Source organism: Crassostrea angulata, chromosome 7 (genome assembly GCF_025612915.1).
Source record: "Crassostrea angulata isolate pt1a10 chromosome 7, ASM2561291v2, whole genome shotgun sequence".
In the NCBI taxonomy this organism is placed as follows: domain Eukaryota; kingdom Metazoa; phylum Mollusca; class Bivalvia; order Ostreida; family Ostreidae; genus Magallana; species Magallana angulata.
This window is the reverse complement of record NC_069117.1, coordinates 27,494,708-27,638,886: the sequence shown is the minus strand read 5'-3', so window position 1 is coordinate 27,638,886 and position 144,179 is coordinate 27,494,708. Positions and strand designations below refer to the sequence as shown.

The 144,179-nt window shown below is 32.6% G+C and overlaps 8 protein-coding genes, 1 long non-coding RNA gene and 3 pseudogenes across 10 annotated transcripts in view; 6 read left to right on the top strand and 6 right to left on the bottom strand.

Annotated features, from left to right (window-relative positions):
* Positions 1-2,914, top strand: part of LOC128191860 (tryptophan--tRNA ligase, cytoplasmic-like) — a 3,234-nt gene extending 320 nt beyond the window's left edge. The window contains exons 2-8 of the mRNA XM_052864190.1: positions 436-544; positions 1,012-1,131; positions 1,234-1,416; positions 1,506-1,719; positions 1,856-2,029; positions 2,243-2,383; positions 2,521-2,914. Of these exons, the coding sequence (XP_052720150.1) occupies positions 436-544; positions 1,012-1,131; positions 1,234-1,416; positions 1,506-1,719; positions 1,856-2,029; positions 2,243-2,383; positions 2,521-2,700 (1,121 nt within the window). The 3' untranslated portion in view covers positions 2,701-2,914. The remainder of the gene's footprint in view (positions 1-435; positions 545-1,011; positions 1,132-1,233; positions 1,417-1,505; positions 1,720-1,855; positions 2,030-2,242; positions 2,384-2,520) is intronic.
* A 5,089-nt stretch (positions 2,915-8,003) lies between these two features.
* LOC128192126 (uncharacterized) lies at positions 8,004-8,798 on the top strand. The gene is made up of 3 exons (XR_008244503.1): positions 8,004-8,375; positions 8,529-8,579; positions 8,661-8,798. It is a non-coding gene; the product is annotated as an uncharacterized LOC128192126 (long non-coding RNA).
* Positions 8,799-21,113: 12,315 nt separating this feature from the next.
* Positions 21,114-22,793, bottom strand: LOC128156848 (serine/threonine-protein phosphatase 6 regulatory ankyrin repeat subunit B-like). The gene is made up of 2 exons (XM_052819158.1): positions 22,081-22,793; positions 21,114-21,960 (listed from the first exon to the last, which is right to left on the bottom strand). The coding sequence occupies exons 1-2, from the start codon at positions 22,259-22,261 to the stop codon at positions 21,608-21,610; spliced, it is 534 nt and encodes a 177-aa protein (XP_052675118.1). The 5' UTR covers positions 22,262-22,793; the 3' UTR covers positions 21,114-21,607.
* Positions 22,794-22,967: 174 nt separating this feature from the next.
* LOC128157044 (putative ankyrin repeat protein RF_0381) lies at positions 22,968-28,909 on the bottom strand (annotated as a pseudogene).
* A 19,574-nt stretch (positions 28,910-48,483) lies between these two features.
* Positions 48,484-49,367, bottom strand: LOC128157465 (ankyrin repeat domain-containing protein 29-like). The gene is made up of 2 exons (XM_052820025.1): positions 49,059-49,367; positions 48,484-48,947 (listed from the first exon to the last, which is right to left on the bottom strand). Exons 1-2 carry the CDS (start codon positions 49,336-49,338, stop codon positions 48,607-48,609), a joined length of 621 nt encoding a protein of 206 aa, XP_052675985.1. The 5' UTR covers positions 49,339-49,367; the 3' UTR covers positions 48,484-48,606.
* Positions 49,368-57,201: 7,834 nt separating this feature from the next.
* Positions 57,202-58,460, bottom strand: LOC128157020 (serine/threonine-protein phosphatase 6 regulatory ankyrin repeat subunit B-like). The gene is made up of 2 exons (XM_052819369.1): positions 58,153-58,460; positions 57,202-58,036 (listed from the first exon to the last, which is right to left on the bottom strand). The coding sequence occupies exons 1-2, from the start codon at positions 58,430-58,432 to the stop codon at positions 57,684-57,686; spliced, it is 633 nt and encodes a 210-aa protein (XP_052675329.1). The 5' UTR covers positions 58,433-58,460; the 3' UTR covers positions 57,202-57,683.
* A 9,308-nt stretch (positions 58,461-67,768) lies between these two features.
* Positions 67,769-69,041, top strand: LOC128156777 (putative ankyrin repeat protein RBE_0997). The gene is made up of 2 exons (XM_052819065.1): positions 67,769-68,101; positions 68,215-69,041. The coding sequence occupies exons 1-2, from the start codon at positions 67,813-67,815 to the stop codon at positions 68,562-68,564; spliced, it is 639 nt and encodes a 212-aa protein (XP_052675025.1). The 5' UTR covers positions 67,769-67,812; the 3' UTR covers positions 68,565-69,041.
* A 16,137-nt stretch (positions 69,042-85,178) lies between these two features.
* On the bottom strand, positions 85,179-93,428 carry LOC128156651 (uncharacterized; annotated as a pseudogene).
* Positions 93,429-101,316: 7,888 nt separating this feature from the next.
* On the top strand, positions 101,317-117,221 carry LOC128155588 (uncharacterized; annotated as a pseudogene).
* A 403-nt stretch (positions 117,222-117,624) lies between these two features.
* LOC128155586 (tryptophan 2,3-dioxygenase-like) lies at positions 117,625-130,611 on the bottom strand. Of its 2 annotated transcripts, none has more exons than XM_052817362.1 (14): positions 130,454-130,611; positions 125,740-125,792; positions 125,435-125,525; positions 125,102-125,169; positions 123,380-123,445; positions 123,121-123,182; positions 122,745-122,820; positions 122,407-122,520; positions 121,254-121,364; positions 120,845-120,901; positions 120,613-120,667; positions 119,023-119,160; positions 118,400-118,490; positions 117,625-118,291 (listed from the first exon to the last, which is right to left on the bottom strand). In XM_052817362.1, exons 1-14 carry the CDS (start codon positions 130,476-130,478, stop codon positions 118,078-118,080), a joined length of 1,221 nt encoding a protein of 406 aa, XP_052673322.1. In that variant the 5' UTR covers positions 130,479-130,611; the 3' UTR covers positions 117,625-118,077. The 2 variants fall into 2 exon arrangements, with proteins under 2 accessions (XP_052673322.1, XP_052673323.1); XM_052817363.1 differs by lacking the exon at positions 130,454-130,611 and adding an exon at positions 128,105-128,237.
* Positions 130,612-134,405: 3,794 nt separating this feature from the next.
* LOC128155587 (uncharacterized) lies at positions 134,406-135,631 on the top strand. Its single transcript, XM_052817364.1, has one exon. It carries the CDS (start codon positions 134,562-134,564, stop codon positions 135,606-135,608), a length of 1,047 nt encoding a protein of 348 aa, XP_052673324.1. The 5' UTR covers positions 134,406-134,561; the 3' UTR covers positions 135,609-135,631.
* Positions 135,632-135,819: 188 nt separating this feature from the next.
* On the top strand, positions 135,820-138,821 carry LOC128191273 (uncharacterized). Its single transcript, XM_052863357.1, has 4 exons — positions 135,820-136,039; positions 136,280-136,434; positions 136,723-136,938; positions 137,106-138,821. Exons 1-4 carry the CDS (start codon positions 135,820-135,822, stop codon positions 138,087-138,089), a joined length of 1,575 nt encoding a protein of 524 aa, XP_052719317.1. The 3' UTR covers positions 138,090-138,821.
* Positions 138,822-144,179: the final 5,358 nt, after the last annotated feature.

The following is a 144,179-nucleotide window of genomic DNA, read 5'->3' as shown; positions in this document are numbered from 1 at the left end:
TAAAAGATAGTATGTCTACTTTCGTTTTCAATTGTTTTAATGTAATTAAGAGTCGTTCTGCTGTCAAATTTTGTTAGAACAGTCAGATGCTAAAAAGAACACTTTGTAACGTTTGGTGTGATACTGGATCTAAAATTCCACTTTTAATTTGGATGATGCAATCTAAACATGTTTAAACAAATAATGCAAATTTAATATGTTTAGATCATATCTATTCATAGAGGCATGTTACGTCATAATGCATAATTTTAATGACTTTAATTAACAAACAGATACAATGTATTATATATCAATCAAACTTAAAAATATATGAATATTATAATGAAAATGTTGGTCGATTTTATAAGTCAGCTTGATTTAATATTCTTAATGTACAATATCTTGTATTTATATAAGAAACCAATCAACACAACTCTTTTATATTTACGTAAATAGCAAGATTTGGAAGTACAAAGATTGACGATGCTTTAATTCAAAGAATCGAAAAGGCTACAGGAAAACCAGTCCATCATCTTCTCCGGAGAGGCATATTCTTTTCACAAAGGTTTACCACATCATGTCATATGTTTGGCTTTATGATTTTGATGTTCAATCCTAAAGGGATTCAAAATTTTAAACCCGGTTTCCAATTTAATTGTTGACAACGAAAATATTAACCTTTGTACGAGGAAGAAATTGAAGATTATATAAGTGTTTAATTGGTTCCCTGTCTTATGATATTGCATTTGTTTATCTTAAAACAATATGATTATGAGTACGACATGTGCTCATTGAAATATAAGGAAATAAAATAATAATTATCCATATAACAACCATATTTTAGGCAATTGATCTCTATAATTCATGATCAAATACTTGAGAATGAAAAATGACAATAAGAAACTGTTATATATATATATATATATATATATATATATATATATATATATATATATATATATATATATATATATATATATATATATATATATATATATATATATATATATTATAATTTCGATATTATTCCAGGGACATGGAAATGATTCTAGATGTTTATGAAAAGAAACAGCCATTTTATCTGTACACCGGTAGAGGACCATCATCAGAAGCTATGCACATGGGTCATCTTATTCCATTTATTTTCACAAAGTACGAAATTGTCCGTTTAATAGTATTAAAAAGAACACTTAACGAGCCTTAACTTAGCATTATTGTTAAACTTAAAATTCATTTTATTATTATAATATTCAGATGGCTGCAAGACACATTTGACGTACCCCTTGTTATTCAGCTGACCGATGACGAAAAGTTCCTGTGGAAAGACCTTACCCTGGACGAAACTAACCATCTGGCCTTTGAAAATGCCAAGGATATCATTGCATGTGGTTTTGACGTCGAAAAGACATTCATCTTTAGCGATCTGGATTTCCTCACGTATGAATAAATAAAAATATTTTACCTAGAACTTTGCTTTGATTGTTATTTCTCAACCTAAACTCATATGAAATTTTTTGTTTGAATAGGAACAGTCCTGCTTTCTACAGGACAATATGTCGAATTCAAAAGCTGGTGACGTACAACCAAGTCAAGGGTATTTTTGGGTTTTCAGACAGCGACAGTATTGGTAAAATTAGCTTTCCTGCCATTCAAGCTGCGCCAAGCTTTAGTTGCATGTTTCCTGAAATATTCAGTGGCAGGACCGACATTCCCTGCCTCATCCCATGTGCAATAGATCAGGTATTTTAATCAAGGCTGTCTCAATTATTCTAATGAATATCATTTCAATTTTTACAATATTTTTACAATAGTTTTACCTCGACACGTATTTCTGAAACAAGATCATTATATACATGATTTCATGATGTATTTGTAGGACCCATACTTTCGAATGACTAGAGACGTTGCTCCACGGATGGGTTGCTTAAAACCTGCTTTGCTCCACTCTACATTCTTTCCGGCTTTACAAGGGGCACAGACGAAGATGAGCGCTAGTGATCCTAATTCTTCAATATTTGTCACTGATACGGACAAGCAAATCAAGGAAAAGGTATAACATTCCTCAACTTTAATATGTTTGGTCTAAAAATAATCCTCTCTCTAAGAAAAGAGAAGAAGTAAAAACTACAAATCCTTCATGTTTCAGAATAAGATTACGTTGTCATCACTTGGTATATGATTTTAGCAATGCTTTGCAAAAATAAAAGTATGAGCCATATTCCGTAAGTGATTTAAAGTAATCTGTGCCAAACTCCTTTTTCAGATCAATAAATATGCTTTTTCCGGAGGTGGTGCCACTGTAGAAGAGCATAAAGCAACGGGAGGAAACTGTGAGATAGATGTGTCATATCAATATCTGACGTTCTTCATGGAAGATGATAAACGACTTGAAGAAATTCGAAAAGTAATGATACCTGTATTAAGTTGAAGCTTGAATTATTCACTCTTTCACCCTGAGTTAGTTAAAATAAGTTGTTTAGTTTGAAGTTGATAGTGCAATTGAAATACATGTACACGTAACTTTTTGTATCCATTTTCCAGACATATGCTAGCGGTGAATTAATGACAGGATCGTTGAAAATGGAACTGATAGAAATTCTACAAAAACTGGTCGGCGAACATCGTCAAAGGCGCGCAGAGGTTACCGATGACATGGTCAGACAGTTCATGAAGCCAAGAAAATTGAAATATGATTATCCTCCCGTGGAAAGCAAGAAGTGACATTTCGTGTTTCTTTAAATCATGCACCCAAGAATTACTGGATAATTGAACTTTTGCAAAAAAAATTGGAAAAGTGGTTTTGTATTAACTTTAAAAATATCTTTTGGATTGTTTGTGTAAAAGCTTTTGCATGCTTATCTATATTTTACCGCTCTGATTTTAATTAATATGTGCTGTTACAGTGTAGTTGGAACAATAAATTTCATAAATATCATTATCTGTTTAATTTAATGTGATTTCGTTAGTTTCCGTAAACGTGGTTTGCGTATTCGGTGAACCACGAAATAACATTCTTGCCTCTTATATTGATAAAATAAACGGCATGAAAAAAAGAAGAAAAAAGTAAGATACGAAACCGAAACTGAAAAGCCAAATACTTGCCCTAGGCCTGTCGTAATCTGTAAACACTCCTTTTTGAATCTTGTTTCAGTAATGACATTAGTCAGGTTGAGAACATTGCTGTGTTACCAGGACTGCTCCAATTTGAATTTTTGCGACCAGCACCTTTTTGCATTGCAATCGATCGATCGATCAAACATCTAAAACATTTAAATTTGATTCTGAAGTTTTGTTATCATATTTGGCAGGGATGGGGTAATTGAAAAAAGTATTTGTAATGGAGTGTAATTAATTACATTTTTCAAAGTAATTGAAAGTAATTTGTAATTGAGTCTGTCTTCAATTACAAGTAATTGAATGTATTTAAATACATTCCAAAAATATTGTGTATTTTCAATTACTTTTCAATTACATCTCAATTACTTTTCTCCAAGTTTAAGATATAATAAAGGTGTCTTATAATGATAAATAGATTTTATACATGTTTGGCATGGACTTTTGTTAATACAATAATTAAATGTCCCATAATGTTTCATATGTTTATACAGTATGACACACTGCCCAGAGCAATAGGTAAAGATCTAATTTTGTGGAGGTGTGAACTCCTCCAATACCCAAGAACCCCAATTGATTTTAGACTGAACTGAACTGATTTTAGACTCAAGGGAATCAAAATATCTCATTCTTGTGAATTGTAGCAATTATTTTTTATATACTGATATGCTGTACTGCCAAAAGTTGTACTTTCTCAATAAACACAGTTTTAATATGTGAATAAACATTAATTCACTATAGAGAAAATATTATTCAGAACCAAAAATGAACTCAATGGTACTTAATGAATTTAATGTTAAAGAAAATTTTCAAGAAATCTGATCTGAACTGAACTATACAACCTTTAAAAAAATAACCGTACATAAAGCCCTGTATATCTTAATGTCGTTAATATATGTATATGTTCTCAAGATTTAAAAAAATAAAACTAACGTAATTGAAATGTAATTAATTACATTTATCAAAGTATTTGAGAGTAATTAATTACATTTTAAAAAATCAATGTAATTGTAATTGCAAGTAATTGATAAAATTGGCAATGTATTTGAAAGTAATTAATTACTTTTCAAAGTAATTGACCCCAACTCTGATATTTGGACAATGCAACTTGAAGATGATAGTGTCTGCTTATTTGTCACGCCATGTTTCGAAAGGATCAATACATAGGCCATCAAAAGACACCAAGATTGACCAGGGTAAAATTGGATTATAGTCTTCAAAAACTATGAAGTAGTGAAAAGGCCAGCAAAGAATGAAGTATCTAAGCTACAAATCTGCAGTGTAGGTATACATGAACGAAAAGTAACTATTCCAATCACTACTGGTGAAATACTAACTTGATACAGATTTGCATTGTTTACTCTTTGAATAAAGTTATATTGACCTATCTTAATTTTACATTTTTCGTTGACACAAAATACATGAAAGATCTTGAAAGAAACATAAATAGCTATGACATTGTCTAGAAATCAAAACACATTTTAAAGGTACGTGTTTTTAACTTCTCGAATGGTATATATACAATATGCATTCATATCACAAATCAAACCAGGCAAGTTATTTCGATTAAGTCTTATTAAGAGGTTTTAAAAAATGCAATGAAAGCCTGTTTCAGTCGTATATTCGATCATGACCAAAATCGACAACATATACACTTCTTTACATTATGTCCTCAACTCCTAAATTTTCAAGACATCATGTACAGTTGTTAAAGAGGAGTTCTGGTCAAAATGTGATGTAGATAGACGTTCAGATGTATAAAACTTTACATATATAACGATGATTTATCGAAAATCTGATACCTTGTCGCGAATGCCTTGATCACTAACCACCAATCGCAAAAAATAAATGAATAAATAAGCTTGTTAAGTGAAACTGTCAGCCAAAAAGTGTACAGATGGCCTTTCTGATAAGGGTACGGTACCCAATAAGATTAGTAATTTAAAAATAGAATTTGATTAAACCAAACATTTAATGATAACCTACGTGCATTGTCTGAACTCTCAAAATGAAGTAGATTTGTTAGATGGCATATCTGTTTTTTGTGTTGTATTTATATACAAATCCATACGATATATCATTTATATTTATGCCTCTTGAAGACCAAAGCGGCGGCCTTGCCCAATGTTCAAACTTTTATTTTGCGTTTGTCTTCTTTCATTATCGTTTAGGTAAATCACATTTCGAAGATGTAAAATTGCGTAATAGCCATTCAATTTTTTCCAAATACATAACACTCGTTGATTAAGTATCCCTTATATCCTCAATGTATTCTATGCGTGATTGGATAGCTGTACATATATAATTCAAAGCAAGTATTCGTAGTCAGGTTAACTACAACCGTGTAAAATCTACACTCATTTAGAAATGTTGTTTCGGCATAAGAGCTCGAGGTTGCTAATAGATTTATGAAAGTACACGTAACACATTTGGTAAATTTATGCCGTGATTGATAAAGAGGATCAAGGGTTTTAAAGAAGGAAACCTCTTCCATTTGAAGTTTGGAACTGATTTATTTCAACGTTGCAGAAAAAACTTAAAGATTGTTGATTGTATTTGATCACACTAAACAGAACTTTTTTATCTTTACTTTTTAAAAGTAGTTTTCTGTGTTTAAAACAGAGATTGACCATCATAATCAATTCCCATCTGGGTGGAAGCGAGTCTTTCATCTGCGATTTTAGTTTATAAATGCCATATTTTCACTTTTAAAACCAGCATTGAGTGGTTTACAGAAGCTTTAACATTCTATAAATGTCCATTCAATCTGTTAGTTTAAAATTCAAGTTGTCAATTTTCTCAATATTGTTTTGTTAAAACACGTCATCTAATTCTAGCTGACAATTTATTACTTTGCACTTACTAGTCATTATAGACATGTTATCAAAACCTTCAAGTCGTTTTTGACTTAGACTTAACACTCCAAGAATAGAATGTTCCATCATAATGAATCATCTGACACTACATTCTCCATTTCATGGTATATTTTGGTAGTTAGTGCGAATTCCAAATTTCAAGTTAACCAGACAAATTTGAAACTACGGAATGTGTCATGATTTAATTACCCATTTAAAGATTATTCATTGATCGTTCAAAGTCTAATTAATGGAATAAACTATTGAAACGTAGCATGCAATTTTTGGGGGTTGGTTCGCTTATTAAAACCATTTATCCCCTTTCAATTGTTTTAAGACCAGTTTTTATACTTTATGGTGTCTTATAGATCAAAGTCGATTAAACATTTTCTATTTATCTTTCTGTCAATTGAAACGTTGAATGATTAATACAAACTGTGAATCTATGATTAAACGCAATGAATTAATTTCCGATTAAAATCGCGGAAAGCACATCTTTTGCATATCTAAATCTCACTTTTTGGACAGATGTAAACTAAATAAAACTCTTAAAAATTGTGTTATGAATTTTTTTCCCCACAATTCAATGCAAAACGAGAATAAGGTATTCGCGAAAGATAAGGAGTCATTAATCAATTAAATAAAACTAAAAACAAATTGTCGATCGACATTCGTTCCGTTTCGCACACATCTGGAACGGAAGACCTACTTAATGCTTTGCAATGAAATTTGCTCTCGTTAAATACCTTTTGTTATTGAAGATTTTCCCGGTTTGATTAAAAATCAATAATTATTTTCCTATAAATTCAATATCTTTAATAAATAATAATAAAAATAGACGAAGATCGGACGGATTTTATGTAATAAAGACAAGTAAACTTTATCTTTTGTCACAAGACCTCATGTTGCCGAATATGTAAGTGAACGTTTATTTTTCTTGTGTAAGACACTACTGTACTTACTTTCCAATTTTGTACTTATATAGTAACTAAGACATTTACTGACAATGTGCTGACATTTTTGATAAACTTAGACAAATTCTGAAGTTTTTACTGACTGTACTTATAAATTTAGAAAAGTACTGACAATCTTTGACATTAATGAGAAACTTAGAAAAGTACTGACACATGTTTCTGACGGTCTTGAGAAACTTGGCGAAGTATTGACAAGTATTAAAAAGTACTGAGCGTTTTGTATAATTTATAACCGATCCATTAAAGGTGCAAACTATTTTTTTTATTTTACTCTTTAAGTCTATGTTGTTATATTTTTTGGTTGCTTTGAGCCTGAATTGATAAAAGGAAAGCATTCGTAAATCAAGGCATTGCATGACAACCAATGCACCAACTGTGTGTTAAGAGTTGTTGCCCAAATACCTTGAATCAACACAAATCACAGGAGCAAATTTGTAAGACTGTTGTTAAATACGATACCGAAACTGAAAAGCCAAATATTTGCCCTTTTGTAATCTGTCAACAGTTCTTTTGCATCTGGTTTCAATAAAAACATTAGCCAGCTTAAAAAAATTGTTCTGTTACCATGACTGTTTCAATCTTCAAACAGCACGTTTCTACATTGCAGTCGATCAAACAGTAATCTTGTCTGTGACATAATTTCCCCAAAAAAAGAAAGGCAATTTGAATATAAATTTGATTCTATTTTGTTATTATAATATACCATTGAATGATTTATTTTTGACCTATTCAGTTTAATGAATATAGCACGTTATTCAATTTGTCTGCTCATCTGACGGCAGTTATTGACACGACGACGTCAAAAATAAATAATTCAATGCTTATATTTACATTCCCTTACTGATAAAATCAATTATTTACTTAAATGAATCGATATGAATTGAAGATCATGGAGGGAGTAATTTAATAACAGCAAGAACAGCTGTTTTATAAAAACCGGCTTAAAATGGTTATTACATAGAATGTTGAGTGGAAATAGACGAGCATGAAAATGAAATCCATGAAAATCAATTCTTAGTTGTTGCATTTAAAGATCACAGAATTTAATGAAAAAACCCAGTAGAATGTTAATATTGTTTGGACAACGCAACCTGAAGATGATGTTGTCTGCCTATTTGACACTCCATGTTTCGAAATGCCTCAAAACATAAAGCATTAAAGGACAAAAAAGATGTTCAGTGCAAAATTTGATTATAGTCTTCAATGATTATGATGTAACATGGAAATATCTAAAACTGAACGTTTTAATATGTCTATCATCTGGGGCCAGTTTCACTAAAAGGCGTACGTCCGGCGTAACCTTACGCCTGGCTTAAGTCTGGACTTATGTCAAATATTTGGACTAAGGTCCACTAGATTAGGAGATGAAACGATAAAACGGTTAGTCACAGGGTTTTAAACTAGCTCGTTGCGCAATCTAATTTCGAAACATGTGAAATCAAGTTTCTTCAAGGTAAAAATATCCAATATTATTATGAGTGACATTGAAAATGTTTGTGTTTTATTTGTAACTACCTGAAAAATTATGAGTAATTATAGTATCTTCCATTGTCTTTCTAGCATTATTATTAATGTATAACCCCCTTACCATTAATTATATGTACAGTTTGGTTGAATACAAGAAAATGGCAGGATCGAAAAGGATGTTTGAAGGAAGGTATGTATAAAACTTTATAAGATTGTAAAAATTCATTGGAATATTGGGTAGAACCAGACTGTATATACGAATTTCTTTCAGAATCATAATAAAGGAATTTGTGGATATGACTCAACACTACAAATTCCAATGGATTGTGCATATCGTGTTTGAAACAGTTTTGTACATAAATGGAACGGTTTTAAGTGATATTTTATGTTTTAATGATGGTTAAGATAAGTATGGCATTTTATGCATAGTTTCTCAATAAAACATTTCGATGATCAATAAAACGTCATGTTCTGAATTTTTTAAAATTGTTTGAACGCATGATGATTTAAACCCTACAGATTTTATACTTTGTACATATATATCAGTTTCTGGATTTTAGCTTTCTGTGCACATATTAGACGCAAATATCCCATGGTCATTCTCCAAACGAAAGGATATATAATACATGTAGAAATTATGAGTATTCTAAAAGAGGTGATTTTATTAAAGGTGATTAAGCATTTCTTACCATTTTTTGGGGGTAAAACTTGAAAAATAATGTTCTCAATTTTCAATCTTCTCTCATAATGAAACTTTCACAGTGAATATTTTATGAAATTTTCATATTGACTTCCCCCATTTTCGGAAAACGACACCCTTACTTTACGAAATTTCCAAAAAATACCCGACGTTCAAGTTTGAGAAATAAGATAAGATTTGAAATGCATTTAATTTGTTTAGATGTAACGTTTAAAACCTAAAAAGTAATGTCTGATTGCAACAGTACATTAAAGGATTCGCTAGAACATACAGACTGTTGTTATTTGTTAGGTATTTAGCATTATAAAATGAGCTTGAAATATGCTACTATGGAAAGCGTTATAAATTCCTAGCGACCTTGCTCAGGATCAGTTTATTCACAACTTTGTAATAAAAATGCATTTCAAGTGACATTTTATTTTCATTTTATGGTAGTTTAGAGCTTGGTATTTATGCTAAGAAGATTTCAAATCAGACGCTTTATGTTTAATGGAATATCTTTTCCAAGACATGAAAACAAATACATCAATAAATTATTTGTTTAATATTTTTAAAACGTAATAACCATGCAAAAATGTTCTGGCAAATAATTAGTTCTCTTCCTTGGATATTAAGAAAAAGACAAGATAATGAAAAAATCAAAAAATACATACATTTAATTTTATAACGTGTTTCATTTATAACATAATCAACAGTTGCAAAATACCATTATAAAGATGCTACAACCACAAAATATTCATATAAAAAATATTCAATTCTAGTATACACAGATAAAAGTTCATGGATAATGTGTCTAGCATTGGAATAATTTTCATAGGTAAATATGAAGCAAAAATTGCTTTAAATTAGCTCTCTAGCATGAGTGATGTAAGCATATTATTTACCAAAGTTTGGGAAAAAGTGATTACTAGTAGTTTGATTAATATTATAAGAATTTCCTTGATATATTATTGATATACATGTAATGATTGTTTAACTGTCAACTCATCTACTCTTTACTTTGAGTGCTCTCTGGAATATGCACCCTCAATAAGCTGGAACATTCGGGGACTGTATTAATGCTTGAGATTTTTCAACAACAAATACAGTTAAATGTTATGTATATGCGTTATAAAAAGACATATGTATGTTACCGTGTGAGCTGAAAATATCCATATTATTCATGTCAATGTCCATAACGCAATACTTAATCATTCAAGTCAGTTCTAAGTAAATTGCAAATTCGATCGACATGCAAAGTCATCAAAATACTTTACAGTTTGATTTAATGTTATCAATAAATAAGTTAAGAGAATTGAATACAAAACACTCTTTAACGGTTGTTTTCTCGACAAGTGATTACTAGTAGTTTGATTAATATTATAAGAATTTCCTTGATATATTATTGATATACATGTAATGATTGTTTAACTGTCAACTCATCTACTCTTTACTTTGAGTGCTCTCTGGAATATGCACCCTCAATAATCTGGAACATTCGGGGACTGTATTAATGCTTGAGATTTTTCAACAACAAATACAGTTAAATGTTATGTATATGCATTATAAAAAGACATATGTATGTTACCGTGTGAGCTGAAAATATCCATATTATTCATGTCAATGTCCATAACGCAATACTTAATCATTCAAGTCAGTTCTAAGTAAATTGCAAATTCGATCGACATGCAAAGTCATCAAAATACTTTACAGTTTGATTTAATGTTATCAATAAATAAGTTAAGAGAATTGAATACAAAACACTCTTTAACGGTTGTTTTCTCGACCCGTTGCCATAGTAACGAATAAACTTTTTTTCGCGTTTGAGAAATATTCGCGATGGTCTTGTCATCGCGACCCAGTCGTTTTCAAAATGGTTGTTACATGTATAACAAAAGGGGACTGGAGGCTTGGTCGCGAACAATATTCATCCGGAAGTAAATCACAAAATAAAGTCGTGGCGAATAAAAGTTGGTTTACAGTAAAACATGCTTTGTATTAGACAAATGAGTTTTCTAGATCTATATAAGAATGAAATTAAAGTATGTAACATATTAAGATTGTATGGAATTTCTTTCAAACTTTTCAGGGCATATGGATGATTTTTTGTGTGATTTAAACCTTGTAAATGAAAAGTTGTGATGTATTCACATTTTAATTTATAATCATTTAGTGTAAATTATTTTTCAGAAATATACATATGTGCTTCTCTAATATTAGATGCAAATCTATATATAAATACAAATGTAAACATTTTTATATACATTTCAACGCCAAGTTTAGTATTCACATCAAAAGGACCTTGGCCATTTTGTGTTGTGTCTCTTCCCTGTTGGTACAATAGTCAACTCCTTGCAGCAGGTACACTCTATGTACAATAAGCTCGCAAGACCATACTGTTTTTCTTTTACACTATGCTAAATTTAGTGGTTTATGGCACACAACACATCCTCGCTCTAGATGATCAACAAAAACTGAAAACTCTACGATCCTTCGTCCATCAAAAATATTGGTATATGTCGATCGAGAAAGTTCTTCGCTATCATTTTAACAGTGATCCAACTCCAAACCAGAATTTACATCATCTTCGTATGTCTGAGTTTCATTATTGTTCACATCAATGCTGTTATTTATGTCACAGCCAGTGGAAAAAGTAGTGAACCCTTTTTTGAATCGAACTTTCTTGTCTCTAGCTCGTTGACAGTTTCCCTCCATGTTGGATTGTTTACTAGTAACATATTCTCCTTCTTTGACAAAAGATTTCCAAAAAATATAAATGCCGGACTTTGCTTAGGATCGGACATTGTTAAAAAGAAACAGGAGGTTGCAGTGCAAAATTATTTGTCAATGCCAAAGGCATTTCCATCAATTTTAATGAATGCTTACATTTAACAATGTGATAATTCATTTTACATGCATATCTTGGTACATGTACTTTACCCCCCCCCCCCCTCTCTCACACACACACAGACACACACACATATACATCACTAAGTCTTTTTCTCTGACCTTTGTAATAAGACGACTTGTATTGCCCCTCTCTGTTGTCATCTGTTTCTCTCCTTTAGACATAAAAGAAGGCATGTGGGATTGGATCCCAAGCTCTTTAAAAAAATCCAGGGAGTCGCGAAACCGCCGATCAACCACGAAAATATCATCTTTCTCCACCCAGTTGCAACTGCTCTCAAAGCTGGACTTCATGACGTGCTTACAAATACTTGCGTCATTGTTCCCTGCAAGGTATGGGCCCATAACTAATAAGTAGTAGCCAGTCGTTGAAACAATTATCAATGGCTTTACCTTATAGGTACCGTCCATAACCAAAATTGCTTGATTGCCTTGGCTGGTTTCGAACAGAGTTTGAGCTAACTGTCTTGTATGACGCTGTATAATATCTGCACGTGATATGTGCTGGAATTCCAGGTTTTTATGAACAAATCTTCCGGAAAAGCGTACAGAACTAATGCATCTTCGAATACTGGACTTTGATACATTGAATAGAGTTGAAAGTACCCCTTAATTTAATCAGTAAAATAGCAAAGTTAGTCCTTACAGATCTTGTTGGAGTCGGCCGAACTTTCCCCTCCACATAGAACAAAGGATCTTTGAAAGAGTCCTTGGAAATTCCCATGAGATCACGGTACTCGGCATCACTGAGAGTTTTTTCGCTGTTAAAATCATGTCTCGTTTTCTCGTGCCTCTGAATTTCTGACTTTTTAAGTTGGGTGATTGTTTAACTATTCACTGTTGTTGTGTCAGTTGTGGGTTAAAAATCCCTATTATTTTCATGGTGATGGTTCGGACAACACCTGGCACCAGGTGGAATAATGATTTCCTTGGATATAAAGATCTGGTGTCTGATATCTACAGGAACAACAATGAGTTTTGGTCCAGGCCTCTTTCAGGTGCAACAGGAGGAGTGTTCTCTAGCTGAGCTAAGTAATGGCAGCTATACTGAAGGTGGGCTTACACGGTTACAGATGTGGATGGCTGAGGAGTACATGTAGAAGAATTACATGCCTGCACTTTTTTCTTAGCTTTCTCAGATCCCTAAACATACAACTTGCACACATGAGACACTTGTTGCAGAGAAAATCCCCATCACTTGGTGTTCGTCCTGAAATTCTGTTGACCACAAGTCTGTGACTTTTAAAGGATATGACAAATCTGTCAATCCTATTTGTTATGCGAGGACAAAGGAAGCACATGTAGGATTTTTTACCAGGCATATGTAGCAAAATAATTACACATGTGTAATGTATATCAAGATTTGTACATGCACACAAATATTATACAAGCCTATTTAAAAATAATAATAAAGAGTTGCATACACATATGATATCAAGTTAAAGATTTATTAGAATAATCTCTATCACTTTGTTTAACAATATTTGATAAAAACAAGTTTTATTAAGAGCAGTTGATTTGTAGATTTGAGATTATTTTTAAAAATATAGTGGCAATATAAATATATTTTTTTAAAATGAATTAGCACAAAGTTACAATTTGTCTGTTAATTTTTTTTCACAAAGTAAATACAATTTCCTAATTAATGTAGGTGTAAAAAATGTAAAATCCATCACTGAAATTTTGTTAGAGTTATCCCCCTTGCCACTTTGTACTTAATATCAGTTTCTGGAATTTAACTTTCTATGCATATATCAAACGAACAGATTCCACGGTCATTCTCCAAACAAAAGGAGCTATAATACATTTAGAAATTATGAGTATTCCACAATACCTAAAAGAGGTGATCTTATTAAAGGTGATTTAGCATTTTTTTAACAATTTTTTTGTAAAACTTGAAATATAATGCTCTCAATTTTCAATCTTCCCTCATAATGAAACTTCACGGTGAAAATTTTATGAAATTTTCATATTGACTTCCCCCATTGGTGGAAAACGACACCCTTAGTTTACGAAATTTCCAAAACATGTCTCACGTTCAAGTTTGGGAAATAACATAAGATTTGAAATATATTTAATTTGTTTAGAGGTCACGTTTAAAACCTTAAAATAATGTCTTATTGCAACAGTACGAGGATTGTCAAAAAAGTTCATTAACACGTGTAATTTTATTCAAGTTAACGGCGCCATTATCAGGAATGTATCATAATATTTTAATATAGAGTATAATAATATATATTTATAAAAATCAGAGCAACGCACATTTTTGTATTAGAGTTATTATATATACATTGCCAATACTGGCCGCACGGCTAAGTCTGACGTTGACTTATAACAACCTTTCTATAACGTCGTAGTCCTGGGTTTACCTGAGAGAAATATGCCGCATTTACCAGTCAGAGGGTACAATCGATTTCTCCATCAAACTGTCGCTTGTGCCACTTGTTGATAAGTAAACTCGAACTATTTCGATGTTTTTCCTGTTTCCTCCATCGTTTCTTTTTGTTTCTATCGATGTTGTACCTCAATCGACACAATTTTATGATGGCGCGCTGTTCCGTGCGGTCAGATGACGTCGATTTTACGGGCGTTTTGAAAGACATGTTTTTGCCGTAATATCTTTTGAAAGTCCTCAATAGCTTCAAATGACGTATGAAAATGACGTACACGATATGAAGTTTTGAAATGTTTTATAAAACTCTAAATATTCATATCTAAAACCTCAAATACAAAGTTTGGACACTTTTTACGCTAGGCCGTGCGTATTTTCCGCGACCCTTTGATACATTAAACTTTTAGTTTATTTCTAGGGAAAACATTCAAAACCACTTTAGTTTGATTTGAAATTTTATGACAAAGATTTAGATATACAATATGTATATATAAATCCATTCAAAATGACAATCAAAGTACTGAAAGTACTGTTAGACGGTGGCGTCGTTTGAAAGTGACATGTAACAATGAGTGATGTATGATAATCATTTTTGTCGAAAACCGCGGCCAGTATCGTATACATGCACTAATACTTAACGTTTACTCGCACAACTGGTCGTGAGTTTCCTACATGGATAATTCTGTGGAAATCGTAACTGTGATCCCAATCTACTCTTTACAAATGCTGTGTCTCTTGGTCGTCATCTTTTGGGGAAAACCAAAAATTTATCACAGTAGTCTTTGTCGTATAGAAGTTTGTATATATATTTTGTATTAATATGTTTGTATCCATATCAGTTGACATTAAAACCCCGTTTGAATGACTCATTAAATATGTGGGTTGCCACCACATATTGAATGAATAAATCAAATCCAAAGAGATTTCATTAAAGTTCGCCCAAATATTTGTTTGTTTGAAGAAGAGATTTTTGGGTTTTTTCCTTTTTGACCTTTGGGTTGACCCCGCAAAGGGGAACAACTTTTGAAAAGTTTGGATTGGACTATTGTGCTTTAAATATATTGTAGATTTCTGAAAATAACGAGAACAAATAAAGCTTTTGCACGATAAAATACTTATTTTTACTAACTATTTGGGCATACATATAGTATGTTAATTGTCCCTCTCGACAGCATTTTCCCTCAATTTCTTCACGGGGAAAAAGTTGCAGTCTTGTGGACCATCACATTTGCTTTTTTCTTCATAGTCAGTTAATACATTTAGGTGTAAAGAAAACGGAATGGGTTTACAAGAACCTGTTTGATAAAACTGGTATTGCTTTTGGAATGCACGTCATCATGAAAAAGAAGAGTAAATCAATATTTTATCTTCGACTTTAGTGGATTATTTCCATTTGCTCACAACGAAAGTGAATGAAAATTTAAAATATTATACAACATTCAGTCGCGGCAGTTTCATTTATCAACGTTTTAAACATTTGTTCTATTGTATTTAGCTATAGATTTATTCAAATCATTTGAATGAATTCGGGAAAGTCACATGTATATTTTATCGCTTCTCGGTACACTTTCACACTCATAGATTACTTGCTACATTAAACTTTTCTAGTAAACTTACAACAAACATTGATAAATTATATAAAATAAGTTTTTAAAAACACCAAACAAACAAAATTCAAGTTGAACGCACGTTTTCCTGACCGTACAGCTGTGTATATAAAGAAGAGGGGGGAATAAGATGGCGCAACTGCCTAATTGGTTAAGTCGTAAAATTCAATTTTAAATTTAGCATCTTTTCAATTAAATATATTTGATATGTTATTGTATAAGTTTAAAAAATGGTAATTTCTAACTATATTCAGTTTGAAATATTTCAAAAAGATAAGAAAAAAATAATAAATCATTTAAGTTTTGGTGGTATCGAACCTACAACCTAAAAACCCAAGTTCTATAAAGTTTCCTTATTGCTGGTGCTCTAACCACTGAGCCATTTCATTCACAACAAAGTGCGTTGTTTAAATGCTATATGAGAATATGACCACGAATTTACGGACTTGTATTATATTTCTAAAACGTTTAATTGTTGAGCTACAAAATGACATATTTGAACTGTAGTGGGTCATCTCTCCACATTTTTTGTTGAGTAAAATCGGTTTAAAATCCATAAAACCACATTTAGACTGTAAAAAAAAAATATTGAGCTCAGACCCACTCTATGAAAGAAAATGCATTGAGGGTATAAAAATTACACAATTAGGTTGTTTTGACACTCATATGCCAGTTTAAATCAATATATTGCAAGTATTTTAAATATTTAAAGATTACAACCCGATGTTACGTTAAATATACATTGTTTTTAATTATTTTTTTTTAAAGTATCAGATTTAATGATTTTTTATTTTTGCCGTATCTAATCATTCCTCATATAGCAATTTTACACGCCTTATTCACCCATCTTCTTTGGTTTATTCTTTGCATGTACTAGACAATATGCAATAGATCTAGGGTTCGCAAATCCCGGCAATATTTTCGGAAAGCTATAGTTCTGTAGCTCAGCAGATTTCTACAGTCATCTATGAAGCACATTTTTTGCCTTTATGTTTCATTATTTATCGCAAATATAGCATGGGTGTATACGCTACGGCTGATGTAACATTGCGATAAGTGATGACACGTACTTTCTAACCGGTGTGTATTTCAATTGCGAGTCCCAACAAACTGGCGCATTTATATAGGCCCGCCTATTTGTAAATGCATGTTGACAAAATGATGCTAACACTTGGAAACAAATGTCGAAGAAAGTCCATAATAGAGTTGTACTCGCGAGTTAAAAATTATTTGAGAACAAACGGGGCGATGTTTACGTACAAATGTAAATAATGTTATCTGTTAGTGAAAAAATGCCCCCAAACCAAAGGAAAGATTCTCTAATACATTTAGCAGGGACGGGCGCATATGAATTAAAGTCACTATTTGTACTTCGCTCGTCGAATTGCGTTATTCAGTTCATTGTGAAAAAAATTGACAGAAACTGTTTAGTTAACAAAATTATTATATCTTACATTACCGTTCACAATGTATCATAAATGTATATGGAATATCGCATGTTTTTTCTCACAAAAAAGCTAGCGTTTGCTACAAATTAGAGATACACGAGCTGACACGCCGTGAAATCCATAAGACGCATATGTAAAAAAAAATCTGAACTCAAAATCTTTGAAACATCGTTAAATGTAGTTTATATACATTTAAAATGGCGACCCGATTTGCACGTTAATTTTACAATCCGACGTCGATTAGCGTGTTTGAGAGAAAGTCAGCAGCAAGTAAAGCGTCAACATCTGCAGTAAATATTGTCTGATGAATATCGAGGTGTCTGTAATAAAATTAATGTTTCTACAGACTGAGTGAGGTACAAAATAAGGTACATTGTAAATCACAGGTCAGTCGAAAATTAAACACATTTGTATCGTAAATTTAAAGTTTTTTGTGTATTGTGTTTTGTGCTGAAATATAAAATGGCAAACCAGTTTAAATAGTGCGTTTCTGACAATTATTTATATCATAAAAAAGACAAGAAGCAATTATTGTGACCAATTGTGACCAATTATCGCAGTGATATAGTTTATGTAGTCCTGATACAGTTAAACGTCAAAACTGGCAGTTGGTGCTTAAATTATTAATACCGCGTAAGCAGCCAGGGTAATGGCTCATTTAAAATAAAACACAATTTCATACATTATTTAAATGTATGTACAAAATAATTAGCAGCTATAATGCTTAAAATATCTGATAAGATTAAAAACAGTTCTCATACGACACGTAGATAAAACATTGTCTGTATAACACTGCATACATGTACCTAACAGATTTATCGTTCGTTATCCGCTAGGGTCCCCGTGAGAAATACTCTTCCAGTCAGGACCGTAGCAATAGTCCGTGGCTATTTATAGCCGCCGTCTAAAAAAGGCGACTGTCCACGAACTTTTTGGGCAACCTTCGTACATTCGAGGATTCGCTAGAACATGTAGACTGTTTTAATCTGTTAGTTTTTTAATATCACTATTAAATGAACCTGAAATATGCTACTATGGAAAGCATCATAAATTCCTTGCTCCCTTGCTTAGGATCAGTTTATTCACAACTTTGTAATAAAAATACATTTCAAGTGCCATTTTATTTTCATTTTATGGTAGTTTAGAGCTTGGTATTTATGCTAAGAAGATTTCAAATCAGACACTTTGTGTTTAATGGAATATCTTTTCCAAGGAATTTAGAACAAATACATCAATAACTTATTTGTTTAATATTTTTAAAACGTAATAATTATGCAAAAAAGTTCCGGCAAATAATTAGTTCTCTTCCTTAGATATTAAGAAAAAGACAAGATAATAAAAATAAATCAAGAAATATATACTTTTATGCATAATATATAACTCCCTCCTTGGGGTCTGAACTTGATTTAATTAGAATTAATCAAGTACATGGCGCTTTCAGACCACAAGGATTATGTTTTTCATAAACTGTCTAATCAATCACATCATTGATTACATCAGTAATGGGAGTTATGGATTATTTTAGTTGTAAAATATTATGGCATAAAGAATGAAATATTCATAATTTTATGATTAATTTTATGAACCTTTTAATTATTGTTATATAATCATCTATTGTCATTTTCCTGATTATTTCAAACCAAATTTGGTTAAACAATTAAAGTCACAAAATTGGCAGAGTGCAACATACCTATTTGTTATGTGATGTTTTACTGTACAAAGATGAAGGGCTCAGGTGGTTCAATTTCGAGCGGATAGGGGTTAATTATTTCATGAGTGAGAAATAGTGCTATATGCAGTAATGGTCTATTTTGAAAATTATCAATTATTGATAAATGATTTTAAGATTTCTTAAAATATTTTATGCATATTGATAATTTCTGTTAAGTTCGCGAGAGTTATCTTTCCTGCGGTATTGTCAAAGTTTTACAGCATCTTCATATATGGACACAAAATCAACGTCGCTGGAGGTAACCAATGAATTTTTTCCGCGGTAAAATCTTGGGAGCGTCATTTAAATAGCATGGGTTCTCACTTCTTTCAAGACGCCGATAGCTAAGCATTGAAAATTTTCAAAGCGATCTATAAACCACCTCCAACCCTCCACCTTCATTTTTCATGAACATGTTTATAAAAACGAAAAATTCTTGTGTATTTTCTTTTTTCTTTATTAAGCATGGCGCTTTCAGACCACAAGGATTATGTTTTCATAAATTTTCTAACCAATCACATCATTGTTTACACCAGTAATGGGAGTTATGGATTATTTTAGTTGTAAAATATTATGGCATAAAAAATGAAATATTCATAATTTTATGATTAATTTTATGAACCTTTTAATTATTGTTATATAATCATCTATTGTCATTTTCCTGATTATTTCAAACCAAATTTGGTTAAACAATAAAGTCACAAAATTGGCAGAGTGCAACATACCTATTTGTTATGTGATGTTTTACTGTACAAAGATGAAGGGCTCAGGTGGTTCAATTTCGAGCGGATGGAGGTTAATTATTTCATGAGTGAGAAATAGTGCTATATGCAGTAATGGTCTATTTTGAAAATTATCAATTATGGATAAATACTTTTATGCATAATATGTAAAAATATAATGAAATTTCATGTTACATTTATAACATAATCAACAGTTGCAAAATACCATTATAAAGATGCTACAACCACAAAAAATCATTCAATAAAAAATATTCAATTCTAGCAAACACAGATTAATTCATGAATAATGTCTCTAGCATTGGAATAATTTTCATAGGTTAATATGAAGAAAATATTGCTTTAAATTAGCTCTCTAGCATGAGTGATGTAAGCATATTATTTACCAAATTAGTTTGGGGAGAAGTGATTACTAATAGTTTGATTAACATTATAAGAATTTCCTTGATATATTATTGATATAATGCTTGTTTAACTGTCAACTCATCTACTCTTTACTTTAAGTGCTCTCTGGAATATGCACCCTCAATAAGCTGGAACATTCGGGGACTGTAATAATGCTTGAGATTTTTCAACAACATAATACAGTTAAATGTGTATGCGTTATAGAGAGTCATATGTTTGTTACTGATTTCATATTTTTCATTCACTCAGAGTTCTGAGTAAATTACAAATTCGGTCAACATGCAATGTCATCGAAATACTTTACAGTTTGATTTGATGTTATCAATAAATAAATTAAGATAATTGAATACAAAATTTTAAACACTCATTTAACGGTTGTTTTCTCGGTCTGTTGCCATAGTAACGAATAAACTTTTATTCGCGTGTGAGAAATTTTTGCGATGGTTTTGTCGTCGCGAACCAGTCGTTGTCAAATGGTTGTAATAACAAAAGAAAACTGAATGCTTGGTCGCAAACAATAGTCATCCGGAAGTAAATCAGGAAATAAAGTTGTGGCGATATATGTCTGCCCTTGGTCTTCGTTTTTACTCTTTGACACATCTTTTATTTTATATTGTAACGATTTAACTTAGGAGCTGTTGGAATTTTCGGTAAATTTGCTTATTTCATTACAAGGTTAGACGAAGTTATAAAAGCCTCAAAACATTACAGAGGAACAAACACTATAAAGAAATTAAAATTAATGTAAATAGGTCAAAAGAAATCTTATTTTATGTTTGTTTTTTTAATAGAAAAAAACTGCGATGAAACAAAAATAGGAAACAACAATGCATTTTACACATGGTATCTTTTTTATTTCAATTATTGACATCCTTAAACACAGGGATATATGTATGATGGACTATTTTATTCAAAACCATGATTGAAAAATTCAATCATGGTTTGAGTTAAATTGCATGACTTCATTATTTGATTTGCATAACATGCGCTGTTGTACCGTAGAACTTCCGCATGGGGACCATCCCATCCATGCTACGCCTATCGCTTAAATTGTTTCAGTACATGGGGAAAGGAGGTCTTATAGTCAGCATATCCAGAGTCAGAATTTTGTCAATGTCAATCAATGTCAATCATCCTCTTTAAGCATGTTCTGTAATGTTTACGTGCGCATGAAATTCCAGTTTGGAACTTTTGTCTTAGAAGAGATGTGAAACGGCTCTCTGTTTGCTGATCCTAAAGATGCACAGCCCAAGCTCGATAGGTACATTAACTCCTTTCTGTGAGATTCATGTAAAAGTCTGCACAGGCACAGACCAAATTCAAAAATTCTCATTGAATCTTACTTTTGGAATTTGACATGATTTTCAAAGATTGCTTCAGTTTATGAATCAAATTTCCGTATTTAGACTCTTTCGTTTTGTTCTTTGTAAAGCTGTCAAGGCACAACCAGCTGTCACAATCCTTCAAAACGTATCCACAACAGATAAGGATTTTTACGATTTTCGAGGAACCATAACAGTCAGCATTTGCCACAAAAAGAAGAGCGGACTGGCCAAGATGGTCGACTTCATTGACGTCGCTTCCATGCTTGATCAAGTATTCTGCAATGTTGAAATTTCCATTCTCTAGTGCTAACAACAATGGTGTTTTGCCAGAATTGTCCTTGCTGTCTACCCGAGCACCTATAAATCAAAAGATAACAAATATCGTAAGTCGATTGTCAAAAGAATATAATATTTTAAAATTGCAAATACTTGGACCACAATTCCTGAAAAATAGATATTGATTTTCAATGGACATACCTGATTTAATTAGTTTTTTGACCATGCTCATATCGTTCATTTCTACAGCAATCATGAGAGCTGTTCTTCCATCTTCACTCGCCAAATTGACATCAGAGTGGCCAATTAAAAAGGACAGAGTTTCCATATCCCCATTTACAATAGCAGTAAACGACAGTGGTTCTCCATTAGCATCAAACATATTGGAATTGACTTCTGATCTTAGATATTTCTGCAAAGTAACTTTTTCTCTATTTACCACTGTGTGCGGAAGTGAGGGTGATGAAATCGATGTTTTCGTTGTTGATTTTTGTCTAATCGCTTACCGAAGCTTTTGTTAGAATGATATGATGACAGCAGAGTTGATCTGCTTTTATAAGTTTCTCGTTTGTTTTCATTTACATATTCTACCGTTTTCCTGCCACATAAACGATGCGATTGGTTAAAGTTTCATTGAAACAAACTAATACAAATAGGCCGAGCATTTACATTCGCTGCGAATAATACGTAGCGGTTAACCGCATATATTCAATGAATTGGCTCGAGGATAAATATATTGACTACAAATTGTTCCCATGTCCAGAAACATAATAAATGACTCATATCAGAATGAATTCGTATCGGTAAGATTTTATGTATAATGCATTTGATTCGAAAACATAAAACTGTTTGCTTATTTTGAAATAAAAATACTATTAACCACATACCGGTATTTACACCTTTGTATACATGTAAAAAAGAGCTATTTAACTAATTGACCTAAGGATGCATGTAACTCAAAATGCATTTGTTGAAAAGAAACATATACTTAGTATATGCTACTCATTTTATTTTTAGGATCAAGAATAAGTGTTGATATTTAAAATGACCATTTTCATTTTAAGACATTCTGTACAATGTATGTGTAAAAAACAAACAAAGAGGAATTAAACATTTGTAAAACATTTTTAAGTTTAGTAACTAAGGTCGATATTCACTCATCTATTTGTTTCACCAACACTAGCAGGCGGTACGTGACACAGTCTACCTAAACTAAATATATTTAGGTAAATTGAATCATTCTAATAATATAAGAAAGGCAAGACTATTCCGAGACATCGTTCATGCATTTATCTGCATTATGTAGTCTCGTGTTTTATCATTCAGATTACATGACGCATCACAATCTGTCAAAAATTAAGATTTAAAAAACCCCGCTGATCCTATTTAGTTTTTACCAAAAAAAAAATCAGAAAAAGTGAAGAGCTTTAAAACTTTTTTGAAAAGTGGAAATTAGAGCTTGAGATAGTTATCTCCGTATTAGTAGACAAGTAATTCCAATTCCAAACACAACAAGAAAAAGCAATAAATATTTAAACCCTGACCCCCTCCAACCTCCCCTCAAAAAAGAGAAAATTTACTTTTTTTCTCCCATTTGCAAGCCTCAAGCATGCTAGAATTTCATCTTATTTTAAGAAATACTTCATTTGATCTGTGCAAGCACAGGTGGAACGAACTAGATTTTAAGATTGAGAAAAGGATATAATTAAAATTTTGCCACAATCCACGCTTTTAGTTTTAACCAGCCTTTCTCTCCAAACAATCTTTTTCTGTTAGACTTTAAGAACAAAGAAAGTGGAAGAGAAAGTCCCTCCCCTGGGTTTGATGGTCTTTTTTCGACCCCTTTCGTCACAGTTCAAGACACAATTTTTTCAAACTAAAGTGTGCAGAGATTTTTTTTTTCATTTTAACGAATAATTTGCACTGTTCCTTATAAGTGAATAATAAAGTTGATTTCATGTTATAGCTCTGTCTAACAATAACATTTCTCCACTTTCTGTGAATCTTTATACGTGTATTTAAAGAAATCTCTAGTGAGCACTGTCCTAAAATTCTATAATTTGACGGAGAGCAAGATTCTTTGTAGAAATTTATCAAAATAAAACTGTAAAATGTGGATAAGCTTCATTCACTAAAATCGATGTGAACGGTAAGCTTATGTCTCGGCGACTGTTTATTTGGGTTCAAATTCCGGATTTGTAGGACCTATTTTTGCTTTTAAAGCTAGTATATGAACAAAGTTAATAAGCCTCGATCGGCATTTTTAAATTAAGTAACAATGCTTATAGTACATAAAACATTTGATATTTCTAATTTAATTTACTGCTTTTAAAGCACAAATAATCGAGTCCATAATTACGGTAATATGAATAAAAGTTTTTGATTTAAAGCGAATGTTTTCAAATGGGTGTGATTATCCTCAATTGGTTTAAATATGAACTTTTTGTGAATATTACAAGTATTATCTTTAAATGATTTCATAAATCATAAAACCGCTAAATACACTGTCAGAAAACAATTCACAAATAAAAAGGTTTGGGCTATTAATGTAAACAATATTCTTAATTTGAGATAAAATATTCTAACTTTTCGATTAATTTTGCTGGCAAATATTCGATTTGCAGTTAATATTGATTTTAAATTGCGTAACTGATATATATCCGGTTTTTATTAATTTTCAGCTCGTGTCAAAGTCATTAAGACACAAAGCTAGTTAATGTTCAATGATGCCACCTATGTATGATTTGATATCCTTCATATTGTAATGATCACTCTCGTTTGTTTTCCATTATGTCGTGAATATTAAAATAATTCTTAATCAACTACTTTAAAAACTTACTATTGGATAAAACTATATTTCAAGCAGAGGTATTCAAATAGGAAGAGTATTGAGATTCGCTGTAACCTACGCGTTGTGGTTTGCCACAATTATTTGATCGACTGGCCCTAGAATGTTTGTATTGATATTAATAAGACACTTTATCTTTCGTAGCAGCCTAATATGGTAGAGTCAATTGAAACGTTGCTAAATTTTTATATATATTTGGAGTTCGTTACTTCCAAATATTTACTGACACATTTCATTGATTTGACAACCTACGATCGAAAATATGCATATGATGGTCAAAAATGTATGTTTAAAATTGATTGTTTTCAAATGATCAATATATAACTTTAAAGCTTTTTCAATATCAGATCGTCCACTCATAAAATGTCTTGAGTAAGCTAATGGAGTTTCATAACCTTAAAACTCTCTAATTAATCAATTAACGTAGCATTCAGTTAAACGGAAATCAGATTAGCACATGTCATCAACTGATTTTTACCCTTTTATTAGTTATAAACCAATCAAATTAATTAAATACAATACAATACTTTTAATTAGCAAACTGTTAAATTTTAATAATGAACTCTTTAGAGATGTGACAGATGCAATTAGTTTAGTTGACAAAAGACTGAAATTTGTCTTTCATGTATCACGAGTTTAACGCATTATTTATGTTGATGTCTGAGCGTTAGAAAACAGCTTAAAGTCTTTCAATATATTTAATTGCTTTCTAATATATTTTGAATGATAATTATAATGTATGCTCGTTTGTTAATCAAACTTTTAGGGAGTTCTCTGGTTTAGATTTCGTCTAGATGACAAATATACAAGTAAAACAATATTAATTAAATCATACCAGGTACTTATATCATCAATTGTTTTCCCTTGGACTGAAATGTCACACTTTCATTGGTTTAAACATAGCCTCATATATCTCTATATTTGTTCGGTAAGAAATAATACTGGGCAATATGGCCGTCATTGGCCGACGCTTCGCTTACTCATTTCGACATTTCATTGTATTAAATACATACACCGCATGCCATAAGTTCTTAAAGTATTTGGAGTAGTTGCCCTTTGAAATTCTTTAAAATTAGAGTAGTTGCCCTTAGAATATTGACGTCACATTGTTTTGTCTGGAGCAGAACAAAATGGCAGCAACGAAATTTGCTCAAATCTCTGCAGAGGAAAGGGAAAAAACATTTGAAATTTAATAGCAATAAAACTGTGTAAAAATGGGTGAAGCAAATATTTTTTAAGAGTATTTGAAAGGTGAGATTGAAAATTTTGAAGAGTTTAAATGAGTTAAATTGGACGAGATGTTAGGGATCTTGTACATGGCTTTGCTTAGATCATCGCTATTTGTGAATAAATATGTCGCTTGATAGTCCTCGGGAAAACAAAACACTTATTAGGTAAGTTACTGACTCACTACGGAAATATATTGGGTTGATCAATCTCATAGACGGCTCGGCTTCGCCTCGCCATCTATGAGATTGATCAACCCAATATATTTCCGTAGTGAGTCAGTAACTAACCTAATAAGTAATAATATTCAACAAATATTAAATCAATTATGGCGAAAAAAATTGTCAGAAAAAAAGACAAGTTGCATTATACTGTTTGTCTGAGACACGGGAAAATGAAACTTGAGCAACAAATGGTTCAAGTTATTTGCATTGAAATTGTTTTAATATCTGATGTTGTATGAAAATAAATTGTTAAAAGGAGGAATTTTGAAATTCGGCGCACTGTGAAAATCAGAATAAAAAAATAAAAATCAAAGTGAAATGTACAAAATTATAACACATCTGCAGATCTAGAAAATATTCATATTTGCCTGGCGGGGTTGTGGTTAAACGAAGTTTTCTATTTCGGGTCCTATTTACAACACTTTCATTATGTATGTATTGCTGAATATTGAGATTTTGGGGATTTATTTTTAGAATAAAGTGATGTATCAAAGAGGAGACATTTCCAGACCTAATTTTTGGATTATCAGAAAACTAACATGGAAATGGCTACATAGAGAACTGGGTATAATTGAGAAGAAATGTGGCTACAAAATGTGCAGTTCAAACTCGACGGGGAGGAAACACTGCAAAATGATAATAAAAAAACAGAAAATTGCTTTTATAGATTTATTAAAGAAACAAACAATAAATAAAAACAAATCATTACACTTTATCTTTTTTTTAATTGGAGCAAAAATCAACTTTCAATGCCTTTCATTAAAATTAGAAATAATTTATATTGAAGGTGAACTAAACGAATAAATCTAGATTTTTTAATAGGCAAGGAAAGTTTTTTTTTAGATGGCTTGTTTAAATCGTATGCTAGCATATTCGACACTATTCGAGCAAATATGGCATTGAAATAATATCAAAGAATGTGCTGGGTTTACTTTATTACAGTATAAAGTAGTTAGTTTATGAACTATGGCTACTCTGTAATAATTTTCCATATACTGGGAAAACAGTAACTGTTTTTGGTTTCTCTTATTGTTTAGAATCCAAGCTAAAATTTTGCTGAACTTTCCTTCTACGATTGCTCTCAATAATGAATTTATTTTGTTCAAATGCAGCTGATTTGCAAGTATTACAGCTCTTCAAAAGGGAAAATTACGTTTGGTGATAATGGTTGGACGGGGTCACCGTAGACGGAGTAGTCTTTTCCATTTGCTTTTCTCATGTTGTGAAACACTGCTTTCCCTTAGCATGACAGCATCAAGACGGGGTCCTTCAACTGGACCAACAATTCATGTATGAGCAATAATTCCGTCAGTTGTTGTTATACAATGGAATTTAAGACCAATATCTCGGAATAATGTAATTAAATTTAATTGGGTGAACATCAATCTACTTATGGTTTTTGTTCTATTTTCAAATGAAGTAAAGATATGTTGAAACTAAAAATACGTACAATGCATATTGGTATAATTTTTATTTGTTATAACGTTGACATCTTTAAACACGTTGAAATAAAGGACTGACAGCTTTTTTCGAAAGCAGGATTTAACAATTCACGCATAGTTCTTTTGCATGAATTGAAGAATTCTGTTTCCATAACATGTGCTGGTGTAATGAAGATCATTCGCATGAATTTTATTTTATCCTATCCTTGTATGTAAGGCTATAGCTATAGCTGTTACAGGACATGGAAAAAGAAGACTTCGTAGGTACAAGAGCATATCGAGAGTCAGAACTTTGTCCGTAACCACATTTAAATCAATCATTACCTATTCTATTCACTTTCAGCACGTTTTGTTATGCTTACGTGCGCATGAAATTCAAGTTTGGATTCTTTGCTCTTGTAGGGATGTGGCATGATTCAAGGTTAACTCAATATAACGCTGCATTGCACTAGCTCGCTAGGTCTACTAACGTCATTCTGAAGAATGTTGATTTCATGTAAAAGCCTGCACAGGCACAGACCAATTCTAGAATTCTCATAAAATCATGCTTTTTGAAATTGACATGGTTTTAAAAAAATGCTTCAGTTTATGAATCAAATTTCCGTATTTAGACTCTTTCGTTTTGTTGTCTGTAAAACTGTCAAGGCACAACCAACTGTCACATTCCTTCAATACGTATCCACAACAGATAAGGATTTTCACGATTTTCGAGGAACCATAACAGAAAACGTTTGCCACGAAAGAAAAAGCAGACTGGCCAAGATGGTCGACTTCATTGACGTCGCTTCCATGCTTGATCAAGTATTCTGCAATGTTGAATTTTCTATTCTCTAGTGCTAACAACAATGGTGTTTTGCCTGAATTGTCCTTGCTGTCTACCCGAGCACCTATAGTTAAAAAAACAAAAAAATATTTAGTGACAAATATACCTTATTTTTTAAAGTTGCAAATATGGGCATCAGTGTTCGATAAAAATAAATATTGATTTTCAATGGACATACCTGATTTCATTAGTTTTTTGACCATGCTCATATCGTTCATTTCTACAGCAATCATGAGAGCTGTTCTTCCATCTTCACACGCCAAAATTGACATCAAAGTGACTCAATAGGAGAATCAGAGTTTCCATATCCCCATTTACAATAGCAGTAAACAACAGTGGTTCTCCATTAGCATCAAACATATTGGTATCGATTCTTGATCTAAGACACCTCTGCAGTGTAGCTATATCACCATTTACAACTGCTTGTTGAAGAGAAGGAGATGAAATCGATGTTTTCATTTTTGATTTTCGTCTGATGGCTTACTTAAGCTTTTGTTAAAATTAAATGATGATAGCCGAGTTGATCTGCTTTTATATGTGTCTCGTTTGTTTTCATTTACATATTCTACCATTTTCATGCCACAAGGTAGATGTGATTGGTTAAATTTTCATTGGGACAAACGAATACAAATAGGCCGAGCAATTTCATTTGTCTTGCGAATACTACGTTGCGGTTAACCGCTTAGATTTAATGAACTGACTCAAGGATAAATTCATTGACTGCAAATAGTTTCCATGTCCAGATACATAATAAATAAAGTGAGTTATATCAATAAGTGTTTTGGTTCAAATTTAAATATATAGTTTATAAGCAATTGTTTTATAATATTCACTGTTTCATTTATAATTTACATAAAATACATAAAGTTTTTTTTTCTATTAGTCTACAGTGCACAGTAAATAAAAGATTTTCTAAAATAAAACATTTATTTAATTTGATAATGCCAACTGACATTTTACCATGTACTTTTAAAAATAAAATTACTATTGTTAATTGAAGACATGCAACATTTACCCTAAGAAAAATATATTTTTACTTTAAGGCCACACATGTCTACCCCCATCTTTCAATTAAAATCATCAACTTCTGCCTTATGGCCTGGACAATACATTTCAAAATTTAACATCAGGTCAATATAAACATAATAACTATATTATTATTATTATATCAATTTATCTCCTTTGAACCTGATTGTACATATAAATTTATTATTAACTCAATTCACACTCTCACTTTGTAGCCAGATTTGCCTCACCCTCGCGCCTGAATCCCTGACCAAGGAGCCTTAAATATCATATATATTTTGGCAGAGACTTAGCATTTCGTTTTTCTCAAACATATGTGGGAGTATGGAAAAAGATGTTCATAGATATTTACACTAGATGACAACATCAGTCCCGACTTATGTCCTGAACCGCTGTCCCAAGGACCATGAATTCACAATTTAAGTAGAGAACTTCGTGGATATCAGAATTATATAAAGTTTTTCTAAAAATGCATGGAAGCAAATTAAAGTAGAACATTTTCTAAAAGTTTATATATTTTCACTCCATGGGTATTCATCCCCCCCCCCAGGGGCCAGAAACCCTGATCCAGGGTTATTAATAAATTTAAGTAGAGGGCTTTACGAAAATTGTTACTATGCAATTACTTTTTCTCAAATAAGTATGGGTGTAAAGAAGATTTTGTATAATTTAAATCAACTTGCGGATTTTCATATTAGTCCCGCCTTAAGGCTTGAGGCCTTGTCACGGGGGTTATGAATTTACAATTTAGCTAAATGAATTGATGAACATCAAAATTGTGGATTTAGTCTCTTCTTAATTATGCACGAGAACAAAGATTATTAACAAAGATTTAATACAGTTTTACGATATGGCTATATTGCCCCACTCTAGGGTCTGAACCCCTTAGCTAGTGACCATTAATTTCATAATGTTGGTAGAGGCCTTCACGGACAGCAAAACCATATAAAAAAATTTCCCCTAGTGTGGGAGTTGATCAGATTTAAGAAATTTTGGCATATTTGGTCACGCGTACAATTGTATATACACGGCCCTGTGGATTATAAGGTCATAAATTTTATAATAAAGAATTCTGTCATCCTAAAGATGCTTCAAACCAATAATGGCAATAATTGGCCTTGCAGTTTTCAAGTAGTTAATAATGTAAAATTGATAACGCACGACGGACGACGCCCAACGACGGACGAAGACCGCTGACTTCAGTGACTCAAGTGTCCTAAATACTTCATTCCGTACAAATATAAAATAGTACGTGCACAGTGTTGATTATAACTAAAAAGATAATTGAACAGCTAATCTACCTATTACTTGATGCTAACTGTATTTCATTATTTCTTTCTGAATGCATGTTGGCATTGATGTAAAAATATATTTTTATCTCTTAATTTAATTCGACTTCAAATATTTAAATACACAATTTATTTTGCTTTTAAATAACGAACTTTGTATTTTTTGGTTTGTAATAAATTGAAATAGTATATCTAGTTAAGGTGGTAAATGAGTGTACCATAGGCGATTCATGAAAGAAGCGTGTAAGTCAACCTTCACCAATTTTGATTGATTTGATGTTCATCAAATAGTTTAATTATCCTTTTCTGTTTTCCATTATGATATAAATATCAAAATTCTTTGCTACCATCTTTTTCGATCGGCAAAAGCAAGCTTTATTTCAATAAGCAAGTAACTATTGGGAAGAGTTTTGAGATTCTCTGCATCTTCTACGTCATGTTTTATCTCATCTCTTTGATAAATTGGAATTTGAGTTTTTTAATTGATATCCATAACATACTATATTGTATTTGCCAATTTTAACTTTTTTTTTCACCTAACTAAAACGTTGCAAAAACTTGATGCAGATGTATGATACTACCACACGAAACTAACCGTCCCTTAAAATTATTTTCCGATTACAAAATGAATCAAATCGTCCACTTATGTACATATAGCGTTATAACGTTTGCACATATAGCGTTATAACGTTAAAAGTATGTTACCTAACTATTATTATTTTTTTTTTTCAAATTCTTATCATTCCGTGAAGAGAAACAAGACTAGATATCATATCTGTAACATTTAAACTTTGGAAATGTTTATATCAAATACACATGCCAAAAATTACATCAATTTTTAATCATAATTTATACCAATGATGAAATGAATGTATAAATTGTTTAATAAGGAAAATGTTCCATTTTAATGATGTAATCTTAAGTTTAAAAATCGTTACAAAGGCATTAAATTTAGACCATCATTTATTTGACGAATAGCTGAATTTGTTCTCAACTTATCACGCATTTGAAGAATGGTTATGTTTGTCGATGAATAAGCATTAGAAAAGTCAGTTATCTACATCTAAGATTGCTTAGTCAATGTTATTACTTTTTAATTCTTGGTTCTTTTAATTAAGAGTGTTCACTTATTTATTAAGTCTTTAGGGGATTCCCTGTTAATATTGCTTTATCTCTTGTCAACAGAATCAAAAGCAAATTATTTAATAATTATAACATGTATTTGTATCATGAAATATTTAGCATATATTATATCAATTGTAGCTGAAAATAACGATATTAAAGAATTAATGAATTAATTAGATCCATACTTACACAATTAAAGAGGAAAATGAAACATAGTTATTAACCTGTAACATTGAGCTGGTGATGTCAAGGTAGCATTTTCCAGCACTTAAAGGGCAAAATCCAATAGACGCATTAATAAGTATATCAAGCATACATTGTTTGATTGAATCTTACATCAAGTTAAGGTAGTAAATGGTTGTACCAGAGAGGTCTCCGAAAAAAGTGTAGTCAACCTCTATCGAATTTGAAATATTTGATATCCAACAAATAGTTCAATCATCTTTGTCTTTTTTCCATTCTATTGTGAATATTAAAATTTTTTGCTGCCTTTTTTCCATTGTTAAAAACTATATTTCAATAAGCAAGTAACTTTTAAGAAGAGTATTGAGATTAATTGCATGATCTATTTCTTGGTTTACATCAAATATTTGATAAATTGGAATTCGAGTTGTGTAATACATATCTATAATATACTTTTTTGTATTGGCCCACTTTTACTTTTTTCACTCAACTGAAACGTTGCTAAATATTGATATTATGTATGATTTTACTACCCAAAAATTACTGATTTTGATTTAATTTTTCAATTCAGTGATGTACCAGACCGTCCACCCAAATGTACATGTACTTTTGTAAAGTTAAAAAATTGTAAGTATAAATTTGTTTAAAAGTTGCTAACATCCAATGAAGCTAAAGTAGGACTAAAGATCATGTTCATATTCTTTTCATATGTCATCAGATTTTTAATCACTCATGATATATAATTCATACCAATCAAGTTAATGAATTGAATCCATAAATTGTCTTACAAGCAAACTCTTAATATTAATTATGTAGTCTTAAGTTTAAAGAATGTGACAGAGGTAAATAATTTAAACCATCATAAGGCTGAATTTGTCTTAATCTTGTCACGAATTTAAAGCATGATCATGTATGTTGGTGTCTAAGCATTTAAAAAGTCACTTATCTCCATTTAAGTTTGCTTCAAAAATATAATTACCTTTTAATATTTTGTGGTTTTAACTATGATTCCTCATTTGTTTATCAAGTCTTTAGGGGGTTCCCTGTTAATATTGTTTCATCTCTTGTCAACAGAATCAAAGGAAGTTATTTAATAATTATAACAGGTATTTGTATCATGAAATATATATTTAACATATTTTATATCAATGTTTGCTGAAAATAACGATGTTAAAGAATTAATTAGCTAATTAGATCTATACTTACACATTTGAACAGGAAAAGAAAACATAATCCCATGTATATACATGTAACACTGGGCTGGTATTGCCACGGTAGCTTTTTTCCACCTGTTTAAGGCGCAAATACCAATAATTGCATACTTGAAAATATCCTGCATATGATAGAGCAGTGTCTGACTTTTGCTTTGAGTGTTTCTCACCTGACTAAAACGATTTGAGGACTTAAACCAATATGTTGTAACTGTTTAATCCTCCATTGGATTTATTTTTTATTTATTTTTGTTTTCATTATTACATTACAATTTTGGTGAAATACGATCCAACATTATCTTATCTATTTGAAATAAAACATAAACTATGTTGTGAAACATTGAGGTCCCTACCTTGGACACTACTTTGGATTTATAGGTTGCAGAGGTCTTTATTATAAGCAGTTGAGCAGTGTACATTATGGGCAATATTCATGGAAATGAAAAATGCAAAAGGGTTCATCTAATAGTACTACCTGAGATACATCAACCTATCATGACGTGTCTAACCTAAAAAGTTGTAGACTTAGAGGTTGTTCAAATCGTTTACATCACATTTTTGACAAAAACACGTTTTGTATAATATATCATAAAAAAGATCAATCAATTAGTTTCAATTTTTGTAAAGATAATGCACAGAAAGCAAATATTTGGTTTTTTATTCTTAGTCCAAGGGGCATAAATTTGATCTATTGTACCCCAAATCAACTTGATCAAGATATTCATATAATAATATACTGTTCACTAAATTTCATTTCATTATGTCCACCATCTGCGAAGAAAATGAATGGATACTGTTGTTTGACCAAACAACCGACAAACAGACAGAAAGACAGAAGCAAAACCCTTTTTATACACCCGCTTCGGAGCGAGGGTATACTGCTTTACCTTTGTGTGCTGGTCTGTCTGACGTATGTTTGTCCGTAACCAATGATATATTACTCAGCAACTATTAACTGCAGATTCTTGAAATTTTAAAACAATCTTTGTTTAGCTATACCATAGGTTGGGATTCATCATTGTATCATGAAATTTCCTGTTAAATGACAACTTCCCTAATTTTAACCTAAGTTTTCGTCAAAGTTTTTTTCAGCAACTATCATTTGCCGGAAAATGGAATTCTAACTCTTAATTTTAAATTGGAAGAGAAAAGGTAACATAATCCAGATGAAATCTCAGATGAAACAAAAGTACAAATCTCTCTCTTCCCTCTCATTTTTGTATTGAGTTAATCTCGATTTAAAATAAATATACTTAAATTCTTTCATCATGTGTTGCATTTTTTAAAAATTGCTTAAACAATGTACATGAAGTTAAAGGTAAAAAGAAATGGCTGTGAAATTTGACCTAGATAATCTCATGATCAATAACTATAACAAAAAATTCATTCTAGTACTTACAACCTCTGCAAAGAAAATGAACTGAAACAGTTGGTGGATCGACCGACCGACAGACAGACGGAAAGCTGCAAAGCAATACGCCCTCACTTCAAAGGAAGCATGATAGTCATGTAAAAATGATTTTAAAACTGTTGTAACATACGAATAATTTATTTTATTATCTTAAAAAGAAATATGCAGGAAATAAATTGATTGTGATAATTCTCGATAAAATAGTTGAAAAACTGAGATGAATCTTGAAAGATACTTTTCAAAAGAAATTTCTCCTGAGAGGTAAATTAAACAACATTGTTTCGGACAAACTGTAAAAAATATACTTGAATATTGTTTTGATATAGTAGAGAGCCTTGTTCTGCAGTCGCCCTAGTGTAATCAGTAAGTACGTTCGTCCGACATCACTTGTCCGAACCAAATATACTCTACCCTATGACAAATCTGAATCATATTTCCCCAACATATAAGTGTTTGCAGTCTTCAGACCTCAACAATCTTGTCTAGACAAAACTTTTGTTACCCTTTTTACCTACATTGCTCATATAAAATGCTTGTTAGAAATGGTATGCAGTGACCTTGAATAATAAATAAATAAATTGGTCATGGATTAAGGTCATACAATATATAATTGAAATTAATCTATTAAAAAACAACAACATTGGTTTAAAGAATTAATATAAAACAAGCCTTTTTTAAAACCATTTTGGAAACAGTAATGACATCTTTGTCATCTGTTCTTTAGTATATTATTCTCAAGGCAACAACAGTCAGTTGTGGCGCGCTTCCCTATCAGGGTTGGCCACGTGGCTTCTCCGTTCTCTGATGTGAGATTTTCTGTCAGTCTGGATTTGGAATTGTTCGTCTCGACATATTCAAAAAGGTAGCCCTCTTTTCGTATATAACGGTCTTTGATCGCCACGATCAGCATTCGCTATAAAGTGAATGACAGATTGACCAAGATAGATGGTCGACTGCCATGGCGTCACTGCTGTCTTTGATTAAGTATTGAGCTATCTTAAATTTTCCTTTCCCTAGCACAAGAAGCAAATATGTTTTGCCAGAACTGTCTTTACTGTCTATCAAAGAATCTGTAACATAGAATATAAAACCATAATTTCAAACTTGCTTCAAAATGTTCTTAAATAGACTTAGTTATTTCTACATTGATTGATGTAATAATGTTTTGGATTTTTTGTTTCCATACTTGCTTTATGCTTTTGACAATCTCTGTACCGTTTATTAAAGCTGCAACTTTTCTCTTCGCTCGCCATATTAACATCAGCGTGTGCCATTAATAGCAATAGAATCTCCATTTTGCCATTTACTGAAGCAGTGAACACTAGTGGCTCTCTACTATCATTAGATATATTGATCTGATATCCATTCCTAGCTTAGGACACAGTTTCAACACAGAAACGTCTTTATTCACAACTACTTGGTGCAGAGAGAGATCTGAGATGAAGGTTTTCATTTTTTTTTTACCTTTAAGTGCGTGTGACAGTTATTGAATAAGTTGTTAAAATGAAATGATAGTAGAAGATAGAATCTGCTTTTTTATGGCTTCCAACTGTTTTTATTAGCATTGTTTTACAATTTTCCATACATTTAGCAAATGTCATTGAATAAAACTTAATTGATGCAAGCTAATACAAAACGAAAGAGCATAAAGATTTGTCGCATATTGTATGTTGTTGTATACTGCTGATATTCATTGAATTGGCATAAGAAAATATTTTATTGTTCATTTTTAAAAGATATTATCAAAAAAGATACTTGCCGTTTAGTTTTTATTTTTTCTTTATTTGAACTCCATTTTTGAGTAAAAGGAAAATGTAATGCAAATCAATAGCTAATCTCAATAATAAAAGGTAATCCACGTAATGATATATTTTTTGAATCACATTTGATGTAATACAAAGAACTACCTATATCTCAATAATAAAAGGTAATCCACGAATGATATATTTTTATAATCAAATTTTTAAGAAATAACATACCTGTAAAATTCTAGGATGACAGTTCAAACCAAAACCTGATTTGTACTGAATGAATTAAAACTGAATGAAATCTAAAAAAAAAATACTTGTCATTTCAGGTATTTAGATGTCCGATAAACATAATCTGTAGCACAATTAGAATATAAAATCGTACTGCTTTGTTTTCAAATAAAATATAAGTAGGCAGAAACGTACTAAATCAAGTAAATTTTTATACTACTTATTTTTTTTTTCATTTTCATTTTTTTTTATCAAAATGTTGAGATGAGTGAAATTTTGTTTTGTGAATAAAGTTATGAACGCATGTTTTGTTTGTAAGAAATATATATGGTTTAGGGTAGAATCAACATATGATATGTCATATAGCAAGCATTCTAAAGTTATTGTATATGTCTTTTACTATTTACAATTTATTATACCCGCACTTTCTAAAGAAAGTTCGGGTATATTATTGTTACTGGGTTCCGTCCGTCCGTCCGTCTGTCACTTTTTACTTTCTCAATCTTCTCTTACATCTTAAAAACCAGCAAACTGAACTCTTGGAGTTTGATTTGGGGTATCATGTTGTTTTGTAAAAAGGTTTAAAAAATTCTCTGATAGTCCTGGGGGTCAAATAATTGGTAAAAAATGACGTTTTTTCACAAAAAACCTTCTTCCTCGAACTCCTCCTACATTTTCAATAGTAGACAAATCATCTTTTGGAATATGGTTTAGGGTATCCTATAGATGCGCAATAAGGTTTCGGAATTTTCAATTTTGTCCTTGGGGGCATTTAATGGCTGAAAAATGACGGTTTTTTTACAAAAAAACTGGTTTCAAAAACGTCATTTTTTTTTGGCAGTAGCCAAATGATCTTCTAGAATATGATTGGGGGTGTCATATTGAGGCGTGATCAGGTTCCAGAATTTTGTTTTATTAAGGGGATCAGTGGGCAACAAAAAATGACGTTTTTTTGCAAAAAAAGTATGGTTCCCAGAACTCCTCTTACAACTTTTGTAGTAGCTACGTCATCTCTTGGGATATAATTGGGGCTGTCCTATAGATGTGCAATAAGGTTTTAAAAATTTAAATTTCATCCAGGGAGTCAAATAGTAGCAGAAAATTGACGTTTATCACTTCAAAAAACCCCATAGATCCAAGAGCTCCTCTTATGATTTAATGGATAGACACATCATATCTTGGGATATGATAGGGACTGTTCTATAGATGTGCAATAAGGTTTTAAAAATTTAAATTTCATCCAGGGAGTCAAAATGTAGCAGAAAATTGACGTTTATCACTTCAAAAAACCCCATAGATCCAAGAGCTCCTCTTATGATTTAATGGATAGACACATCATATCTTGGGATATGATAGGGACTGTTCTATAGATGTGCAGTAAGATTTTAAAAATTTAAATTTCATCCAGGGAGTCAAAAAGTAGCAGAAAATTGACGTTAATCACTTAAAAAAAACCCATAGATCCAAGAGCTCCTCTTATGATTTAATGGATAGACACATCATATCTTGGGATATGATAGGGACTGTTCCATAGATGTGCAGTAAGGTTTTAAAAATTTAAATTTAACCCTGAGGCCCATTACCTACATACCTTTTGACGCCCTTTAAGGATCAAGAATATATATGGTTAAGGGGTGGGGATCTCAACCGTTTTTGAGATATTCATGCACTTCCTGTTCGAGGGGGGTCATGACCACCCCCGGGGCCGATGACCTAGATACTGTTTGACACAAGGAACAAGAATATATATAGTTTAAGGGTGGGGATCTCAACTGTTTTGAAGATATTAAGGGACTTGCTGTTTGAGGGGGTCAGGACCACCCACGGGGCCCATGATCTACATAACATTTGATGCTCCTTGACATCAGAAACATGAATATATATGGTTTAGGGGTCATGATTATAACAGTTTCTGAGATATATGGTAATTTCAAATTCCTAGGGGGTGGGGATGACCCCAGGGGTCAGATCTAATAAACCCTATATATTGCCAGTTACAGTCAATATATGATTATGAAAACCCTATATTATTATCTTTGTCCGTTTTCAAGTTACCATTTACAATGAGTCTACGATTCTTCCTACAAGGTTCAATGTTAGACCCCACACCCTTTGACACCCCCCTCCCGCCCGAAAAGTGGTTGTCTAACCCAAAATGAGAAAAATCAAACCAGGGTGCACAACTAGATATGCAGGCCTATCATATCCTAGAGTTTTGTACTATTCTGTTCAGCCATCTCTGAGAAACAAGTTCAGAGCGGGAAAGAAGAAAAAGAAGAAGATGAAGAATAACAATACATGTATTAAGAACTGTACAAAAACAATAAGTCTCCAAATTTCATTCGGGAGACTTAATAATAAAGATTAAATAGAGATAGGATCATCCAACATCAATAATTTAAAGATAATTGACAATTTCTGATTCTAAGGGGGTCAGGATGACCCCTTAGGGTCATGACTTACATGCCATTATGATCTGATGCGCCATGACCTAAGGAGGAATAATATCTTTGGATTAAGGTGGGGATCTCAATGGTTTTTATGATATTTGATAATTTCAGGAAGAGCACTTGGGATCATGACCTACATACCATCTGAAATGCCTTGAACAAAGAAACAATAATATAATATGTACATGATATATGATTCAATTTAAGAACCCAGATATAGATCAATCATCTATGTTTTGTAATACTTCCTATGTATATATACATGTATTAGTTTGTGTTTTGTTCTATACTATTCATTTTCATGACTTTAGTATGGCTTAGTCTTATTTTAAATTACATTAAAAAATTGTCAAATATATTACTTGGAACCCCCATCCCCAAACAAACTCAAATATAAACCGTTATATATAAATGATTCAAATTATAAATGTTTATACTCCACATTCAACCCCCCCCCCCCAATCTAACCTGGTTCTAAAGATTCAGTCTTCATAATACATTCTTACATGTGTACAGTAGCAAATTTCAAACCATTGGTTGATTGCTTTTTCTTTCCTGATGCACATTAACATTTTGGAAATTGCTTAATTCAATTTTCCGTGGGGTCAGAACAGTCCCATAAGGTCATGACCTACATTGTATTTGATGCATTATGATACATTAAGAAAGAAATACTCCTTCCTTCCTATTATAACTCATATAAAAATGATAATTGTCTACACTTACTTACATGTAATACACAAATTTAATAAGAAGTTGTTTATACAGGGTCAATATGGGGTCAACTCAATAGTGCAAGTCTGACAAATGAAAAAAATAACTTTTGCAACTAAAATGACAGAAACTTTACAAATGCGATAGGATAGGCAAGGATGATAAGCTTATCTAAATATTAAAAGATGATGATACAGTATGCTGTCAAAGGGAGATCACATTTAGAAAGTGAAAGTAGAACTTCTGTATGCTGGCATCTCATTATATTGTGCTACTGCTACTACATGTATTATGCTTACCTATATTGGTCAACATCATAATGATAATCCAATTAAAACACAATAATGAATTCCTTTAGCTGATCTTAACTAATTCTTTTCTGCGTATGGAAAACACAGACATGTATGTAATGACATGTATGTATACAATCGAAGAGCTGGGTAAAACTAGTACCCGCTAATGAGACCTGCAGACCTGTGTTGTGTACGTACCTTCAGACAAGATCAGTTATTTGTAACATGCATGTATTTTTATGACCTATTCTTCAAATCCACTTGCACTATTTTATTAGGTAAATAACAGCTTTAAGGTGGTGCAGGACACTTGCATATTGTGATGTATACTTCCTATTGAGATAAACAATAAAGTATATTAAATACTAATTAAATATTTACCCCCCAAATAATGTTACCTAACATTGAAGCGCAATGGCTTAGAGCGTTTACATGTCTGTAAGAGCATTGGGGTCCAAGGTGTATTTTTGGTAATTTTACAATTGATATAAATGAAGGGGGGGGGGGGTCTGGACCCCTCACTCTCACCCCTTCTCTAAATCTGTGCACACGATGATGTACATGTAGGTACACAGAAGCAAATCTGAAACCGACAACCGCCACGGGGAGGGGGCATAATTTAATTTTTAATTTTGTTTGTAATCATTATATAGACCATTATACTTTCTATGACATGAAATGTTAAGATTATTGATTAACTGAAAATTCACTGCAAACAGTTCAACCCCAAATTGCACATAAAGTGCTGCTCATGTGTATTATCATATGGGAAGGGATCTCATCCTTCAGTTATGAAAATTATAATTTTTAAATGTATTACCGGAGCTTGCATGTGGCCTTCATTTTTAATTAAAATGGTACAAAACAGTGTTATTTAGGGGCAAACACTTGATGCGGGTATTACTGTCTAATGACAGCATCTAGTTTTTAATTGTCAACGAGTCCATTGAGGTGTAATTGGATACATCCATATTCTGCGTATTTCCTACCGAAATGAAAAAGAAAATCAAATATAATTTAATAATTTTTTCTTTCCCAAAATTGTGACCTTATAGCTTAGAGCATTGGGTTAGCTACAAATCCGTCTGTAAGTTCAATTCCGTCTGTAAGTTCAATTTCCGCTTTTTGTCAAATATCGTTAAATTGAATATTCTGGAACGGTGAGAACATTTTAATTATAATGTACTCTTATCCACATATTTATCGAGAGGTGGCTAATACAACTTTCAATGCATAAATATATGCACTTGAAATTTAAATGAATAAAATATAGTTCATCCCTTTTGTGTAATGTTGTCAAATAAACATAAACCGAAGGACAAATTAGATAAGAAAACTAGATACGATCTCGTTACGAGTAACGAGTAGGTCTTCCGTTCAATTTTTTTAACGAAACCATTAAAATAACAATGAATTTCAGAATTTCCACTCAACCACTCCCTTTCAGATAAGGAAAACGATTGTCAATACCCCTTAAAATGCTTGACAAAGTGTTTTGCTTTTTCACATACAGCACATAAAATTTCTAATTACGTTATCAGTGGGTGTGGCAGTGAGTTTTACAAACTGATATTGTTACGATCAACAAATTTGCTTCTATAATGCTTTACAAAATCTTGATAGTTTTTAAGGTATGTGTAAGAGACTTTACGAGTGTCTTGGCCCCTAATTTAAGGGGCCAGCCCCTTTCCCTAGAGTTCATTCAAAAGGTCCCATGAATACTAACATTTTTTGTTCTTACAACCATCGAAAATTGTTCTTCATTTTTTAGATACAAATGATTGAATATTTTAGGGGCCAGCCCTTTAGATCCTTAATGGGGACAGACATTGGTGCTTTGATTAATGGAATCGATTAAAATCATCAATGGAAACATTTTCTTTTCTTAAATGCTTAACAAAATATGTCTCCTTTTTTAGATATATTGCGTCAAAGTTTAAGTACTTTTGCCCCTAAAAATCCCTTATTACGCAATAAATTGGCGTGGCATTGATTTTTTCTGATATATATTGTTACGATAAACAACTTTGCTTCTATAATGCATTATAAAATCTTTATTGTTTTTAAGTTATTTGTAATAGAGTTTACGAGTGTCTTGGCCCCTAATTAAAGGGGTCAGCCCCTTTTTCCTGATTTCTTTGAAAAGGTCTTCACGAGGCCAGGTCTAATTTGTTCTGCCCTAGATTTTTGGATGAAACTTTTTACATGAATTTCTACTAATATAATTATTATTTTAAGATTAAAAATAAGACAGTTACCACACCGTTTCTTTAGTGGGTCATCTCAAGGTGTGTTAATCTTTAACATAGGACCCTATGGGATTTTGTTTGAAATGTATCATTTTTGCACATTTTTTACATTTTTTTTAAACTTCTGCCCTAGGGATTTCTTTTTCTGTTCTACGTATTAAAGTTATTGCTAAAAGGCATCAAATGGTCAAATAAAAAAAACCTTTTACCTCCTGGTTTGTTCCAGGGGTCTTATCAAAGTTGATTTTTGTATGCCAAATTTCCCAGATTAGTCAGATAATGGCTATTTTTTATTTGACAAAGGCGGAAAAGGTGATCTATATAGTATTATTAAAACATGCAGACATATTCAAGTAATAACAACATATATAACATCACATATTAAGGGTCATTATGGTTACTGCCTGAAATATATGAATTAAGCTATATTTAGGCGGGTTAAGAAAACGTGACAGAGGGCTAGGCTTGCTGAACCCTTTTCACGTTTTCGACCCGAGCCCAAATATAGCTAATACTTCGAGACATTAATGTTTAATCCACAATATAACATTAATTTTACGCATCAAACGAGCTATTTTCAACAATTTTCGCTGAATGTCTGCAGTTGAAACTATCACGCCATGGCGTCAACCCAGCAAAAAGATGACGTCACAATACAAATGAAACGCTGCGCGAAAGCGTGCGTACTCGTTCTGTACTCGGCCTCGTTAAGAATACTAACATTTTTTGTTCTAACGCGCATCTAAAATTGTTGTTCATTTTTGAGATACAAATGTTTGAATATTTTAGGGGCCAGCCCTGTAGATCTCTAAGGGAGACAGACATTGGTGTTTTGATAAAGGGAATCGATTTTAATCATAAATGCAAACATTTTCTCTTCTATGATGTTTAACAAAATATGTCTCATTCTCTAGATATATTGCGTCCAAGTTTAAGTACTTTGGCCCCTAAAAATCCCTTATTACGTAATAAAGGGGCGTGGCAATAATTTTTTCTAATAGATATTGATATTATCAACAACTTTGCTTCTATAGTGCATTACAAAATCTTTATCGTTTTCAAGTTATCTGTAATACACTTTACAAGTGTCTTGGCCCCTTAAAAAAAGGACCAGCCCCTTTTTGTTGATTTTGTTGGAAAGAGCATTTGATTCTCTATCACTTTCTTTTTTTGCATGTCTTAACAAAATATCATCTAATAAAAAGATACAGATCAAAAAGTCCGAAAAATATGATTCAAAATTCGTACCCAATTTTTGTGCCCAGGCAAGCTCCAAGAAATGGCGCCACTGGCGTAAAGCAACATAATAGTGCATAACTTCAAACTTTAGAAAACTTATCCTGAAAGTGTCATAGTCATACATCTGATAGTTTCTGAGATCAACTCTGCACAAAATAGGTCGTACCAATGTACAAAATGGCCGATGAATCGGTACCGGAAGTGATGACAACAAAAATTTCTAAAACATATAAAATTCAGATCACGTCTCATCACCTGTGAAAAAATGGTTGAAATCAGTCCAATAGTTTCTGAGAAATCGCTTAACAAAATATGTCTTCTTCTCTAGATATATTGCGTCAAAGTTTAAGTACTTTGGCCCCTAAAAATTCCTAATTACGTAATAAACAGGCGTGGCAATGATTTTTTCTTATAGATATTGTAACGATCAACAACTTTGCTTCTATAATGGATTACAAAATCTGTATCGTTTTTATGTTATTAATGATAGAGATTTTTAGTGTCTTGGCCCCTAAATAAATGGGCCAGCCCCTTTTTCTTGATTTTGTTGGAAAGAACTTTTGATTATCTACCACTTTTGTTATATATGTCTTAACAAAAAAACAACTGATAAAAAGATACAGATCAAAACGTATGAAAATTTTGAATGAAAATTCGTACCCAGAATTCTGTGTCTCAGTGAGCTCCAAGGAATACAGCCACTGAAATAAAACTTAATAGGGCCTAACGTCAAGCTATATTCTATATATCCTGAAAGTTTCAAAGTCATATCTTTGATAGTTTCTGAGATCATCTCTGCACAAAATAGGTCGTAAATCGGTACCAGATGTGACAACGTTAAAAATTTCAAAAACATATAAAATTCAAGTCACGTGCCATCAACTGTGAAAAAATGGTTAAAATCCGTTGAATAGTTTACGAGAAATCGCGTGCACAAAATTTGGAGAGAAAAAATAATAATAACTAGATACGATCTCGTTACGAGTAACGAGTAGGTCTTCCTTGCGATTTCTGTTTTAAATCATACCATGAATAATCGATACAATTTCAGAATTATCCCCCCCCCCCACACACACACACACTTTCAGATTATGTATACAAATCCCTAATTACGTAATAAATGGGTGTGACAATGAGTTTTCCAGATGGATATTGTTATAGTACTTTGGCCCCTAAAAATCCCTAATTACGTAATAATTGGGAGTGACAATGATTTTTTCAGATAGATATTGTAACGATCAACAATTTTACTTCTAAAATGCATTAAAAAATATCTATCGTTTTTAAGATTGTAATAGAGTTTACGAGTGTCTTGGCCCCTAAATAAAGGGGCCAGCCCCTTTTTCTAGAGTTCATTCGAAGGTCTTACGAATAATGACAGTTTTTGTTCTTACATCCATCTAAAATTGTTGTTCATTTTTTAGATACAAATGATTGAATATTTTAAGGGCCAGCCCTCTAGATCCTAAATGGGGACATACATTGATGTTTTGGTTATTGGAATTGATTAGAATCATCAATACAGATATTTTATCTTATACAATGTTTCACAAAATATGTCTCCTTCTCTAGATATATTGCGTCCAAGTATAAATACTTTGGCCCCTAAAAATCCCTAATTACGTAATAATTGGGCGTGGCAATAATTTTTTCTGATAAATATTGTAACGATCAACAACTTTGCTTCTATAATGCATAACAAAACCATTATCGTTTTTAAGATATTTAAAATAGAGTTTACGAGTGTCTTGGCCCCTGATTTAAGGGGCCAGCCCCTTTTTCTTGACTTTTTCGGAAAGAACTGTTGATTATCTACCACTTTTGTTATATATTATTTAACAAAATGTCAACTGATAAAAAGAAACAGATCAAAACGTTTTACAATTTTGAATGAAAATTCGTACCCAATTTTTGTGCCTAGGCGAGCTCCATGAAATGGCGCCACTGGCGTAAAAAATATAATAGTGCACAACTTCAAACTATAGACTACCTATCCTGAAAATTTCGTATTCATATCTTTAATAGTTTCTGAGATCAGCTCTGCACAAAATAGGTCGTAAAAAGATGGAAAATCCGCCGTAACTCAGTACCGGAAGTGACGATCTCAAAATTTTAAAAAACGTCTAGAATTATGACCACTGGCAATCATCTGTGAAAAAATGGTCAAAATCAGCTGAATAGTTTCTGAGAAATCGCGTGCACAAAATTTGTGGAAAAAAATAATAATAAGAAACAGTACGAAAACAATAAGGTCTTCCGTTGGAAACGGAAGACCTTAATTATACTGTTTTGGTTTTAAATAAAATATAACATGCGAGTGGATTTATAATTAAAAATCAATTCACATGTGCTTTTCCTCATTTCTTTTTCCTGATTTGTTTCAGGGACACAAACGATTCTTATTGTCAAATTTGAAGATCACGTTTTTAATCGCATGTTCATTAGAACTGATGATTATATATAATATTCAGCTAATTGAATAACTATTTGATACATAATTGACTTGAAGCGCTGTGGTTTTGGTTATGACAATTCGTTTGTTAATCAAATCAGAGGAGTCAGAGGGTTAACTTCAAAAACAGAATCGCTCGAATACAAACTTATCCACAACTGGTATGGTTTTTTTCTCAACTTTAAACCAGACACACAGCAAAGCTAGCCGTTCAGCACGACACACTAATTTCTGCCATATAACAAACATTTTAAAAGTATTGTATATAAAAGTGTAATGTGACACATCCATTTTGTGCGTACATGTACTTCCTATTGATATAAGCAATAAAATCAAGTATTATTTTTTTTCTTTTCCAAAATAGTGACCGTAAATCAATAGATTAACTACGAATCTGTAAATCATAAGATCGATTCCCGGGTTTTGGTCATATATTTTAGAATTTAAAATTCTAAAACCATGAAAGCATTTTGATCAAAATATACTTTTTATTCACAGAAGTCCCATGCTACCTTAAAGCAAAACATGCCGGCACCCCGAGTTTAAAAAAAAATGTTGTCCTCATTGACCTGGAGATTTCCATGAAAATTGAAACACCATTCATAGGATGGTTCGCACGATTTTCAGGTGAAATATTAGGTAAACGTGAGTTTTCCATCTTTTCCTTTGTTAACATTTGGAGGGATGTTTGGAAATTATTGAAATATTCACTTTTTCTCCCTTTGGGGAAAAAGATAAACCATTAATATTTCACAGAAAAGTAAACCAGTATACCATTAATCATAAATGTGAAAATGTCCCGTTAGCGGTATTATAAGATCATTCGTGGTAAGCTTAAAATATCCACTGACTCAGGAGCAATCTTCAAACTCATCGCAACATCATTTTAGCGCGTTTCCACGCTCCTTTCCTTTAGCCACCTCGCATACAAGCGAGAAACATAAATTATTCTTCATTTCTCACCCTTTGTTTTCATTTTAGGATATCAACAATTACTTATTCTCCCCATTCTTGATTTTTAATTTTAAAAAATGGGTTATTTCTAAGTCACCTTGCTGTGAAACGTCTCATACGGTCATTCTGTATTAATATTTTACAACTATTGACAACAATTTTCGTATAAAATGTAAAAAATTTAATTCATTTGTTTTATTTGTAGTTAAAAAATAACTAAAACAGAATAATCTATTCATTTATACTTATTTTAATTAAATGAGAAATTTCACTCCATTTAATGGAACAGTATTTTTGATACCCGATTTTAAAAACAGCATGAAACATGATGTCGCACGCACATTTTATAGAAATATCCCCATCTTTATATCACTCTTCGTATATTGTGCCTTTCACCTCACAATTTAAAATGTAGCTGAACCACTTAATATCTTGTTTTCTCTCATTTGTTCGAGAATCATTTTTTTTTAGTTTTCTTTTTTTACGGAAAATAATCATGTAGCAATGGCGTTGATTTAATATCAAAGAATGTGTCGGTTTTACTACCATACAGAATAGTTTAGTTATTAGTATGCACTATGGCTACTCAGTTATTATTTTCCATAGACTGTGAATACAGTAACTGTTTTTAGTTTTTCTTACTATCAAGAAACCAGGTTAAAGTTTTGCTTAACTTCCTTTCTCTTATACTCTCAATGCAGACATTTATATGGTAAAAACGCATCTGATGTGCCAATGTTACAGCTCCTCGAAAGGATGAATTACGTATGGTGATAATGGTTGGACGGGGTCAACGTAGACGGAGTAGTCTTTTGCATTACTTGTGCTTTTTTCATTTTGGTAAACACTGTTTTCTCGTAGCAATCCAGCATCAAGACGGAGGCCTTCAACTGAACAAACCATTCATGTATGAGCAATAATTTCGTGAGTTGTCTTTATACAATGATATTTAAAAAGGGTGTACTCAGTACAATGTAATTTAATGTAAATGGGTTAACATAAATCTACTGATAGTTTCTTTTCTATTTATTTTTAAATGAAGGAAAGATGTGTTAAAACAACAACAAAAAATATGTACAATGCATACTGGTTTCATTCTTAATTCTTTACACTGTTAACATCATTAAACACATTGAAATAAAAAACTGACAATTTTTATCGAAATCAGGATTTAACAATTCACCCATTGTTCGTTTGCATGTCTTGAAGAATTCTATTTCCAAAACATGCGCTTGTGTAATGAAGATCTTCCTCATCAATTTTATCCTATCCTTGTATGTAAGGTTATAGCTAAAGCTATTACAGGACATGGAAATAAAGACTTGGCTTGTACAGTAGCATATCTAGAAAGAGTCAGAATTTTGTCAGTAACCGGAATTAAATCGGTCATCTTTTTTTCTATTCACTTCAAGCATGTTCGGTTATGCTTACGTGTGCATGAAATTCCTATTGGAATTTTTGTGGCACGATTCACCGTTAACTCAATATAACGCTGCATAGCCCAAGCTCGGCGGATATACTGACGTCATTCAGCAAAATGTTGCTTTCATGTTAAAGTCTGCACAGGCACAGACTAATTCTAGAATTCTCATAGAATCATGCTTTTGGTTTTAAATGTTAGCTTCAGTTTATGAATCAAATTTCTGTATTTTGACTCCTTCATTTTGTTGCATGTAAAGCCGTCAGGGCACATCCAACTCTCACAATCCTTCAATACGTATCCACAACAGATAAGGGTTTTTACGATTTTCGAAGACCCATAACAATCAGCGTTTGCCACGAAAAAAAGAGCAGACTGGCCAAGATGGTCGACTTCATTCACGTCGCTTCCATGCTTGATCAAGTATTCTGCAATGTTGAATTTTCCAGTCTCTAGTGCTAACAACAATGATGTTTTGCCTGAATTGTCCTTGCTGTCTACCCGAGCACCTATAGTAAAAAAGCAAAAAAATTAGTTGCCAAACATACGTATTTTCTAAAAAATGCAAATATTTGGATCCTTGTTCGATAGAAATGAATATTCATTTTCAATGGACATACCTGATTTAATTAGTTTTTTGACCATGCTCATATCGTTCATTTCTACAGCAATCATGAGAGCTGTTCTTCCATCTTCACTCGCCAAATTGACATCAGAGTGACTCAATAGGAGGACCAGAGTTTCCATATCACCATTTACGATAGCAGTAAACAACAGTGGTTCTCCATTAGCATCAAACATATTTGTATCGACTCTAGATCTAAAACATTCCTTTAGTGAAGTGATATCTCCATTTACAACTGCTTGTTGAAGAGAAGGTGTTGAAATTGATGTTTTCATTTTTTGATTTTCTTCTGATGGCTAACTGAAGCTTTTGTTAGAATGATATGATGATTGCACAGTTGATCTGCTTTTATATGTGTCTCGTTTGTTACATTTACATATTCTAACGTTTTCCTTCCACACAACAGATGCGATTGGTTAAAGTTTCATTGAAACAAACAAATACAAATAGACCGAGCATTTACATTCGCTGCGAATACTACGTTGCGGTTAGCCGCATTTTTTTAATTAATTGGTTCAAGGAGAAATATATTGACTACAAATTGTTTCCATGTCCAGACACATAATAAATAAAGTGAGTAATATTAGTAGGCGAATTCTACTAGTCAAAATTTATATAATTATTTTATGAGCAGTTGCTCTGATAACATTAAACCGCCAGCTCATTTTTTAAATATAAATACTTTTCACCCGGTATAAATGAGAGGTATTCGATAATTTCAATTTATTGGATTATTATGATATTTTGTTTGAAAAACATTCATTCATGATGGGGAGTTCAAGAGTCGGATTATTTATACCCCAGCTCCATTGGTCAAAAATTGTAAACGCTTTGTAATAATTTTTGTAAACGCTTTGTAAAAAGAGACCTTTCATGGTAAATCTTTAATGATATTAATAGATTCAATAATAATGTACATAAAATGCAAACCGTTTATTTCTACAAGTATACAATATACAGGAAACTAGCGAAAATTTCTTAAAATTGAACACATAATAAATTAATATTGCCAAGGGACAACTTACCATGTAGTTTTAAAGATGAAGCTAATGGAAGACACAGCAGTGAATTTCAAAATTTACCATCAGGACAATATGAACAAAATAACAATACATGAGTTTATCTCCCACGAGTGTCATAGTACAGAAGATTTATTATCAAATCAATACATTTAAGCATGTGGCCGTATCGACCCCTCCTTAGGTTCAAACCCCTGGCCAAGGGGCCATGAATGTCATGATTTTCGTAGGTATCTACTTGGACATCATAACATTATATTTAGTTCTTCTCAGATATATGTTGGAGTAGGGAAGAAGATTTTAGATTTTGAAGCATTTTCACCAGATGGCAATATTAACCCAGCCGTAAGGCCTGAACCGCTGACCCAGGATCCATAATTAAGTTCAGTAGAGGACTTCATGGACATCAGAATCGTGTGTTTAGTTTTTCACCAAAAGACAAAATTAAGCAGAATGAGCAACTTAAAGAAGATTTTCTAAAAGTTAATGTAAATTCACAATAAGGCTACCTTATCCACACCATAGGGCCAGAGCCCCTGATTCATTAATTTAAGCAGAGGACTTTATGGAAATCTTTACCTTTTTTTTTTTTTTTTTTGCAGTTTTTTTTTTTTTACAAAAATGCATGAGAGCAAATTAAAGAAGATTTTCTAAGAGTTAATAAGATTCATAATACGGCTACCTTACTCCCACCAAAGGGACTGAACCCCTAATCCAGGGGTTATCAATTTAAGCAGAGGGCTTTATGGAAATCTTTACCCTGCATTCAGTTTTCCTCAGATATGTATAAGAATAAAGAAGGTTTTGTAAGATTTGAAACGTTTTCACCAGGTGGACATATTAGTCCCACCATACGGCCTGAAGCTCTGTCTAAGGGGTCATGAATTTAGTAACTTAGGTAGAACACTATGTGGATATCAGATTTGTGCATTTAGATTTTGCTCAAATATGCAGGGGAACAAAGAAGATAATTCAATATTTGATACATTTTTTATTATATGGACAAATTGGCCCCATTATTGAGTCTGAATCTCTGACCCAGGGGCCATTAATTTTATAATGATGGTAGAGGGCTTCATGGAAAACTATTCATCATGTTCCTCCCAACCTGTGTGGAAGTAGAGAGGACAATATTTGAAATTTGTTCTTTTTTGGCATATTTGTTCCCGTGTCTATGTAAGGCCCCGGACATTTTATGATCATAAATTTCCTAATTTATGTTTATCTTATCCTAGAATGATTCTAACCAAAAATGGTAATAATTGGCCTTGTAGTTTTCAAGATGAGGTTAAAAATGTAGAATGTTTAACGCACGACCGACGACGCACAACGACGGAGAAGCACCGTTGACCTTATAGACTCAAGTGTCTTAAAGAAATGGAAAAAATGACATGTACAGTGTCGATTATAACCAAAAAGATTGGTCATGGTGTACCTCAATTATTTGATATATTGATTTCTTACAATTGTAATTGATATCATAAGATATTTTCTTACATTGGTATTCTTTCTGTTTTTCAATTAACCGAAACATTGCTAAATTTTGATACATACATGTATGTATGATATTACTATCCGAAATTTACTGGTTTTTTTTTAATCTTTAACTTCCAACTAGGTAATGTACCAAACCGTCAAACCATATGTTCATGTAGTTTTGCAGCATTCAAAATATGTAACTTGATTTATTTTTTTTTTTTTTACAAATTGCTAACATTCTGCGAAATAAGACTAGATGCATGTATCATTGCAGTTCAACTTCAGACATGTTCATATCCGATGCACATGTCAGACATTTCATAAGATTTTAATCTTACGTAATGATACGTAATTTATACCAATCGAGATTACGAATTATTTCAATAAATTGTGTAATAAGCAAACTATTTCATTTTAATGATATAGTCTTATGTTTAAAGATTGTGACAGTGGCAATTAATTTAGACCATCATTTGTTTGACAAAGGACTGAATTTGTCCTTATCTTATCATGAATTTAACGCATGATCATGAATGTCAATGTCTATGCATTTAAAAAGTCAGTTATCTCCATTTAGATTTTCTTTATAAATGTAATCACATTTTAATATTTTGTAGTTTTAATTATGTTTGTTCATTTGTTTATCAAGTCTTTAGGGGGTTCCCGGTTAACATTTCTTTGTCTCTTGAATCAAAAGCAAATTAATAAAAAATCGTAACAGGTATCTGTTTCATGATCTATTAAGCATATTGTATATCAATGGTTGCTGAAAATAACGACGTTAAAAAATTAATAGGCTAATTAGATCTATACACAATTAAAGAGGAAAAGAAAACATAGTTATATACATATTACGTGGGGCTTGAAGTGCCACGGTAGCAATTTTTCCAATGTTTAAGGCGAAACCACATTTACTATCTGTTGTTTTTATTCTTATATTAGAAGTTTCGTGTCACCATCCAATATGATTTTATATATATATAAATTAAATAAAACACAAACTATTGTAAAACATTTAGGGTCCCTTCCTATAGTATTATAGGTTGCACAAAAAATTACAATGAGTAGTATACATTATGGGCAGTATACATGGAAATCCATCTAATTGTGAGATACAATAACATATCATGACGTGTCTAATCTAAAAAGTTTAAGAATTAGAGGTTGCTGAAATCTTCTATATCACATTTTTGGCAAAAACCCACTTTTTTTTAGAAATAATACTGTAGAAGCACCTGTATTCGTTGTGTTAAAATTTCGTTGTTTTTGAACCAATTACAATTTCGTTGGGATTTAATGTCGTCATATCATAATCTGTAAGATGTATTAAGTATCAACTCTGTATTTATGAATACTTGGATTAAATTCACAATGGGTTTTATTTCGTTGGTAAATACTTCCAACGAAAATAAAGAAATTCAATCCTCAACGATTATTTTTGCTTCTACATCATATCATATAATGGGGCAAAAAATTTGTTTCGGTTTCTGTAAATGAATGAACAAAAAGCAAATAATTGGATTTTTATTCCTAATTCAAGGGGCATAAAATTAATCCATTATACCAAAATCGAAATTGACCAAGATATTCATATAATAAAACTGTTCACAAAATATCATTTCAGTATGCATCCTTTGCGAAGAAACTGAACGGATACTGTTGGTGGACCGACCGACAGTCAGAAGAACAGAAGGTAACACCTCTGCAAGGAAAATTAATTGAAACAGTTTGTAGACTGACCGACCGAACTACCGACAGACAGACAGAAAGCAGCAAAGCAATTTGCCCCCCCCCCCTTTTTTCGAACGGGACATCATTATCATTATGTGAAAATAATTTCAAATATGTGTTGTATCAAACGAATTATTTATTTATTGTGATAATTCCTCGATAAAAAAAGTTCAAAACTGATATCAATTTTGGAAGATTCTTTTGAAAAGAAATTATCTCGAGAGGGGTAAAATTTTACACCATTGTTTCGGACAAACTTGAAAAAAAACATGCTTGGGTATTATTTTTGATATATTTTAGAGCCTCGTTCCGCAGTCACCCTTTAGTGTTCAGTATACAAATAAGTAGACTGAATGTTTTTGGTATGTTAATCTATCTTTTAAAAAACATTGGGTTAAAGGAGCATAGTCACGATTTGGGTCAAAAATTATTCTTCCGTTTTTAATGTTTACAATGCTTCAGTAAAGCATCTCTAATGGACAACCCAAAGAGTGTCAGTCTTCGTGTTATAAGCGAGATACATATCAGCTTACAATTCTTTGTCATGTAAACAAAGCTTTGTTTACGATTTGAATGTTGAAGTAGAAAATCCAATTTTAGACACAAAATTGATGTGATAAACGTTTAGAACTATTTATTTATTCTTAAAAAGAATTCCAACAGAGATCAATTAGCTTGAAAAAGAACTTTTATCGGAATATTGAACACATGTAAACAAAAACAGGACATGAGTTTTTTTTACTTGACAAACAATTGTAAGCTCTGTAACTTGCCTATAACGCTACGAATGACACCAAAATCTCTAACTAGACACCGTTTCAGTCCAGAACCTTCTTCATTCATTACTGCTTGGTGCAGAGAGAGATTTGAGATGAAGGCTTCCGCTTTTTTTTTCTTTAAGTGTCAGAGTAATTGAATAATTTGTCAAAATGATATGTTGGTAGAAGATTGCATCTGATTTTTTATGGCTTCCAACTGTTTTCGTTAGCATCGTTTTACAATTTTCCATACATTTAGCAAATATGATTGGTTGAAACAATATTGATACAAACTAATACAAAAAGGAAGAGCATTTAAATTTGTCGCGTGTTGTATGTTGTGGTTTACTGCTGATATTCAATTAATTGGCCCAAGGATGTATTAACAAAATATTATCCATTTAATGATGCTTGCCAACTAGTGTGTATTTTTTCCTTACTGAACTCGATTTGTAAGTGAAAGTAAAAGAAATATTTAATGCAAATCAATTCATATATATCAATGATATAAGGTTTTCAAAGTAATAATACATTTTTATAATCAAAATTTAAGGTAATTCTTTACTGGTAAAAGTGTAGGATGACATTTAAAACTCAAACCTGATTTGAACATAATTTATTTAAATTGAATGAAAAATTGAATAAAACATACATGTCATTTCACATGTTAAGATGTCCGATAAACATAATCTGTAGCACAATTAGCATAAGAAAAGCGTAATGCTTTGTTTTCAAGTAAAAACTACATGTAAGTACTCAAAAACTTAAAATAATTCTATATGCTTCTGATTTTTTTTATCTTCAAAATTTTTGTTATCAAAATGTTGAGATGAGAGAAATTTCGTTTTGTGTATGCAGTTGTAAACGCATCTTTTGATTGTAAGAAATATATCTATGATTAAGGGTAGAATCAGCATATCATATAGCAAGCATTTTAAAAGTAATGTTTATGTTTTTTAATAGTTAACAATTTTTAATTGTCAATGAGTCCATTAAGGCAAAATTGGAAATATCCATATGTAACGTACTTCCAATTTATAATTATAAATCAATTCACAGGTGATTTTCCTCATTTCTTTTTCCTGATTTGTTTCAGGAACACAATCGTTTTATAATGTAAAATTTGAATATCATGTTTTTAATCGCAAGATACATAATATTCAGCTTTATTCATTTCAGTGAATAATTTAGAACTATTTAATAGATAATTGACTTGAAATTGTGTGGTTTTTGTCAGGACAATTCGTTTGTTAATCAATTCAGATAGGTCCCAGTAACCACCAAAACAGAATCGCTCGAATACAAACTTATTCTCCACAACGGGTATGGTTTTGATACGAAATTATATTCCCAACCTGAAATCAGACACCCAACAAAGCTAGCCGTTCGACTCTACACTTGTTTCTGTAAAAGATCACCCTGTAATATAACAAGCATTGTAAAAGTGTTGCATATAAAAGCAATATGCGTCATCTCAATATTGTGTTATTAACATAAATAATACAATCAAGTATTATTTTATATTTTTTCGCGCAATTCGTGACCTAATAGTGTAAACCAATGTGTTAACTACGAATCTCTAAGTCATAAGATCGATTCCTGCGTTTTAGTCATATATCGTAAAATGCTACCTTAGAGCAAAACATGTTGGCACCCCCAGTTTATAAAAAGTGTTGTTTTCATGAGATTTCCATGAAAAGTCAAACACCATTCAGATTTAGTTGTAGGGATGTTAAACAAGATTTTCTGGTGAAATATTAAGTAAACGAGAGCTTACCATCTTTTCCTTTGTGACATTAATTGATATGTGTGAGGGATGTTCGGAAAATATGGAGACTAACTCTTTCTTCCTTTGGGGAAAAAGATACCATTAAAATTTCATAAAAAAGTAAACCGGAATACCGTTTATCATAAATCTGAAATTTTTCAGTGAGCGGTATTATTAGATCACACCTGGTAAGCTGAACAACGTCCATTGACCCTGTAGCAACCTTCAAACTTATCGCAACATTATTTTTGCGCGTGTCCATGCTCCTATACTTTAACCGCCTTGCAATCTAACGAAAAACATAAGTTATTCTTCATTTCTCATCTTTTGTTTTCAATTTAGGATATCAACATTTACATATTTTCTCCATTCTTGATTTTTAATTAAACAAAATTTTTAAGTCAACTTATTGTGAAACGTCTCATTCTGTATGAATAGTTTATAAGTATTGACATCAGTTTTTGTGTAAAATTTAGTAAAAAAATTAGTTCATTTCTTTTAGTTCTATTTAAACAATAAGTAAAACAGAATAATATATTTACTTATCACATTGATATGTGAAGTTGCAGTCTATTTAATGGAGGAGTTTTTTTTGTTACCCGATTTTAAAAACATGAAACACGCCGTCGAGATGACGCACGAACACTTTAAAGAAATACACCCATCTTTATATCATGCTTAGTCTCTTGTACCTTTCACCACTCAATTTAAAATGTAACTTAACCACTTAATATCTTGTTTGCTCTCATTTGTTCGAGAATCATTGTTGGTTCCTTTTAAGTTTTCATTTTTGACGGAAAATAATCGTGTAGAAACTGCTTCGATATAATATCAAAGAATGTGCGGGGTTTACTTCCATACAGTGAAGGTAGTTATTGGTAAGAGCTATGGCTACTCTGAAATAATTTTCCAAAGACTGTGAGCACAGTAACTGTTTTTAGTTTCTCTTATTGTCAAGAAACCAAGTTAAAATTTTGCTGAATTTCCCTTCTACGCATGCTCTCAACGCTGACATTTGATTCATTAAAACGCATCTGATGTGCCAATAATACAGCGCCTCGAAAGGGTGAATTACATATAGTGATAAGGCACCGTAGACGGAGTAGTCTTTTGCATTAATTTTGCTTTTCTCATGTTGATAAACTCTGCTTTCTCTTAGCATGCCAACATTAAGACGGGGGCCTTTAACTGGACCAACCATTTATGTATGAGCAATAATCCCGTCAGTTGTCGTTGTACAGTGATATTTGAGACAATGTACTCAGTACAATGTAATTAAATGTAAATGGGTTAATTTAAATCTACTTATAGTTTCTTTTCTATTTTTAAATAAAGGAAAGATGTCTTGAAACAACAAAAAAATACGTACAATGCATACTAGTCTCATTTTAATTTCTTTATATTGTTGACATCTTTAAACACGTTGAAATAAAGAACTGACAGCTTTTATCGAAATCATGAATTAACTATTCACCCATTGTTTTTAAGCATGTCTTGACAAATTCCAAAACATGCACTGCTGTAATGAAGATCTTCCGCATGAATTTTATCCTATCCTTGTGCTAAAGCTATTGCAGGACAAGGAAAAGAAGGCTTCGTACAGTAGCATATCTAGAGTCAGTTTGTCTGTAACAAGTTTTAAATCGATCCTCTATTTTTCTATTCACATTGAGCATGTTTGGTTATGCTTACGTGCGCATTAAATTCCAGTTGGATCTTTTCTGTCCTAGTAGGGATGTGGCACGATTCACCGTTAACTCAATATAATGCAGCAAAGCCCAAGCTCGGCAGATATACTAACGTCATTCAGCAGAATGTTGCTTTCATGTACAAGTCTGCACAGGCACAGACTAATTCTAGAATTTTCATAGAATCATGTTTTTGGAATTTGACATGGTTTTAAATGATAGCTTCAGTTTATGAATCAAATTTCTGTATTTTGACTCCTTCGTTTTGTTGTCTGTAAAGTTGTCAGGGCACAACCAACTGTCACAATCCTTCAATACGTATCCACAACAGATAAGGGTTTTTACGATTTTCGAAGACCCAGAACAATCAGCGTTTGCCACGAAAAAAAGAGCAGACTGGCCAAGATGGTCGACTTCATTCACGTCGCTTCCATGTTTGATCAAGTATTCTGCAATGTTGAATTTTCCATTCTCTAGTGCTAACAACAATGGTGTTTTGCCAGAATTGTCCTTGCTGTCTACCCGAGCACCTATAATTAAAAACAAAAAAATTGGTTGCCAAACATACGTATTTTTTTTTAAAAGGCAAATATTTGGATTTCGATAAGGTTCGATAAAAATAAATATTGATTTTCAATGGACATACCTGATTTAATTAGTTTTTTGACCATGCTCATATCGTTCATTTCGACAGCAATCATGAGAGCTGTCCTTCCATCTTCACTCGCCAAATTGACATCAGAATTACTCAATAGGAGGACCAGAGTTTCCATATCACCATTTACAATAGCAGTAAACAACAGTGGTTCTCCATTATCATCAAACATATTGGTATCAACTCTTGATCTAAAACACTTCTGCAGTGTAGCTATATCTCCAGTTACAACTGCTTGTTGAAGAGAAGGGGTTGAAATCAATGTTTTCATTTTTTGATTTCCTTCTGATGGCTTACTGAAGCTTTTGTTAGAATGATATGATAATTGCAGAGTTGAGCTGCTTTTATATGTGTCTCGTTTGTTACATTTACATATTGTAACGTTTTCCTTCCACACAACAGATGCGATTGGTTAAAGTTTCATTGAAACAAACTAATACAAATAGACCGAGCATTTACATTCGCTGCGAATACTACGTTGCGGTTAGCCGCATTTATTTAATGAATTGGCTCAAGGATAAATATATAGACTACAAATTGTTTCCATGTTCAGACACATAATAAATAAAGTGAGTAATATTAGTAAGCGTATTCTACTAGTCAAAATTTATATAATTATTTTATGAGCAGTTGCTCTGATAACATAAAACTGCCAGCTCAATACTTTTCGCCTGGTATAGATGAAAGGTATTCGATAATTTCAATTTATTAAATTATTATTACATTTTGTTTGAAAACATTTATTCATGAAATTGGATGAAAGGAACGGGGTGTTCAAGAGTCCGAAAAAATATCGGATTATTTATACCCTAGCTCCATTGGTCAAAAAGTGTAAACTTTTCGTAATAAGAGACCTGTAAGTCTTTCATGGTGAATCTTTAATGATAGTCATGGATTCATTAATAATACACATAAAATGTAAACCGTTTATTTCTACAAGTATACAATACACAGGAAATTAAAGAAATTTTCCTAAAATAGAACATATACTTAATTCAATATTGCGAAGTGACAACTTACCATGTAGTTTTAAAGATGAAGCTAATGAAAGACACACAGCAGTCAATTTTAAAATTTACCATCATGACAATATGAACAAGATAAAAATGCATGGGTTTTTCTACCACGAGTGTCATAGTACAGAAGAATATATTATCAAATGAATACATTTCACTATATGGCCGTCTCGACCCCGCCTTAGGTTCTAGCCCTGACCAAGGGGCCTTGAATGTCATGATTTTGGTAGATAACAACTTGGACATCATAACATTACATTTAGTTTTCTCAAATATATGTTGGAGTAGGGAAGAAGATTTTCTTGGATTTTGAAACATTTTCACCAGATGGCAATATTGACACAGTCGTAGGGCCTGAACCGCTGACCCAGGGACCATGAATTTTGAATTTTAGTTTCAGTAGAGGACTTCGTGGTTATCAGAATCGTTTATTTAGTTTTTTCACAAAAAGGCATGTGAGCAAATTAATGAGGATTTTCAAGAGTTAATAGAAATTCACTATACGGCTACTTTATTCCCGCCATAGGGCCAGAAGCCGTATTCAAGGGGTCATCAATTTAAGCAGAGGGCTTTATGGAAATTTTTATTCCACATTCAGTTTTTTCTCAAATATGTATAAGAATAAAGAAGAAGGTTTTGTAAGATATATTTTCACCAGGTGGCCATATTAGTCCCGCCCTACGGCCTGAAACTCTGTCTAAGGGTTCATGAATTTAATAATGCATGCAAAACACTATATGGACATCAGATTCACGCTTTTAGATTTTTTCTCAAATATGCAGGGGACAAAGAAGATAATCTAAGATTTGATGCATTTTTATTAAATGGCTAAATTGGCCCCACTATTGGGTCTAAATCCCTAACCCAGGGCCATTAATTTCATAATGTTGGTAGAGGGCTTGATGGACAACATATTATTATGTTTATTTATTATCTATTAACTATTAACTATTTATTATGTTTCTCCCAACCTGTGTGGGAGCAGAAAAGATAATATTTGAAATTTGTGCTCTTTGGCATATTTGATCCCATGTGTATGTAAGGCCCCGGGCATTCTATGATAATAAATTTACTAATTTAAATTTCTCTTATCCTAGAATGATTCAAACCAAAAATGGTAATAATTGATCTTGTAGTTTTCAAGAAGAGGTTTAAAATATAGAATGTTTAACGCACGACCTAGAAGCACCGTTGACCTTATAGACTCAAGTGTCTTACAGAAATGCAAAATATTACATGCACATTGTCGATAATAACCAAACAGATTGGTCATGGTGTACCTCATTTATTTGAAAAATTGATTTCTTACTATTCTAATTGATATCAATAAGATACTTTCTTACATTTGCATACTTTTTTTTTACTTAACCAAAACATTGCTCAGTTTTGATACATATCCATGATATAACCATCCGAAATTTGCTGGGTTTTTTTTTTAACTTTTATCTTCCAATTAAGTAATGTACCAAACCGTCAAACCATATCGTGTAGTTATGCAACATTAAAAATCTGTAACTTAATTTGTTTTTATCTTCTTTTTTTTAAGACTAGATATCATTGCTGTTCAACTTCAAACATGTTCATATCCGATGCACATGTAAGATATTTCATCAGATTTTTAATCTTTCATGATATGTATATAATACCAATCAAGTTATTGAATTGATTCCATAATTTGTGTAATAAGCAAACTATTTCATTTTAATGTAGTCTTATGGTTAAAGATTGTGACAGAGGCAATTAATTTAGACCATCATTTGTTTAACAAAAGGCTGAATTTGTCCTAATCCTATCACGAATTTAACGCATGATCATGAAAGCCGATGTCTAAACATTTAAAAAGTAAGTTATCTTCATTTAAGTTTGCTTTATAAATGTAATTACCTTTTAATACCTTGTGATTTTAATTATGATTGCTCATTTGTTTATCAAGTCTTTAGGGGGTTCCCTGTTAATATTACTTTGTCTCTTGTCAACAGATTCAAAGCAAATTATTTAATAATTATAACAGGTATTTGTTTCATGATATATTTAGCATATTTTAAATCAATGGTTGCTGAAAATGACGATGTTAAAGAATTAATTAGCTAATTAGATCTATATTTACACAATTAAAGAGGAAAAGAAAACATAGGTATATACATGTAACGTTGGGCTGGTAGAGCCACAGTAGCATTTTTTTTTTCAATGTTTAAGGTACAAGAACCAATAAATGCATAGCTGAATATATCTAGCATATGATAGAATAGTGTCCAGCTTTGGCTTTTAGTGTTTCTCACATGGCCAAAACGATTTAAGAACTTAAAACCAATCTGTTGTAACTGTATAATCTTCCTTTTGATATGCATATTTACTTTTTTTTTATTATTATATTATAAGTTTGGTGTATCACCATCCAATATAATTTTATATTCTAAAAAAAAAAACAAAGTGTTGTAAAACATTTAGACATATATTATAGGCTGCACAAATTTTATTATGAGCAGTATACATTATGGGCAGTATACATGGAAATGAATAAATCAATAGGGTTCATCTAATAATGACATACAATAACATATCAGGACATGTCTAAGCTAAAATGTTTTAGAATAGAGGTTGCTAAAATCTTCTACACATTTTGGGCAAAAAATCCATTATTTTTAAATAATACTGTAGCAGCAAGTGTATTGGTTCTGTTAAAATTTCTTTGTTTTTAAACGAATTACAATTTCGTTGCGTTTAAATTTCGTTTTATCATAATATGTAAGATGTATTAAGTATCAACAATTATATCTGCTTCAAATACAATATACCATACAATGGATCAATAAATTTGTTTCAATTTCTGTATTTGAATGAACAGAAAGCAAATAATTCGATTTTTATTTCCAAGTGCAAGAGACATTGAATTATTAAATTGTATCCAAAATCGAACTTGACCAAGATATTCATATAATAAAACTGTCCACTATATTTCATTTCTATATGCATCCTCTGCGAAGAAAATGAATAGATATTGTTGGTGGACCGACCGACCGACAGACAGACAGAAGAACAGAAGTTAGCATATTCCTGATGAAATTTCAGATAAAAGGAAAGCTTTCAAATCCCTCTCATTTTTGTATTGCCTTAATCTCTATTTTATAAATATAGCCTAAAAAGATTGATTACGTCTTGAATTATTCCATCAATTGTTTCATTTTTTTTTTTAAATTGCTTAAACAATGTATGTGGTGTAAAATGCAACAAGACATGTTTGTAAAATTTGACCTAGATAATCTTATGATTAATATGTATACCAAATTTTATTTTAGTATGTACCGCCTCTGAAAGGAAAATTAACTGAAACAGTCGGTAGACTGACCGACCGACCGAACGAACGACAGACAGACAGCCGGAAAGCAGCAATGCAATATGACCTCCCTCCTTCAAAGGGGGCATCATAGTTATGCAAAAAATCAGTGTTGAAACATAGCAATAATTTATTTTATCATTTTAAAAATACATATGCGATAAATAAATATGATTGTTAAAATCCTCTATAAAATAGTTCACAACGATTATGAATCTTGGAAGATTCTTCTCAAAAGAAATTTCTCGAGTGGGGTAAAACTGTACAACATTGTTTCGGACAAACAATAAAAAATATTTACTTGGATATTATTTTTTAAATAATTTAGAGCCTCGTTCTGCAGTCACGCTATAGTGTTCAGTTTGCAAATAGGTAAACTGAATGTTTTTGGTATGTTAATCTATTTTTTTTAAAAAACATTGGGTTAAAGGAGCATAGTCACGATTTTGGTAAAAAAAATTATTCTTCCGTTTTTAATGTTTACAATGCTTCAGTAAGGCATCTCTAATGGTCAACCAAAATTTGAGTGTCAGTCTTCGTGTTATAAGCAAGAAACAGAGCAGCTTACAATTCTTTGTCATGTAAACAAAGCTTTGTTTACGAATTGAATGTTGAAGTCGCAAGTCCAATCAGTTTTAGACACAAAATTGATGTGATAAACGTTTAGAACTATTTATTTATGCTTAAAAAGAATTCGAACAGATATCAATTAGCTTGAAAAAGAACTTTTATCGGTATATTGAACCAATGTAAACAAAGACAGGACATGAGTCTTAATTACACGACAGAATTGTAAGCTCTGTAACTTGCCTATACATTGTAACTCTACCAATGACACCAAAATCTCTAACTAGACACCGTTTCAGTCCAGAACCTTCTTCTTTCATTACTGCTTGGTGCAGAGAGAGATTTGAGATGAAGGCTTCCGCTTTTTTTATCTTTAAGTGTCAGAGTAATTGAATAATTTGTCAAAATGATATGTTGGTAGAAGATTGCATCTGCTTTTTTTATGGCTTCCAACTGTTTTCATTAGCATCGTTTTTACAATTTTCCATACATTTAGCAAATATGATTGGTTAAAACAATATTGATACAAACTAATACAAAAAGGAAGAGCATTTAGATTTGTTGCTTGTTGTATGTTGTGGTTTACCTCTGATATTCAATTAATTGGCCCAAGGATGTATTTTACTGTTCACTTTTACAAGATACAAGATATTATCATATAAATGATACTTGCCAATAGTGTGCATTTTTTTTCTTTATTAAACTCCATTTGTAAGTAAAAGTAAAAGAAATATTTAATGCAAACCAATACATATATCTCGATAATAAAAGGTTATCAACTTAATAATACATTTTTATAATTTAAAAGGTAATTCTAGAATGACATTTAAAACTCAAACCTGATTTGAACATAATTGTTTTAAATTGAATGAAAAATTAAATAAAACATGCATGTCATTTCACATGTTAAGATATCCGATAAACATAATCTGTAGCACAATTAGCATTCGAAAATCGTAATGCTTTGTTTTCAAATAAATATAAGTACCCAAAAACTTAAATTATCTAGTAAATTATAAATCTATATGTTTGTGATTTTTTTTTCATCTTCAAATTTATCAAAATGTTGAGATGAGAGAAAGTTGGTTTTGTGTTTGCAGTTATGAACGCTTCTTTTGGTTGTAGAAAATGTATATGATTTACGGTAGAATCAACATATAGTAAACATTTTAAAAGTATTGTATATGTCCTTTACTAGTTAACAATTTAATTGTAAATGAGTCCACTAGGGTGCAATTGGAAATATCCATATTTAGCGTACTTCCTATTGATAATTAAAAATCAATTCACAGGTGATTTTCCTCATTTTTTTTCCTGATTTGTTTCAGGGACACAAACGATTTATATTGTCAAATTTGAAGATCACGTTTTTAATCGCATGTTCATTAGAACTGATGATAATGCATAATATTCAGCTTAATTAACTACAGTGAATAATTATTTGATAGATGATTGACTTCAAGCGCTGTGGTTTTGGTTATGACAATCCGTTATTTGTTCAATTCAGAGAAGTCCCAGTTACTTCACAACCAGAATTGCACAAATACGAACTTAATCTTCACCACGGGTTTTGTTTTGATACGGAAAATTTCCCCCACCTTTAAACCAGACTACCAATAAAGCTAGCCGTTTGATTCGACACACTTGTTTCTGTAAAAGTTTACCCTATTTTTTATACCAATAGATATTGGTATAAACAGTTACATGTATATGTAGTCATTTTGCTTTACTTTTTATTACCTCGTATGAACTGTGAAAAGTTGATGGAAAACAATTATTCCTCCGGATGTTTTGTTTATTGAAACTTATTTAAACTTTAATATCCCCAGTAAACAAAATGAATTTGATTTACCGTATTTAGACTGGATTCCAAAACTTCACAAAAATCCTTACAAACAAGGACATATAGCCGGTTCCGGTAAATGTTCTACCAAGCCTCATTTTTTCACCTTACTAAAATTCTTGCAGTAGTAAAGGAGAAACTTCAAGAGCATTGTACAACAATATACTCCAGAAGTGGTGTAAATTAGATTTGGATACTTAAAAGCTGTAAAGAATTAATAGAAACTTTGAGGTCACAAAATCTTACAAAAATCAATTACATACGACGATTTCCTAACGCTTTATACAACCATTCCCCGTGACAAATTAAAATCTAGACTCTTTGATATCATCGAAAGATGTTTCTTCAAGAAAAATGAACTCGTCAGTCTATGTAGTTTTTTGAGACCAGGTCTTCCAACAATCATTAGGAATTCTTGTGGGCACAAATTGTGCTCCTCTTTTGACTTACATATTTTTATATTCATATGAAGCTGAATTTATCCAACTTCTTATGCAAGAAAATAGAATAAAACACTTGCCATGGCCTTCATCTCCACATTTAGATATACTGATGTTTTATCCATTAACTTCCATTTTTTATCTAGCAGTATACCATCAACTTATGTCTCTCATCTTATTCGTTATGCGAGAGTATGCTCTACGTACGAGCAATTTCTTTAAACGATGCAAGCTACTAACAAACAAGTCGTTGGAACAAGAATATCAAGAACCACAACTAAAATCATATTTACGCAAGTTCTATGGTCCATACAATGACCTTGTCAGCAAGTATATTGTTTATTAAGACACATACTGACTGACGTTGTTCATACTTGTTAGACCATTATTTTTACACCGAACTGACTATGCAGTTTCTTCCATTTTCATGACCTTGACAATGAGCACACAGCGGGTGTGACCCGGGGGGGGGGGGGGGGGCTACTCCTCCTAGGCACCTGATCCCATCTCTTACTTTCTTTTAATTAAAGGTCGGTGTTGGTCTGCTTTGAATTTGTATTTTGCTTCATTGATTTTTGAGATGGTTGGTGGTTTGCTATTGTCATTTTTCATTTTACTATCAGTAAGATATTAAAAGGGAATAATAATGATTATCCAAATATAATTAAATAAGTGTAGGGGGATACCTTTCCACGGGTATGACTACCTTTCTGCCTCATGTATGACCCGTGGAATCGTTCTTAGCGGCATACATATACATAAATGTATATTTGAAATCTACATGAAATTGATGTTGTTCACATTTGGTTTATATGTTCTGATAATAAACTATCATGGCCCTGATGACTATCATGGTGGTAATTTACTTCAACAGTTAAGACTTTAAAGAATAAAATAAACAAAGTTAACTACTTATAATGATGGAAAAGTACATGCTTAAATCAGAGTAAGTACTTAGGTAAACAAGACATTAAGAAAGTGCAACAGGATATTAGACTAATGTTATTTTGAATTTAAATGAAATGTAGTCACGAATTATACGGTCATTAATTGTGAATGAAGCATCTGACAGTTTTTATAATTTATCCAGTCCTTTCAGTTACTAATAATGCCACAGAATTATAACGAGACCTTGAAATAAATACATAGTAATGTCCAATAGCGTGCACGCTTAATCAGAGCGTATGTTAATTTTATGTTAATTTTCTCTATAAAATGGAAGGGGAAATGAGAGGACCCCACAATACCATTTCGATTTATGTTCATATTTCACACACAAAAAAAGTGAACAAAGAAAAAGTTGGGGATCTTTGTAGGTCAATGTTGAAAATTGGTCCAATGCAACAATACATGTAAAAATCGTCAAAAGAATGAACACAATCAATTTGCTTTTTTTCTAGAATTCAAATCAAAAATATTGAAAAGCTATAGTTTGGACTCTATAACGATTCGTTTAACAGCTTTCACATTACAGACATAACGTGACTGCAGCAAGAAATGCCCACTTGACATTTACCGTTTGATGAACAGCAGCAAAAACATTTTTCCATCGTTTGGCTCTAATGTTTACTTATAATTATTTTCGGGTATAAATTTTTACCAGTAGCAATAATACTTTCACATGCAATTGCAAGAAAACATTGGTGTGGTCTTAAAGTGTAGGTAAAATTATTTAGAAAAAGCATTATCATCGTTTGAGAATGTTTTCATGTTTCGGTATATACTAGTATCATTTCCATACAAATAATTATGTGACAACAAAAGTAGTTATGTACATGATTCATAATTATGCAAAAACCATTTCAGATTGCCAATAAAGCATTGCAAATCATTTCATTTGCACAACACATTATAAAAACTGTTACAAGAAATTGTTTCATATATTATTTCAACAGACATATGTACATATTTTATTGCCAAATGATATAATGAAATAAAAAATGCTAAGTTAACTAAATGGTATACTTTGCAAATAACTATTAATTTCTTATTAGAAATGTCATAAAATAATGAAAAGGTCTGATTTTGTCAATTATACAATGAAGGGTCCCTGTGGCCGGTTCTTGACTTGCTACTTAATCTCATTAATGAGTTCATTCCACTGCGGTTGAGCACTCTATAATTATCACCTCTGCATTATATTTGAAGGTCTGTTATTTGAAACCTTTTCCTGGTAAACAAAGCATTAAATAATGTAAGTTAATTGTTAATATTTGTCATTTATTGAGAGGAGTGGTAACCACGTGTAATTACCTGTCACCAAACGAAATTAATCTTCTGTTTATAATATTTTGAACCATCTACCAATCAAATCGCCGGATTATTCTGCATTTTTATAAACAATGATAATGACAAACTTAAGGGGTAGTTAAAGCAAAATGTTTTGAAGAATCTTCGCACATTACCTTAAGATACTCTCCTGTAAGCAACGATACAGAAAGAGAAATTATCATGACGGTTTTCCAGTCAAATTACAACTCTTTTGTAATGTGGGAAGCAGTTTACAGTGGCGATTCTTATTCACTTAAAAAAGTTTTCAAATCTGGAGTCAATCCTAATGTGTTAGGATATGACGGAGAACCACTGCTTTTTACACCCATAGTCCATGGTGACTTGGAAATCCTGAAAGTGTTTCTTTCGTATTGTGACGTCAATATTGAAAGCAAAGATGGAAGAACTGCACTAATGCTTGCAGTACAAATGGGTGATATGGAAATGGTCAAAGCCCTCATTAAAGCAGGTTTGCATAGATTAAGACAAATTGCATTTTTTCACAACATTAACCGAGAGTTAATGTAAAGTTATCAGAACCAGCTTTTGACTCCATTATATTTCCTCTCTCTTTTCTTACAGGAGCGTGTGTAGATTACAAAGACCACTGTGGACATACTCCTTTTTTGCTGGCTTTGCAGGATGGACAATTCAAAATAGCGGAATATCTCATAAAATACGGAAGTGACGTCAATGAAGTCGACGATCACGACCAGAGTGCATTGTGCTTTATTCTGAGCGGAAAAAAGAAGAAGTGTGCGAGAATAATTAAAACTCTTTTTGACAGTGGTTATATCATGAAAGAAAGTGACAATTCTCTCCTTCTGGGAGATCAGAAGAAACTGAATAATGTCGCTCGAAAGTATCTGAAACTTATTCAGAAGTTAGAGACAGTAACTTATGGCGACGATGATGAGTGCTTTGATTGGTAACTGTTCAAAAGAGCATTGTTTGTTGTAAGAGCCATGTCAAAATGGTATGCATTTCTTCACTACAATTAAATGTAGCTATAAGAAATGAAAGGGATGCCAGTGAAAATGAAACATCGGAGCGTCTAACTCCGTTCATGATTAAGGTCATTCGGTAGAGACACCTGCGAAAGTCAGCCCGCGCTTCCTGAAGACCCTGCAGCAGCTGCATTAGGTGGTGCTCGAACTGTTTACTTGTAGACGACAATTTAATGTCTACGTAATAGTATACCTTTGGAAGCATTTAGTTTTACCAAAAACAATGAGTAAATGATAGTATTCTGAGTAATACTATCTTGTTTATTATTTTAATATCTAAAAAAAATTGAATTCAGTTATTCATTTCGAATTATATTTTACTATTAAATAAAATATGCGATTTTTATGTATACAATATATATAGAATATGTTTGATGTCTCTATCAATAACCCTTGTTTTAAGGTTCGTACAAAAATGTTGGGATATTGGTGTTATACAGTTCTGTATCTCCTATCTGGTTTTTTTTTAATGTTTAGAAACAACTAAATCATTTTCTACAAACTACGATTGTGTACGTTTCAAAAATGAACAGTAAGTTATCCGTAGAGCCAAAGTCTGATTTTTACGGTCAGCCGACAAAATAAACAATTCTAAAATTGCTAAATATTCACCTGTAACTACGTGGGCATTGTTTCAATTTACTGACAACAAAAAGTATTCAGCATAACGTCGTCCGTCTGTCCGCCGCTTGTCTACCGATTGACGGTAGATGCTTATTTAATAATAAAGTAATCAGTATAAATCGACTTATAGACTAGTCGACCCTATGCCGATTTTCGGTCGCTAATCAGGGTATGCCAGTCGATATTTAAGAAAATTCCGAATCCCTAAATGCAGACAATTTGTTATGTTTGTCGATGGTCGGTCGACATTAAATAAGAATTTGGAATTTTTTTTGAATGTCGACCGACCAACAACAGACATAACAAACTGTCTGCCGAAGGACGGACGATGATTGAGGGACGTTCGACGGATTATTCAACGACTGTCGGCCACCGACACAGAAAATATTATATCTTGACCCAACGAACACAAAATTGGTCGTCCGACCAATAAAGAGGTCTATATCGGCCTAGAAAACGGCTGCTGAACTGCCGACTGCTGCCCAGATAATCCTTTTTTTCCTAAAAAAAAAAAAAAAAAAAAAAAAAACCAACGGCCGTGCGTCGTTTTTTGAAATGGGACTGGGTTTTCAGGCTGCAATCTCAGTTATATTGATTTTTTTGCCATTTGTCGTACATGTACATTGTTGTCCTATCTTTCCTTCCACAAAATACTGGTGTAATAGATACAAATAGTTCAGCATATATAAGCTACGGATTTTCTCATTATTCAAATGTGTATGTCAACTTAACATGGCCTGTAAAGATCAGAATCCGTAATTCTGTAAAAAAAAATATCTCAGTCACACGGAGGCCGTAAGCAATGTAAATAAGACCATTTTACATTTTTCATATTTGAATAGGAAGCTAAATGCAAATGGCGCTGTGCCGGATAATTGTACGAGTGTCAAGGTTGCACACTTTGCACCTGCCTAAAATGCAGTTTCGTAAAGCTGCATATATTTCGAATCCATATGTTTCGATTGATAGACCATTGCCTATAGGGTAATAAAATAACTTGATTTGTTTTGAATGTATCTCCCCTGACAGGTGAGATATTTACTTTTTAAAATGTAAATCCCATGGAAAAACAATACTTTCCATTGTGAAAAATATTTTTTTACAAAATAATTCGAAACTTATGTACGATTTTTAAAAATTTCTGCAGAAAAAAAAATTCCTGTAGGATTAAAGTATTCCCTACATGAATTTAATTCAGACAGGCAATTTTCACTTAGGAAATTAAGATTCCTTTTGGATTTTAATATCAAGAAAGAGTTTTGTTTTTAATCCTTTCGGAATTTAAATTAAGTTCTTTTTTTTCCGGTAGGAAATTTTTAAGATCCTATATCCTGTAGGCAAAAGTTTTCATAGTAATTGAACAAACAATATTTTTCCCATTGGAGTTTATTTTTTGAAGATATAAATCAAACTTGAAATGTCAAATACCGGTACATCAAAATTAAAGTTCTTTATGCAGTGGTGTATCATTTGGCATATTAGAGTTTTTCGATACACGCACCTTAGTTGGGTGCAAAAATACAACCTTGGCACTAGCATAATTATCCAGTATAGCTTTGCTTTATTGAAGTTTTAATCCAATTCTGAGTTGATCTATGTTATATAAATTTCCTTATTGGATAATAAAAAGAAAGATTTTCATACATCTCCTTTTCAACATAATGTCACTTAATCCAATGATAATTGTGCATGATTTGAAATAAAAAATCAGAGCATTAATTGTATAATTATCAGAACAAAACTCCAGGATAGGTTGCTTAGAATGGAAATTTGTGGCAAAGTAATATTCATTAGCATGAAAAATGATCTGGCTTTCTCCTAAATCACAAATTTAGATTATTATTTGTTGAGATGAAGCCCCTTTCTGATGACAGTTATTGGGCTTATTTTATACATAATGTCCTATGGCAGTCATTGAATACACAATGCGAAACAGATGTGTCCTGTCCTGTAGAAAATACACGTAATTAAACGTAAACAATGAAAAAAAAATAACCTGTGTGCCGTGTATTCCTAATAAAGTTGGACGATGGCCGACAAAGCTAAACAAAGAGTAAGTGCACAAGCAAAATTAGAATAAAATATATAATATTCCCCGGCAATAATTAAGGCTGCATTTTAATAAGTAAACTTCTCTTTATTTTTTAATTTGAAATGAGACTATGAGTGATAAAAGAACGTATGTTCTGAATTTTTTCAGAAAAGATCATATCATAATAATATCTTTTTCAGATCTCTCTTTCTCTCTCTCTCTCTCTCTCTCTCTCTCTCTCTCTCTCTCTCTCTCTCTCTCTCTCTCTCTCTCTCTCTCTCTGTTTGCTTGCCTGTCTGTTAAGAAGATGATTAACTCAAATCTTTTGCAATTTAAAATCTATTGCACATTAAAATAATCAATTTTGTATCGCTGTTTTTTTTTTCAATTTAGTTACCATTACGTACATGTGTATAACTATTCTTTTTAACTGAAATCTTGCTGGCCGTCAGGAAGAAAATAAAATCGTGACGAAGCTTCATTCATATTTTAATGAAATCTAGCGGGCGGGCTTATAATATTTATAACTAGACATAATATGTGGTTGTTGAGGTCGTATTATCTTTACAAATTAAACATTAAATGCATTATATTTATATTGTCATAATTATCAAGTAAAAGGGTACCAATATAATTAAAAGATTTAATACAATTTACGCAGTTTTTACAGTGAAAGCTTGATTTAAGATTGTTCTTCTATTTGCAATGATATTTACTTCCTTATATATTGAAATTTTAGTTGAATTAAAATTTTAAAATTTTATTTTTGTGATATTACTTCCAGGACCAAATACAACAATTAATATTAATAAAGAAATTGTGTATTGACGGCAGAACGGAGCTCTCGAGAAAATTTTTATGAAAATTTAAACAAATGTCAGCATCTGCTACATTCACATTTATATAGTATTTCGAACCTGATAAATAATAACTCAGATTAAAAATATTACTCCGAAATATTAGACCCCTTACTCTGTTTTTTTCAACTCCTGCGATAACAAAATATGTCTCATATATCAGGTTGATTCGTGATTTATAAAATAAATTAGAAAATAAAACAGTGCAGAAAGTTTGTACGTAGTGAATGTACCCTTCCAATACAGGAAAGTCACCTAGTTTATTTCGGATATTTAAAAATAGAGTATGGTTTTGTGATTGTTCATTGTCAGGTGACCAATATCTTTAGATATGTTCATTCATTCTTTCTTTATACCCTCCCAAAGGATGTTGTAGCATAAAATTTTACAATGAACAATTATTTATCGTAATCATCATAATAATTATCGTAATCATCATTGTAATCATCATTGAAATCAAAAATATTATCAACACCATCATCATCTTTTTCAGGTATTGCCAGACATTAATCACTATAATCATCTTTACGTAATTCATGTAGTTTCGGTTTTCGCATTGTTAATTTACAAACTCCAGTACACAAACAAAGCTATGTTACCTTTTGAAGAAAGAAAACAAATACAAGAACATATATACATGGGTGTGTCCAGTTCAGTATGACATGACACAACGTACAGCTATAACAACGATCGCAGTGTAGAAAAAATTCTTGACCAATTTACCGATATTTTACGTTGTGTTTCGAATAGAGCACAGATATAAGTTATACCATGCTGCAGTGTCCCTCAGGAAGCGGAAGTTGAGAATGTGCAAGGTGCGTAAATCAAAGTTAACTGTAACGTTAGAGATGAACCTAGATCCGCGCAGAAAGAGGTACACGTAGATGTCTCGTGGACAGAGACTACCCAGTTTAGCACTAAGAGTGATGTCAAAGTCTTCGATGGCTGTGTCCCACCAGACTACTCAGAATGCAGCCGTCCCTGCGCAAAGGGTGTTGCTACTCGGAACGGAAAACGGAACGGAAAGCGGAACGGAACGGAAAACGGAAAATCTTATCTAATGTTATTTACTTGATAGATTTGTTAATCATGCTAAACACATATGCTTTATGTAATTTTTAATATTTTTTTTTTAATTAGGAATATTGGATTATTTATTCAAGAATAATATTATTTCCTCAAAATTAACAGTGCATGCATTGACCACTATATTCTGTCCCAAAATATCCTCGATTCACATTTTGCGGAATAACTCTATACCTCAGGGTTCAATCGTTTTCTTTCAGAAGCATGAACAATTCTCATTATTCCTTCTTTAAAACGTCGATCCTCTCTAGCTCATCAGCTGGTTTTAATACACAGCTAAAAATAAAGAAGTCTACAAGGTTTTGCATTTCAACAGACCCGGATGATAACGTTGAAAAATTGTGCAAGGTCTTCTGAGTGACTTCCAAATGAAGAAAACGTGTCAACATTTCCCATTATAAATCTCCGCAAGAAATCTGTTTTCGATCCTGTGAATTTTTCCGATTAAAAATGATAATGTGCCAATGAAGTTTTCTTGGATATTTCTCGTTTCATCAATTTCAATTGCATCTTTTACAGGTATGTGTATTTTTTATAAATCATCCAAATGTGCTGCAGGAATATTTTGAGATCGACAGACTATAGTCCCAACTTATAATCGGAAAATCAAACCAGGCAACGTCTAGAGCTCTCTATTCGGATCATAGGAATGAACAAGTTCCAAGTAATGCAAACGTAAACAAAATTGCATAGCTAAAAATACTAGTTTCACTAAGTACCGGGTATTTTAATGTATTTTTATTTTGAATGTCGTCACTCGTGCGGGTTTTTTTTCATCCTAATGATACTGTATCGCCTGTATGATTTAAGATCGTATAGAACACCGAAAATTCAATGTTGATGTAAATATATATATACATCATATTTGAAATATAAAAATACTCATAAAACACATGAAACACTTTTACTAAGTGCATACGTTACGCTGATATGCCAGCAATCCTATACAAGAAAAACAAGCATTCTGAGAGTATTGCATAAGCAATACACGTCCCCTACCGGTTTGTGGAAATTGTGAAAACAATGCACTGTTATGCAGAATATCGAACCCGAACATTAAAAAATTTGAATATAAAAAATTAATTTTCTCGAAAATATGCCAACCAGACGCTACAAAAGTGTAAACTGGATCTGTAGTTTGACATTTTGAAGCTGTTCAGCAAAATTCATATTATTCCTCAAACGCATAAAGAAAAAAAGTGTGGAAAACTGAAGTGGGACAGACAGACAGACGGACGGACGGACAGACAGACGACCTGACGGACGCAGAAGAAAGCTATAGTCCCCTCCGGTGAAAACCGGTAGGGGACTAATAAGTAAAAAATTACAGCAAATTTACTCGTTTAATCATGTTAATATTTCACAATTTGTATACATTTCGTACTCAACTATCGCCAGTTGAATATAATGCTACATGTATATTTGATAGACACTTATAAGGATATCAATAAGACAGCCACATGTTGATAATCATTCAGTAGATATGAATACATGATACAAAGTAAATCGTTTTTGGCCAGTCTGTACCCTTTTAAAGCGATAAACGTGATATGATATTTTCCGTTTACTGTTCCGTTCCGCTTTCCGTTCCGTTTTCCGTTCCTCGTTTTAGCAACACCCCCTGGGCAAACGCTAGAGATGTGCTGCACACGAAACACTTTAGGAATGTGTCCATAATTCAACAATGAATTTACAGAGTTCAATTTTAAAAACATTGAATGGGATTTTCCATATAGCAGAAGATGTCTTCTTGCATTTATCTTACTGAAAAGGTAAAAATCTGGGTCGGAAAGCATTCGCTGGCGTCTTGAATCAAGTTCGTTACAGCATTTTTGACGGATTTTTTCCAGAGAAGTTTTGGGGAAAAGTAGCCAACATGAAGGTAAACTATGAGGTAGTAAAGGAAATTAAGCATGAGAGCAAAGGTGTCGTGAATAAAGTCAAGTTGTTTGCGTACCGGGGATTTTGGGTAGGAAAGCAGCCGATATAGGAATATCTGTTTGGTGAGGTAGTGTACAGCACATAATCCATCGACGAAAAGAAGTTTTCCTTTATCAATTTAGGATGATATGAGAAGAGAAATTCACAAATATCGAATCTTGTTGTCTTTGGAAGGCCCATAGCAATTTTGCATATGAAGTGTTGGAGCGTGTTGAGTTCTTTGAGATCTCGTTGCCGAAGGTCGCACCAGAGTTCGCATCTGTAGAGAATAGAGTGAAGGACAACTTTCTATACAGTCAAGATATACATGTAGTGTCAGGATTGAGATGTTCGGTATTTTTCTACACTCGTTTTCGATTTTTTCGGTATGGACCAATTTAGATTGCAGGAAGATTCCTAAGTAATTGTATGATTCCGATAATGCGACAGGTTTATTTCTAAGAAGCGATGAGAGATTCAATTGGTTTCAAATTGTGAAGAGGAGGATCTAAGAACATTGGATTTATCTGCATTAAAATTGAATCTCCAGTTTGTGGAGTACCTATGAGCGGTGGTAAGGATGTTATGGATGGCTACAAAAGTCAAAGCGATGCAGGATAGAGCATCTGCAAATGTAGGATTGGAGCTAACAATATTGTAGATTCCTGTATTTGAACATTGCCTTTGGATTTCTTGGAGCAGTTAATTGATGAACACAAAAGTAGAGAGTTAGAGAGAGAAAAATTCATTGAAAACGTTCTGAGGGACGAATTCAGTGTTATTCTGATGGGAAACTTTTTTTTTCTCAAACAGCTAAAAATAAAAAGTGGAAACATTCAACAAACCTTATTAATTACAATATTTCTGAAAATAATTTTAAAATAAAAGCTTAACAAAAAGGAATTTTTAACTGGTTGGCTTACTTAAGTCGTCTGGTTACAAATTCCGATTCCAGATTTTATGATAAAAAAATTTCATGGTTTGCATCTAACACTGTGCCGGATAATATGGCAGTGGATGATTTATGCATGTCAATTATTTAGAAGGTCACGATAGTAAAATATTATTAAATGTTATATTTTATGAATCCAAGAGAGTCAGAGTCTAAAGAGTCGGGTCAGAGTTCAATAGTTAGAGGTTAAGATCAAAATGCAAATTGTCTGTCTAATCCGTTACGTTTTCCCTCACTGCCATATGTAGGTTAACATTAAGTTAGAATTATTAATAAGCGAGTTCCACCTTTTTAATGTGTACAGAGAGGAGAGTAACTGTTTGTATGATTGTGTTATGAAAAGGAATAAATGTGAAAAATAAAGCGAGTGTTGAGCTAATTCCCTAGTAAACGCGCAACCGATACGGAAAACTACCCCATACGGTACAAATCCAGCGGTTATAATTGGTGGAGAATCCGGGTAGTTTTCCGTAGTCAATAATCAGCCTCCAATTCGAGTATTGAAAAAATTTGTACATTTCTTTTGAGTATTTGAGTTGAGGACTGGTTTGAGGGTTTGGAAATTTTGGTGAAGGTGGCACCAGGTGGGATATTTACCTTTAAAAAGTAAAATACCATAGGAAAATAATAATTCTCACATGAATTAAAAACTCCTACAGGAATTTGTATTTCCTATAGGATAAAAGTATTCCCTACTTGAATTTAATTAAAACAGGTAGTTTTCCTATAGGAAATTAGGATTTCCTACCCGTCAGACCATTTTCTTATAGGGGGAAAGCCGGACCATAAATATCAACACCGGCACAGTGTTATCTATGTATACCAGATGAACATTGTATTCTGCATTGCGTTAGGATTTCATGATATTCATAGATTTTGTTTAAAGTTCTTTATCATGCATTATTTTAAGGTGGATATCTACACCAAATAAGCCAAATCAGTGTGGGGTAATTTCGGTTCATGCATTTATTACTAATAGCTGGCCAAGTATTCTACAATATAAGACCTCATAACACCAAATAATGTACATTGCGGCTTCAACAACATTATGGTAAATATATCATGGTCAAATTTTCCATGATTATCGTTGCAAAGTTAAACCAACATGAATCTGATATATTATCATCATAAGTTTTTACTCTCCAAAGTATTGGTATTGCAATGATTATTTGAAAACTCTGCCTGATACTGCCACAATCCATCATAATAATTACATGTATTTTGAAGTCTATTTTGAGTCTAACTATAACAAGAAATTCAACTCTTGTAAAAAATTACAATGAAACGGTGTTAAGAATATATACGAGCATGTTTAGACCAAAGATAGAACACTTTAGGCATGGAATTTCTTCTAGTGTAATTTCTTCCTCAGCTCTTGATCAATATGTAATCCGAACAAAACTCAAACTTGGTCTGACGTTTCAACTGATGATCAACATTTAAAAAAATATTTAGATCTCGGGTTCGCTCATCAGCAAACATCAGTGACCAATGATGATGTTCGTTTCTCAATCTAATTAAAACTAGTCCTTTTATCTCGCTCTCAGTTATCTGTTATATACATGAATGTTATCGCTTGTTAATTAGATTGTTCGTTTTTTTAATCTCTAAATAAAACGTAGTTTTAATACTATCAATCCATTCAAGGTAATAGGTTTCAGTATGGGGGACGATTTTTCTATGATCAAGTAGGTAATTTGTTTAAAAAAGAAGTGAAAAAACAATGAAATGCTTTCTTAGATGCTGGTTATGAATGTAGCGATCATTGCAGAAAAAAAAATTCTGCAATGTTGCTACCCTCATATCCCACTTGAATCAACAGAGGAAGAATTTTATTGCTTTCATATAATATTATAAAGAAGCCGGATGTCGAAATTAGAACCATTTTAACAAGAGCTTGGAATTGGGTAGTTGTGTCAAACAGCAATGTGACGAAGGCTTGTCTATTTCATTGCTAGCCACTCAGTCATAGTTCTTTGAAATCAACAAGATTTGTCTGGATTTGAGCTAAAACTACGCAATCGGTGCATATTTTACTTGAAACCGCGTCATTTTTAATTTGTTTTGACGCAAGAAATAGAAAGCTATGCCCTATTGAAAGTCTAAAGCCTTTTTAAAATGGTTCTAATTAATGTTGACGTGGAAAATATATTACAGTACAATATAATTGAAATTCGATGTTTGGGATCCGTTTTGGCCACACAAAACATAATCGTTGGTTAATAATAAAACACTAGCATTCTTACTGACTTGTCTTTCTTTGTTTGATGGCAAACAAATCAAATTGAGCACAAATATTCTTGTTTCTCCAAATTTTATAAGTCTTCCGATGAATGGTTAAGCCATACGATATAGAATTTATTGTATTACTAGACTTTGACCCGTGCGTGCACTGGTTGACATTGCATATCGGACATAATTTACGAAATATGTACATCGACACATCTTATTATTAACATTTACAAAGCTATATGCCTACAATAATGCTATTAATTTCACTACCCTTTCCTTAGTTTGAATAATCTAACTGTGTCTCGGGAAAGGCCCTCACCACAGTTAGAATGCCTCCCTTATACCCGAAATGTAATAGAAAAGTGCAGAATCGCTCCGGAACGATTTTGGAAAAAGTAAATGAAGTTGCCTTGAAAATGACAGTCAAATTCATCACAACAAACCATTTTGAGACTGCAAAATTAATATCTTTCAACTAAAAATTTTAATCCATAGAATGGAAGAATTCAACACATTTTCACCAACGTACACGTATTTTCTTTGTAAAACTAGGTCCGTATGACATTATTCATTTTTACGATAAAACATATTCTATCTTCACTCTCCTAACAAATACAATGTAACTTTTTTGCATGTAATCAAATATTTTTTGTCATCACGAAGACAAAAGTACATTGTAAGTACTTAGTTGAAATGTTTATTTGTTATTTTTTACTTTCTCTCATAAGAAATCATTAATATATATGAACAGAATATATATAGCAAAAGTTCAATGAAAATTTACCCGTATTTGTATTATCATTTCTTAGTTTATTCATGCGGATGTGATATTGTGGAAACATAAACTAAAGATCCCGTAAGCGGGAATGTATTGCGCAAGCGCAAGATTGTAAAATCCAGAAAAACCAGGTGATTTCCGGGATTTTTTGAGGAATTTTCGTTGATTTTTAATTAGCGAAGCTTAACTGAGAAAAAATAAAAACAAATTGGTAATCTTCAAGTACCAATAATATTTAAATATATAAAACAAAAGACAGTATTCTTCCGATTTCTCGGTATCAAAGACCAAAAATTCGAGTCTATTATTTCAATATAGTAGTATAGATTTTCCTATTCGTTTGTATATTCACAGTATTCATTGATTTTAAAGGTCTTTTTCGTATATCTAGTGCAAGATCAAATGTTAAATAAGTTATGTGTCAGTGTTGAGATATTATTCACAAATTATGTAACTCAGGTGGTCACTATCGAAAGACGATCAACATATTATCTAATCTTTGATTACAACGTAGTACTGAGGTAACTACTCGTAATAAATACATCAAATATTTCATGTTTGTGATCACTGTTTGAGTAAAAATAAGAAAGTTGAATTTTTACAAAGCTTATTATCTTAGGCCATTTCTGATATTGGGGTCATGAAATAGGAAATTGGAAATTTGCCAATGGGTTTACTTTAATCAATTAACTAAGATTATGAAACAGTGATCACAGGCTGACCAGATGCGGACAAATCACATGGCTACTAAGAAAGTAACCCGGTTCTAAGGTATGAAATGGCCATGCGAGCCCTGGCGACCTCAGTTGCTGTTTCTTCTCATTGAAATTGTAAAACTACACAACTTGTTTTCTTTTAAGGTACGTATGTGTAATTCTAATCATTTTAGCATTAGTAATATTATTTATAAGTACTCAGTAAACGCAACGGAACTGCAATAATTTGTAATTTAAGAAGTAATTAATCATTTATTTATTTTTCAGGATAGTTTTCTCTTCTAATAAAGAGTTGCGGTTTCTTCTCATTAAAATCATAAAACTAATGTTACACACCTTTTTTTTTCAAAGGCCAAATAAGTCTAGTAAGACATAGAGTCTGAAACCATTCCCGCGCCCCGCAAACTATATATTTTCAACTATTACAATCTGGTGGAGAATTAAACGATATCCGGAATGGATCTCAGAAATGGCAAATCAATTGACAATTTCCATGGAATGTTCCCAATGCGACCAACTTCAGCACCAACCACTTCCATAGGTGCAACCCCTACGGCACCATCATCTGTAAGGCTGCAAGGCCTACAAAAGGCTAGACGAATCCTGAGCGATCTCACTAGCTCTCCATCGACAGGAATACCATCTCCAAACGTGCCCGCACGTCCATCGAATGGAGCAGTTGGAAGCACAAGCAATTATATAGTTTCTTCGTCTGCTCTGTCTCCTTCTGTAAATAGTGCATCCTCTTTACCGCCTTATACATGCTCATCCTCTATCACTGCATCTCCACAAGAGGTTCGACACGCGCCAAATGTTATTAAGCTATCTCAGTACCACCAGGCTGAACCGGCCAGTCAGTGGTGGTCACTTTTTATGGCCACGGTGGTGTATTTAAATATGTCAGAATCGGCGGCATTGTCTGCTTTTCCTTTTTATTTACGTAATATTCCAAAACAATGGTACTTCCAATTAAATGATTTAATTCAGTCTTCTTTGGAAAGCTTAAAGAACTCTTTTTTAGAAAGATTCCAAAAACAAAAAAATCCTTTTTTACATAAACATATTAAACAAGTCACGGTCACTACATATTGTGGTGGCAGGCTCAATGTGCATTAGCTACAGGTATCGATATAGCAATCAATTGAAAGAGTTTTAATGCACTTTGTGATCCATCTTTGTCTTTACAACAAAACAATGAATTTTATAATGTACTTGCAACAATGTATAAAATCAAAAATATTCATTCTTTAAAATCCATTTGTACATAAAAATAATCATTTACATTTGTTTTATGGAATCAAAATATTTTTTGTTTATTTATATACCCATATCAAACCAGACTATCATAAGGAAACAAAACTTAACAAAAAATGGGACTCCGTTTTCAAAAGTAAAAACAGATTGGTACTTTGAAATAAACAATGAACACTGAAACTCCAAGCTTTTGACAAAGTATTAAAACAAAATTAACGAGGTTAGGCATTTAACATGGTGTTTTCACCATTTTAAAAGTTCATCCTGCGTCGTAGCAGGAAAAGTTCGAGGCCCAAAATGTTAACGAGCTATTAATATCGTTTGTCTTTATCATTTTGAATAAAAGTATTAAACAATTTTGAATTATACCGTTCGTTATCACCGTATGATTAAAACTTTTATGACACCTATAGGCCCCCAATATGTTAACGAACTTTACAATTTGTGCTTAACGTCTTGCATGAAAATATCAATATTAAATTTCGGAAAAAAGATGGACGAGGATTGGGGTAGGGCGTACATGTATGTACATGTACAAAGATAGCCAATAGGTAGAGGACGGTAAACCCGCCTGCATGTCTATCAGGTCATGTATGGGCAAGAACATGAAGCAAACATCCGCCTTTGTAATGACCGCCACCACTGTACCCAGTGATATATGACTTATAAAATAATAAATAAATAAAAGAAATGAAAAGTATTAAATTGTTCATCCAATTGTGCTTCACGTGTTGTTTATGTACAGTCGGTATCACATCTTCAAAATTCTTCTTGTCTTTGCAGGTTCTCTCGTGAATATCAATCTCTTGGAGTCGAGCTGATGTGTTTTCCGGATCTTGAATTTTTAAGTATTTAATTACCGACCGAAAGACAGAAATTTCATCATATATCTATATTATACAATTATTTAATGCTTGAGCAGTCAATAGACCAGAATATTTTTCCCGAGGTGCAGGGAACAGCTCAGTACGATCTATTGCCCGAGGCCAACGGCCGAGGGCAATAGATCATACTGAGCTGTTCCCTGCACCAAGGGAAAAATTCTGGTCTATTGACTGTTCAAGCATTAAATAATTGTTTTATTACCTAATTCCTTCTTAAGTTTTCAGGGTTTACAATTTGCATATTGCAAGTGGTTTTCGTGCCATTATGCAATGTATTAAGATTTTTTTTTCATTTTTTACATGCACAAAACCTGTTGCATGCATTACAACATCTCAATTTAATATAAGTTTACACAAAGAAGGGGGGGGGATCTTCAACGCATTATCTTTTAAATAGTCTTTTACCTTATATGAGGCTTTTAAACTGTTGAAAGGGATTTTGCTGTTTTATTACAAATTAGATTTTTGCGTCTATTTTGAACTGCCGGTCAATAGACTGTGATCTATTAGACGGCCGGTCAATAGACTGCGATCTATTTGACCGCCAGTCAATAGACTGTGATCTATTGGACCGCCGGTCAATAGACTGCAATCTATTGGACCGGCAACGTATTTCAGAACGCGGGTATGTTAATTAATGTTACATCCTTTTGATAGTTCTCAGGGAATGTATATTCCTTTACATAGACGCTGTTTTTAGTACTTGGTGAAACCAAATTCAAAATGGAGTATCAAATAATCAATTTATCAACAGTTTAAAAGCCTCATATAAGGTAAAAGACTATTTAAAAGATAATGCGTTGAAGATCCCCCCCCCCCCTTCTTTGTGTAAACTTATATTAAATTGAGATGTTGTAATGCATGCAACAGGTTTTGTGCATGTAAAAAATGAAAAAAAAAATCTTAATACATTGCATAATGGCACGAAAAACATTTGCAATATGCAAATTGTAATCCCCGAAAACTTAAGAAGGAATTAGGTAATAAAACAATTATTTAATGCTTGAACAGTCAATAGACCAGAATTTTTCCCTTGGTGCAGGGAACAGCTCAGTATGATCTATTGCCCTCGGGCAATAGATCGTACTGAGCTGTTCCCTGCACCTCGGGAAAAATATTCTGGTCTATTGACTGCTCAAGCATTAAATAATTGTATAATATGACTCTCAATTTCAATAAAACTCAATACTAGCAAGTCGGTTTTTTTTTCATATAGCTCTAAGGTCCATCAATTCACACTTCCCGTATAGCTACAGTTTTGCATCCAGACTCATATTACTGCAGGATGACTGCTTTCGTCAAACATTTATTGACTACATGTTTTTTAAAATGTATAGATACAGTGCATTTTTGAAACAGCTATTGCAACTTCCTGCCATCAAGTGGATTGCGTTCGGAATGTCACGTTTCCTTTCTTTTAGCAGGGATATTAAACTGAAGAAGACACAATAAAATACTTGTGAAGCTGCAAAATGTCATACATGCACAAACATCTGAAGGAAAATAATTCAGGGACTGTGTTAGTAGTCTATGACGTATTTTAATCGGTAAAACAAACCCGTAGGAAAATAAGTACGCACATCTGACAATCAATACAATTATGTCTGTAAACAGTGGGTATAAATACATGTTATAATGTAAGTTACATGTATATATCTGCGTTTTACAAAAGAAATTACGATAAAGTCTAAAAAACTTATGAATTTATCATTATTGAACAAAATTTATATAAAACTATTTATTCATAAAACAGTTACTACATTTACTTTCATAATTATATTTTACAGTCTTTAGAATAAAGCATTGATTAGTACGTTGTTAATTAGCATTGAGATTATTATTTTGGTCGTAAGTCAAAAATTCTTTTGTAAGACGCAGTAAGACCTTGATCCGAAGCCTGTGGTTAATTGATCCATAATAACGCGTTCCAAAATCAAAACAGAAAATCTTTTTGTCTGTTTTCGGCGTTTTACCTCAAAATAACGCAGAAACGTATAAAAAATCTGTGTTAACTAATTTATTGACTCGTAAATACATACAAAAATAAGATAAACACATGCACAACATATGTATAGAAATTACAATTCCCTCTCTTCAGCCTTGGAGTAAATTTCCCCTCAAATCAAAAAGAAAGATTTTTATATATTCACACCATATATATAGCAAATACAAATTTTCACCTTTTGGTATTGGAAAAAATTTCCTCCCAAATCAAAATGTAAAATAAACACCTACACAACAAATTTAAAGCAATTACAAAGTACCTTTCTTTAACCTTAGGGGAAAATTCCTCCCATATCAAAATGTAATATATATACATGTACACCATAAGTATAGCAAATACAAAATTCCACTCTTTAGTCTTGGAATAAATTTCCTCCTAAATCAAAAAGTAAGATGAACACAAACACAAGATATGTATTGCAATTAAAAAGTCCCTCTCTTTAGCATTGGGATAAATTCCCCTTCAAATCAAAAAGCAAGATTAATATGCACGCACCATAAGTATATCGATTACAAATTTTCACTATTTAGACTTGGGGTAAATTTCCTCTCAAATCAGAAACTAATAAACACCCATTCAATATATGTATAGCAATTACAAATTTTCACCTTTTAGCCTGGGGTAAAACTTCCTCCCAAATCAAAAAGTAAAATTAATTTATACACACCATAAGCATAGCAATGATAAATTTTCGCTATTTAGACTTGGGGTAAATTTCCTCCCAAATCAAATAGTAAGATAAGCACCTACACAACATATGTATAGCAATTACAAAGTCCCTAATTTTAGCCTTTGGCTAAATTCACCTCAAATCAAAAAATATGATTAATATATACATACCATAAGTATAAGCAGTTACATATTTTCACTATTTGGCCTTTGGGTAAATTTTCCTCCCAAATCAAAAAATTAAAAAAAAACACCTACACAACATATGTATAGCAGTTACAAATTTTCACCTTTTAGTCTTGGGGTAAATTTCTACCCAAATCAAAATGTAAGATTAATATATATACAGCATATGCTTAATACAAAATTCCACCCTTTAGTCTTGGAATAAATTTCCTCTTTAGTCTTTTGGTAAATTTCCTCTCAAATCAAAAAGTACAATACCTACATAACATATTCATAGCTATTGCAAAATTTCTTTCTTTAGGCTTGGGGTAAATTTCCTCCCAAAATAAAAAGTAAGAGCAATATATACACACCACATGTACAGCAATTACAATTCCCTCGCTTAAGCCATGGGGTAAAATTCCCCCTAGATCAAAAAGTATGATTAACAGTTTACTGCACTCGAACAAAAAATTGCTATAATTTGAGACAAATTGTTAATAACAAAATGATAGCTGAAGATTTGATATTTATATTCCACATTGATCACAACAAAAAAGAGTTTGATCCTGTTTGAAAACTAAAGGATAAGAAGTTACAGTATTCTCTTTTATCAAAACAACTAACTATCTATCAATATAAGCATTGTATTTCTATCAAGAATCGTCACCACTCCAAATGCCCCTTTACAACTCTTCTGAGATATTCGTCTCTTAACGCTATATCAATTTTTCCTTTCGAACTCAACTTCGCTTTAAATTTCAGAGCAACTTCTTCTTTCTTCACTCTCTGGCAATCTCTGGTGTTGAGTTGTTTCGTTTTTTCTTTGCTTGATATTGTGATTGACTTTTCATTGTAGTCGATGTTGATCACTGGTGACTTACAGAAAACAAATTCTGTTTCTGTCTCAAATTTACCAAAGTAAATATTACCTCCATACTGCACCATTCCACAATTCACCTACAAATGAAATAAATTTACTGAACTAAAACAAAATATTTAACTTAACCACCATATTCCTATGTTCGCATATAATTTGATTTGTGCAAACTTGCATCAGCACTATCTGAGGTATGCTTTCACAGGTCTTTCCGGACAAATGGATTTTAAGAAGATAATTGAAGATTTTTATCCATTTACATGTATTTATAGGTTTAAAAGACACATCCCTTTGGCACAATTTTAAACAAGAGGCCCAAAGGCCACATCACCCACCTGAGCAACAATAGCAATAACTCTGATCAAATCAGTATTATAGTATCAAAATCAAAATACCGTATATCTGGTTTTTTCCACGATATCTAATTTCCACTTTGTTCGCGACGATTTCCGATTCGCGGAAATAAATCAGCGTAAATTTGATACACAATTTTGTTCTTGTAATAGAGTTTTCTCTTTCCTTATAAAGTAAACAGGTAAGTAACGGTGAACTGTGTTTAGTTAGTATAGTTAGAGGTAGATATTGCAGGATTGTAGGACAAGCGCCAGATATTTAGAAATCAATTAATGAAAACTTTCCTTACTCAATTCGATGTCTAATAATACCTGATGTATGTAACGGTACATGATCAATTGAATTCCTCTGAAAATAATTATTGGTAACTATGTAAAATTAAAAAATCGTGTGAATGGTTTTATTTTCGGAATTTTCTGATACTTTTTTTCTCTCTTACTTTACAAGTTTAAACAATCGTGAATTATATTTTCAGTAAGACTTTGAAATAGTGAAAATTTGATTCGCGTAAATTTTATATACCGTTCTAGGTTCTGCTTCACGGAAAACCCCTGATATACGGTATCTTGACGGTTAAGTAGGATTTTGAAATTCATCTGTAGTTAAAAATTAGATCGACCCCTTTAAAATACAAACAAAACATAAACATCTGATATATATATATATATATATATATATATATATATATATATATACAACCACCCTTGTAAAAAGGGGGGTTCTTAATTTTGAATCATCAAAAAAACTTGAATTCCCTTAACCCAAACATGCTTTGATTTGGTTCCTGTTTGGTTTAAATTAGTGTAGTGATTCTGAGAGAAATTGATAAAAGATTACAAAGACGACATAATCGATTACAACATACAGAAAACCCTTCAACTCAGGTGAATAATATCATGTTTTTGACCGCTTGGAGATATTTTTATTTATAATTCAATTACCTCAATCATATTCTCCTTTTCTACATCCTGGTTTGTTATAAGTTTTCTTCTTCTGTCCTTAAAAGAAATAAAAAGTCATCTTATGAGAAGGATGCAAATATCAAACTTTCATTAAAAAAGCAAAATATCACTTCTTCTTTTACTGGAGTATATGTTTGTTTAATTATTTTACCTCGATCATATTTTCCCTTTCTTCTTCCTCATTCGGACCAATTTTTCTTTTTCTACCCTTAAATAAAAAACATATAAAATAATTTAATGACTTACGGTGTAATCATAAGAAAATGTTTGGCATATTTATAATACCGGGTTAAAAAATATGCGCATCCGTTTTATTAAAACATATCGAGTACTAAGTAAATAAGGCAAACTTAATAAATGATAATTTCAAACTGTTATCCCATTGTGTTGTATTCAGAAATAAAACCTTCAGCAAGATATTTCAAACGTAATTATTAGTTAAACTTTCAACTAATGTTTTTATTTTATCAAAATATGTTTAAAATAGGAATGTGTTTGTGTCATTTTTAGATTTCAAAAACCCGAAACCCAAAACACCCCTAAAATGAACCAAAAACTTTTTTAAATATCACAGGATAAATATCTGCCATTCAGTAAACTGAATGTTAACTGAATAGGCTGAAAAAATGACTGAATGGCACATTACCGATATACCAATCAGTCACCTTTCAGTTACCATTAAGTCACAATTTATTTGACTGAATGGCAGAGAATCATCTTGTGTATAAATCTATTTTTTTAAATTTTAGATTCTCTTCAAAAATCTACATATCTGTAAACTCGAACTTCCACATAATTTATTCTACAAAATTTTGTACTAACATACATGCATTAAGATTTTACAAATGATAAATTAATCAACATTTATATACAATAGAGTCAGACATCGGTAAAGAAATTCCTTCTTCAAAATAAAAACAATGTACCTGAAAACCTTCCTTTTCTGGTAAATCGTCAACAGTCTTCATTTCTCTGGCCTAAAATAAGTGAACATAATACTAAAGGAATTTGCTTAAAAAGGTTATAGATTCAAGAAATTTATTTAATTATGACATTGAAATGTATACGTGTAAATCATTTCATTAAGAAAAGGGCACATAATATAAATAATAATTTCGAATTCATTTTACCTTGCGTGCCCTAGCAGCAGCAGCTTGTGCATGCTTTAGTGCATCTTCTAGCTCCACAATTTTGCCTTGCAGTTCTTCGTTCGTTTTCTATTTTTATCAGAAAATACTTTTAAGCCAACTTAAAAACAACATTTATACGACAATTTTAAATGGGCAATGCGATCATCAAAACTGAATTTATAAAATTAAAATAAATTAAAGCTATTTGATTTTATTGCACGGATATATACAGGTTTATAAGAGCATTTAATGTTGTTCACCTTGATGGTCTGGCATTTTTCCTCCCATGTTTTGGACTGCTTTTTTGTCTGAAAAAGAAAAGGGTACAAGTATGTGCATAGCTTAAGATATATTTTACATTTTCAAGAGTGCACAATATGTACTAGCAGTGTTACAATCAATTACTTGAAAATCTTATTAGGTGTACCTGTTCTAGTTCTAACTTAAGTTGAGCATTTTCAGCTTCTAGTTCTTCATTTCTGTTCTCTTCTATCATCAATTTTGTTCGAACGTTTCCTAGAGCTTGTTTGTAGTCATCTTTTGGGTCTAGATCATCACTTGTCAGCCTTGCTCCTGGACTTTAATTTGACAAAAATGATACGTTTAATCAAAGTCATTATTTGTAATCATTGTTTTATCCTTTTATATTGAAAGAAAATATAAAAAGTGGCATAAATTCCTACTATAACGATAGTTTAGCAAATTCAGTGCTTTGATGTCTGAAAAATATATTTTTAAAGTTTATTCTTTAAATTATCAATGATTTGATATACAGTTTAATGAAGGAAAAAATGTCAAGACCGGATTATTCCAAGTACAAGAATAAGCTAAAAAATCATCACGGAAATACGTATAGTTAAAATGGAAATTATCTTACCTAACTGATGGTTCATCATCCGTGTTCAACATTTCTTGATGTTCATTTTCATTGTCTTCGTCTGCATTCAGATCTCTAATAAAAATAATAGTTATGATTATAGTGTATCTATATGCGCATTTTTGGGGAATTATGAATGTTTAATTTATTAATTACATTGGACTGAAATTTAATACGGTCTTACTCGTCTTCAATGTGTTGTCTTTTCTTTGTTTGCTGTTTTTCAGCATCTTTTGTTGTCTTTTTCCTGGAACATTAAACAAATAATGACTGAAATATCATGCTATTATCTTTGGGTTTTTTACCTTTAAATTGAAACTAAATAATGTATAAAAGTTGTCTTGAATTTCAATGCCAAATAGAACGTTGAACATGCATTTTCCATCACGTTTTAGTTATATATATTCTCAGCATATATTACCTTATTGAACATCGATCCTTAAACCTCCCAAATGAAATATCACCGCGGATAACATCATGTAACAATTCATTCTTCACATTCTCGTCACATTTAGTCCAGGAGATGAGATGTGTTTGTTTAAGATCTCCTTTCGGTTGTTTGAGAATTTTCTTGTCTTTCCACGCCTGGAAAAACTCTTCTATTCCTGCCCATAATTCGTCGCTAAGAGAGGCACAGTGGAGGTGTGTCTTAAAGGAATTTTTCAATTTTTGCTTCTGCAAAATAAATTGTTACATTAAAACAATATTTGTCAAGTAAATGATTTATAAGACAAAAAACTGAATAGTTATGCCCCTACTTTTTAAAATCGGTATGTTGGTTAATAAACTTTACTTACATTTACACACATTATTGAGGCAACTTGATCCCTCCACATGGATGAACACTTTTTAGGTAATTTTTCATTCTTTCTACACTCTTGTAGTAGCTTTCTAAACAGTTGCACAAGTTCGACGAATGAAGTTTGTCGTGAACATTCATGTATCGAGTTGTGTTTAAGTCCAAGAAATATAGCCTCAGATGGCGTAAGATTTTTATACAAATCTACGCAGACTTTCCTAACGACGCCTTCCTTATTAGCCAAATTTTGCAAAGCTTGGCGGGTGTGGTTTCCACCAAGCACTTCTACGAATGGAAATCCATCTTCTTGTATTTTATCGATACTGACATTATTCTCTGAACATACATTTCCAATTAGAACGGAAAACAGCTGAGGTGTTTCCAACAGCTGTTTTTCCAAGTTTTTCACGTGGTCTGGGTCCAGTTCCCGAACTTTCCTCTGAAATGGCGGCTCTATTAAATTACTTACAGGGACCAGTACGTTCCGTCCTGCAAATAGAAATGTGATAACGCTAGTATCCATTTTAAGTTTAAACCATGGACATATTGTCTATTTCTGCTTATACTAAAATTGAAATTGCAAGAACTATAGTATGCAGAATGCAAAGCTGACCACGCCGGTACACACACGTACACGCACACTTGATTCGATCACCAATAAGCAGACCCCACTTTAGCTAGACTAAGTGTCTAAATTGTATCGTTTTATATCTAGCCATAGCTTGTAATTCTTTCCCGTGGTGTTTTATCAGACAAATGCAGTGAAAATGTTAATATACTTTTATAGACCATAATCTATTTGCCAATATCTTTGTAACTGTTTATCCTCTCTCGTAAACCAATTAATTGTCTTGACTCCACCTACAACGATTGGATTGGACAAATGTCAATCAAAACGCGTTTGTTGACCAATGAGAAGTTATCTTGGTGTGCTTTGATGTAAATTTCTCCTGCTTGAATGTCGTTTCTTTGTTTATAAAAACCATGTTTTTTCGTCAAAAATGAAAAATAAAAAACCTAAGACTTTTATAAGTGTGGTACAATCGCTTCTTGTCTTCCCGACATACCCTAAAAAGATATCTTTGTTGGATATTTTTATGAACTTGCCGACTTGTTTTTTGAATGATCGAGGTATAGCGAAAAAAAAACAACATAACACCCCCAAGTTTTTATTGTACTTTAACGTGTAGGTTAGACATTAATTAAGAAACTTCAGATCGAATCATTTTATCTATTTTTTTTTATGAAAAAACGAAACTGTTTATAATGATTACCTTGCAAACTACTGCACATTTTACAAATTTACAAATTTTCCCTAAACACATGCTCATCTAAACTAGGATCAGATAATGACCCACTAATATAAATATAAACATGACTAACAAATTCTTTTTTTTTCTTTACATTATATTTGTTTATAAGCACATGCAACTGAAGCATGATGAAATATATTATGCATTAATACCAAATATCAATATATATATAAATATATATATATATATATATATATTATTTTCGTTTCTGGTAGTATACCAGATTAAAAAGGAAACGACAGTTTCTAAGCAATGCTGTATATAAAAAAGTATATGAGGTAAAAAAAATTGTGTCAACAGACGGACGGACGGACGAACAGACAGGTGGGCAGATGGGAATCGGTGGGTTTTTTTCTTATAGGAACAAGTACAAGTGTATGCTTTTAGCGATTGAGCAGGGGTTGGTAGAACCCAGTTTTCTTAGGCACACTTAATTTTACTATTGGAATGATTTACAGCGAACTACATTGAAGCGTTTAATAGGGGTTAACTCATGAAAAGTTACAACGTAATGTTTTGATTGACCTTTGTCCAATCAGATCGTAGCTGGGCGGAGTTAAGACATTGCCGCTCGTGACTTGAGAGAGAGAGAGAGAGAGAGAGAGAGAGAGAGCGAATTGAATAAATTATAAGTGGTGCCGATGAAAAGATAATCAATAGTTATAAACTTGCAAACAAATTAATTAAGATCTGTATATAATAATTAAATGTATATCCTATATTGGTATAACTTGAAAGCGTTTTAAAGAACGATTGGGAAAATTTCTTTGGCCGCGCGCCGTCGACAACATGTACATGTATTTATAAGAATGACGTACATGTAACTAACCAACTGAGTCCGAGAATACGGGCATTAAATATTTTGAAATGCGAACGAATGATCACTTATGAATTTAGATGTAGTGAAAAGGAAAGGCAACACTGGCGGATGCTTAGTAAAAAAATAAAACAATGGCGGGCAAATTCGTCCTAAGGTAAAGAATGTTTCACACTGAGTAACCATGAAGAAAGTTTTTATACAAAGTAAATTTACAACCTATGTTTAATTCCAGGAAGATTCGGCAAACTTTGATGAGAATACTAACGGTAACACTTGTAATAAAAACAGTTTCTTAAATATTCGTACAGTCTTCGATGTTTGACATTACCTTATCCCATTATCTATATAGACATCGTTGTTCCCTGGTTAAAGAATTTCAAAACACTTTAAAGTTTCATAAATTCATAAGATATACTAGACCTTGATATGTCACTCAGTGTCTCTAATACTATTGTTGATAGATATTACACTCATCTGCGTCATCTATAATTTACTCTATTAACCAGTTAACTCTCTCTCTCTCTCCTCTCTCCCTCTCTCAAATTAAGTGACGAGCGGTAATGTCTCAACTCCGCCTTCTACGATCTGATTGGGCAAAGGTCAGTCAAACTTTTCTGGAGTAAATTCCTATTAAACGCTTCAATGTAGTTTGCTGTAATTTAATTTAATTTAATTTAATAATGAGAAATCAAAAACTTACCGAGCATTTTCATATCTAGTTCTCTGTACTCTATCTGCTTTGGTTCATTCTAAAAAAAAAATTAGTCGAATTAAATAAAAGTTACTAAGCGGCAATCAATTATTGAAGGAAATTTTAAGACTGAACTTAAACGTCACACCAGTTTTGAACAAAATAAGGAATACAAATAAATGCTTATCAAGGTACAAACTAAGATTATTAGCTTACTTCATTTATTTGGTTGCTTTGACTTCTGACCTGAGATGCATCATCACTACTTGTTTGCTGCAAGCATCCTGAGTTCTGGCCATTCACTCTACCGATATCCTAAAATGCAATTTTTACTTCATTCGGATTGTGTTTACACTTTGATCCTAGAGAGCTTTGTGCAGAATTAGGCATTACAGTTACACGCTTTATAAGAAGACTCAACATACAGGTTATAATCTCTCTGCTACTATACATGCATTTACCTATTGATTTTAAAATTCATGTATGTTTTTTTTAAAAGTATAATTGATTTGATACATGCAACTTAGAATAACTTTATTTTTGAAATAATACAGGTTTGTTTTTCATATCTTTAAGTAAACAAAATTTCTTCCCAAAACCATAGGATTCCGGTGAATGAAACGAATCTAACGTACCTGTACACAAAGACCCTGTGTTTTTGCCCATTGTAAAAAAGCCGTTCTAGAAGTTCGGCACATCTTCTCAAAATTATCATGTGTAGAGGACTGAAACATTTTCAGTTCAAGAGTCACATCTCTACCATCATTCAGAGTGACCTGAGTGTATAAACAAACAATATTTTAAAGAGCAACGTACACATCGTTCATCGGCAAGTAAAATAATATCATTCATAGTGAATTTTACGCAGAATTGCATGGTGTTAATCATTATTACTACAAATCGCGTAAAGAGACGAGATTAGCCCTTCAAATGATAATTCACGTGTGTGCTCGCCGTAAATACATGTACTTGTAGTTCTCCTATCTTTACACCTAGCGTGTCCCGTGGATAAATATTTCTAGATCTAAAGCTAGCGCTAGACTTTTTCTGAGTAATCACATTTACTACAGTAAATTAATAATAAGAATTAAATACAGTATTCAAATTCTTCACTAATCAACAAATCAAGCCAAATAATGCATCGAAAATATGTTTGCATATACATGTATTCAAGAATAATATGGCATTTCTGAGTATTGAATAGAATTATATGCCGTATAATAACAGACTAGCCGCGAAGTCGTAGATTTATGTATGTTGGTTTACTAGACAGATTGTCAGATTAGAAGCTAGATCTTTGATTTGAAATTGGAAGTGTACATGTAGTATAATTCATAATGCTTATATTATACCGGTATAGGATAATAAAAGAACATTTTCCAATTTGGATGTCAAAACTTAAATCAAATACATGTAATACACTTGCCTTTATAAACCCCATTGTATGGCTGCTGCTGATATTCTGGACCTTGCCATTGTTGATATTGTCCAGAAGAAGGTGACCATTTTCAGTGAAAGTCCACATCTTTTTCTGTCTAGAGAGGCGCGCAGATTGCAAATCCCACGGATGTCGAAATACAACAATATCTATCGAAATCGCAAGCGGCGCATGTAATGTTTTTGACCAATCAAATCTCGGTAGGATTATCGCTATGCCGAATGGTCGCTCTTGCTAACACCCATCACTTCCCCCTTGATTTTAGTACAGTGTCTTTGGCATCTCCCCCCCCTCCCCCCCCCCCCCCACTTTTTCTCGCAGCAACAAATATTTTAAAATTTACATATAAAAAAATTGAATTATCATGGAGTTGGCCCCCCACTTTTTTAGGAGTATGGAAAAAATTGATATGAAAATAAGGAAATGAGGAGTGAAATTGAAGTTGTATACTACGCCAGCCCCCCTGTTTAACAATAAGGCAATATATAGAGGTCAGAATTTATTGCAGGGGCGTATCTTGACTTTAAATTCTAGGATGGCAAATCCGTTTTGGAGTCTTGGAACCGCCTTAGGTCCCTATCAGGTCAAGGTTAGAGTCTTGATGAGCGATCAGGGTCGGGCAAAGCCCCTCTATAGAAAATGAATTTGGGAGTTTTAAAAATAATTTATGTCCTTGACAGATATTAATCTGCTGGAGAAAAGAATAGGAAATTCTAATAACTAGTACTAGAAGAACTGGGGCCCGTTTCATAAAACATACTTAAGACTAAGTTATACATGTACCCTAGGAAAGAACTTTTTCCTAAGTTCATTACTTATCCGTTTCCCTATTCCAGTCTTATCTCATGAAATCCCTAAGTTGTGTCTCAATTTTAAGACAGGTAAACCGATGTCTTAACATGGCGACTGCTTGTTTTACATTGAAATGAATTACAAGCACATTACAGTTGAACAAAAATACTAGTCATAAGAATACACGTATCATTCTGACTTTTCCACTTTACTTCATAACTAAAGACTTTAAAACTATCAAAATATACATACATTTCTTCAATTAATTTCTTTTGTGTAGACTTAATTTTTACAGTGTTTTCTTAGATGTTTTCTTAGATTATCTGGTCGCACGCGCAGATGGGTAGCAGGTAGTGTTACAGCTAGTGCAGCGATGATAATTGAATTATTCATGCCCGAGAATCCTTAATACCTAATAAATTTGATAAAAACATGAATAAATACTATTACTACGAATGCTGTTTCATTCAGAAACTTTTGTCTTTTATCCCAAATTCCTCTATCAGTCGAGATGCATTCATTTGCGATGTGTCTTTTTGTATTTAAAATTTAAAAAAATCCCATTCTTATATTAACCATTACAAGTAAACACGCGTTACATTACATTTGTTTGAAGTTCCACATTTTTCCATTCTAAATTCTGCTGTCGCTGAATATGATAATTGTATTCCATTTGGAATATAACGTAAGATATAGTAAAATCATAAAATTTAAATATCCTAACGAGTATTTCTAATTTACAGAATTACAGAAATTCTAGCAGTGACCAATGTTTCCAATTGATTCATGCTGTCATATCCAAATATAAATATTTGAATTAAAGAGTTTTATGTACATTAGGCCTATGAAAAAACTGTGTGTTTAGGGTAACACTGATGAAAAAATTAGGTTAGGTAGGTAGGGATTTTTTTTTATTTTATGATATTTTTTTCCGCATGAATCGTAAGAATGTTTGTTTGTGCCATATTTAAAAACGGATTTTTTAATAAGAATAATATAAAATTCACAATCGGATAAAAACAGACATCTAAAAATGGTAGGATCGGGGCATTTTTGTAGGCATTTTACCCTAAACACACATTTTTTAGGCCTTGGGCAAAAACAAGAAGGATAATACGATCAATATATTCTCTCTCAAATTCAAAATATACCGTTACCAAAGAATATACAGGTTTATTACATTATTTATACATGTATCCACTCGTGTGTGTATGTGAATGTAAAATATTATACAAGATTTCAGTACATGTACAGACACTACACTATTTACAGGTACACTCTATCTACACATTTTACTAAATTGAGATATAATTTTCTATGTGAGTAAGGGAATGTTTTTTATATATATATATATATTGAAAAGAATTTACATTCTCTTTTAATCCATATTTTTAAATTTTTAAACATTAACTACATGTACGTTGGTGTTTTATTGGAGCTGATCTCACGAACTTTGATCCCAAACATTTTTAAATAAAATTTGAAGATGGGGGAATAAGATGGCGCAAATGCCCATTCGGTTTAGTAGTGAAATACAATTTTAAATTTATTTTTCTCCAATTAAATCTATTCAAATATATTATAATAAAACTTTGCAAAAGCAAAATTTCTAACTATAGTCAGTTTTTAATATATTTAACAAAAAATAAGAAGAAAAAAATATTGTCGGAAATTTTTGTGGTATCGAACCCGTAACATAAAAACCCTAGTTTAGCTTATGCCAGGTGCTCTAACCACTGAGCCATTTCAGACACAACAAAGTGTGCTTTTTAAATATTATGTGTGACTAAGGCCACGAACTACAGGACTTGTATTATTTTTTTCAAAACGTTCAATTGTTGGGATACAAAATGATATTTTTAATGTATAGTGGGTCATCTCTCCACGTTTTTGTTCATTGAAATCGGTTTGTTTTCCAATAAAGTTTAATTAGACTATGAGAAAAACATGGAGCACAGACCCACTCTATAAAAGAAAATGCCCTGAAGTTCTAAAAAATGACAGTATTTGCAGGTTTTGATACGTACACGCCTGTTTGAGTCAACATATTCCAAGTATTGAACATACCTATAGGTTAAAAATCAATGATTCGTTAAACATGATTTGAAAAAAAACCATCAGATTTATTGATACTTTAATTTTTCAGTAGCCTGTCCGACCGCGTATGGGCATTTTACACGCCTTATCTACCCATCTTCTTTATAAAGTTATTGCTAAAAGGGAGGGATGGTCATGGCATGTTTTAGATTAATATTAATCTTATAAGAAGAAAGTTAACTCAAGATCGTCAACCGTGTAGGGTGTAAAAATATTCTGACCAAATCTAAAATATCAGGAAAATCTGCACTAGCAACCAAGTGATCAATATGTGATGAATCGCTTCTGTAGGATTTTTGATTCCTGTGACATTCGACGTAAGTATTATGCGTAAAATCCGACTCTAAACTAACTTTGTTTTACTTAGCGGCGGGAAGTTGAGTACAGTTCACTGTATATATGTATACACCCGTGTATACATATAGTTACCTATCCATTGAACTCGATTAAAACGCTGGTGAATATCAACATATTGTTACTGTGGTTTATTGTGCATTACCTTAAATTGCACCTTATGGAGAAGGCTTACATAGGCATTGCCTGTTGCCTAATCCATTTATGTAAAGATATATTTGCATATTAAAATATGTTCAAACCATATTCAAGATAAAGCAAAGTTTTCAAGCATTAAATCTGAAATATTTTGAATTTTTCTTTACTAATTGATAATTCATAACTTAACAAATCATATCGAAAAGTTGAAGGAATATCAGATGGTTAATATCTTGGCCACCCAATCTCTTTAAATAAAAGCTTTAATTTAAGAAATGAAATAAATATTTCTGCAATATATAATTGATTATGAAAAGGGAATGCCGCAAGGAAGCTACGCCCTTGCATTGTTATGCAGATAAAACTGGCGCTTTGTTACAAATAATGCACTGTAAAAATAAGTATTTTTAGCAAATTGACACGGGGAAACAATATAAACGAATTCAATGTGTTTTTAAATTTCATCATTAATTAACAAACGAAAACAAGATTTGATTGAAACTTATAGCTAAACAACACAATTGTAAACAATAAAAAAACTGGAGCTTGGTTTTATAAAAAAGAATACTCTAAGCCACCCTTGTAATACTATACGTATTTAACACCCGAATTCTATTGAAACATTAAAATATTGTACTTATATAAGTAAGGAAGTAAATGATTTGGCATGTGTTTCATATAAAATAACAGAGACATGCATATCATATAATTGCTTAATGAATAAACACCCGGCCAATCGGACCTATATGTCACTTTATAAACATGAATATACAAATATTAGGTTTACGCATTGTTAATTTTTAATAAAATAGATTGTCTGCACATAAAAGCTGAATATAGGAGTTTTGCAGTTTTCATGGAAAATTGGATTAGAGATAACTAGTGCAATCTGAGTCTGACATGTTTAGTAATAGATTATTAAAGCCACTACTGTTTAAAAATTCCGGGTTTTTTTTTCGAATCATTCTTGAAAACGAGCAAAATGATAATGAAAATTGTTGAGCTCAAACTGTTCTGCACTTAAAATGAATTCATGTATGATGCAAGAATTTTTTTGAAATTAAAGCGGGTTGATAAACCCATCTCCAATAGTTACGTACCAAAAAAATATATCTTAATAATCAGTGTCTTTGGTTTTGTTAGGGCACATCCAAAATAAAATTAAAAAAAAAAATATCTATGAATCTCAAAGTACCATTCCGAATAAAATGATGAATCTAGTGTAGATTAACAATCCCTATCACAAGATGAATCCAAGGAGACACTTAGTCATTCAGTAAATTTACATTGATTTCAGACATGAATTTAAATCAACGCTCGAATCTCAAAAACTAGAGATGACCACTTCACCATCTTTTCAAAGTGGTAGTGGTACACCACTAGTAAATGACTCTTAAAAAAGCCTGATGTCTAATTTCCCATTATAATGAATAGTGCATTTTTAGGGTACCTAATCTCATAGATTAGAAATAACTTTAATAATGATGACCATATTTTGCCGTGGTAGTGATATACCATTAGTAAATGACCCTGAAAATTTCAGCCCCGAGGGTAGCGGCCCTCGAGCATGATGTTTAAAATCCCATTATAATGCGTAGTTTACTATAAGTAGGACCCGAATCCTAAAAACTAGAGATGACCACTTCACCATATTTTCTCAGTGGTAGTGGTATACCTGAAGTAGATGACCCTAATAATTTCAGCCCCCAGCGTTGGGGTCCTCGATGTTTCCGAGCCCGGTGTTAAAAATTCCATTATAATAAATAGTGTATTTCTTAAGGCCCCATATCTCAAAAACTTGAGATAACAACTACACCATTTTTTCACGGTGGTAGTGGTATACCACTAATATATGACCCTAAAAAATTTCAGGTCCAAAATATGAAAATCAATTTTATGCATTGCAAACTACGTTCTAGAGTGCAGTCCACTTTTGAATTGCGAATAGCGAACTGTGAACTGCGTTCCAAAAACCGATTAGGTTTATTTGTTTGTTAATTTGTTGACCAGAGAGTCGTCTTTATTCGTTCAACACTTTCTTGCCGTTCCTTTAATGTTTTCTCATCATTCGTTCATAGTTTGCTCATTGTTCGTTCAAGATTTTCTTATTACCGTTTCACATCGTTCGTTCAACGTTACGGTATTTTCGACGTTATTTCCCGTCGTTCGTTCATCGCTCGCCCATTGTTCATTAAGTGATTTTTTCCGTAGGTTATTCAGTTATATCTCGTAGTTTGTTAAGCATCGTTTCATCGTTTGTTCAACATTTTTCATCGTTTGTATAGCGTTCAGCGTTCGTCTCTTGTTAGTACATGTACCTCTTGTACGCATAGCATTTTAGTTACATGACATTCAAAGTTCTCTGACTCATAGTTTGTTCAGCATTTTACCATCATTTGCTCGGCGTTTTCTTGATTCTTTTGTTCTGCTTTCTCCCTTCACACTCTTTCAGTGTTACATGTATTTCTGAATTATCATTCATTTAGCTTTTGTCAACCTTAAAATGCAAAAGACAAAATGACTACATATTTGTATTTCTAATGCAGTAATTGTCCAAGCGGAGAGGTAGCCTATTATAGGACATAAAATCATAAAAACAAGCAAGACCCATCAAAGCATTGCCAAGTAAAACGTAGAAATCATAGACAATGTAACTGAGTTTCAAAAGGGAGATAGTACACTTCATTTTTATTGAATTGCTAATTGTTATACCATCCAATCTATTTAATTTTAACGTTGGTTTGCGACAAAAAAATATTTATCTCTATTCTGATGTTAACAATTAAGATCAATCATAAGTAACAAATGGTATAAGTCGCCTGTTGAACTGGGTGTCTTAAATCTCTTGGTAAACTTTACTTATATGATCTATGACAACAACTAGAAAACCTCCTTTGTACATGTATATACCAACCTTAATGATTTCGATTACTCAGAGGCGCAAAATTTCTACTATTTGAAACAAAAACAAAAAACAAAAAATCTTAGCCTTAGAATTTTAGCCTTACTATTGAGTTGCTTACTTTTACTTCCAAATTACTAGGTCTATGACCTACATGTACTCTTTATGCTTGTGGCCTCTAAATTATTGTCAATAAATCCGTCCATTCTATTATCCACTCTAATGAATAATTAATCAAAATAATAAAATTATTTGTTGAGATAAAAGATGATATTTTTAATGTAGAGTGGTCCATCTCACTACAAATTCAGATGGTATATTACAGAAGATTTAAAATTTTAGCCTAGCGACCATTGTTTACCACTGATATCTACATACATGTATGTTACATATCAATTTCAAACGATCGATTTTATTTATTTTTTAAATTTCTTCGATCAAGTAATGAAAAATTAACAGATTGGATAAAATTTGATCCCATATCACAAGACATTCATTATTTATTATCAAAATATCACCTGGCAGGGATACTAAGCGATCAAAAATACCATCTGTAGAAATAAAACTAAGAAGTTTCAGTCTATCAAATACTTTGACATTTCACCCGTATAAACATGACTGTATATCAACAGTACATGTGAGCTGAACTATTTTTTTTCCATTTTCAAAATACGTTTTAAAGGCTAAAAGAAGCCAATGATTGATTCTAAAAAGTTTAAAATCCTCCAAAAAAATTGTGGTTGAGAATAGTGAAAGGGGGCTTCCATATCGGAAGAAAACTGTAAACGAACGAGTTTTCCTCTCCGAAAAATCATTTAAATCATTTAATTGCAGGGGATGGAAAACTATTCCGTCGCACTTCACATCGTCTAAAATATTTTTGAGACAATACTAAAATTTGTCATTATCGCTGTTCTTTTCTTTTTACAATTGCAACTTCCCTACCACCTTCCGTTAAACTTCAGTGAATATTCATTCAAATAGTAGTTTTGTAGGCAATATTTTCAATGTGTTCATTGTATGTCCAATATTTTCACGCACAAAGCAAATTAAATGTAACATGCCAGTATCGTTTAATTCATGTTCTTTATGTGTAAAAATGCAATGTTTGAATAAAAAAGGCTAGATCATCGGACACGACACGCTTTCCCCTCTTTAGCAGGTGCGCTGGTCATTCATGGTCACTGATTCCTCACATCACTGAGCTTGCTGATATCCCGAACATAAATTTGCAAACACAGCTTTTATCTCTGAATATCTAATCACCTAAATTACATAGCGCATTCGAAAGCACTATTAAGTCACAAACCATAAAATGGCGATCCTCTGACCATCAAATTGCCATAACACCCTGGGAATAATTGAGCGCGGCGGACAGTGCAGGCACTGCAATGCGTGCTGGCCATAAATTGTTTTAAATCTCTACACGTCAGAAGAAGAAAAACCAGGAAGAAAAACACGGATGCACTTTAGTCATGTTGGTGACCATCATTGACGCGTTGTAGAAATCGGTTCCATTACAACATTTCTGAAAATGGTTTTATCTACAGCAGTGATTATCATTTTGATATCCGTCTCTGCAATTGCACCAAATCCCAAAAATGTGCGTGTAAGTATCTTTGTACTCATTTACATTTAGTTTTCAGATGCGCATTAAAACAAATAACATTTACATCTACGCAAATGTTTATAAGAGTTTAAACAACAATTTTAGACAGAAGAAAACGAGGGTGACGATATACTTGGACAGTCTTTAATAGAAGTTGAAGCGACAATGGCTAGTTTTGAAATGACTTCGCTGTCAACTGATACGCTTGGGCAATCTTTGCAAGGCATTGACAATATGGTAAGTAACACTTTATATTCATAAAAATGGGAAATTAAAATTCATTAGCTGTTCTTAATATGTATATATTTAATGTTTTACGATGTTTACGGTGCAGGCACGTAGCATCAGGGGGGACCTGCCCCCCCCCCCCACTTTTTCTCGCAGCAGCATTTTTTTTTTTACATTTGCATATAAAACATTGAATTATCATGGAGTTGGCCCCCCCCCCCCTTTTTGGGAGTATGTGAAAAATGGATAGGAAAATAAGGAAATTAGAAGTGAAATCGAAGTAATATATTACACCCCCCCCCCCCCCCCCGGATTAGGATGTGTGAAATTCCAAATTTCTTTTATCCTTTTTTTTTCTTTTTGCTTGTCAAGTTTTTTTTTTTGATGAGTCGGCCCCCCCCCCCACTTTCAAAAACGATGTTACGTGCCTGCGGTTGGGCGAGCGCAGCAAGAATTAATTTCACATGTATCTTGTCAATCGCAACATCTCGGACATTTCCGGCAGAGCTCGCAGAAACACCCTAAATGTAAAAAACATTACCGGATGTTCGAAGTTTATACAAAATGGAGTCGCTTCCCATTAAAATAAATATCGGTTTGACTGCCTTATGTTTCGCTTCTGTGGTATATTTTAGGGTATACCATTGGCTTTTGTTTAAATGAAGCTCGCATATTTATATCAAGTTTTATAGAAGGGGGGGGGGGGGGTATCTAAAACGTACGCCTATGTAATACATTCGACCTGTTTTTCCGAGCTCTGTCGGAAAGATCCGAAATGTTGCGATTGGAATTTTACATCACATTGTCAACTTTGCATTGTTCTGAAAATCATCAAGTAACAACAAAGAATTGTTTTATTAACTAAGTGATCAAATGTGTAAACGATGAATATTATTTTTCTTTTGTACTTTGTTGTTATCCGATTTTTTTCCGGTTCATAAAGGTTTTTTTAATTTGTTTATTATTGCATGTTAATTACATACATTGTATTCATGCCTTCGGCTAATTTTGTTGGTGTGTAATTTCCCATTTTCCTATTTATTGATTTGATAAGCAATATCTACATAATTTTTTTAACTGTCGATATGACAGAAAAGTATGGTTCTTGCTTGTGTATATATATATATATAATCTCTTCATCAAAACAATAACAAAAATCTAAGGCAGGTATCGCAGTTTATACTGAAATAGCTAATACTAGATTTACCAATGTTTGATCCATCTCTAAATTTATCGCGGGAAATCTAGAGCGAGACCACTGTGACGTAACACGTTGAACTCTATATTCATTTGTTTACGACTCAATAAGGAAGGAATGGAAGCATGTAGTAAAATCTTTGGTCTCACCAAAGCTTGTGCGCTACTCAAAACGTGACTTCAAACCTCAAAGCATCGTTAATAGTGGGTTATATGTTAGCCATTTTTGGCATAGCACCGCGGGAAAAAAACATTAGTGAGCATAATGGGAGGGAGACAAAAAATTCTTTGTGATGAATCTGTAGGATTAGTTCCTTCTTTTTCCCGCGCGCACTGGTTCTTAGAGCTCGCTATATTTGTACATTCCCAGCACATTCAACAGTTTTGAACTGTCTTGTGAATTTCATATACAAAGTGTTAATAAAAAGAACAAAAGATGATTTCGGTTTAATGCGCAGGTTTAATTCTACAGGAAAAAAATCGTTTACGAGGCAGCGTACAGCTCGAGTGCGCAATGCTTTGGGCTTCTTTTTCAATTTCATATATCCGTAGGTTCAAAGTTATAACTTTTTTATGAATTTGTTTTATACAAAAATTAACTTTATACATCTACGTAACGTTTATTACAGAAGAGAAATTGTGATTTAATTTATGAATTTGATAGACTAAAATGCTAAATTGGCGTCATCCAATTAAATAAAACTGAAAATTAAACTGGTTTGCAAGTGTTTGCTTCTTTTAATGAATGAAAATTTATATGACATTTGAGTTCTTTTTCCCAAAAAGCATGTTCTACGGTGTCCATGTTTGAACGTAAAGTACTATAGCATTGAATGACTTATTTTTGACGTCGTCGTGTCAATAACTGCCGTCAGGTGAGCAGACAAATTGAATAACGCGCGTTAGCGCGTTATGATAATTTGTCTGCTCACCTGACGGCAGTTATTGACACGACGACGTCAAAAATAAATCATTTAATGCTTATATTTACATTCCCTTACTGAGGAAATCAATTGTTTACTTAAATAAATCGATATAAAGTGCAGATCACGGAGGGAGTGAATAAGTAACAGCAAGAACAGCTGTTTTGTAAAACCGGTTTAAACTGATTTTCACATAGCCTGTTGAGATAAGATCGACGAGCATGAAAATATAATCCATGATAAATAACTCTTGAAATGTTGCTTTTAACAATAAAGTCAACTTATTTGTTGAATAATTATAAAACATGGTGTTTTGACAACATTCATGAAATACATTTTTAACTGATAGCATAGAAATCACTGTTTGAGAACTACTTATGTAAATTACTCGTAAATTCATACGCAGTGAATAGGTGTTGCATCTAGAGGCATTTAAACATCACTGAATTTTAATGGAAAAACGCAGTAGAATGTAAATATAGAGCTTTCATCGACTGAAATGAGCGAATAAAGAAATGAAAATGTATTACACAGAATAAGGGAATGTTAAACACTGACATCGGACACAGAAAACTTACTTACACGCTCTAACATATAATTACCGCCTACTAATTATATAATTCGCTTTTCCTTTTGTGAATAATTCATAGACGTTGCCGGGAATAGCCGTTAATGATCTGCATGAAATTGATACCGGACGAGATTCTTTGATGAGGTACAAGTCATTGATAATGAGTAAATGATAACAGGCTGCGCGGTGGGAGAGGGTTAAATAGGGTTGTGAAATGTCTAGCCTTTACTACCGGTATGCTCCACAGCATCTCCATAGCAAAATGGAAGACTGTACGTGTAAAAGAATGAATTGAAAATCCTTTTAAAAAGACAATTATTAAAATCACGTTTATATGACGGACGATACCATTTGGAGGGCTTTAAAACAAACATAATAGATAAGGTAAATCTCTAATACGCAACATGCATATCCAAGATAGATATCATGTGCGTTTATTAAACAATAAAATGCTTTCTTTGGTGATTCATACGGGATAAGAAAGTAGCGATATTGCACAAAAAATACATAACCCGCGCATGAATCATCAAAGGGACATTCTATTGTTTATATTAACTAAAAATCACTAAATTACTATTAACGCACAGAATTAAATAAGCTGACATCATCCTGATTATTTCATGCAGTCCGTGATATTTCTTAGGTCGCTGTAGGTTTCGGCCAATTAATGAACAGGGCGTGTCAAAAGTATCTTGTCGGTTTCAGCCGCTGTAGATTTCGACCAATCGATAATCGGGGCGTGTAGATTTCAGTCTGGCTGTTTCTATAGAACAATGAACTAAGATAGTCCTACACCTGGCACTAAATGGGTTCAATTAGCTTTAAATGATAGATATACGTTCTAGCAATACATATACAGAAGAAAATATGTATGTTTACGTGCTAATGTTTTTGTTATCACTTCTCAGACGAATGTACCCTTGCGAAAATCTTTGCAATGATAAAATTTGCCAGACGTCCGTTTTTCCTAAAAATAATTCCCAACTTTAGGGAAATTAAAACTGGACATACAAAATAGAATATAAACATTTATCTCAACTACATCTCATAAATAATTTTGCGCAAATTGATGAAAGTAAGTATACGTACGCTTTATGGATTTGATATTATACGATATAAAAAAAGAATACAAAAAAGGCGAGGCTTGTATCGTGTTTGGTCTTCTTTTTTTTTTTACTATTTTATGGACTCTAACTTAAATTCATGGTATTTACTCTATAGAATGACATCTTAGAAAAAAAATATGGTGGCGGTAAAATTAATCATATATGTTGACGGATTACTTTTCACGCTGTAAGCTCTATAACTAAGTAGACCCTGACGAAAAATGCCGTAAAAATTATATTTTGCTACTGTTTTTTCAGTCCTTTCAATGTTTGCGTAAAAAATGATATGGATGTCATTTCATGATAATTTTCTACCAAAAAGCATAATTCATATAAAAAGTTAATGTCATTCAGGTCTGTAGTATTTCAGGTCTTTAGTATGTCCCGTATACCGATCCCAATACAATGAAAAACTCCGAAATTTTCCGAATACATAACAATAGTCTCGATAAAAATGCGTCTAACAGTCTTTGACCATCTTCTCATATACGAGCAAAACAAAAAATGTGTAATATTTTTAAAAGGCATAAAACATATTTCTACCTGTAAATTTACTTTTAATTGATAAAAATGAGCATTACATTAATTCATTAAAAAAAAAGCTATCCCGCAGAAACGCAGTTACAACATTTAAATGTGTATTAAATAACGGACCGCCTCCTGGCGGCCCGTAAAAACGCTATGTAAAGGTCGAGCCAATATTGTAAAATCTGTATTATGACGTAGTGTGAATAGAGGAAATAAAACATGATAGATGTAAATATTCATTTGTAAACCGTTTTTATAGAGCCTCCTACATGAAGCTGCAGGTTTTTAGCTCTTGATAGGTCCCATGTCGTCAGTGTACATTATGTATGTTCTTTCAAAAGTAAAATTATTATAACTTTTCATGCGTCTGTATTTGTGCGATTGATATTGTGTGTTTTAAACACACTCAGGTTGTTCTGACAAAGAAAAACCGGACGCGATAATCGTTAAACTGAGAAAAATGTTTTAAGTGATACATATACAAGTAAATAATATTGAATATATTTATACATATGTCGTCTGTGTTCTAGATAAAATCTATGTCTTCCAAACAAATTTTTATCACATTAAATGTCGATAAAGTGAACGAGAAGGTCGGATTTTTATATTTTAAGTAATAAAGAAAAATAAGTATACACTTCGGTCGATATAACATCGAGTTGAGTGACGGTACTTTATAGTCGGTGTATATTTCATTCGCGATTCGCAACAAAACAAAGATTATGATTGGCGCATTTTTATTTGACCCGCCCACTTATCAACGGCTTCTTTCATGCAACATGCAAAGGATAAAGCATAGTGCCATAAACTGCAAATTTTTAGTATGTTTTTAATTGAACCATTCGTAGGTAGTGTAGGTTTAAGTTTGTGTAAATCATGAGCATCCCTATAAATTCTTCTTAAAATTGATCTTTTCTTAAAAACAGAAACGATTAGAAGAATTCGTTGTTCAACACCAAGCTTTAAACAGAACAATTAGATTTTTGTAAGCAAGATGATTTATCTGAATATATTGTACATTTTGTATTTAATTATTATCATAGGGCTGATTAATTTTTGCTAGGTGGTGTGGCAATTGGCCTCTGGCAAGATTGGAAATATACAGCGTACGTCAATTTCATCTGTTACAAAACATTTATCGACGACAAATTGACGCGGACTTATGAGAAAACATTGTATTGAAACTGTAGTTATAAAAATTGTATTTTCAATCACTTCAGCGTTTCTAAGTTACAGTGATCGAAAAACATTAAATTTAGTATCAGCAAAGCGTTTGAAAAACATTTTATTTCATCATGAACTTTTCATTAATTATTTCTAGAATGATGCAGTAAACCAAAGCTGTATCTTGTCTTCTTCGTCCTACACTGAAATGGATATATCAGAAATTTCCAATTTTGAGGAGAATTCGGTTTGTAAAAGTTATTTGTCTTTAAGTTACTTGTGTAAAAATGAATTAATGTGAAAAGATGCAAATATTTCAAAACATATTTTATTCTAAGAAATGTTATTTAATAAGATAATGGGATTTCATTCAGGTTTCAAAATCAAACAGAAATAATCCGGAAAATAGATTTACAACCTCAACTCCAAGAAAACAAAAAACGAGACAATCATCGGAAAATATTCCAAGCATTACTGATGTAAGTAATAAAAGAAGTAGTAGTTTATATACAGTACTTTATATCAATATTTCCAAAGCAAGATTGAAATAAATGAACAATGAAATTTCTGCTTACTAATGTGGTCTAGATACTCTAGTTTATATATAGTACAACCGTTCAATAAATGTGGTGTCATCACCGAAATAAATCAGAAATCCGTTTGCTACTTTTTCCTTCAATTCAGTAAAAATATATGAATATTAATTTACAGGATATAGACATTTCAGAGTGCAGTTCCATAGGGGAAAATAGTCTTGAGGAGGAACAGCCACTGACTTTTGAAAGTAGTTTTGAAACAACAATGCCCTGCACTTCCAGTACGCCGCTTTTGATAAAAAAGAAGAGAACAACCGGTATGTAAAGCATTTCATTTACGCTGTATCAATTGTTTCTATTAAACTCCTAACCTACAAATATTAATTACTTCACCGTCTATCGGGTGACATTTTGCAATCGGTCTTCGTTTGTCATTGTCCGTCGTGCGTCGTTCGTTAACAATATCACATTTATAACTTATTCTTCACACTACGAGGTCAAAGATTACCATTTTTGATATGAAGCATCTTTAGGATAAGAGGGATCTAAATTGTGAATTTTATGACCATTCCATTTTCGGGGCCTTCTGAACGGGGTCAAATATGCTTAAAAGGGCCAGATTTTCAAAACTCGTCTTCTCTTTTTCCACATATGCGGGGAAAAATTAAATGCATGGCGATGATGTCAATGAAAACCTATTTCAAAACTGTAAAATTCATGGCTCCTGCGTGAGGGGTGTTTGCCCTAGGCCAGGTAATATTGTTAAATAGTTAACAGGGCCACGTGACCATATAATTGTGAAAATGTATAAAATTATAGAATCTCTTATTCTCTCTATTCAGAGCAGGGGAGATAAACTGAATGCATCGTTACGGTATTCATGAAACCCTCAACCTTAATTGTGAAATTCATGACCCTTGGGTCAGGGGTTCAGGCCGATATGACAAGATAGTGAAAATATAGTAAATTTCAGAAAACAAGTCTTTCGACTTTCAAAGACGTGTGAAATAAAATAAATGCATTATCATTTTATAATAAGATAAAACTATAAATGCAGAGGTAAGACCCATTGACAGATCGATCTAAAGACTATGGTACGCAGGTGACTGTCATGGCCTGTAGGCCTCTCTTTTCTTGAATACCAATGTTTGATTACACGTACAATAAACAATGAATAATTATCGAGTGTTACACATGTATCAAGATTTGAGAGAGAGAGAGAGAGAGAGAGAGAGAGAGAGAGAGAGAGAGAGAGGGAGAGAGCGAGAGAGAGAGAGAGAGAGAGAAGAGAAGAGATAGATAGAGAGAAAACACTTAAGAGAGAAAGTTCTCCAACCTAATCAAGAGTTTTTCATTTCTTTGCTATTGTAGTTAAATCATCTAGACACCGAAAGTTACTACAGAAAGCACTTTCAACAACATTTATCTGTTTAGTTAGATCAAGAAAGTGCCGATTATCTTGCTTAAGTGGAATAAATACAGATTTCGTAAAAAAAGTAAGAACAAGGGTTTGGACAAAGGACTTTGAAAGCAGAGTTGAATGGTTCTCTGACAAATATTCCGAGGCCATTAACAAAGAAATATCCGTCAGATACACTATAGAAGATGGGCGACAGATTTGCGCAAAATGCTTTAGGAATTTGTACAGACTGGACAAATCATTTTATTACAAATACATTTCAAAATTTGAGAAAGGTGCGCTTTCAGCAGGATACAGAAATGCCAAAACACTGCACAAAACTTCGGAATTAGCAATGGACTGGCTAAACGATTATGCTGTTTTTCACGGGGACCAAATGCCTGACAAGGGTATCGTTCTTTTGGCATACAAAACCAGGAAAATTGACATCTTCAACCAATATTTTGACGAAACTGTGGAAAAAATGCAGAGAACTGTTTCAAGGTCAAATTTTTACAAAATTTGGGCAGACAATTTTCCCAGTCTAAAAATAAAGCAGGTACGTGTAAAAACATATTTTAACTTTAAATTACGTGTGATGTATGTAAGATTTTTTAGGATTCAATTACCATCAAGTCAAAATGTAAAACGGCATAAACATTAATATATCAATAATGATAAACAAAGTTAAAAGTATTTCCTCAATTTATATTTTAGGAAGCCATTTCATGAGACTAAGTATCATAGCATTGTTAGAAAATTGTTGATTTTTTTTTTCAGACTAATTCTTTTTCAAAATGCAACACCTGTACAAAACTTGATGCGCAGCTACAAGCCACCAGAGACCCGATAAAGCGTGATGAAATTAAAGGTCTAATTAAAGCGCACAATTACAGACAAATGTAAGTAATTAATATTATTATTTCATAATGCATTATGTTATATTATATTTCTGATTTCAGATATTTAATGAAAAAAGTCTATGTAAAATATCTTTAACTTATCTTTTCAAAATTTTTTTACATTTGTAACCTCATTTTTTCAAATGCAAACACAACAGTTACTGTTATCTTATATTATGAATATTTATTCAATTGTTAAAGGATGGAAAGAAAATATTACTACTCAAAACGCAACCAAGCAAAAGAATCAAAACGAAGATACATGTCAATAATTATTGACGGAATGGATCAGAGTAAGTTTATGGAACTGTTTTCGCTTCTTTTCTTTTTTAAGTCTTTTTTAAGTAAAGGACCCGACTTTTGTTAGCAGTGCAAGAGGCTCGGGCAAAAATAAATTGCTAGACTTATTTGTATTTGCTTAAAGATGACGCATTTAATAGCACTGAACATTTTCAACATAAGTGGCGCAACTGCAACGTGTTAGTAACCATAATATTGTTGATCCTGCAAACTGTACAACACACTAAGATGCGGTTTTTCTCCTTACTCTTCAGTGAAGACTAATTTGCCTCATTTCCTTGGACGTCAATCCAATGATTTAGACATGGCAAACCTTCTGTCTACCCACATTCAAGGAGTCATTAATCATGGATTAGATAAATTTACAAAATACGTGGATATCAACGAATATGCACATGACTCGAACATGGTCATGAACACAGTTTTGAAGGAACTTTATTCAGCTAGCTTGCAAATGGTAAACTTTTACTATTTAATTTCGATGTGCTACATTGTATGTATGTTATTGTATCGATCAAACATAATATTTATTGATTTTGTGTAATTCTATGAATACATTATTGCATACATTCAGTTCGATGAATTAATATATCAATTGCTTTCTAAAATTATATCGGTTCAACTTTAGCTGCATACCTTGTACAGCATCAAATAAATTAATATGACTTATTTACAGGGAAATTTTCTACCTCCAACTCTCTATGTCCAAGCCGATAATTGTTTTCGAGAAAACAAAAATAAGTTTGTTTTAGCATTTTGTGAAATGCTAGTGTGGAAGAACATTTTCAAAGAGGTGAGTATTATTTAAATAACAAAACGGCCTATGTTATTTAATGTAAGAACATCACATACGAGGGTTGTTCGGAAATTATTGAGACAACCCGAATATTTTCTTTTCTAATTGACGAATTTTGGTGAAAGTTGGCATAGACACTGAAGAAACGCCAACAAATAATAAAACAAAGACATATTAAAAGAATATTTAATATTTTGTTTACGGCGGTAGATAAATAAGTCGGTGGTCAGGGTACCCGGCGCAGCCATGAACTCAGCGATTTAACAACTTAAACATCAACTTTATAAGTGTCCGTAGAATTACAGTTAATGATAAAAGAAATCAAATTAAATATGTTCATTTTGCTATTCTTTGCAACTAACTTTTGATTAAGTTTTACTGATGTTCGAGTTGAAATACGGATATGGTACACATATATTTACCAAACAATAGAAATCTGACAACGACTTTACATTGAATGTTGACGTCAAGGCGGCGCATTGAAAACCGTCAAACTGGTGGATATCTCAGAAGAAGACCTTTTAAGGCCACGCAATTGCTTAAAAAACTATACGATGACAAGACAAGGTGTAGAGCCTCAGCTCATCATATTTTTTTTCACTGATTGTTTAAGTAGAAATAGGCCAAAAGGATTAATTATCAAGTACTTTTGACACACTAGCTGTTGTCAACAGTTCTAAAACAATTTAAAAAATGACTGCGGGAGACATTCACAGTAATTAGACTTTTGGATAAAAATAACTCGATTTTTCCCCTAAAAAATCAAGAATGAGAGAAAATGTAAATGATGACATCTTTAAATGAAAACAAAAGATGATAAATAAAGAATAATTCTTATTTTCGTTCGTTTGTAAGGTGTTTAAAACACAGGAGCAATATGAAGCGTTAAAATGACGCTGCGAAAAGTTTGCGGTTGCGCCGGGTCACTGGACGAAGGCACATTTGTCAGCTTACCAGGAATGATCTATTCATGCCATGGACAAGAAACTTTTCACATTGATAATCTCTATCCTGATTTACGTTTTGGTGAAATTTCAAGAGTTTATCTTTTGTACTTAAAGAATAAGAGAAAATGTCTCAATAATTTCCGAACAACCCTCGTACACATCACTGAAAAACTGTTCAATTTGTTTATAGAACTTTCAAAAATACTGCAATGACCCGTTTAAGCAATGCTACATTGTGATCATGATACTTTAAATGAATTCTTTTTATGAAAACCACTTTTTAATTTGACTTTACAATTTTTTATTCATGGTAAGAAGTAGAAAAAAAATATTTTAACACTTCAGGTGCACATTTCCTTTTTGTTCGTCGGACATACCCATGAAGATATTGACGCTGGGTTTAGCAAAATCGCAGATCAATTGAGACGAAACGAAGCTTCAACAATACCAAGACTGCTGTCTTTGATACCCAATACTCGACAACTGAAAGGGCTTTATGATATAAGAAACTGGTTGTCTCCATATCTAAATTCAGTGTCTCAACATACTAAACCCCATCATTTTCGATTTTATAGGGATTATCAAAATCAAGTAGTTTCAGAATACAAAGGAAGTCACAATAATCTATGGAAACGTTTACCTAGCACAATTTTGAAACAAATGCCAAATGGTCTTCCACAAATTTTAATACCTCCTTATTTTGAAAAAATAAATATCGAAGCATTGGAGAAAAATATTGATCGCTCAAAGTTTTTATTTTCAGAACAATCGCAGTTTCAGTGGTGGAAACGATTTGTTAATTACTTAAAAGATCTTAAATCAGACCTAACACTTCGAACGAGATATGCCAAAGATCAAGCAAGATGGTTGCTTCCACTTCTTCCTAAACAACGAGAAAATGCAGACCAAGAAGAGGCAGGACCATCGAGACTTGATCCCGAGTTACATGAAATGGTGGACAAAGAATTAGATGAACCGATTGTAAGTATGCGTTAAAATATTTTTATCAATGGCATACACCAGTCAAGTTTTATATCATTTCCGACAAAGAGCACACGGTGGGTGTGAGCGGTCAGCAGAGGATGCTCACTCCTCCTAGGCACCTGATCCTACCTCTATCTTTTTAGAGGTCCGCGTTACTCTGCTTTAAATTTGTATTTCGTTTTATGGATTTTTGAGATGGCTGACAGTTTGTTATTGTCATTTTTTTTATTCTATTCTTTTGTAAGCATACATAATACCAATTATTATATAAAGTGTTTATATCAAATCTTAGAAGTGATACTTTAAATTTCAAAATAGTATATTTATGTGGTTATTCGCCTCATCTAATTGGTTTTGCTGTATTTGATGCGTACATGTAAATACAGGTGCATGTAACCACATAAACTGTTGACATATAAATTATTGTTTCCCACAAGTCGTTCATTTATACTTGCTAAGCTTTCTGTGTGTTCAAACAAAATCAATGCGGAGTAAAAAAACAAATGCATCTTTACCTAGCTAAAATCTCTGGCAATGCTTAACCTGCATTTTACTTTAATTTACTGCAGGTTCAAATGCGAGTTCAAAAGAATACCAATCCTTTGAGAAGAACACCTGGTGCTAATGCTAGCAATAGAAAATCGCAAAACAAAGGCAAGTATTTTTTATTTCATACCTTCTGATACCATCAGTTTTGAACGAACTTACAGCTATTCATGATGATCATTAATGATCCCACCCAAGTGCCGATGCGATTATTAAATATACTACTGGAAATCTAACATCGTCATTGCAAAATGATTGTTATGTATATGATGAACAAAGGTAGATAGAATTATTAGATCCATGGCACCACCGTCAGGGACTCGGGACGTTTGATACCAGGGCAAAGCGTTACCGCTTTAGTTAAAGTGTACATGCATGTGTGTCACTGATAAAGTTGTGAATGTTGAAAACTTCACCAATCTGGATGAAAGTGGTGATCCCAAATCAAGGAGTGGAATTTCTTACAAGTGAAAGATGTTATTTACTACTGAAATGTTTTCCTACTTTTGTTTCATTGTAAAAAAAATTATACTTAATAACAAATGATATTTCACACGCATTATCTCTACTATCTTTGTTTAAATTGTTAAATCTTTTAGAAGATAGATCAAACAGAATTCCTACTATATATTTAAAAGATGTGTTGTTTAAAAATCATAAACAAAAACAAATTTTGTACAGGAGAGTATTGTGACTGTTACTGTGCTTTTCTCTATTATCTTTCCCATGACTGTATTGAAGTGATCATTAATGATAACTCGCATTGTGTTTCCATATGAAACTCACAATACAAATTCATGCAATTTGCAATGAATAGTAAAAAGAAAATGTCTGGAATTTTTAAGACACTTTAAGCCTAAGGATTTATAAATTTTCTTTTCAATTACTGTAGATGATGTTTTGAATATTGCCAACACCGATGATCAGAAATCGACACACTTGAAGAAGAGGACAAAAAAGAAGACAAATAAACAGATAATTGTCAGGACAATTTTTCAAACATTAGTATATTTTTATAGAGTTGACACAGATAAACATTTTTATCTTGATCTGTTTTTAGACTTAATTCAAGCAATCCATTCAATTTGTGGTATTTTCATCTTCTTACATATATATGCAATGAGCTATAATCTTTCAGTATTTGCCTTTTTATGGCATCTTACAATTAGATGTCATTTATATAGAACAGCGTATACAAGTCTTCTTTTTTTGAATTATTTTGAAATTTTCTTGAGCGAAGCTATATGCCATCCATTTGCTTCAGTGGTTAAATTCCTTTAAAAAACTGTCGGAACATTTTGATTCCCATTGTCTATTGGTTTTGAAAGCTGTTAAATAAAATAAGTATCAATCTAGTATTGTGTCAGTACAATCTTAGCTTTTTGATGTCTGTTTATACACTTGAGTGTAACTTTCACCTCAATGGAGTAAAATTAATCTTACTTTTTAATTTGGGGGTAAATTTACCCCATGGTTAAAGATGGGATTTTTGATTGCTATAGAGGTGTACATGTAATCATATTGTGTAGGTGTTAATCTTAGTTTTTGTTTGTCTTACTTTTTTAAATGGGAGAAATTTACCCCATGGTATAGAAAGGGATTTTTTAATTGTATAAAATGTTATGTAGGTGTTAATCTTACGTTTTGATTTTGAGGGATATTTACCCTATGGCTAAAATAGAAAATTGTTATTGCTATACATATCATGTGTTGATTTTAATTTTACTCCTTGATTTGGAAGGAAATTTACCCTAAGCTGAAAAAGGGAACTTGTAATTGCTATACATGTATATGTTGTTTAGTTGTTCATCTTACTTTTGGATTTGGCAGGAAATTTACCCCAAAGGCTAAAGAGAGAGAATTTGTAATTGCAATACATATTTTGTTTACTAGATTACTTTCTGATTTGGGAGGAAATTTACCCCAAAAACTAAATAGTTTAAAATGTGTTATCGTTATATGTATGGTGTGTATTTATCTTACTTTTTGATTTGAGAGGAAATTTATCCCAAGGCTTAACAGCTAAAATTTGTAATTGCTATACATATATATGTTGTGTAGGTGTTTACCTTACTTTTTGATTTGGGAGGAAATTTACCCCGAGGTTAGATAGTTAAAAAATGTTTTATCGCTATATCGATGGTGTGTATATATTAATCTTACTTTTTGATTTGAGGGAAAATTTATCCCAAGGCTTAATAGCTAAAATATGTATTTGCTATTACAAATATATGTTGTGTAGATATTGATTTTACTTTTTGATTTGGGAGGAAATTTACCCCAAAGCTAATAAGAGAAAATTTGTAATTTCTATACATATGTTGTTTAGGTGTTTTTCTTTCTCTCTGATTTGGGAGAAAATTTACCCCAAGGCTAAAAAGCTAATTGGTAATTGGTATAAGTGTGATGTGTATATATTAGTATTACTTTTTGATTTTAGGGTAAATTTATCCCAAGGCTAAATAGCTAAAATTTGTAATTGCAATACATATGGTGTGTATATATTTATCTAACTTTTTGATTTGAGGGGAAATTTATCCCAAAACTTAATACTTAAATTTTGTAATTGCTTTACATATATTATGTGAACGTGTTCATCTTACTTTCTGATTTTGGAAGGAAATTACCCTGAGGCTAAAGAGAGGAAATTTGTTATTGCTATACATGTGTTGTGTAAATATTAATCTTACATTTTGAATTGGGATGAAATATACCCTAAGGCTAAATTGAGCGAATTTATAATTCCTTAACATATCGTGTGTAGATATTTGTCTTATTTTTTGATTTGAGAGGAAATTTACCCCAAGACTAAAGAGAGGGAATTTGTATTTTCTATACATATGTTGTTTGTGTGTTTTTCATACTTTCTGATTTGGGCTATGTAGTGGAAATTTGTAATTGCTATACATACGGTGTGTGTATATAAATTTTACTTTTTTTATTTGAGGGAAATTTAATCTGAGGCTAAAGCGGGAACTTTGTAATTGCTATGCATATGTTGTACAGGTGTTTAATCTGTTTTTATATGTATTTACGAGTCAATAAATGAGTTAACACAGATTTTTCTACGTTTCTGCGTTATTTTGAGGTAAAACGCCGAAAACAGACAAAAAGATTTTCTGTTTTGATTTTGGAACGCGTTTAATGTAGTCATGTGGTAGTGCATGCCTCTCAGAATTGAACCAATTCAAACAGTTGTATGAGGATAATCTTCACTTTCCTAATTGAACAATAAAACATTTTCTGATTGTCTCAGTAACACACTCACAAACTTAGTTTAAGGGCGAAATAACAAATCTTGAATACCCGGTTTTTCTACATTGAATGCTTTATGCAAGTTTGTATCAATTCGTTGTTAATAACAATTCTGTAAAAACTTTGCTGATAATGTATATAAATTTGTTTCCTTCTAAATTAAAACATATATTTCTTTCATTCAAAAATAAACATAAAATTTGAAGAAAAAAATCTAAAATATTTCTAGGAAAAAGCATATTTTCTTTTGCAAAAGTACATTCATATTAGACGTGCAAAAGTACATATATACCAAATAAGATACATGCATGTATATGTAAATAAATCAATAATACTTTTGGACATAACAAACTTTGTCTGGGTTCGGAGTACAATTTATATTTACATCAATATTTACATGTACATGAACACCTACTTCTAGACTTCCATACACTACATGTTACATTCATAATGTGATATCACAGATATACATCAGAAAGATTATTCCATAGGAACTGGGTTTAATTGAGATATTTAACAATTACATAATTAAAGCTTGGTGCCAAGTCGCGTGATTTGATGACTTTGAATCACTAATAGTGCAGACAACAGGAAAAACTCTAACTACAGGAGTATCTTTTCATAGGTATAATAGATGTTGATACTTCATCGTCTACTTGAATAATTTAATTTTTTTTATTCACGTGACGTAACGCCTGAGATTACATCATAAAGTTTAACGGAAGTCTACGTGGTAAACATGGCGTTCGATGCTTCCTCGGTTGACTGGTCACTGCTCTCTAGACTGCTGCTCTGGTCTTCTATTCCACTCTCTGATTCCGCTTCAGTGAACAGCGTGCTTAGTGTCCTCTTCATTGACATCGTCAAAGGCGGGATATACTCTCGTGGAATGACGTAGGTCGACAGGTTGAAAAGGTCAAGGAAAACCTTGTATCGATCACTAAAATTGTGAAATGTACAAAGTAGTATAAGTAAACACTGAGATTTGAATAATTATCTATTTTTTCTCCCCCCAAAAATGGATGACAAAAGTTTTTTTAGACTCTACCTAATGGTTGACCTCAGATAATGATATCCGGATGACCCGCCAGTTCCAACCTTACTTCCTATCATGCGCTGAACCATCATCACGTGATTATCTACATTAAGATAAAGAAATAAGGTGTTTGTGTATATAATATATTATGACATATAATTTATACTTATTGGTTTTATCGTATAAACAATTCCAAATTTCAAAATATTTTGCATTTAAATTCACTCCTATAAAACATGATAAGAATTATTTATGATTTCTAACTTAAGTAGTTTTATCTTATCAACAAAGATAAAGAAGAGAGAAAAATTATCGAAACTAAATCATCAACTTATTCGTGGCTCTAGCTCTTTAAATTCTGTTATTGTTGTATGGCTTGTGTTATAATTATTGAGCCATTTGATTTAGTATGCAAGTTGATCATATTTAAATGTTGCAGTCCTACATGTATATTCTATTTTGTCCAAAGGTTAACGGGCTTATAATTATCCATTTTTAAACATTTAAACGTTGCATTATAAAATGATATGTCTATTATATTTAACGCATTCTTGCCAATTCTCGAACTCCGGTGGTTTTTTTTTTTCATATTTGATATAATTTTTTCATATTCATCAAATAAAGATAAAAATTACATCTCCACTTCGTCATCAGGGAATCAATGTCCATCAGGAGGGTCAGAACCTGAAACGGTTGATGAAAACGAGGCTCGTCTCTGTAGAGGGAGATAAGAAGTGCGCCTTGAAATGCTTTGTGACTCAGCCGACGTTCACCTGAAAAAAAATCTTCCTGCGTAATATATCATTTGATATGTACCAAATTATGCACTTCGTTTTTTCTTGCCTTATGCATTTAGTCTATCTAAAAAATCACAAAGACTGACATTATAATCATCGTATTGAGAGACCGGTTTTTTTTGTTTGTTATGTCATTGCTGAAATTCACGAAATAGATGAAAGAGCCACATGTCAGGTTTGTATTCTTATATCGAACTCTTCCCATGATCTGTTCAGTAGGATTCTGACAAAAGTCTGCGATAATGTTGTACAAAGTGGTCATGGATTTAAGAAATTATTAATAATTCTTTCACTACAACTGCATGTTCATGTTTTGTTGGCTTTTTTTTTTTTACTTTTACTTCCTTCCATAAAGATATACGTGTGATTTATAAGGAGTTGTTTTTACCTTACTTGCAATAAAGTGCACGAATTGTAATACGAACAAAATATCTTTTAATCTATTATTTAGATAAAAATGGTGATATCCAAAGATTTATTTATTACTATAATATATTACCTAATAAAAGATAATCTGCTTCGTGAAAAAAAATCATTTAAGGTCAGACGACACGTTCCTCAATTTTAGATAACTTTTTCCAGGAATTTGTTAATGGTTTACTACTACTTTGACAAGCTTTCTTGCAAAAAATCAGGATACATTACCAGGCATTTCTGCAAAATACTAGAGTATGCAATTTCCTATATAATCTTCTTGAAAATACACTTGTATTGTTGATATAAAAATAAATACATCTACAGCACTGCGAAATTCACTATGTTAGAAAAATATCTCCACCGGGGCGGGGCTTTGAACTCAAGACCTCTAGAACCAATATGCTTCTGGCATTGAGCGGCCACGGTTCTAACCACTCGACCATCTAGACATATAACCAATTACAAGTAAATTTTGATCATCTTTTAATTATTTATAAAATTAATATTTTTTTTATTGGAACTCTTTATTACGAGGAGATACAAAAAAGATTCTCGAGAAACGTGTCGTCTGACCTTAAACGGACTGTCGACTGTCAATTTCATAATCGCTTTATTTGAATGATTTAAAATGCAGGATTTTTAAAAAAAGATTTTGTAACAAAAAAGGCAGCTCCCAAAAACGTGACAAGTTATATACCATCTTCCATCCACGTGAGGTATTGAGTTGTTCATGTGACTCCAAGGTTAAATAGTTGTTGGTACATTATACAATACTTAGTCTAGCACGTGTCAATTTTTCTGCGGTTCTTTCTTTAATAATCGAGAAAAGATTTACAATCAGCTATTGAACCACTCGTTGTTATTTGGTTTTTAAACCTCCAATCCCGGTTTTCCCCCCGTCCTTCTAGGGGTGTAAGGGAAGGGGGTAAGGCACAACCACTGACCCATGAAGGGTGTCATTTTCATTCAGTGTAACTGTGTGTTTATATTCTAGAATAAAGAACTACTTACCTCTTTCTATAAAAGTGTTGTATTTTATTGGGTCAAGGATGGTATCAAAGGAATCCTGAAAATGAAGTGGTTTCGTCATGTAAATTGCACAATTTTTCTTGTGTTTCGGTTTTATACATGTTTGGTTTTTTTTAAATTGATGAAACTTAGTATTTTTCTTTCATCATTGAGAGAGAGAGAGAGAGAGAGAGAGAGAGAGAGAGAGAGAATGTTCATAGGTTTTGGAATTCACCTTCTGTTTCTGATACTCTGCCATTAATGTTTCTTTTATCTTTGGGTCAGTTTCTTCCTGTTATAAAGCAATAATTCCATCGCATTAATTTTACAGTGTTAATCAATATAAAAGAATGTAAACAGTGTATGTGTTTTTACTAGACATAAATGTCTTTTATTAATTTTTGAAGTTTTCAATAAGTTAAGTACATGTAAGTAAATGTAATCTGAATGACATTATTTTCATAAATGTGTTCAAAAAGAACTGGTACTTTCTGGCCATAAATTACAATGAATACAATTTTATGTTGTTTTGTCTTCAACCATAAACATATTTGCACGTCTTTTGATATGAGATATCCATTGATATATTGAACCTTAAAATCCCCTAAACTAATTAACTTTAGATGAATTATAAATAACATTACTATGTATGGCTGATATATAGTCTCATCCAGCCAACGGCCGACAGCTATTTCAAACGCCTGCCAAAACCGGAAGTCGTGACGCTGCAGTCCTGGGGTTCTTTCCAACCATTTCTGAAATCAAAACAACAAAGTATGCTTAACTGAATAAATATCATTGTAGGAAAGCTGATGACCGTAATATATTTCAATGTCATCAAAGCATGTCGGCCGAGCTGATTTGTGGGATTTTTTTCATTCAGGATTTCTTTGATTTGATTTGAACATATTTTATTATGCAAATATACATAAATGGACTAGGCAGCAGGCAATGCCTATGTAAGCCTTCTCCATAAAGTGCAAGGTATAAAAATACTCTTATTCATAGAATAGTATGATGAAGCATAAAAATATATGCATAAAAAATATATATTCAGATGGCCAAAAAAAGGTTGGCGAGATTTCTTTCAATACATTTAGTTTGCATATATGTGTAACTTCCAATAAAAAATTAATGTAAGCTAAAGAAAAATCAACATCGGAGTCTTTTTTGCAAAGAAAAAAGGGATATATCTGCCTCTGTAGCAAAATCAAAAACACATTGCATTAGTATATTGAGGTCATCATAAATTTTCGGTCATCCAACTTTATGGGGAAAAAAGAATGCTTTCGGTCATCCTAATATTTCTGTTACGGTCATCATCTTCAAAAACTTTGATATTGTAAAACAGCTTTATTTTCTCTTATTCAAATAATATATAAATAGCAAATAGCAGGTTTTAATTAGCGTATATTCAATTTTTATTTGAAGTTACAGATATGCTAACAAATGAAAAAAAAGATCTTTAAAGAAAAATTCCTACCAATCAGCTGGAGCGACATGTTTTGATGACCGTAATATATATTTCAGTCATCGGCTTTCTTACAGTGATTATGTAGGTAATCAGTAAACAGGATTGTGGGCATGGGTGAATATACATGTAGGTTACTCTTATCAGAGTCTTTTTGTATGGGCGTAAGACAGACAAAAAAAGGTAATGACGTTTTTTAAAAGGTTTTCTGTAGCTGACGGTCTCTTTTTCTCGGTAAGATTTTCTTAATGAGCTATATGTATGCAATTGCGATCTTGATAGCTCTAAAGCCTGAGAAATAACAAAGTGAATGGTAATTGTATTACCTCCAACAACAGAAGAAGCGATGGCTGCTCAACGGATTCCATCAACATCTTCACGGATTCCTCATCGCTGAACACCTTCATATAATGCTGCTGATTGTACTTCACTCGATTTTCCTTTTTTCCAAAGAAAATTGAGAAAAGGTACATTTTTACTTTTAATTAATAAAATTTATTTTTTTCATTTATCACAATTGGACCATCATATTTTTACATTTTAAAGGACAGTTAGCTCTTGAAACGTGAATGATATGTATTCTAATGAGGGAATTAAATTCATTTTGATTATCGTTTTGCATAATTATCCGATAATATAAGATACAGAGTACATAAACTCGCACCTGTTTGACTCCAAGCTTATTCTCTAAGAGACGAAACTGAAGACTTTGGAAGCCAGATGCTGTAGATAAGTGTTGTCTGTTTCATAAAATATAGAAAATATAGAAATGTAGAAAAGAAAAGTTATCTACTTTTTATAAAAAGGGTTTTTTTTCCACTTTTACTGTTTCATTTTTTTCTACTTTTTTTCTTTTGTAGCCTATCATCGCGAGTCTCACACATGTAGAATAAAATGACATCATAGATCAATGTTCTTTGTCACATGATTTTGAATTCTTTAGATGTTAATCAATTTCCATTAATAACAAAACCTTGACATTTTCCCCAACTGCATGAAGATGTTTATACGACTCTGACTTTTTGATATATTCGTTTTACCTGAATTCAAGGAAATCAAGAGGTGTCATAGTCTCTAGGATTACAAACTGGTCCACAAGAAGCTGAAATAATGGATAAAAGTCAGTTTGAAAATGTTCCGAAAGTGTACCATTATTAATAATCAATAATGATGGGACATTTGATGCAACGATAAATAAACTTGTAACTGGTGTTACTGGTGTTAGTTTTGTATTTTGTCAGATTTATAAATGAAACACACAAGGTTAATATGATCCTGCTCTTCGTTGATAATGATTACCTTTAGAATAAGGCTGACCCGCTGTAGTCTGTTAATAACATTAAGCATTCGACTCTCATTCATGGACTAAAAAAACAACAACAACAAATCTATAAAAAATAACCCTACAAATGTCAGGTTTTATGAAGATACATTGTTTGCCAAGACGCTTTAATTAAGGTAAAACTTCAGCACTTGTATTTGATTTTTGGGCAAAGGTGAAATTTTCGCTGTTGTGTAAAAGCAAACTAAATGTATGTACAGAATACAGCTAATAAGAAATAAGAATTTTAAATTGAATTTTAGATGGTTTTTATCGTCGCTTGAAATAAGGGCATATTCGCATTAGTGCATAGATTAAATTAATTTTGGGGTATAACAAAAGGTTACACACCGCTCACCCGAGGAACAATCGTTATTATAATAAAATCAGCTTTATGGAATCATATACAAAATATATCAGGACAAAAAAATACTATGTTCTCCAGATATTCTGAATAATTATGTTAAACATTGTAACTGGATGGTTTCATAGTTACATCAAGTACTGAGCATTACAGTTCTCAATAAAAACTTAAACAACTGTTCGTATAAATATAAACCTAAATTAAGCTTTGAACCCCTTATGTGGACCAAGAATTGTCCAGGACCACAGTCTAAACAACTAAGAATCAATACATGTCACATTAGAGTTTTAGAGTCCTATGTAAAAATTTGACTTTTCCCCATTGTGACTCCACCCTACCCCAGTAATCATGATTTTAACAAACTTGAATTTACACTACATATGGATGCTTCCAAGCAAATTAAAGTTTAACTGGCTAATTGCATTTTAAGAATAAGATTTTTAAATAATTTTTTAATTATCCCTACGTAAAAATTTGACAATCCCCATCCTAGCCCAATGGAACAGGATTTGAACATACTTGAATCTATACGTCTACCTAAGGACTCTTCCACATAACTTATAGCTTGTCTAGACGTAGTTGTTTTGTTTTTTTTATTTAAAAATATTTTTCTCGACATAAATTTTCTTATGTAAAAATTCGAACTCCTCCCCCCCCCCCTCCCATTGTAGCCCCACCTGCACCCTGAGGAACATGATTTGCATCTACACTAACTAAGGACGCTTCCACACAAGTTACATATTTTATGAATACATTGTTTTTGAGAAGAAGATTTTAAAGATTATTCTCTTTATATTCCTATGTAAAAACACCAGTTGTGGACCCACCCCATCCCTGAGGAACATGATTTGAACATACTTGAATTTACACTAAATGAGAATAGTTCCACACAAGTTTGAGCTTTTCTGGCTGATTGGTTTTAGAGAGTATTTTGAACAATGTCTACAAACTGTCATATATTCTTAATTACCCCCCCCCCCCCCCCTTTGAAAGAGGATGTACCCCTTCAATTATAAACTTGAACCCCCCCCCCCCCTTCATTCAATAAATTAATGTTTTACGCCAAGTCTGATTGAAATTGGCACAGTGGTTCTAAAGAAGAAGTCCAAAATGTAAAACGTTTACGGACGGACTGATCGTGACAGATAGATTCTGTGCAAAAAATGATCAGAAAAGCTCATTTGAGCTCAGGTGAATCTAAAAAAAGTCACTGCAATATAGGCAGTGCAATTGAAAATTAAGAAATGGGGATTTAAAGTTTGAATATTCAATTGATTTTAAATATTTCAATTAAGTAAAAAAAATGGATTTTTGTAAGTGATGCATAGAAACATACCGGTGATGCAAATGTGTCTCGTACGGAGTCTATCTCAAAAAGCATCTGCTTGAACCAGAGTTCGTATGCTGGAAATAAAAGACCGAAATGCAATAAACATGATAACCCTCCAATAGTCACTACAAAACTGTGAGTTGGTACTTGTGTACTTTGCGATATTTTGAAAGGATTTTCAAGAAATGTTTTTTAAAATTTCATTTTTTGTGCCTAAATATACACCCGTTCTTTAACGGATTCATCGCGATAGCAACTTCTTATTTTCTATCGTCGCGTATTATAATCATTAGTATTTCTTTCTTTTATTTTATCCCAGTTTTTTACTGCTTCGCCCACCTTGATGTGTGATGATGAAGAGATGCTCGTCATGGACGGCCTTCCCTGCCTCGGCGCTTTGTAAAACCTGGCATTTCAGTAATCTTTGAAGCTGCGAACCAAAAACAGGACAATTTCAAAACAATCTCTATTAATTAAAGATTTCACATAACAACATATTTTAGCTGATCACGTTCATTTTGGATGTTTGTTACGTAAGTTCATTAGTTGAGCTGTTTCGTGGTACATAACATGCTATATATGTATAAATATACAAGCCACAAATGTCACAAATGATACAACAGTTACATAAAACATGACAATACCATTAAGTACTCTTGGTAGTTTTTGGGCGCCGCCGCTTTGTCTTCTTCCATTGCTACAAATAAAAACAAATATTTAAAACTCTTGACTAATTATGATACATGTGAAGTAGAGTGGTGTTTACGATAATTGTGCGCAGGAAATTAAGATTTTGCTTGAAATTTTGCATCATATTACAGACATCCCCCCCAGCACACACACACCCATGTACACACCAGCAAAATGAATATTTCTACATAACTCACGTTTCCAATTTTAGTATTTCAATTCAGAAGCATAACTGATATTATGAAAAAAAAAACATTTCTAGAATATATTCTATGTAAACATTCTTGATGTTTTTCTTAACAATTTTTTTGTGGGCTTTTTTCTATAAAATTGTCGTTAACCAAAATGTTAAAAAAATATCCATTGAAAGTGTCGCGATAAATTTAAGCATTAAACGGAAAGGATAAGTGGGGATTATTACAGGTACAACAGACACCTGCTGAGACCTCTTTGCCTTGCCAATACGCTTTATGTTTTCTGTTAATTTGGATGTGTCGTAAAAAAAAAAGTAATAAAGTAACGAAACACTAACCTTAAACCTGGGACACAGATTCTTTTGAAACATTTTTACGTTCGCGTATTTTTGATTGTGTATTGCATAAATAAACAGTGTACAGTTTGTAATTTTGTAAATCCTGATTTCCTTCAAAATTATCAGTATTATAAACATTCTTCGAAATCGTTACTCCGTAAGAAAGGTGGTCTAGATCATGTCTTGATAGAGAACAACATGTTTTTGAATTATGACGAATGATTTCTTTGAAGTATTTGACCTGAAAGATTCGGTGGTTATTAAACTCAAATTATCCGTGCTACCTTTACATATATATCTAAAACAGGAAAAAAAATGAAATTACACAATCTTCGTAACAATGTATTTTCTATATAAATTATAAAGGAATTTGATTCTTGAACTTTATTTTTACACATCGAAATAGAAATATTTTTGGCCTTTTGTGATTAAACGCAAAGGAATTTTTTTTCTTGGGGGGGGGGGGGGGGTGGGTGGGGTGGAGGGGACACAATGGTCGACAAAATAAGAGAGAGAGAGAGAGAGAGAGAGAGTTACATGTATATAATTCACAATTTTTTCCTTTCTCTCTCTTTTTTTACTTCGTTTTTTTACTTCGTTTTTTTGTTCGTTTACTTTTTCTGAAAGTTACAGTTGAAGCTCAATATATTTTTTTTTAGATCTTTACAGGACAAAATTCACTCTTTTTTTCATTTCTTTACCATACCAGATAGGCAAAAGGTCGATCCTGGCCGCATGCTACTCAATATATATGTAATGTAAAATGAATTATATACTATTACAATAAAACTACTATATTGAGAAGAAAAAGTGCACTGTTATTAGTTATAGGCGATACACAAAGGTCACTGGTTCACAATCGACATAATGTACCAGCTGAAAACGCTGCACTAGATCTAGACTAGTTCCTTATAGTCGGTAATCACCGCATGTGCATCCGCCTTGTATACTTTACAATTGGGTGTTTTATCATAATGAAACACAGGGCAACATTGTTGGATACATAGGTATGTCTATATATCTACTATCTACTATCAAAGCCTTGACACTTCTCGCCCCCTGTCACCGTGACATTTTGTCTCACTTTCAAACTTGATAATTTAAGGATTTAAAATTGCACCCGTTCGTGAATCGACCGTTTAACACCGGAAAAATAATTGTAACAAAGCTTTGGTGTCTAATATTTAAAATGAATAAGTTAATTCATAGATTTCATATAATTTTGAATTATTCAATTAAAATGTAATTTTTCTATTAAAACATTTATAAAACACACATAGAAGAGATAAAGGCAAAAAAGGACTATGTACTCATTTTTTAAATTTTTTTCCTGACAATAATTGAATGAAGGTGAAGTGAAAAAAAATTATAAAAAAGAAATATAACAAAAAAATAACAAGAAAATAGCATTATACATGTCACACCATCGTAATTTTGAATCGTTATTACACCATCGTAATTGTCAATTTAAATAAGATTCGATGGCAGATGCACTTATAATTATATGTAAAGCGTCTGTTATAAAGCGAAAAATCAGTTGGGGCTATCATTTAACAATCTTGTTTTATCCTGAATCGGAAATATTTTGACTAGAGGATTTTGCTGTGTAATTATACTTTAAAACAAATTTGTGATATTATTTACAGACATGCGTTCAGATGTACAAGTAAATCGATTCGCCTCAGTCTGTAAATAGTGAATAAAACAGTTAAAGCGATAGCCCGCTCAACGTGGAAAAGGGAGAAACCCACTTCCTAGATAGCGAGAGAGAAATAGGTAAGACTTACCTGGTCAGTAATTGTGTTCTTTTGGAGATAACAACCTTGATTTTATATAAATAAATCGTTCACATGACTAAGGACATGCTGAACTTGTAGCCTTGCGGCTCAATAAGTTTGGTTTGCACGCCTTTCCTTAAAATCACACGGTACTCTTTTAAATCTTTTCTGAGTTAAACCCATACAAGGAATTATGAATGAAATAGATAATTAGGAAATTATTGTATTCGATTGGATGTATATTGACGACAAATAAACGGGCGGACCTGAAGGAACGGGGGAGGGGTCCGGGTCAGTGTCGGGACCCCGCACTTCGCCCCCTCGGGACCTGCGAGTGTTTGAATTATCAGAAAATGACCTTGAAACCCTTCCCTAATTGGAGACGAGGACTCCTTTTGCAAGTTGGTTACCCAGAAAAATAAAATATTACACACTTTCTGTCATTTTAAAGCATTTACTTGCATTAGTTAGGTGCGTAGCATAGTTTTTAAAAAGTAGAGAGGTGGAGGGGTCTATTCCCGCCCACAAATCTGAAAGAAAAAAAAACTTTCGACGATTTTCAAAACCCTAATCCATGGGGATGGGGTTGAGAGGTGTATTATGTCGTATCTTCTAAACAAATTTGATCCTTAATTCCCTATATAATGTCCCACAGTGATTTTTAAAACTGCTCTACTTAAGTTCGTTTAAAATTCGTTTTTCCTGATGTGAATCTCGGAAAAAATGCCTGTTTTGAAGAAAATAGGGGAGTGGGCAGGACAGCCCCCCCCTCCCCCTTCCAAAATGATACGTCCCTGTGCTATATATAGTACGGACACGCCTTTCTCATATTAGAGATGAAGATTCCAGGTAGCAGTAAGAACAACTCATTTAATTAGTAATCATTGCATAAATTTTGTGAACGTTATAGAACTGAATACTAAAATATATCTTACATATGACAACAAAATTAATCATTCTTGTATTTTTCACTGATTTTGATTTTATCGCGCCACTCTTAAACTATTCTCTCTTCTTTTTTTTTTTTTAGAATAATTACCCCCTCGTTATAAGGGAGAAAAGTGTATGTCGATTTTAGATTAGAAAATAATGATGGGAAAATACAAAAAGATTTCGACAGATCCCGTGTATCTATGCAAAGTTAACGATGTGTTTCCATCTTTTCGCAGATTGTGATATTTAGTTAAATCGACCAGACATAAAATATTCTCCGACTGTGTATGAAGCGATACTTCGGATGAATTAAATGGCGTCCTCTGAGCAACGGGGGTATACTCTGTGTGGTTTTATTTCGCATTTGTGTTAATGTCAAAACTCCATTCCTTTACCATAAAGAGGCTTATGTCTAAGAAATTGAAAGATTTTAAGAAATTTCATTTTATTAGTTCAAAAAATTAACAAAGAAACCAGATAATGACTTTATCATTACAAGTCCTGTAAATTGAAAAAAAAAATTCGTACAAATGTAATAGTAAAAAATTGAGAGAGAAAAAAAAAAAGAGAGAGAGAGAGAGAGAGAGAGAGAGAGAGAGAGAGAGAGAGAGAGAGAGAGAGAGATTAGTCTTACTGACATGTGTGTATATTAACTTATTAGGTATACACCTTGACAAACACATTAAATGAAAATGACATTTTCATACCACAGTTCATAGTTATTATTAGAGCATTGTTAGCAGTAAAATTTACGTTTACTTACAAAGGTTTACGTAACCTGTATATATGACAGGTATTTTTTTTTTAAATTCATATTAATAGGATAATATAAAAACTAGATTTTTAATTCATAGTATTACTCTTTGGGAACATATACTTAGTATACAGTTTAGAATTAAACTTAACTGAATTGTCGATTGCAAATACATGTAGAGCATCATATTTAAATTTATGGAATAATACGCATTATATTGGTATTTATTTTATTTCTACTGAATAAGGAGGGGAAAGTAGGGGCGGGGGGGGGGGGGGGGTTAAGGAATCGCATGAATCGATATCAAACATCGGCAAAGTTCAAAGTTTACTTTGGGAAGTTGTTATTCTATTTTTAAACCATTGATTCGTGTCCAAAAAGAGGCATTTAAAATTGTGCTTTAAGTGTATGGAACTCATAGCAGCTCGGTCGTCTGTAAAGATTAAGAGAATGCCAGTTTATTCTGTGTTTTTTTGATTTAGTTTAGAGTTTGCATAATTATGCATAAATTAAACGTCAAGTCTGACATATTTTTTACATCGCTATTAAAAATGTCCGTTCTTGAAACAACGATATATAAATAGTGACAGACAATGAGTCCCAAAGTTGACATACGACAAAATAGGTGGGGAAACCTTTTCCGATGCAAATAATAAATATAAGACACTAACCTTCTTGCTTTCCATTAGTTGCCATTTGTCGAGTCAAAATACAGTTAAATATTCTGCCAATAAATCACGTGTACGTATAAACCAAACTTTCGATGTTTAGAATTGTGTGGACTAGGAGACCCTGACCTTTAAAGCAAACTGAAATTTGATTGGTTGTTACATGCACACCTTTTTCAGGCATGGTTTCTTTCCAAAAGGGTTTCAACTCAACAATTGCGAGTTATAGGAGTTTTATCAACATCAAAACTTTACCGATACACGAGTCACTACTTTCATAATCAGTGAGTCTGAAATCAGACGTCGACTTAAGGATAATAATTGCAGTTGATCTGTATTGACAATCGGCTTTACATGTAGGTTTTCATTCATACTAATTGCTTTGAAAAATCTGCATAGGTAAGACAGCGTCTAGGTTTAATTTCGGTCATTGGGACAGTTTAAGGTTAAACTGTTCATATTGAAATGAATCCTAACAATTGCATAGGGTCACGCATGCATTTAATTATGGAATTAGGAATCAATTTCTTTGAGTATTATAAGATGATAATTTTGGTCGGGGCGTGATCAAATCCAATAAAGCGCGAAGGGCTTTATGATAGATTTGATCACGCCCCGACCGAAATTATCACCTCATAATATTCAAAGAATGATTCCGTATTACTTGTATTTATATGATTTTAAGCCATCGTACGATTAAATATTAAAATATAAATAAGCAAACCCCGCTAGCGCCTCAATTTGGCGTCATTTGAAGTTATGGGTTATATAGTACAAAATCGAAACGTAGTGTTATCACAGGCAAAGACACTGGAAAATGTAATTATTTGTCATTAAGAGCCGCGGGTAATTTTGAGGGTCCCCCAAACCATCTATGGAATTCTATGGAAAACAATAATACTAAAAGAATTTACTAAGGATGGCAATCGATTGCAGAATTGCCGATCGGGTAATCGTTCCGACCGATTAGCCGGTTAGTTGTATCAAAATACACAAATATATGCTATAATAAATAATTCTGTTTCGAACATCACGATAAGAATACATTCTGTTTTTGTGTAAATCAGATCAAATTTACTTTTTGATCACAAACTGACGACTCAGGTATTCAAACTTGATTTCAACTTTATCGTTACATGTACTTGTACATGCATGAAATAAAATATTACAAAATATTTACATCCATTCCCTCTAATTCTTACTAAAAGTGATTACAATTCATAGCTCTGCAGAAGCTGACATGACTGAAATCTACACGCCCCGTTTATCCATTGGTCGAAACCTACAGCGACTGAAACTGACATGACTGATATCTACACGCCAAGTTTATCGATTGGTCGAGACTTTTATCGACCTATCCTCTGTCCCAAGATATCCTCGATTCAATTTTTGATTAATTACTCGATATTTGTAAATACCTCAGTGATTATTAAACGATTTTCACTCAAAAGTATGAAACATTTTCAAGATTTCTCCTGCGAAAGACGCTCTAGCTTATCGGGTTTCTAATACACGGCTAAAAATGTGATGTCTACGGGAATTTTCTATTGCAACAGACCCGGATGATAATGTTGAAAAATATGCGAGGTATTCCGAGTGACTTCCGAATGGAGAAATCTCCTTAAGAAATCAGTTTTCGTTCCTGTTAACTTAAATTTTCGAGTGAAAAACGCTAATGATGAATTAAATTATCTTGGATATTTATTTTAGTTGCACTTCTTTTACAGGTTTGTGTTTTTCTAAAAAAAATATCAAAAATCGACCAAATGTGCTGCAAAAATATCTTTGGACAGACTTTAAGAAAAATCATGGACTGCACGAAATAAACATAATGATGCCAGACTCAAATTCCCATAGTATAATATTATTTCCAAACTATTATTTGTCTGTTTTGATTCTTTTCTTTGACACACTTATGTACACTTACAATAACTACTAACTTTTTATGATCAATTCATTAATTTGTTGAAAGAAAGATGAAATAATAAACAATAAAATGCTTTCTTTGATGATTCACGCGGGTTATGAAGGAAGCGATCATTGCAGAAAAAATAACATAACTTGATAATGTCACACTCTAATTCCCATAGGAGATGATTCGGCTATTTCTTTTTTATCTAACGGTTTGGTGTACATTAACAATAATTTAGTTTTCATTTTAGATCAATTTGTTAAAATATAGATGTAAATATAAACAATAAAAATGATCTGATGGTTCAAGCGGATTATGAAGGTAGCGATCATTGCAGAAAAAGTTAACATACCTCATAGACTCTGTCAGCTATTAAGCTTGAGTGGAAATCCATTTTTCTAAATAATATATACATGTAATTATGCATGTAAAACCAACCAATAACTATTACGGTTCCCGGCTAAGTTGCTCCGCCAGGTCGGACATAAAATGCATATGTATTACCTGATTACGTCCGTCGCTTTATCATGATTTCAAATTTCATTCAGTCGATCGACCCGCTCTACCTGTCGTATAGAAAAATATGTTTCATTGCCGATTGATACTCTGGTGAAAGGTATATTTTCCTAATCTCAAAAAGCCAGTTTGAGTTGACTTTTCGACTCCGAATATAATTAATTTTTTTGCCTGCACTTGCGAAAACCCTAGTCTGGTTTTTTTTTCAAAGTCCATTACACACCAAAAAAGAGTTAAAACATGATTTGAAACATGCCAGGCATAAAGAATATATGTATAGCTTACTAAATTCAGAATTTTTTTTGTAATGAAGCATACATGTACATCAGAAACTTTTTTTACTGTCATTTACAAAAGGTCGTTTTTTTTTAATCAAAATTTTTAATTTTTTTTTTAATTTTTGATATTTAATAAATGAACTTTGGATTTCTAGGCACGTAGCATCGTTTTTAAAATGAATGGTGGGCAGGGGTGGGGAGCAGACTCATCCAAAATTCTTGGCAAGCAAAAAAAAATGTAAAAGGAAATCTTCCCAAAATCATGAAAATCCGTTTGGGGGTTTGGGTAGTACTGTACTTAAACTTTGATTTAACTGTTCATTTTCTAGTTTTTGATTCAATTTTTTATAAGGTTTCCAAAAAGGGGGGGGGGCAACTCCATGGTAATTCAAATCTAAGAGAAATATTTGGTGCCAAAAATGCCCCTCCCCCATGGCTCCCGATGCTACGTTCCTGATTTTTAAGAATGTTAGTTTTTGTAAGGAGGTTGTTATAAAAAATCTAGTTATGCTCATAATTAAGATAATGGATTGTGAGACTGTGTGGAATAGCCATCTGTGCATGATCAAGAGCATTCGGTTTCACAAATTGAAACGTTTTCTTCAGTATAAATGTATTTTATGTAAATTTTTATTCCTAAGTAGAACTGCACGTGCTACAAACTATTCCGCTGCAAGCATTTCATTTATCAAAGTCAGTCATCACTGAGAAAAATATCACCAACATCTGTGTACCATGTACTACATGTAGTATGTGTACAATTATTCAACCAAGCATTGAAAACGTAATTGTACTGGTATTAACTGAGATTCAAATGTATTTTGTCATTAAAGTACTCATAATAATATTACAACGGGGTCTTAAACGGACATAATAATTTACGATTTGAGCCAAATAATTGATGTTAAAAAATTAAATACAAAAATTTCAATATTTGCAATGCTTCATTAAGGTACAACTTATGGTAAGTCAAAATTGAAAAGTCAATAATTATGACATATACAAGATTTGTTTTTCTTATATAAGAATATTCTCCTTGTCATCATACATGTATTTGATTATTAAAGATAATATTAGTCAGTATAATTGTGGGCTTTGTACATAGTTAATATGCGGTTTTTCCTACGTAGCGTGGATGTTGAATATTTCAATGAACGCTGTATCAGCACCTAGACTTCTTGTTTCCCGGTGACCTACATGTACATGTACTATACTAATAGGATTTCACCATTTAAGGTTAAATCCATTTATCAAAGTGAACGGACAATATTTTTCCTTTTTTATAAAATTTCGTAATTTGAGCTTTAATGACTTTGCGCGCGAAAATTAGTGAGAACATCATGAATTGCTGACGTCATTATAGTACGCATTTACATCATCAGTCAAAGCAGAAGATTTTAACGAAATGCCGAAGAGAAAAACACAGAGCAGCGAGAGCCAACCCTATCAACCTCGGAAACGAGCAGGGAAGCAACCGCCTCTCCTAGAGCCTCCTTCAGCCCCTTCGACTACTGATTATCCTGAAGTTCAGATGAATCTGGCACCTGAACTGCCCCAGTCCATCCCTGGTCCTTCTTACACACTTGGTGCACAGGAAACTCCCCCTGTGGAGCCGCTACCTCCTCACCAACTGCAAGACTTGGCGGAGCGGATATCCACCATCTTAAAAGACAGAGGGAGTCCTCAGTCGCAGGAAGAAGGTACATCTCAGTCTGGTTCTGAACTTTCGAATGCACGTGTAGCCAGTTACGATAATGAACTGGGACATAATGTACCCAACAATGTCAAAATTAAAATTGCTAATGGGGAATATGTTAATTTGGCATCTTTGATTAACAATAGAACCGAAACTGACCCAAATGATGATACAAAGTATTTCTCACTTCAAAATGGCAGCTTGGCTCTATCTGCTAAATCCAAATTAAGACCCATCACTGATATTCAGGTCTGGACGGATGCTTTCCTTGTTTATGCATCTATCTTTGCTTTGGCTCATCCCACAGAAACTTCAGGCCTGTTTAAAAATATTCACACAATACGGCTTGGGGCAAATCGGGTCAATGGTTTGGGGTGGCGCGATTATGACATCCAATTCAGACTTAAGAAAGAGTGCAATCCTTCAATGGCATTTGCTATAGTGGATCAGGAGCTATGGCTGCTTTACATGTACAACAGCGCACCTTCCCCACAACATTTGGTAAACCAACCCCAGCCTCTGAAATGCTATAATTTTAATTACAGGGGCGCATGTTCAAGGCAAAACTGTCTTTATAGCCATTTGTGTATATTATGCTCACAGCCCCACCCATACACAATGTGTAGAAACACTACTCGAAATTCCTTGAATTTTAGATCTGGAAACTTCCAATCAACCTGGCGTCCTCAGTCAACAGTTAAACCAGCCACAAACAGTAACAGAATCCCCCTTCCCTTGCATGCTAGACGTCAGTAATGTTGCTTGCACTCCCATTAAAGTCCCAGCATTATCCCAATATTTGGCAAAATACCCTATTAGGGAAAATGCCCTCGAATTACTAGAGGGGTTTCAATTTGGTTTTAAATTATGTTATGAAGGCCCTAGACGGCCAAACAACTGTAACAACCTTAAGTCTCTAAAGTTACTTACCACAGAAGCCATACAATTGGTTAACAAAGAAATAAATATGGGCAGGGTTGCTGGACCTTTCCCTTACTCCCCACTTCATAACCTTAGACTTTCCCCGATAGGCATGGTGCCAAAGAAGGATGGTACTTTCCGCCTAATTCATCATTTGTCTCACCCAGCTGGTGATAGTGTGAATGATTATATTGATCACAAGTATTGTTCAGTTAGATATACCCCATTTGAAGAAGCCCTTGAAATGTTAGAAAAGTTAGGTTCAGGTGCGTTAATGGCTCGTTTGGACGTCAAGAGTGCTTTTCGCTTACTTCCGGTTCATCCATCTGATTTTCAGCTGCTGGGTTACAAGATAAATGATTACATTTATATTGACAAGTGTATGCCATTTGGGTGTTCAGTAAGTTGTGCTAAATTTGAAAAGTTTGCTTCCTTTCTGGAATGGGTATTAAAAACTCTGTGTCAATCTTATAACGTAGTGCACTACCTTGATGATTTTCTACTAGCTGGTCTTCCTGGGACTCAGGAATGCCATTATCTAGTGTCAAAATTTACCAGTCTTTGTGATGAATTAGGGGTTCCACTAGCCCATGACAAAACCTTGGGTCCTACAACAAAATTAGTGTTTTTAGGACTCGAAATCGATACAGTTGCAGAGACGGTTAGTATTCCCTTAGACAAATTGGGTCAATTACGTCATCAACTGAACTATTTTCTTTACCGTAAAAAGGTGACCCTTAGTGAAATCCAGTCACTAACTGGCCTACTTAATTTCTGCATTAGAGCTATTCCAGCAGGCCGAGCATTCGTAAGGCGCTTGTATGATGCCACAACCGGCCTTAGCAAGCCTTATCACAAACGTAGAGTTTCTTTGGAAATGAAGCAAGATATACAAATGTGGCTTGTGTTCCTGGAGTCATTTTATAATGGTATAAATTCTTATAAGCAGGTAGACTGGGCCAATGATTTTCAGTTAGAATTATTCACAGACAGTGCTGGTTCTGAAAACCTAGGTTGTGGGGCTATTTTTGGAACTCATTGGGCCTTTTTAACATGGCCTGAATCCTGGAAAGGGGCATGCATATTTAGGGACATCACATTTTTAGAATTGGTTCCCATAGCAATGGCATTCTCTGTTTGGGGTAAGGAGCTGGTGGGAAAAAGAGTAATTCTTCACACAGATAATAAAGCACTTGTTACCATTTTAAATACTAAAACATCCAAATCACCCAGAGTCATGATTCTCTTAAGATTGTTAGTCCTGAAGGGACTTGTGCATAATATTCAATTTAAAGGGCAACATATTATAGGAGTTCAAAACGTTAAAGCTGATTCTCTCTCTCGTCTGCAGTGGAACAGATTCAGACATGTCTTTCCAGAAGCCGACCAGCTCCCATCGACTGTTCCAGACTCATTCCTCAGACTCATCTACAATATCGAGCACAAGAATTGCTAAGTTGTTCCTTGTCTGAAAACACAAAGAAATTATACATGACAGCAGTTCATCAGTTTAATTTATTTTGCCATGCTTATGAACGTAATCAAACTTGGCCACCAAACCCTAATGACTTGATCCATTTTGTAGCGTATCTCTCATTTAAACAATTCTCATCAAGCACAGTCAAAGCATATATTGCAGGAATATCATATTTTTGCAGAATCCGGGGTTTTCTGGATACAACAAAATCATTTATATTACAAAAGGTATTGGTCGGATTTAGTCGTATGAACACAAGAGTTGACAATCGCAAACCAATAACCATCAGCATCCTTCAAGGTCTAATTTCTATTCTTCCTCAGGTTTGCCTATCAAACTATGAATCAATTTTATTCAGTGCACTTTTTTGCACAGCATTTTTTGGATATTTTAGAATAGGGGAGCTAGTACAGGATTCAAAAGTAAAACCAGGTCATGCAATACAAGTAGGCGATGTTCGGTTATCAACCAGCAATTCAGTCATTATAACCTTAAGACACTCCAAAACTGATCAAGAGGGAAAGGGTGCCACAATCACTTTAGTGCCCGCTAGCCCAATCTGCCCCATCCAACATCTAAATAAATATGCAACTTTAAGACCAAATTCCCCCGGAGCCTTTTTCATTCATTTGTCTGGCTATCCAGTGACCAGATATCAAGCAGAATCGGTATTTATCAAGGCTATTAGAATGCTAGGTTTGGACACCAAAATGTATAAGACTCATTCTTTCCGCATTGGAGCAGCTTCCAACGCATGGGCTAGTGGAATGAGTCAAATGGATATTGCGGGCAATGGGCGTTGGAAATCTCGTTGCATGTATAGGTACATCAGAAGCTAAGCATTTTGCTAGCATTTATATTGTGCATTTAAGGTGTTATACAATTTAGTTTGTTATTGTCACGCTGCCCTGTTTTTATTTATTTCACAACAGGGTTACAATGGTAGCTGCTGTATGTCATATCTAGACATAAACTAACATACTATTGTGGAATACGTAATATGTGTGTATATATTTCTCGTTCAATTAATTTTGTATTTGTAGATACTAGAATTTGGATTGTGGGTTCGTCCATTATTAAGAGAGCCTTTTGTCAGACAAGGCATTCAATATTTCAAACTCACCTCGAGCTAGAAAGGCATCGGGCAACAATTTTCTGGCAGGGTAAGGGTGGAATGAAATGGGGGGAAATTTTGCCGAAAATCAAGGGTTTACTAAAAGTAGAGGACCCACCCAATTTCCTCGTATTGCACTGTGGGGGCAATAACATACCGGGTGATAAAGGTGAGAAGTCTGTTGATTTAAGACTAAAAATCAACAACACCTTGGTCAGTTTGGCCAAGCTGTTGCCCGACACTGTTTTGGTTTGGTCACAGATACTCCCCCGCCAGCACTGGCGAGGCGGTGTTGACCAAGAAGCAATGGATATGGTCAGAAAACGGTTAAACAGTTTTGTTGCAACCGCCTTAATCCGCACAGGGGGGAAATATATTCGATATCCAGAAATTCAGATTGATTGTCCGCACTTGTTTGCCCCTGACGGAGTTCATCTCTCTGAACTTGGTAACCAATTTTTCTTGTACTGCCTCCAACAAGCTTTGCAGACTTTTATTACAAAACCCACTGAAAAAGTGTCACCAAAATTGGGAGAGTTTGGGCCATGGCTGTGCTATGACTAGTTAACGGGTCATAGTCTCAGTCACAAATTTGTAGTGGCTGCATTGATTATATTATTGCTCCTGACTTATTTGCACTTATATACCCAGTCAGTTTGATATTGGCAGACAATGATCTTGCCTATGATGCACATCTGTTATGTATCTGACAGTGATCAATATTTGATCACTAATTAACTTTTTGCTGATTACCTTTTTATTTTTATCTAAAGTTCATTTTTCTGTGGCGTTGGGGGCGCTTATTTATTTATTTATTTTATTTTTTTACTACTGGTGGCGCAGACTATGCCATAGCATTTGGCATAGTCTCGTGGCGGCTTTTAGGCTTACCAGTAGTATCATTGGACTTGGTTATAACTAATATGTGCTTATCTTGACAGTATGTAATTGTGAACATCTGTTCCCAGGGTTCACCATTTTTGCATTTTTAGGGATGCCATACAAGGCTATATATTGATGCCTCGGCTCCCTCACTTAAACGGCCATGGCCCATTCAGCCAATAAAAAGAATTCAGTATGAACTAGCTATTTCTTCTTTTTTTATTATTTATTGGGTATACTGGCACTCCCTTATTTTAACTTTCATCTTTGATAATAGGATTTCACCATTTAAGGTTAAATCCATTTATCAAAGTGAACGGACAATATTTTTCCTTTTTTATAAAATTTCGTAATTTGAGCTTTAATGACTTTGCGCGCGAAAATTAGTGAGAACATCATGAATTGCTGACGTCATTATAGTACGCATTTACATCATCAGTCAAAGCAGAAGATTTTACCCACCCTCCCACCCTCTTTAACTAGCATTTTCGGTTATTGAATATAAAATGTTTCATATTAGTTGTGATTTTGTTACACCTTTTCTGCTGTTAGATTTGTTGTATTTACAGGTTGTGTTGCTTTTGATCTTGCTGAGTAAATGTACTGCCTTCATCAATCCCATCGTCATGGCCGTTTTTCCCATCTTCACCAAAGTCTGAGACGCCTCAAAGTGTGGATGCGGCTTTTAGGCTTACCAGTAGTATCATTGGACTTGGTTATAACTAATATGTGCTTATCTTGACAGTATGTAATTGTGAACATCTGTTCCCAGGGTTCACCATTTTTGCATTTTTAGGGATGCCATACAAGGCTATATATTGATGCCTCGGCTCCCTCACTTAAACGGCCATGGCCCATTCAGCCAATAAAAAGAATTCAGTATGAACTAGCTATTTCTTCTTTTTTTATTATTTATTGGGTATACTGGCACTCCCTTATTTTAACTTTCATCTTTGATAACTATAGGTTGTTACAGTTTATAATCTGATAAAGATCTGCTGCATGTAAGTTTTGAACAACATTGGGTTATTGTTTAGTGAGTACTTTTTTAATGAAAAGGCAAGCGTTTGCTTCGAACTATGTGCTCAAGTTCATTTGTTTGCTCAAAACCATGGCACAAGTTGACAATGCGAGACAGTGTACTTATATCAAATATTTCAGCTTTTAATACCTGGTCAGAGCAACAGTCACAAAATAATATCTATAGATAAAAAGGGAAGTAAATATTTTCAATCTTGGAGAACATTTTTTTTTCATAAAAATACAAAGTTCTTCCATCCATTTCTTGACGTTAGGCGTTCATTTTGTTTCTCCATGACGTCCAAAATATTAAGAACATTTGGTATAGAACAGTAATAATTTAGACAAAGAATTGCAGCTCTATCTGAACATACTTTATCAAAAAATACGATGTACGAAAACATTTTTTTTAGTAGCAGTATTCATTTTATCCTAAATAAACTACATTTACAACACTTTACACATGATAAAAATAGTTGGTCTTCAAAAAAACTTTGTGAAACTCATGAATATAAAACAGCTGGAGAAATACACTTGCTGACAACGCAGAAAAATTAACTAATTAATTCCGAATATATGCTATTTTTAAAACAAGATTTTGTTGAGAAAAAATTGTTATGTTATCCATTTCCTCATGTTTTAAAATGCTTTACCAACTTTAGAATTAGCTCTCATTCATAAGCCATTGAAACTGGTCGCTATAATAATACTCCTGTTGATGAAAGAAAAATTAATGTACTTTTTGCAAATCTAAGGTAGAAGGTGAAATTCGTTTTATATTTAATTTGACAACAAACAATACATTTAAAGAAACTTTTTATAGAGTCATTGGATGGCTTATGTAATGATTTTAAAAATCTTTGTAATAAAGACAAGTTTATCTGGCTAATGTCTGAGGAATGTGATACCGGTAACATTTGCAAACTATTTTTACAGTTGTTTTCAACTGAAAAAAGCTTGGTGTTCCATAGAGACTGTAATAGATTCACCTCTTATGTAAATATTAGCCATCGTTTAGAAACTTATCTTTTTTTATGTGTGTATGTGCTGTTGTATTTTTCTTACTTTTCTTTTGATATAAAATATTACCTTTGTATGCCCAAAAGGGCTCTGAATTTGGAAAAATGAAGTTATTTTATCTAAACATGTACATACTCTGGATATGTGCACATAACAATGCAAGAATGAAATGATATTGGCATCTTATTCGCATTAGCCTGACAAAACATAGCTGCAGAACTGTAGCTCCAAGAGAAATTCGGGTTGACGGACCGTCAACCCGATTTTCCGTCAACCCGAATTTGCCTGTGGAGCTACAGTTCCTCAGCTAAACAAAACCCAACACTTAACACTTCCTCCATTTACATGTATTTTTAAAAAAAATAAAAATAAATAGATAAATAAATAAACAGCAATTCAGCAAAAACAGGACAGCAAAGTTGAAAATAAGGCGAAATTTTGAGACAGATTCCATTAATGACTTCAAACACAGGGGCATATCTAATCCGCTCTGCTCTGGGTGACATACATGTAAATTAAATATGTAAAAGAAAACAGAGCGGCGGATAAGATGCTCATGTGCTCTAAATGACCAAATCTATGAGACATAACATTCTGACCATTTTCTCTCGAATGATTCTCTTATATTATTTTGATTTGATGAAAATTCATTCAAGCTAAGGTAATAAAGTTGTCGAAATGTGCATTTTACATGTCCTTGGATCTATTTATTTTTTAATTATTATGCTTTTGTATTCTTGCTTATATTTTGTTCGTATATATTTAAAGTAATATAGACTCAATAAAAACAAATTCACAAAATATTTAATATATAATGCTGGATGCACAAGTCAGTTGATAAAAATTAGTACACCATGACAAAAATGAAATCAAGGGTTGCCATATTGAATAAATAATTCTATATTGTCAAAAAAAAACTTAATCACTGTACGTAAGTATGCAAGATGAAGAAAAGGTTACAAAAATGTGTGTCCCGAGTAAGTCTTAAGATGTGTTTCAAGTCTTATGATAGGTGTACTTTCAGATTAAATATGTTTGTAAATGTCAATGCTAATAGGCAATCTGTCTGTCATAAGACATGTTCTATTTTTTATTTATATTATTATTTTTTATTTTTTTGTTTATGACAGCATTTACTCACATGTTCGCCCTTTCTCTGCAAGAATTAATTTCAGACAAACGCCAAAATGAAAACCAAAATAAACACACAAAGTAAGAACAAAGGGCCCAGGATCCACGTCACACACCATATCAATAATGAAACATTTAGACAACTTAGTAGTCAGATTATATCTGATTTATAAAGATTTTCAGTTTATTCTTGCCATATTCATAAGCTCTTTTTGATGTTTCAGTTTTAGAGAATAAGACTTTTCTCAAAAGTTTTCCTTTATCTATTCCAATTTAAAAATTTCAGACTGGGAGCTACAGATCTGCAGCTAACTGGAATCTACACACTTGAAAGACCAACTGGTTGTTGAGATGAGGATCATTAAACATTTTTCTCTGTTTATTTCTGTGTAGAGTTTTGACCGGATTGTGACTCCATCTTACCCCAGGGGATCATTATTTAACAAACTGGAATCTACATTACGTGAGGATGCTTTCACACAAGTTACAGATTTTCTGGCCAAATGGTGTTTGACAGAAAGATTTTTAGACATTTTTATTTATTTATTCCAATGTGAAAATACGAACCCCTAGTTGTTGCCTCACCCCTAGGCGATCATGGTTTAATATTTGTTTAAATTTACACTTTTTTCATTTTAATATTTTAAATCTTACCCCCAGGGACCATGATTTGAACAAACTTGAATATACACTAGCTTAGGATGCTTCCACACAAGTTTCAGGCAAATAATTTTTTAGAAGAGAATTTTTGAAATTATCTCCCCCTTAAAGAGGGTCTGGCCCTTCATTTGAACAAATTTGAAAGTCTTTTCTCCAAAAATACTTTGTGACGAGTTTTATTGAAACCAGCAAAGTGTTTCTGGAGAATAAGATGAAAATATTAAAAAGTTTACGACTACTACGCAAACGACAACGACGACAGACAATAGACAAATTTTGATTAGAAAATTTCACTTTAGCCTTCGGCTCAGATGAGCTAAAAAAATTGATTAATGCAAAATGCAACCAAAATATCTAACAAAACAATCCAAAACATCGAATGGAAATAAAAACTTTAATATTACATTTAAGCCTGCAATATAATCTTAAAAGCCTTGGTCATCTTATGAATGACCAAACATAAAAAATCATAATTCATAACTTTTATCCATGATAATGGAAGAAATCATACAAAGTACACAAGAAGAAATAGACCCATTGATAATCTAAAACTACTTTTTAAGAAATTCTTCCATAGAAAAGCAACGTTGGTTAGTTACCTGTATTTTGTGAGAGAAAAAAAACCAAAACCCTTAATCCATTAAATTATAATTTTATTATTTTGCTTCCATCAGAGCTTCTGAAAAGGTTATCACTTTTAAGAAAAAGGAACAGTGGAATTTTTCAAGGAGGTGATTGAAAGGGTCCTTGAAAAAAAATCCATCCAATCAAATTTTCTCTTGTTGCTCGTATTTAAACGGGCGCCTGTAAAGTGCGAAACGAAATCGAAACGAAACGAAACGAAATCGAACGAAACGAAACGAAACCAATCGAAACGAAACGAAACCAATCGAAACGAAACGAAATCGAACGAAACGAAACCAAAAATCGAAACGAAACGAAACGGAATTTAAACAAAACTAATATCATTTTTGACTACATAAAAGTGAAAATAAATTCATTGAAATAAATCTTTGAACCATAAAATATAACTTCCTGTATGTTTCAGATTGCCGCTGTAAATTTTTAAGCCGGTTATCCGAAATTTGCAAAAATTATATAA

Coding starts and splice junctions, on each gene's coding strand:
- LOC128156848 (XM_052819158.1), bottom strand. CDS start 22,261: ATGTTTGATGCTAATGGAGAACCACTGTCGTTTACTGCTATTGTAAAT. Junction 21,961..22,080: donor CAAAAAACTAATTAAATCAG/GTATGTCCATTG, acceptor TTTGATTTATAG/GTGCTCGGGTAGACAGCAAG.
- LOC128157465 (XM_052820025.1), bottom strand. CDS start 49,338: ATGAAAACATCAATTTCAACACCTTCTCTTCAACAAGCAGTTGTAAAT. Junction 48,948..49,058: donor CAAAAAACTAATTAAATCAG/GTATGTCCATTG, acceptor TTTTTACTATAG/GTGCTCGGGTAGACAGCAAG.
- LOC128157020 (XM_052819369.1), bottom strand. CDS start 58,432: ATGAAAACATTGATTTCAACCCCTTCTCTTCAACAAGCAGTTGTAACT. Junction 58,037..58,152: donor CAAAAAACTAATTAAATCAG/GTATGTCCATTG, acceptor TTTTAATTATAG/GTGCTCGGGTAGACAGCAAG.
- LOC128156777 (XM_052819065.1), top strand. CDS start 67,813: ATGACGGTTTTCCAGTCAAATTACAACTCTTTTGTAATGTGGGAAGCA. Junction 68,102..68,214: donor CAAAGCCCTCATTAAAGCAG/GTTTGCATAGAT, acceptor CTTTTCTTACAG/GAGCGTGTGTAGATTACAAA.
- LOC128155586 (XM_052817362.1), bottom strand. CDS start 130,478: ATGGCAACTAATGGAAAGCAAGAAG. Junction 125,793..130,453: donor AACTAATGGAAAGCAAGAAG/GTTAGTGTCTTA, acceptor TTTTATTTGTAG/CAATGGAAGAAGACAAAGCG. Junction 118,491..119,022: donor CCTGATGACGAAGTGGAGAT/GTAATTTTTATC, acceptor ATCTTAATGTAG/ATAATCACGTGATGATGGTT.
- LOC128155587 (XM_052817364.1), top strand. CDS start 134,562: ATGCCGAAGAGAAAAACACAGAGCAGCGAGAGCCAACCCTATCAACCT.
- LOC128191273 (XM_052863357.1), top strand. CDS start 135,820: ATGGGCAGGGTTGCTGGACCTTTCCCTTACTCCCCACTTCATAACCTT. Junction 136,040..136,279: donor GTTAGAAAAGTTAGGTTCAG/GTGCGTTAATGG, acceptor ATTTTCTACTAG/CTGGTCTTCCTGGGACTCAG. Junction 136,435..136,722: donor TCGATACAGTTGCAGAGACG/GTTAGTATTCCC, acceptor TCTTATAAGCAG/GTAGACTGGGCCAATGATTT.